General features: G+C 45.0%; 7 protein-coding genes and 1 pseudogene across 7 annotated transcripts; 5 read left to right on the top strand and 3 right to left on the bottom strand.

The window, feature by feature from the left end:
• The first annotated feature begins 8,714 nt into the window (after positions 1-8,714).
• Positions 8,715-9,176, top strand: LOC127217628 (60S ribosomal protein L21-like; annotated as a pseudogene).
• Positions 9,177-10,149: 973 nt separating this feature from the next.
• Positions 10,150-22,721, bottom strand: LOC127217627 (cancer/testis antigen 55-like). Its single transcript, XM_051178612.1, has 7 exons — positions 22,636-22,721; positions 18,046-18,182; positions 17,851-17,940; positions 16,807-17,003; positions 11,970-12,114; positions 11,032-11,144; positions 10,150-10,413 (listed from the first exon to the last, which is right to left on the bottom strand). The coding sequence occupies exons 1-7, from the start codon at positions 22,719-22,721 to the stop codon at positions 10,207-10,209; spliced, it is 975 nt and encodes a 324-aa protein (XP_051034569.1). The 3' UTR covers positions 10,150-10,206.
• A 4,438-nt stretch (positions 22,722-27,159) lies between these two features.
• On the top strand, positions 27,160-30,080 carry LOC127217626 (X-linked lymphocyte-regulated protein PM1). The gene is made up of 5 exons (XM_051178611.1): positions 27,160-27,178; positions 28,122-28,239; positions 28,915-29,014; positions 29,490-29,588; positions 29,913-30,080. The coding sequence occupies exons 1-5, from the start codon at positions 27,160-27,162 to the stop codon at positions 30,051-30,053; spliced, it is 477 nt and encodes a 158-aa protein (XP_051034568.1). The 3' UTR covers positions 30,054-30,080.
• Positions 30,081-39,427: 9,347 nt separating this feature from the next.
• On the top strand, positions 39,428-40,954 carry LOC127217625 (mRNA decay activator protein ZFP36L3). The gene has a single exon (XM_051178610.1). The coding sequence runs from the start codon at positions 39,428-39,430 to the stop codon at positions 40,952-40,954; it is 1,527 nt and encodes a 508-aa protein (XP_051034567.1).
• Positions 40,955-60,851: 19,897 nt separating this feature from the next.
• LOC127217635 (synaptonemal complex protein 3-like) lies at positions 60,852-66,013 on the top strand. Its single transcript, XM_051178620.1, has 8 exons — positions 60,852-60,922; positions 61,538-61,601; positions 61,861-61,895; positions 62,924-63,041; positions 63,819-63,918; positions 64,309-64,407; positions 65,602-65,706; positions 65,832-66,013. The coding sequence occupies exons 2-8, from the start codon at positions 61,597-61,599 to the stop codon at positions 65,883-65,885; spliced, it is 516 nt and encodes a 171-aa protein (XP_051034577.1). The 5' UTR covers positions 60,852-60,922; positions 61,538-61,596; the 3' UTR covers positions 65,886-66,013.
• A 5,012-nt stretch (positions 66,014-71,025) lies between these two features.
• On the bottom strand, positions 71,026-79,951 carry LOC127217634 (cancer/testis antigen 55). Its single transcript, XM_051178619.1, has 5 exons — positions 79,864-79,951; positions 78,783-78,967; positions 74,943-75,084; positions 72,011-72,123; positions 71,026-71,267 (listed from the first exon to the last, which is right to left on the bottom strand). Exons 1-5 carry the CDS (start codon positions 79,949-79,951, stop codon positions 71,076-71,078), a joined length of 720 nt encoding a protein of 239 aa, XP_051034576.1. The 3' UTR covers positions 71,026-71,075.
• A 5,773-nt stretch (positions 79,952-85,724) lies between these two features.
• On the top strand, positions 85,725-86,260 carry LOC127217633 (small integral membrane protein 10-like protein 2A). The gene has a single exon (XM_051178618.1). It carries the CDS (start codon positions 85,725-85,727, stop codon positions 85,959-85,961), a length of 237 nt encoding a protein of 78 aa, XP_051034575.1. The 3' UTR covers positions 85,962-86,260.
• On the bottom strand, positions 86,013-117,876 carry LOC127217624 (uncharacterized). The gene is made up of 10 exons (XM_051178609.1): positions 117,735-117,876; positions 116,371-116,555; positions 112,936-113,077; positions 109,424-109,545; positions 108,486-108,673; positions 103,478-103,570; positions 102,469-102,701; positions 102,285-102,362; positions 87,499-87,643; positions 86,013-86,121 (listed from the first exon to the last, which is right to left on the bottom strand). Exons 1-10 carry the CDS (start codon positions 117,874-117,876, stop codon positions 86,013-86,015), a joined length of 1,437 nt encoding a protein of 478 aa, XP_051034566.1.
• Positions 117,877-142,565: the final 24,689 nt, after the last annotated feature.

The raw sequence follows: 142,565 nt of genomic DNA, 5'->3' as shown, positions 1-142,565 counted from the left end.
GTGGAAAATTTTACATTTATAAATCACAAAATTCATGTGAAATTCTGTGCTAAGAAGGCATTAAATGACAGTTAATAGAACATTGATTAACAATTCCTTTCATATAAATCAATATATAGATTTAAACAATTTTCTGTTAACATACTCATCTTCAAAAACGTACCTCTAAATTTATTCAACATAGTGCGCATTTCATCTCTGTGAAGAAATTACAATAAAAAAAATTAAAGCTGGAAATATAATTCAGTGGTAGAGCATTTGCCTAGCACACAAAAAGTTTACACAGAAAGTCCCTTTAATTATTTATAATATATGTATGGTTTGGAATAAATGTCATATGCAATATAACAAAATATTTTTAGACAATTAAACCTTTATTATTATCTTATTGCTGACAATTCCTACATGTATATCCCCATTACTTCAATTTCATTTTATCCATTTCCCACTCCTGCTATACCCCTTTTTCTCCAAATGGTGTCCTTTCTATTTTCGTGTGTGTGTGTGTGTGTGTGTGTGTGTGTGTGTGTGTGTGTGTGTGTGTGGTGTGAAGGTCTTAAGCAGGTGGCCATGGTTGCTAGGCTTGAACTAGCTATATAGTTGACAATGACCTTGAATTTCTGATCTTCCTGCATTTACTTGTCTAGAGCAGGAATTACAGGTATTACTTTTGAAGTATTGAACTGGCAAAAAAAAAAAAATTGAAAACATTACTCCATATGTCCATCCACTTCTGCAGGAGGCCATTTCTTCTCGTCTTTCTCAAATACTGGGCTCTTTTCTATTAACAATAAAAATGAAAAACATATTTGAAATCAATTACGTTATATTAGTAATAGTTATCAAAGTGCTTATCTTGATTTGCATTTCTCTTGAAGTTTTGCCAAAATTTTTGAAGCAGCTATAGAAATAAAATAACATCTTTGCAAGTTTTATGAAATCAATTCACAATTTGCCAACATTTTATAAGTCTTCCTGGGGTAAAGCCATTTTAAGTTATTATTTCTCAATATACTGGGATTACATAACCAAGAGAAGCTATATGCACTCTTAAAACTCTCTGGCTGGAGAGATGGCTCAATGGTTAAAAGCACTGGCTGCTCTTCCAGAAGTCCTAAGTTCAATTCCCAGCAACCAAATGGTGGCTCACAAACAATCTATAATGAGATCTGGTGCCCTCTTCTGGAAGGTAGGCAGAACACTGCATACATAAAAATAAATCTTTAAACAACAACAACAACAACAAAAAACCCTCTGGTACATAAATATTCAGATAAAAGTAGAAACGAAATATCAGTAAAAAGCACATGAACTACAGAACACAATCAATGTCCAACATCAGATATGTTATACCTTCAGACAGAGCCTTCTCAGAAACAGTCAGATCATCTTCTTCATCATCAAAATCAAAAAGCACTAAGTAGTCATTATTTGGTTCCGCCATAACTCTCCCCAAACTCCTTCTTCTATTGGCAGTCAGATGTTTTCTTAGTTAAAACACAAAGGAAAAGAATCTCACAACTATTCTGAGTCCAAATTTATCACTGAAATAAATGGCTAACTTAAAAATGTCAAAAAAATCAAATAAGAATTACCTTAGTTCAATGAAAGATTAAGTTTTTCTCTTTTTCACAATTTTAATAATTTTCCTTATTGAAATTTTCATATGCATATTCAATAAAATGTGATATATACACCCATTTTCCCCTCTCCATGTTCTTCATCTATTCAACTTAACATGACCCTCTCCCAACTTTTTTTACTTAAAAAAAAAACCAACAACAAAAAAAAAACCAGGGTATAGTTTTGAACCAAAGTTAACAATTTGTCATTTCTCAATTAAAAAAAAAAAAAAGCAAAATTGGCCACTATGTCCCCCCCCCAACCATCAAAATGAGCAAAATGTGTTTGAACTTACCCTCTGGGACATCTGAATTTGGTCCTATCTCTCACAGATTCTTTATTTAAAAAATAGAGCAATCTGTACCTCAGTTTTAAAGTAAAATCCTTGTACTATTCAGAAAGATAACAAACATGGCAAATATCTATTCATGGCAAAAGGCCCTATGCTCCATTAACAATAAACAGGTACTATCACTCACTGAGAAAAGCCTGATATTTGATATTTGAAAAGGTGGGGATTAGGGGAAGCTGGGGATTTCATATATCAGAAGATTCCAAGTTCAATGCCAGCCCAAGCTAGTTGTGGCTTGAGATCCCACCCTACCAAAAAAACAAACAAGCAAACAAACCCAAAATCAAAAAGAAAAAAAAAAAACCCACCAACCAAACAAACAAAAAAAGCCCAAAGCAAAACAAAAACCTGACAGAAGAAGCTGAACGTGGTGGTGGTACAGGGCTGTAATCTCAGTATGTGGGCGATTGAGCCTGGAGGATTAGTGGTTAGAAGGTGTGCTGGGTTACTTATCCCTTGCCATCTCTTTGCCATTTCCAAACTAGCACACCATGTCAGGACCCTCACGAACACGGAGCGTCAGCGTGTTTCTAACGGATTCTGGGCGCCACACAGGAGAAGCACCGAGTCCTCGCCAGGGCTCCCGGTCCCCCCCCCCCGACTCTGGTCTAGCCTCCTTTGCCTACCACACCCCCTGCCCGTTCTATCCCCAGGCTGCAAGACTGTGTCCACCAAGAGTCCCCAATCCCCTCCGGCCCCTGCGGTGCCTCTCCACCCTCGGCCGGCCGTTACTGAGGTTCTGCCCCGACATTTTCCTGTCAGACGGCGCTGGAGGATGTTTTTCCTCACTGAGCGCCGCCTCCTCAAGGGAACCCCCAAACCCTCGCCCGAGCGGACACCGCTTACTGCGCATCCAGCAGGCCAACACCTTCACATCACCAGCCTGCCGCACTCAGGGAACAACGCCGCCAAGCCTTTGCCGGCCCGGCCGCCTCTGCCGCCCGCGCCGGGAATTTGAGATGGAGTAAAGCCCGCCTCCCACGGGCCCTCGCTGATTGGCTGAATGCGCTCCGCACATGCGCACATGCAGCGCCGGCCAACTCCAGTGGAAAGGCTGCCTTGAGCGGCTTTTCAGACCGGGTCGAAGGTCCTCTGAGAGAGCAGGAGGTGATTTTCAGAGCTCAGCCATTTATTACAGACCAGGTTTTGTTTGTACATTGTGTGTGCTACCGCATTTCTCCCCAAACCTGTGTGCTTTCACTGTTTTCCAACTTACATATTTTTTTAAGGTTTTTTTTTTTTTTATAACTTTGAAAAGGAGCTAAGAGAGATCTATGGGATGATACAGGGGTAACAAAAGGAAAGGTACAACTATGTGATTATAGTATAATCTCAAAAAAAAAACAAAGGAAATAATTTTAATGACCCTTGTGTAACTTTACCTGTGTTCAGATAAAAATTATCTGACATAATTTTTTATAGGGACTGCTTTAATATTATACATTGATTAAAAAATAACATGATATCCTCATGAGTTTGAAAAATGCTAATGACAAACAAGTGATTTTTCTCACTAAGTAAAAAATGATTTTGAATTGTGACTATGGGTACCCACAAGTTCGTATGTATGTATGAGTACACATATGAGCATTTCTCTCTCTTTCTGCATGTGTTTGTGTAGGTAGGTGGTATGCATATCCTCATCATTCCCCAAGTTACATCTTGAGACACAGGGTCTCTCAGTGAACCTGCAGCTCACCAAATCAATTAGCCTGGCTATCCAGCAAGCTTCAGCCTGCCTCTACCTCCTCAGCAATGGGCTGCCAGCCTGGATTTACTTTTATATATACATTTATTTACATTAGAAACGATCTTACCTTACATATCAATCCCTGTTCCCTCTCCCTCCCATCCTCCCACACCTCCCCAACATCTCCCTATCCCATCCCCCTTCTGCTCTCCAGGGAGAGCGAGGCCTTCCATGGGGGATCATCAGTCTGTTATATATCCTTAGGGACAGGACCTGGGCCCTCCCCCGTGAGTCTACAGCCTGGATTTTTAAAAACTTACTCTCTTTATTTTATTTTATTTTATTTTATTTAAATAACATCTTTTATCCCCATTTATCTTGCATACCGACTCTGGCTTCCCTTCTACACCCCTCCCTTTCCAATTTTCCTCCACCTCCATTCAGTAAGGGCCAGGCCTCTCATGGGCTTGAAGGAACCATCAGCCTGGATCTTTAAAGTGGATTCCAGGGCTCCCACTGTAAGTCCCCATGCTTTCAAGGCAAGTGCTTTACCAAAAGAGTCATCTCCCTGAGCCCCTCTCTGGGAGTGTTGTTTTGTTCTTGCTCCCATTGTTTGCTTATACTTCTCTAATCACTCCTAATACTAGGCACCTAAAATGCTTAGGGATGCTTTTGCTTCTGTTTCCTCAAAACAGCTAATCGGCTTTCTTGCCCACTTCACAATTAGGACTTAATTGTGTGGACTGGACAGATCAAGTTTTCATCTGCTGGCTTTTTTAATGATTGTTTTCACCACTGAAGATCAAACCCGTGGTTTTTACACTGCACTCTACCACTGAGCTATATCACCGGCCAATTTCTTAGTTCTGTATGCTGGGTCAGTATTCACCTCTATGTGTTTTAAAGTAAACTACCATTACTGTGAGTCATAAGATTATTACCCTATACTATAAAGCCTAAAGGGATTTGGTGCCCTCTTCTGGCCTCTTTGGAAGATAACAGGCACACATTTGGGTCCATGCAAATACATGCTGGCAAAACACCCATACATGTAATACATAATTTTCTTTTTTTGGTTTTTTGAGATGGGGTTTCTCTGTGTGGTCTCAACCATCCTGGAACTCTGTAGACCAGGCTGGCCTTGAACCCATAGATCCACCTGCCTCTGCCTCCCAAGTGCTAGGATTAAAGTTGTAAGCCACCACCACCTGGTGGTAATTTTTTTTAAAAAAAATTAAACATATTTTCATATGACTTCTTTTCTCCTATTTGGTTGTCTTATCCGGCTTCAGTGAGAGGGCTTTTTATCTTTTCTCAGTGTATTTTGTTTTGTTGTCATCTCTTGGAGATCTGTTCTTTTCTTATGTGAGACAGAGTGGGAGTTGATTCGGGGAGAGGGAAGCTGTAGAGGAGCTGGGAGGAGTAGAAGGAGACAAACAGTGGTTAAGACGCATTGTGTGAGAGAAGAATCTGCTTTCTTTTCATTTTGGGGGGAGTTGGCTTGCACATTTGTATTGGGGAGCAACAATGAAGGGGTCTCTTCCATCAGCAGGGGTATTCACAGGTTCTTCAATCATTCTAGTCTTGAGCCCCGGGGGACCTGGGGGTGACTGGACATAACAGGCATGCTGCCACTATCTTGCACAGGCACTAGGTAGTAGTAGGTTACAGCCAGCACTGGTCCCTTCACCCAGGCATTCTTGAGGGTGGCAAAGTGTTTCCCAGCCATCTTGGTCTTGGCCAAGAAGACTCTCTTTTCAATAAAATAAGTAAAAGAAAATATTCCCCTATAATAACTGTAAGGTGTACTGATATATTATTTATGATTCATTAGCAGAAAGCAAAGTCAGCCACAAGCTATTGGAGCCATGCAGTGGTGGTACACACCTTTAATACCACCACTTGGGATGCAGAGATGGACTAATCTGTGTGAGTTCAAGGCCACAGTGAGCTACAACAAATATATTTAGTCCTACAGAGAAACAGCTCACACAAAAGGTGGCCTCAGAACTTCGAATCACATGCCTTTAATCACAAGACTCATGAGAGGTATTTAAGACAGGAACATTCTCAGAGATATTGAGAATAGGAAGAATTGAGTCTAATGTCATGGAGGGGAACATAGCAGTCTGAGTGAATCTGAGGAGCAGTGAAGTCTGGAGCAGTTTGAGAATTGCCCCTTTGGTCTGAGCTGAGGTAGAGGTAAGAAAGAGCTCGTGGCTGGCTGCTTTTTCTTATTTTCAGCCTGAAGCTTGAACCCCAACACCTGATTCAGGGTCTTTTATTTATCGTGTTACAGTAAGGGTTAAGATTTTTTATTTTTGTTTTTCATTAATTTTCATGTCTGCTATCAGAAAAAGAGCCAATTGTTTTTTAACCTTCATATGGAAAGCAATGGTTGCAGGAATTTCTGGGAAATTAAGTCACCAAACCATTTTCAAACGGGGCGAGGAAAGTTTATTATAGCAAAATGTAATGGAGTAGGCGTCTTGCCTCAGGTTCAGACACCCTTTATATTTGGAAGAGCAGAATGCAGCAAACAGGAAGTACAAGTACAAAAGCATATATGTGGCTGTAAATGGTGGCTGGGCAGGATTCAAATTCATTACACCATCTCTTCAGTGTCTATCATCCTTGAGAGTGTAAGTGCAGTAGGGTCAGCTCAGGGGAACTTCCTCAGCACTGAGGAATCTTCTTTATTTAACAAGTAGCACTTTGGGAGTTTCCCACCACATTCCCTCCTCTCTTAAAGGAACCCTCTGATACTGGTGGAAGAACTGGAATCTAACTACTTCTATACTGTTTCTGGCGATGCAAATTAGGAGATTTCCAAGGTGTGGCCCAAACAGGAGAGCCAGGAGAATAATAATTAAAGGTTCCACTGGGGAGGCCAGCCAGGGGCTTCAGGAGGGCCAGGTCATACCTCAGTAAGATCTTTTGGTCTCATCTTTAGCTTTGATTTACTCTAGCAATTATCTAGCAATCTATGTCTAGCAATTGCTTAATAATATTTTTTGCTATCCCTGATTGCTTTGCATAGAAACAACATTCTTCTCCCAAGAAGATGCATATGCCACCCTTTCAAAGCTGCAATTAGCTCTAGCCCTTTCTGATTTTTTAAGACCCTGGCCCCTAGGGAGTCTAAATACTTCTGCTGGGCAATTATACTGTTAGGCTAGACTGAGGTCCTCCTTAATTTGGTTAGACAGCTGACTATATGGGAATGTTGAGTCCTGAACACAGTTGCTAGTGAGGGCCGTCATTCATTCTTCAAGTGCCAAATCCGGTAGATTCTGTGTGACAAGTTCCACAGACTGAGGCGATAACTTCATAAGAATGAGGTCTCCTGGAACCGGTTGCAGAACTCTCTCGTCCGGAGAAAAGTACTGAGCCACAATTCTCATGGCGATCTCTGCTCTTCTATTCCTTTCTCATATTAACGAAATGTTCCTGAAAGCCTATGCTGACATTAAAAAAAAAAAAAGATACAAATGAGAAACCGTCCCCTGAGATGTCGTCACTGACCATGATCTCGTCGTCTCCAGGAAAACTAGAGCTTTTCAAATCATTCACGTCCAAGTAGTATTAATGGAAACTTTCCCAACTATAAAACTTCATGTGGCTGTACATGTGTAATTAGAGTAGATTTAAACATTTGGTAAAGAAAGCCTTTTGATACGAAAAAGTCAAAATAGTTCAATATTTCAAAGTTTCTCAAGAGTTAGGCAACAAATATTAAACAATAACTGACTATAAAAACTTATTAACCTGAACTTAGAAAACAGGCAGTTAGTTGTGGTTAGCCTTGAATGAATTTCTGATTTATTGTTAGCCTTGAATAAGTTGTACGTTACTGTGCCTAACAATGATGATGTCATTTGTACTATCTGGATTTCCTTCAGTGAACACAATATCTGAGAAGCTATTCTTTATCCTGGATAAAAAGCCTTGCTTGAAAGCTGCAAAATACAGTCAGTTAAACTGCCTCTATGTTTGTTTCTGTTTGTCAACACTGAATTCTTACTCACCTAGTCTTCGAGAACCCTCGTGCCAGGGACTCCCATAACAGGCTGGGGTGGTCTGTGATACTTCCTTGAAGAAGACACATTGGTCCCATTCTAATGGCCTCTGGCTATACTCCCTTCATTTGGGCTTCTGGATGTCTGAATTCTCTTCAGACTCCAATGTGACATCATTTTTTGTGTGCTTTTTTTCTAAGTAATTTTACTTTATTTATTCTCCTCCTCCTCCCCCTTCTTCCTTTTTCAGCCTTTTCCCAGTTAGCAACCACTTTGGTTCTGGTGTCTGTAAGTGGCTCCGTATTCATCCCTATGAAACTGTCTGTCCTTTGGAGCTTCCAGTGACCACCTGTTGGAAAAAATCTGTGTTGAACATGGTTCAGAGAACAGTGACCTCTGGGTCAAAAGGGGTGTACTGTCTTTGTCAAGTGCTGCTCATATTATTGATTCAGGGATTCATCAGAGTACCTGGTGACTTCTATTTTGATTAAGATTGGGACTCCACAATCCTCATTCTGAACTCCCCCAGCATGATTGTCACCATTCTTAGAAGGGCCTGGAGGATCACTGGTGTGTTGGGGTTACATTTGGGGCACTCATCAGGATGTGGGTGTCAGCGAATCTCTTCAGGTTACTAGTGTTTGGGGTGCTTGAATGGTCAGCCAGGCAGGTGCTACACCCTTTACCTGAATGTAAAAAAAAAAAAATGTCAGTCAGGAGTTGTTGGCTTACTCAAGTAAGCTAGTGGTTGTGCATAATGGCAATCACGAGGTTGATCATAACTGGTGGCTGATCTCAGTATAATGTCACTAGTTCAGAAGATCAGTACTAGTGAATGGCTGAAAAATGTATTGAACTGGGTCTGGTCTGAGAATCCTGTCCTCCTAGAGGTTAGCTGACCACAGAGTTTGGCACTACAGTACCAAGGCACTCAATGGCTGGGTCTGGGAAGCCTTGAAGAAACTTGGACCTTAAGAATACTGAGGTGGGCATTTTGGCCACGGCAGCCATCTTCCAGCAACTGGCCAAAATGGCAAACACGAAGAGAAAGAGGAAAGACACTCGCTCCATGTTCTCTCAGCCTTTTAGGAAGCATGGAGTTGCTCCTTTGGCCACGTATATGCGAATCTACAAGAAGGGTGTTCAAAGGTGTTCAAAAAGGAATGCCCACAAGTGTTACCATGGCAAAACAGAAAGAGTCTACAATGTCACCCAGCATGCAGTGGGCATCATGGTCAACAAGCAAGTTAAGGGCAAGATTCTGGCCAAGAGGATTAACGTGCAGATTGAGCACCTCAAGCACTCTAAGAGCAGGGACAGCTTCCTGACGCGGGTGAAGGAGACCGACCAGAAGGAATAGGAAGCCAGGGAGAAGGACACCTGGGTTCGGCTCAAGCGCCAGCCTGCGCCACCCAGAGAAGCACACTTTGTGAGGACAAAAGGGAAGGAGCCTGAGCTGCTGGAGCCCATCCCATATGAATTCATGGTCTAGTGTACAAAAAGAAATCAAGACCTGGACTGAAAAAAAAAGAAAAAGAAAAGAAAAGAAAGAAAAGGAAAAAAAAAAAAAGAACACTGAGGCGGGAGATATTCTCCAGTGGTCTGTGGCAAAGGGGCCAATAGCAGCTATAGCATGAGCAATGAGATGGCAAGTCAGGGTATGAAGCAGACAGACACTGAAGCTTTGGGTTCTGGGTTCTGAGAATGGGGATGGCCGCACTCAGGACTAGGGGAAAATGGTGTAAGTTCCAAATCTTGATCCTCTGCCTGGAAGATCAAGACTGCAGTGAATACCCAAGGTATAGAATTGTGGGTAGAGGGCCAGACTACAGCAGGCATTGATGTAAGGAAACTGGTCGGGGTAGCCTGGATCTCAAATGCAGAGATCCCTCACTCTGCAGATGTTCGACAGGTCCAGGATTCCTTATGAAGGCTGGGGCATGTGACCCAATTGGGGAATTGGGGACCCAATTCTCAGACTAGTAAGAGTCTACTCTCATCTTTCTGGTTGAAGTAGAACTAAGTCTGGTCTTTCATTTCTCTGCACTGACTTATGTTGCACACTACCATAGGAGGAGGATGTACAGATGAACACTAAGTTTAACAAATGGAGAAGCTGGTAGGAAATGAAAGATATTGTAGAGAAATAAACATCGGAAAGGCATAAAGTGACTCAGACTACAAGACAATCCGCAATGCAAAGTCATACGTGTTCACATTTGGCTGCTCACTCAGAGAATCTTGAGTTAAATGCTTTGCTTCTCCATGCTGCTTAATGGCCAACAAGGCCACTGGCAGCATAGAATCTGTTCATGCTAATGAAAAAGAAATAATGCATTCACCTTGAAGGCAGGGCTGTTTCTTTGCTAAAATCATATTCCAATAGGACATGTTTTTGAATTAACAGAGTTCGTGTTGCTAATCCGGATGTTCAAAAGAAGAGTCCTAGATTGTATATCTTTGGATTACATGCTCATATTATTTTATTAAACCAGAGCCTTAGAAATAATGTTGAAAATGAATTATAAGGCTTGGCCAATACACATTTCCGCTGGGAACATTGATACTGCTCTCCGAGAACAGTGTGGCTGAATGCTGTCCACAGCAACCACGTTCACGATGTCATAGAGCTCTGGTATATAACCTTTAGGCTTCTGGAGGGAATCCAATGTGAAAAAGATGCTGGTTTCCACCACACCAGTTCTTCCGTCAAGGCTGGTCACACAGACCTACGAAGGGAAAGGACGGCAATGGGTATGAGGAAGAGTAACTCACCACAGCTACCCTTAACAACCCCTTGTCTCTAATCATCAGGTCCCAAGCCCCATCACTGGTTCTCATCCTTGACACACAGGGAAGTGTGTGAACACATCTGAGCCAGCATGTCACCCTCTCCTACTAAAGCAGAGAAACAGGATGAGCCCTGCGTATCTGATGAGAGGATGTGCCCTTCATGCTACCCAATGTGGCCAAACACTCTACCTCCCTGACTACATCTCATTCTCAGGCTGTACTAACCAGGGTCTTATTCCTCCCACCCCTTATCAGCAGGCTGAACACCTCAACCCAGGACACTCAAAGTTTCCCCACCATTGCCCCATAGCCAAGATACTTTGTAACTGCCATCCACAGAACATCCTAACGTCAAGTAGAGCACACAACCTAGGAATAAAGTACGTGTATAATCTATATTATTTTCTGTTTAGTTCCTTTTCAATCACTGAATGTGTCCACTTTGGCAGGGGACATACTGCCAAACATACCAAAGTCCTGGGCTAAAACAGTGATCAGGAAGGAAGGATAGGCAGCTGTGTACCCATGGCAAGGGCAACATGGAAGCATATTACCTCTTTGATATTCTGTGAGCTGAGGGGGCTCACAGAGTGAATTTTCATGTCTGAACTTCCAGGCTTCAAAGAATATTCAATCAGCAACAAGTCTCCTTTGAGAGGCTTAAATTCTAAAGCAGCCAAGAAAATTAGCAGTGTAAATGTCATTGCACTCAGGTCCTGTCACATTACCTAAGACCCTTCATCACTGCAATATGCTGATCAACATATCCTGAATGTATATACTTGACAGATACCTCAAATATCTTCTTAACAGTAAGGAAACCTAAAGCACTTTATTTCAACACTGGTATACTGGTTCTTCTATAACCATTTATTCATCAGATATGTGTAACTAGCAACTGTGTGTCTCAGAGGGGACGTTAAGGCTAGGAGCACATTATTTTCTCATCAAGTGGATATTTTGATATCTCCTTCGGTGACAGCAGGCAGGTACACAGTAGGAGCACATGCTTGAACCTTGGCAGCTAGGCTAGAGACAAAAATGTAAGACCCTATCTGTTGAAAGTTCTGGAAAGAGGACACAGAAAGAGAGAGACCTATCTGCACCTTTGCTCTGAAGTGATGGAGGTATATTCAAGATAAACTCTTATTCTGTGTGATGCTCTCATATTTTGCATGTATCCTGATGCAGTGGCACAATGTTGATGCCCCCGGCACTCAGAAGGGGAAGGGATGGCTTTCCTGAGTCATGAAAAGGTCTCAGACTCATAGTGAGTTTCAGCTATCTTTGAGGAACCCTAAATGAAAAACACAGCAGCCAAAGAAATCAACTGAATAGTGAAAACCTCTTGGATAACTTATGACATGGGGTGGACAGGATCGCTAGGCAATATTTAAAGTTCTTTCCATTTTTCCTTTTATTATACCTTACTTTTAGTTTCAAGGACACTTCCCACACTCTTGATCTATGCTTTTAAATACTGAAATCTTACCTCCTGAAAACAGCTTGACAGGGAAAAAAGTTTCCCGGCTGATATAGATGTTGTCCTGTGTTACTGAGGTGACACACCTAATACAAAGTTCTCTATCAAGGACTGATTCCTCAGTATCACCAAGAAGATTAGTCATGGCCTTCACCTGCAAGAGAAGGACACAGTGGCTGAAGGTGAAGTAAAACTCACAGGCAGAAATTTGTACACTTACCAAAGATTCCCCATCAAAAGAATAGCATTTTAATGAGTTGACCTAACACAGATGTAAGGGTGCTTGCAGTAGTACATAGGGCTCCTTGTCTGAGACAATGCACTTTACTATTCCCACCAAAATAGCCCTCCTGTAGCAGGAATCTTTTAAACAACTGTTCTCAAAGCTAGACCATACATTTTCCATTGAAGACACATCATGGATTTGAGGTGATGGTGTCAATTGAGGCTGTACTTGCTCCATGGGTTGGAAAATGCCTGCAAATGTGAATTTCACATTGTTGTTTAAAACTCTCACGAACTTAACCTTCTGATCTTGGAAGTACAGTGCTCTTGCTTTCCAAGAGTTCAAAAATCCAATAATGTAAAATATTTTTAAAATCTACTTCTAAACAAGTTATATTCATGGTCGTAACGCAGATTAGGAAACAATTTTGCACATTTAGACAAAAAAAATTTTAGGCTGAGTGACATTGGTGGGGTAATTTTAGGAAATGTGTTTTGTGATGTGTGCAAAGGAAAAGAAATGGGTTACTCTGGGAGATGGGAGTAGAGCAGAATGTATCGACAGGGACAAGAATGAGCAGCACAATTTTGGAGAACAAGGAAGGGGAGCATGTTATTTCCTGACTAGACCCATGTGCAGAAGTAGAAAATGACATGCGAGAAATAACCCCCATCAGAAGAGATTGAAAGGAAAACCAGGCCTAAGAACTTATCACACACACCAGACCAAGGCAAAGGTGCAGCTCCCTCCATTTGAACCACATCAAAAAGTGGATACCTATCACTTTTATAGCAACGATCCCCCACCGACCCATTATCTGATACTTGTTGGATTAGCCAAGGGCTGACATAAAAAAAAAAAAAAGTCCCTTCTTCTTCAGCTGAGGCCAGTCCTTGCTGTTGATAATGCCTACTTATCTGTCTTTCCAGCATCCCCCCCATTACCCTGTGGGCCTCAATCAATCAATTTACCTGTTCTTGACCTTGAAAAAAAAGTCCTGCTCTTTGCTTCTGCTTCTGGACACTATCTGTATTTTTTATGAAAAACTCACTGGTCACAATACCTGACTCTACAGAAGCAGCTCCTTCACCACAGCCTGTTTCAGTTTCCAATCTTATCCATAAAGACTGTTTCTACATTTTTGTTTGTATTTTTTTTAAAAAAAAATGTATTTAACTTCTTATTTATTTTACATCCTGGCTTCAATTTCCCCTCCCTTCTTTCCTCCCAGTCCCTCCCTCACCCTCCTCTGTTCCCACTCCACACTCCACTCTTCCTCCATTCCTGTCTGGGAAAGAGCAGCTCTCCCATGAATATCAACAAGGCAGGCATGTCAAGTTGCAGTAAGAGTAAGCACCTCCTCATGTACTAAGGCCAGGCGAGGCATCAGAAGAGAAAGTGGAGAAAAAGTCTCAAACACTTTGGCACTGGAGACAATTTCCTGAACAGAACATCAATCATGCAGGCACCTAGAAAAACAATTACTAAATGTGATCTTATGAAATTTAAAAGTTTCTGTAAGGCAAAGGACACCACCAATAAGACAAATCTGAAACCTACTGTATGGGAAAAGATCTTCACCAATCCTTCATCTGACAGTCAGCTGTTTTCAAAAATATTCAAAGAACTCAAGAAACTAGATATCAACAAGCCAAATAATCATCCAATTTAAAAAAAAAGAGGGGGGGGGATACAGATCTAAACAGAGACTGTTCAACAGAAAAATTTCAAATGGCTGGGAAACACTTAAGGGGTTCAACATACTTAGCCATCAAGGAAATGCAAATCAAATCACCCTGAGATTCTATTTTACACCTTTCAGAATGGCTAAGACCAAAACAAAACAAAACAAAACAAAGCAAAACAAAGAAACAAACAGGCAACAGATTATGCTGGAGAGGATGTGGAGAAAGGGGAACACTCCTCCACTGCTGGTGGGAGTGCAAACTCATACAGCCACTTTGGAGATGATTATGGCGGTTCCTCAGGAAAATGGGAATCAGTCTACGTCAAGGCCCAGCTATATCACTTTTGAACATATACTCAAAGGATTCTCCATCCTACCACAAGGACACTTGCTCAATCATATTCATAGCAGCTTTATGATAGCCAGAACCTGAAAAGAAACTAGATGGATAAAGAAAATGTGGCACATTTACACTGAAAGAGACTACTGGGAAGCCGGGGTGGGATATGGGGGCATTTCAGGGTCAGGTAAAAACCTGGCACAAGAGAATCTCCCAGGGATCTATAAGGATGATTCCTAGCAATGGCAGATAATTAGTCTGAACTGGTCATCTCCTGTGACCAGATTGGTGCCTAGTCCAATTGTCATCAAGAGGCTTGATCCAGCAACTGATGAAAGCAGATGCAGAGACCCATAGCCAAACATTAAGTGATGTTTGGGGAATTCTGCAGAAGAGGGGAATAAAGGATTGTAGGAGCCAGAGGAGTCAAGGACACCAAACAAAAGCTCACAGAATCAACTAACCTGGGCTCATAGAAGCTCACAGAGATTGAAACAAGAACCAGGGAGCCTGCACAGGACTGACCTAGGTACTCTGTATATATGTCAAAGTTGTGTAGCTTGGTCTTCTTGTGGGATTCCTAACAATGGGAATAGGGGCTTTCGCTGACTCTTTTGCTGGCTTTTGGGACACAACTCTATTTACATTTTTTTCATACCTCTTGAAACCTCCTGAATCTCTGCTGTAACCTCTTTAACCATTTGTATTCATTATGTAACCTGTATTTACTGTGTATTTACATATTAACTATAGAGTATTATATGACAATTGGGAATAGTAATTAAGGTTAAAATTAAGAAAAAAAGTGTAATCTTGTCCAGATTACCAAAATAATGTGTAATCTTGTTCAGATTACCAAAATAAGCAGGATTTTCTTGCAAAGTACTGCCATTGAAACCACTGTGTCTTATGAATTTATTGTTACTCAATAAATTCTGACATTGTGAAAAACAAAAGAGTTTGGCCTATTGGCATATGCTCCTGACAGAGTGCACTAATGATATAATTGCTATTTTAAAACATTCAGAATAAAAAACAGGGAGTTTTAGAAAAATTACTGAGAAACACATCCCATTTTCCTAATAAATATATTTCTTCCCAATGTGGAAAGACGTATGATGAATCTACTGTGTGAGAAAAACAAGAAGTACAAATTATAACTTTATCAATAAGAGTTAAAAAAATTCAAAATATGATCAGGACCTTGCTTCTCTGTTCTCAGTTTTACCATGATTTATAATAATAATAGTATGCCAGTATTTACCAATACTGGCAAAGGGATCTTCTGTGGCCTGCTGTTGAGACTCAACTGGAAAAGCATAACCAAGAATAATCTGACAATAGCCATCAGTGTTTTGTCAATAGTTCACTGAAGTAAACCTATATGGAGGCTCTCTACCTCCTCAGGCATCAGGAACACATGTGGTATACAGATGTGCATGCAGGGAAAACACTCACACACATGAAATAATAAAATTAATCTAAAAAGTTGAAGTGAATAAACACATACACTTTAACTGACATAGAAAAGAGTATGAACAATACAGTCTTTGTCATACTAATTCTAGTTTGGATACTGAATAGAAAATGGCTGGTCAGTATATGATACAAACTGCAGGGTTATACAGAATCATTTACATGTTCAAATATTAAGAGAGCTGACACAATATATAGATACAGAATAAGCATCACTGCATTCAAATGTTTTAACATAAAATCTACTAAGCTCAGAGAAGTGGGATGCCAACTTTGACTGTACATCAACAATGAATCTCTTTGGTTAAAATTTGGTTTATACATAAAAGTTTTAAGGTTATTAAGTTTATACTCTAAAGAAGACAAGGAAACTCTTAGCTACTTTCAGCAAGACACTGTACATCTTTTACAATGTAATTTGATTGTTGTGTTACAAAAATGCATAATAGTATTACACTCTTCTTTTTGCCTCTCATATATTACAGCCTGAATGCAGTTTTCACTCCCTCCCTCCTCCCTCCTTCCCTCCTTATTGTTCCCTCCCATCCACTCCTCTGTTCTCTTCTCTGAAACTTTTTTAAAAAAATGGGTTTTCACCATGCAACACTGGCTGGCCTGGAAACCACTATATAGACTAGGCTGGCCTTGAACTCAGAAAGTTTGCTGCCTCTGGTTCCTGAGTCCTATGACTAATGCCACGCACCACCATTCCCATCAAATACAATAGTTTGCATAAGAATATCCCCCAAAAGGCTAGTTGTTTGAACGCTTGTTTCCCAGTTGGAGGGGCTATTTGGGGAAGTTTAGGATGTGTGAGCCTTTTTGAAGAAGTTTGAAACTTTAAAGACTGTCAACATTTCTAGTTCTGCCTCTGTGCTTTAAGGCTGACTGTGAAGAGGTGAGTTCTCAGCTTCTGACTCCTGTCACCATAGCTGTTGCTTGCTGCTATCATACCTCCCTGCCATGATGACTCATCTTCTAGAACCGTAAGCCCAAATAAACACAATTCCTTAAATTGTTCTCATGATATTTTATCATGGCAAAAAAAAAAAAAAAAAAAAAAAAAAAAAAAAAAAAAACCAGTACCCCAAGAGACTTTGGGTAAACTTTACCATACCTTGGCTGCTTTCAGTGTATGAGTTGTTTTTGTTTCTTCCACAAGAGCAATAACATTGGTCCCAATGTTCACAGGGATGTTACCACACACCACATCAGTATTGAAAAAGATAGACTCATTAATCCAGCCATAGTCGGTACAGAGATGGGTCACAATTCCCTGGACAGACTTCAACTTGGAGTTATCTATGACACAGGGAAACAAAGGTCACACTGGTTCCTGTCAAAAGCAAAGAGTCACTGCACAGAAGTCCTACTCTGACCACCTGTGTAGATGTGAGCGCATATCATCACTTCTCTGACCAAAATAACTATTTCTGCACCCTAAGGTTGTAAGGATGTCTGCATGGCAGCTGTAGGAGACCTGTCCCAGTAAGAGTTCTAGGGCTGTGTTCATCTTACCTGCTCAGGAAGCCTCCTTAAGTCCCATTATTACTAGTGTATGCCTGCCTAGTCGTCAGTAGCAAACGCATAGCCGTGGTTCTACATTCGGACAGAGCGTTGAACGACATGTGCAGATGTAAGGGCATGTTTCCAAAATTGTCTTTTAGTCTCCATAAGCAGAAAGGGTAAGAAATGTTTTGGGATGTGGCTCCAGTATACTGCTGGGACAACCTGCCACCTTTCTCTATGGTACCCTCCTTATGACTCACTCTGCCTCCTGGCTTCAGAAACATCGTGTGTGTGTGTGGGGGGGGGGCAAGGCCAAATTCACTCTCCAATGGGATAGTCCCCTTCTCTGGGGGACACACAAAGGTGTCTTACAAGCGGAAGGCAGAGACAGTTCAGCCCACAAAGACTTGTGTCACGTGTTCTTTGAGTTGGTCCAAAGCCCCTTCTGCTTCGATCCACCAAGGGAGCCTGAGGCACAGTTCAGTGCTGTGCTAACTCTTGGGACCTCAGGGACACTCTGATGCTCAGGATGGCGGCAGGCCCCTCTCCAGTATTCGTGCCCCACTACACCTCATGGTGGAGGGTACCCTTTCTGAGGAGTCTCCTTGAGTGGGGGGATAAGGGACCTACCAAGGTATACCAAGAGGCATACCTTGACGTTGTTCCAGCGGTGTTTCTTTAGTCTTCCTCTGAAAGATCTCTGAGATCCGGCGCTGAAGTTTCTGCATACTGGTGGTCACCTCTGGCCAAGGCGTAGAGATGAATCAACAGGCCAGCTTTTCTGACTCTCAGGATGTGGTCCCGTTTATCTTCCCCAGCCTCTGTGAGATGGTAGTAAACAGCTAACCAGCGGCCCTCAGGAGAGCCAGGGACAGGGCACCTGGCTCGCTGTTGGCAGCTGCCCTTCTCTGCTCCCTCTCCTGGGAGAGCCCGCCTCTTTCCCCGGCCCAGCCAATCAGAGTCAATGGGGTGCCTACATCACTGCTGCAGCCAATAAAAGGCACTGGGCTGGACCATTTGGCCCCACCCACCCATTGTGAATGCACCAATAGGAAGGTCTCTGGAAAACTTGCTTGTAGGTGTGCCCTTGGTGTACTCAGTTTGGGACTAAGGGGTCTCTTTGCTACATGTTCCTGATAGGGCCAGGGATTTGTTTTAGGAGGTATGACAGAATCCTGTGTTCTACCATTGACCTCCCCTGCCCCAATCATGCTTGATGACAAGCATAACCAGTATCCACATTGTGGCATTGTTTGAATCGGGGTCAGTGTGTGTGTGTGTGTGTGTGTGTGTGTGTGTGTGTGTGTGTGTTGGTTTTCTGTAACATAAAATGTTGAAGATAGTGAAGCCTTATTGATTTATTCTTTATCAATAAAAATACAGGAGTCAGATATCAGGGTAAGAACCTGAAAGATCGGAGAAGCAGGGGAACAGCCACCAGTCAACTCCTACCTTTTCCATTCCCTTCTCCAAAAGGCCTTGCTTTACCGCCCCTTCTCCAAAAGGCCTTGCTTTACCGCCCCTTCTCCAAAAGGCCGAGATCCGCTTCCAGCCTTGCTTTACCGCCTTCTGTCTCCTATCTGTCTATACTCTGTGCCAGTTTGACAATTATTATGAGCCATTAACAGATTGTAATTGGGAGACTCTATACCTTCACTAGGACTACATTTAACAGATCTCTATGGTTAATTTTGGTCAATCGGTGGCTAGCTCCACCTTTTGACTACAAGCAAGCTTTAGTTGTTGGAATCAATCAAAATATCACACATTTCCCCCTTTTTGTCTAAATAAAAGACAAACATGCTAACTAACATTGTAAAACTATAATACAATAAGAACAATGAATATGTGCAAACACATACAGGTAAGAATTACAGTTTCATTTTACTAGAGACATTTGCTGGAGCATTGTGGAGGTAAGCCCCATTATGGCTGTAACTTCTAATAAATGTGTAATAACAGATTTAGCCTTTTCTGAACTCAAAGCAGTTGCCCATTCAAATCCTTAATATGGTGCGGTGTACATTGATGGGAGATGTCATTCTGTAAATATGTTTCTCATATTGGTTAATGACTAAAGCCCTGTTGGCCGATAGAAAAGCAAGATAAGCAGGATTAGGACACAAAGAGAATTCAGGGACATGTAGGAGGAGTCAACATATAGGACCAAGAGAACAGAATTCCAGACCCTCTCTCTGCTAAGATAAGACCACTTGGAAACACTTAGATCAATAGAAATGAGTCATTGGTCTTGTTCAAGGCCTTTGTGGGCCCTCAGTGAAACTCTTTTCTGATGATGTCCTGAGTCATGGAAAATCTACAGTTATCATTCCACAGGACCAGTCCCTTCACACACTCAGGCAGGTCATGAATGGGGCAGCTGTTAGGGTGGACCAGTGTAAGGCCTGGATATGGGTGTGAGTAGTAGCTGAGCTGGTCAATATGGGCTATTGGGACCACTCCCTCAGGAGAGAGGCAGAGCTAGTTCTCCTAGGCCTGTGCCATTATGGCCAGCTCTCGCACACCTCAGGTGAGGGGTGGGTCCATCTCTCTTAAGTGCTGGGTCAGCTCTCCCAGGGAAATTGGTCACTGGGACAAGGATGTAACATAAATCCAAAATATAAGAAAAATAACCTTGATTAAATATGATGCCTACATATTTAACACCTGGATCTGATTATCATCTTGCATATAATAAGCATACACAATTATTGTATTCCAAATGTTCCTTAACATAAAATGAACATATGGAACATTGGCATGTGTCAGAGCTTTTAAAAGGAGAAAATACAGTAGAGTATGATGGGACATAAGTTTCTATATGAAGGCAAAAAATGATTGGATTTTTGTCTGGTAACACAAAAAAATTAAGTCAACATGAATAAAGACAAAAATAAAAAGCAAACCCTTTTACTTTAAATTTTTACAATTATATTTTATGTATATTGGTGTTTTGCCTGCATGTATTTGCATGGACCCAAATGTGTGCCTGTTATCTTCCAAAGAGGCCAGAAGAGGGCACCAAATCCCTTTAGGCTTTATAGTATAGGGTAATAATTTTATGACTCACAGTAATGGTAGTTTGCTTTAAAACACATAGAGGTGAATACTGACCCAGCATACAGAACTAAGAAATTGGCCGGTGATATAGCTCAGTGGTAGAGTGCAGTGTAAAAACCACGGGTTTGATCTTCAGTGGTGAAAACAATCATTAAAAAAGCCAGCAGATGAAAACTTGATCTGTCCAGTCCACACAATTAAGTCCTAATTGTGAAGTGGGCAAGAAAGCCGATTAGCTGTTTTGAGGAAACAGAAGCAAAAGCATCCCTAAGCATTTTAGGTGCCTAGTATTAGGAGTGATTAGAGAAGTATAAGCAAACAATGGGAGCAAGAACAAAACAACACTCCCAGAGAGGGGCTCAGGGAGATGACTCTTTTGGTAAAGCACTTGCCTTGAAAGCATGGGGACTTACAGTGGGAGCCCTGGAATCCACTTTAAGATCCAGGCTGATGGTTCCTTCAAGCCCATGAGAGGCCTGGCCCTTACTGAATGGAGGTGGAGGAAAATTGGAAAGGGAGGGGTGTAGAAGGGAAGCCAGAGTCGGTATGCAAGATAAATGGGGATAAAAGATGTTATTTAAATAAAATAAAATAAAATAAAATAAAGAGAGTAAGTTTTTAAAAATCCAGGCTGTAGACACACGGGGGGAAGGCCCAGGTCCTGTCCCTAAGGATATATAACAGACTGATGATCCCCCATGGAAGGCCTCGCTCTCCCTGGAGAGCAGAAGGGGGATGGGATAGGGAGATATTGGGGAGGTGTGGGAGGATGGGAGGGAGAGGGAACAGGGATTGATATGTAAGGTAAGATTGTTTCTAATGTAAATAAATGTATATATAAAAGTAAATCCAGGCTGGCAGCCCATTGCTGAGGAGGTAGAGGCAGGCTGAAGCTTGCTGGATAGCCAGGCTAATTGATTTGGTGAGCTGCAGGTTCACTGAGAGACCCTGTGTCTCAAGATGTAACTTGGGGAATGAGCAAGAAGACTCATGATGTCTACTTCTGGCCTTCATATGCACACATATACTGGAATGTACACACAGGAATTTGTGTAGACCTACACAAATCAAATTTATTTTTCACTTAATAGGGAAATGCCACTTATTCCCTGACAGGATATTAAGCATCCTTGGCCTGTCATTTTTCTTAAATCAATTTTTAAGATTAAGGCAACTCCAATAAAAATATGGTAGTACAGCCGGGTGGTGGTGGTGCACACCTTTGATCCCAGCATTCAGAAGGCAGAGGCAGGAGGATGTCTGTGATTTTGAGGTCAGCCTGCTCTACAGAGCGGGTTCTAGGACAGGTAGGGCTGCTACAACAGAGAAACTCTGTCTTGAACACCCTGCCTCCCAAAAATCCATATATATATATATATATATATATATATATATATATATATATATATGATCTCTTGTTTCTTTTTCTGGAGAGAGGCAATACTGCAGAAATGTCATTATTGTATAATGTACACGGTAGAGTGAAAGTAAACGTGTAGTGGGAGAAATGCTATAGCACACATTAAACCACGCATGGGACAGATCTGGAGACATGGCACAGAAGTAGAAAGCACTCATTGCTCTTGCAGAGTGCCCAGGTTCACATCCTAGACTTCACATGGTGGCTCACAACCTTTCTTAAGTTCAATTCCAGGGGACCTGACATCCTATTGTGTTTTCTCAGAGCACCGGTTATGTATGTCTTACATATATATACATGCAGAAAACACACTCTTAAAAAGTTTTTTTAAATTAAAGATGCATGTAAGAGCCTTTTCAACTGAAACAAAGTACGGGGGTCTTCATTGGGCTTTGTATTTTACATGCTTTATTTTAAATTTGAGGTTCGTAAACTATTGTAAACTTAGAAGCTGGAAAGAATGGGTGCTAGAGTTTACTGAATGGGTGCTAGCTCACTGATGCCAGAACAGTACCTCCTCCGCCCAGTTAAACGATAACTGAAACCCCAGAGGACTGACAGAACTTCTCACCCTTTGTGCGCATGTGCACACACAGCCAATCAGCAAGGGGATTGCTTGAGCTCCGTTTTTCTCGTTGTTACCCAACATGCTTTGAGGCAGCCACGAAGCCGGACCCTTGAGGAAGAGGCCCCCGTGAGTGAGGCGGTAATTAGCCACCTGTGGCGAGTCTGTTAACCATGTGGTTCAGCCGAGTACGGTGGGGGGGAGGGGCGCTGGGGTCCTTGAGGGGCAAGGATGGAAGTGTCCCTCCCGAGGGAGGCGTCCCTCACTGGACTCCTGCAGTACCCTTCTTCCCTCTTGACCTTCCCCTCAGGCCTCTGAGTAGAAAACTGCAGTCGAACTTTGCCGAGGGCAATCCCTTGACCAGACTAGTGCCTAGCAGAAGGCAGGGAGACCTCGGGGATTGGAGGTCCCGAGAGTTAGCCCCCTTGGTGAGGTGTGGGTGGGAAGGGCCAGAACCTTCTGCAGTGCCGTTGCCCATGGGGAATCCGTTAGAAACTGACGCCCTCTCGTAGTTGACCTCCCTCGGCCTCAGAAGCGCTGGAATTACAGACAATACTTCAGTCCAGGCTGCTTTTATTTAACGGCTTATGGTCATTTTTTGTTCGTTTTTTGTGAGACTTGTTTTGTTTTTCAACTCCAGTTTCACTGTGGAACGTGGCTGTCCTCCACGTACGTGCTCCGCCACGTGCTGTGACTAAAGATGTGCGCCACCACACTTGGGGAGTCCGTTTTTATTCATGTGATGTTTTGGTTGGGGGATGTACGGTCTTAGTTTAACCTCAGGTTTGCCTGAAACCTCTTGTGCAGCTTAGCCTGCCGTTGAAATTGAAGTCCCTTGCCCGGACTGGGGCCTGAGGAATCACGCCCGTTTTATTTTTATTCTTTTTAATTATTTTTGCATTTTTGAGGATTGAACCTACAGCCTTTTTGTGTAGCGCTGCAGAACTTTTTATTTTAGATCTATTTCACATCCACATTGCTTTGAAAAAATGCTTGTGATAATACCTACTATGAGATTGACATAGACACATTTGCCCAGATTTACCAAAAACCTAGCAAAGATGAGATCAAAATGCAGATCTTCCTATAATTAGGTGTAAATCCACTTGGGATTCAGAGTTGAAGCCATCATTATGTTTCACTAGTTTTTAGCTGACAAATGGCTAGTTGTTGGCTTTTAGACTTATAAAATAAAGAAGCCCAAAACATTTTATTCAACTAAAATCACTTTTTAAAAACAATTGTATATATGGTTAAGATGGCTATTTCTGAAACCAGCTATTCTGTTAAATATTTAAATAATAAGCCATTAGTCTTAAAGCTGAAGGTAATAGAAATGTGGGTTTCCATCTAAACCTTTTGTGTAACTATTAAATGCTAATTTTATAAAAATCATTCTTATTTAATATTTTATATTTTCAATTTTATCAGTTTAAGCGATTCTTTTGCATTCAGATGGTTTGAGAGACTTCTTTTGTGTTTAAAATCAGAAAACCTAAGTTTCTGTGTGGAAAGGCATGGAGAATCCTTTCTTAATAACTGATGACTTCGATGAAGAGCAAGATGGGGATGTTTCACAAAGGGACATTTTTGAAGGTACCAGATATCTAATGTTGGGCATTGATGCTACAGTTCTTCTGTTTTAAACTTACTCCATTTTTTCATTTGTTTGTTTTTATATTGTGACTGCAGGTCCCCCCCCTCAGATCCCCTCTCCCCCAGATCCACTCCTCCTTTGCTTCTCTTCAGAAAAGGGCAGCCCTCCCAGGGATAACAACCAAACATGGCACATCATATTAAAACAAAACAGTCTCCTCATGTTAAGTCTGGATGAGGCAACCCTAATAGGAGTAAGGGTCCCATAAGCAGGCAAAAGAGCCAGAGACAGACCCATCTCTCACTGTTGGGAGTGCCACAAGAAGACCAAGTTACAAACAAAACACATATGCAGATCACCTAGGTCAGTCCTATACAGGCTCTGTGCATCTCTATGAACTCACATTCATTGATTCTGAGAGCCGCTTTCTTGTGATGTCTTTGGCCCTTCTAGTTCATACCATCCTTTCTCCCTCTCCAGCAGGATTCTTAAACTCCGCTTAATGTTTAGCTATGGGTCTCTGCATCTGTTTCCATTGGTGGCTGAGTGAAGCCTCTCTGACAGTTGGGTTAGGCACCTATCTATGAGTATAGCAGAAAAAAAAAATATCATTAGGAGTCACTTCATTGACTTGATTTTTTTTCTAGTCATGTTTGATTCTGTCCTAGGTCTTTGGGCTATCCTGTCTCTGGGTCTTCATCCTTAGGGGTGAACTCCCTCTCATAGTATGAATTTGTGGGAATGGCCAGTCAGTGACTGGAACTCGCTACATTTTAAACTGAGTAAAACTTTGCTAAGCTTTATTTCTCACTTGATCTTCTTAAGCTTGTATCACAGATTTAAAAACTCAGTTTCTTGTCTGTAGTCACATAGATAATCCACACCTTAGTATGACCTTGCCCAGAAAGGCTTAAAACCTTGTTTTCTTAAAATAACCATAAATTACTTGATTTCATCTAACTTTTAGAGAAATTATAGATCTGATTTAAAACCTAATGTTGGCAATATGCCTTTGTTTAACATCTTGTTTTTATTACCAACACAGCACAGAGTCAAGTAACTGATAATCAAGAGAAGTCAAAATCTGAAGAAATAGTTGAAGATACAGGGTAATACGTTTGAAATTATTATTTCCTGTTTAATTAAGTACTTCCAGATAAGTTTAATTGATTGTCTAACAAGTAATCTATGTAAATACTTGGAATATGATGTATATTTGAAAATAAGAATTACAAAATATGAATTCGTAATTTGAATGGTTTTTGGAAGGGGATAGTGCTGGGGATCAAACCATCATCTTCATGTATATATGACAAAAGTTGTTGCATTGAACTGTATCCCCAACAACCTACATTTTTTAAAAAATTTCATTTCTTCACAGAGCTCAAGTGCAGAATATTCTGGAAAAATTTGGAGGTGAGTTTTTAGATATATAATTTATTTAAAACTATATAGTATTTACAGAATTTATATAATAGTAGTCAACATAGTATATGACTGTTTTTAATGTTTTGTTCCCATATAGAATTTTGTAAGTACTTTCACTTTAGCATCATGGATTTTTTCCCCCCCTGTGGTACACAAAGTGAAAATGGTGCATGTGACATTAGTAAAATTTTGTTTTTATTTTTATATGTTTATTTGTATGGTGTAATGTACCCATGTATACATGTGGAGGCTAGAGGACGATTTTAGTGTCGATTCTATTACTTTCCACCTTATTCCCTTTAGATGGGATATCTCTGTAAACCTGGAGCTAGACTGACAGCCAATAAGTCTTAGCAATCCCCTCTCTGCCTACCACAGTGCTCCAATTACAGGAGCAAGCATCCATGGTTGCCTTTTTTCATGGGTGCTGGATTCAAACGCAGGTCCCTATCCTTGCACCGCAAGCCTTCATACTTAATTAGCCATCTTCCTAACTGCTTTGAAGTGATTTCAGAAGGAAAAAATAGATGCAAACATTTTTACAGTTCCATGTATTCATTAAGTGCTATGTACATAAATTTCTATACACATAACAATTTTTCATTGACTTTGTTAGTTTTCTATTAACTCAGTTTATTTTCTAGGACTCTTCTGTGGTTGTTTCTTTATGAGGAACAGTATAAAACTGAATCCTCTAACCCTTCATTATTATTTTTAAATCGTATTTTATGTATATGGGTGATTTGACTGCATGGGTGATGTGTACTACTTGTGTGTCTGGTACCCAAGGAGGCCAGAAAAAGATATCCCCTGGAACTATAGCTACAGGTTGTAAGCCAACTCATAGGTGCTGGAAATCCAACTCCCATCCTCTTGAACAGCAGCTAGTGTTCTTAGATGCTGAATCAGATCTCTAATCCCCTTATTTAGTATTTTTTATAAAATATATTATGTAATTGAAAATGAAAAACAATTTTACTAGCCAGTGAGAGAATTTATATGTTAAGTGACAGTTACATAAACTTTTCTAGATTTATTTATTTTGTGTGTATTGGAGTTTTGCATATTTGTTTGCATGTGTACCACATGTGTGCCAAAGGTCAGATCCCTTGGAACTGAAGTCACCAGTGAGCCGCTATGTGAGTGTTGGGAACCAAACCCAGGTCTTTTGCAAGAGCAGCAAGTGCTTTTTAACTGCTGAGCTCCAGCTCCTGAATCTGCGGGGTGTGTGTGGGGGGGTGTTTTTAATTATTGTTTGGCCCATTTATAGAGATGACCCATGTCATGAAATCTTTTTGATAATTGAAAGAATTGCACTATTGGGGGTGGTAAAGTACTCATTTGTAATCTACATTATATAATATTATATATGTTGAAAATATTAAATGTATGCACCATAATACAACTTCATCCTACTTCCTGAAAGCTAATTATGTATGCTAGGTAAGTATTAAACATTTTCTGAGGTATCAGCATTTTTATGACTTGCTATACTTACTGATGAAAATGTCCTACAAAAACATTTTAAACTCTTTAATTAATACCATGATACTTATGCAAACTACATTTTTTTTTCTATTTTGTGTTTGTAAAATAGAGATTTTGAGCCAGCCAGCAGTGGTGCATGTCTTTAATCCCAGCACTCAGGAGGCAAAGGCAAGCAGATGTCAGTGAATTCAAGGCCAGCCTGGTCTATAGAGAGAGTTCTAGGACAGGCTCCAAAACAATACAGCGAAACCCTGTCTCAAAAAAACCAAAATAAATAAATAAAAGATAGATTCTGAAGTATAATTATTTACTATGCTTTTTAGAAATAATTTTCTTACTACATTTAAGTACACTTTGGGGATTCTTTGATTATAAAACAGTATTTTAATCTATTTTTACAAGTATGGGTGCTTTGCATACAGGTATGTCTGTGTGCCACATACATAAGTACCTGATACCTGAAAGTTTGGAACAAGGCATCAGATCCATTGAAATTAGAGTTGGAGATGGTTGTGAATATCCTGTAGGTGCTAGGATCAAACCCAGGCAGGTCCTGTGAAACAGTAGCCACTCTTAAACACTGATGCCTTTCTCTAGCTGCCTTCTTGTCTCCCCTGCCTTGAGGTAGTGTTTTGTTTTATTTTTTGTAGGTTTATGTATTTTTTGGAGGGGCGTTGGTTTGTTTGTTTATTGGGATTAGATTTTGTTGTTGTTATTTTTGAGACAAGGTCTCACTATGTAGCTCTGGTTGTTCTGGAACTCACTATGTAGACCAGGCTGATCTTAAACCCTCAGAGGTGTGCCTGCCTCTGTCTCCCAAGTGCTGGAATTAACAGTGTGTGCCACCATACCTGGCTGGCCTCTTGTTTTTAGTACAATAATTAAAATAATGAGTTCTAACAATTCCACGACAAAATGTATTCTTTCAGTTGCATAGTATTATATACATTTAGAAAAATAAAGTAGTCTTTATTAAAGTGTTTCCTCATGAGAAATTAAAAGTCTATCCTTGATCCTTTGTTTTTTTGTATTTGTTCTTTTGAAAACTGTTCCTGAATTTTAAAATTATCTCCATTTAGGGAAATCAAAATTGGAAAAAGGTTGGACATGTCTTATCCAAAATATATGGAAGTGGAGTTTTCTGTATTTTGGAACATTTGCATAGACTTTACCAGTTGAGCATCCTTTATCTGAAAATATAAAACTCTAAGTTTCCTAAAGTATGAAACATTTAGTATACAATGTTGTTGATATATTTTAATTCAATTTTAAATTTCCTTGGTATTATTAAATGAACTTTATATTTATTTGCATACATGGGAACAACTGAAGTTTTTTCAATATGAAATTTTATTTTCAATATAGGTGACATTAATAAGGCTCTTTCTATGAAGAGAAAACACATGGAAACTTATGTCAAAGATTGTATCAAAGGCAGTAACCGGAAAGTTAAACAAATTTGGAAAATGAAAGCACGGGAAAGGTAGGGTTGATAATTTTATAGGACTACATTTGTACCATTTTTAAAAATGTGTATTGGTGAAAAGTAAGTATAAAAAGACAATCAACTTTTGAGCTTTGGGTTAAAATATGTGGCTTTAATTTTATTTAAGCAGGTAACCCTATAACTTCATTTCTTCATGGAAAGTAGATATAATTCTTAGACATCAGTAAAAATTTCATTTTCTTCTTTTAAATGACTTGATGGAGATTTTAAAAGTTGATTTAAATTCATTCTGGAAATATAGAAGTCTTCTAAAAGATTTGAAAAATCAACTTATGGTCAAATATGTTTGACAGTGTAGAAAGGGATCAATTATACATGCATATAATTCATATGTTTTAACTGACAAGTCTTGAACTGAGTCTTAACTGTGCCAAAATAGGAAAAATAAATTAGACCCTATATTTGGTAGGAAGTCATGAAAAATTAAACTACTTGGAAATACAATATATATTAAAACTTTCTTGACTTTTGAAGAGGTAAATCATGAGAGAAGACTTCTCTTAATCTGCTAGAAAAAAATAATGGATTCCCATTAGCTAATTGTCACACTGCTGTTTTTCCTTCTTTTTATGGTATGAAATGGCCAATTTGTTTTGAGTGTTCTTTTCAAACTGGTATGAATGTGACTGCTTTCATTATTTTGTTTTACAGGAAGAAGATTAACAGCGAATTTTCTAAGCAGTATATGACTACATTTCAGCAGTGGGATATGGATATACAGAAATTAGATGAAGAACAAGAAAAATTAGCTGTTGGTATCACAATTAACTTTATAATTAACATAGTATAAGTATCAATTAGAAGAAAAATTAGCTGTTGGTATCCTAATTAACTTTATAATTAACCTAGTATAAGTATCAAGTAGAAGAAAAATTAGCTGTTGGTATCCTAATTAACTTTATAATTAACCTAGTATAAGTATCAAGTAGAAGAAAAATTAGCTGTTGGTATCATAATTAACTTTATAATTAACCTAGTATAAGTATCAAGTAGGAATGGAGAAGCTAACCTTGATTAGATTCATGGAAATAAGCTAGGTTTCATTTACAGTTAAATTAGTAGAAAATCTATTCTTTTCAAGTTTTATATGGAATTATTTTTGCTCACTTAAAAATTTTAGGATTGGAAATACATAAGGGGTTGTTAGCCTAGCATTCATGTTGCACAAAATAAAAGCAAAAATTAAACCAAATTGTTATGGTAATGCTTTCCTTTTATATTTGTAGAATAATTTTAAAAAAAAACAAAAAACTTTTAAACTCTCTAAAAGTGATCAGAACCAGTCACTGCAAGCAATTAGACAATTACATGAAAAGTTCATGGAGGTATGTTGCACATACTACATATTTTCTTATAAAACTATGTATGTTTGTATGTTTTATGAATCATAAAGTTTTAATTACTTACAATTTTGAATTATTTCTGACTGAAGTGATTGATATGTGTATAGAATCCTAATGGTTTGTAGTGATTATTCAAGACATGAAATGGTAAATTGGGAATTCATCCTCACTTGTACTTCCTAGGTTATTAATACTTTAGTTACTCTGTTTAACCAAGCATAATAAGGCTGTATGTCACTTCTGCAGTCTTTCTTTCATCTTTATATCCTTGAGATTTGTTTAGTAAAAAGTGCCTTTCTGTTTCAGAATTTGGAGAACTTGGAGACGAGCAGCTATCTTCAGCTTACTAATGTAGAAGGTGAACTTAAAAAAGAAATTTCAACGTTTCAAAAAAACCTCACAAGGCATACTCTAAAGTACTCTTTACCTTGTAAAACTTCAGACTAATGGAAACATGGGTAACTATAAACTAAAAATGAGGTAGTTCTGTCTCTTTCCATGAGACCAGCAGCAGGGAGTGATTGTAGATGTTTGACTCTTCAGTTCTTCTTATTCTGATGATTCTTTTAGAAAGGACTTGAATCTGAGTGATGAGATATAATTACAATGTTAGTTAGGTGGTATGTCTTTAGAGTAGAAATAGTTTAATATTTAATTGTTAGTTGCTAACTTGTTTAAGTGCAAGAGCCTCTTCATATAAAGTCTAAATGACTATGAAGTAGCAAATACTTCTTTGTACCAAAAACTTCTATACATTATTGTAGTGAGTTTTTTCCTTCTAATACTGTTAACTAATTTTTATCAATAAAGATAATTTAAATTTATATATTGGCATCAGTGTTTTATCAGTTCCCAAAGGTATGTGATACAAGTATAGAAGTTTGCATTGGTTTGATGTGATTTGAATTTGAGATAGGCACTTACTATTTGTGTGTTATCCAGAAGGGTCTACAATGTCTAGGCTCAAGGTAATCTCAGTGTTCCATGTAGTTGCTGTGAGAGGTATGTGCCAACATACCTGGCTTACATTGTTTTAAAGGGAAAACCACAAAATCTATCTTATAAACACTATGTATTAACTAACTTAACACAACCTGCTCTGAGAAATGAAAATATTTGTTTACTTATATAATTCATTAAAAGAATGTACATTTGTGTTTTGGAACAAACTAAACTGCTAACATAACTAACAAAACTGGCAAAATTTATAAATATTGGCTTTTACCTCCAGGTAGATGTCACCTATACTTAATGATTAAGAATACTTCACATATATTAATTTTTATTTCTCATTTAAAATATTCATAATTATACATAAAAAGGAGTGAAATTTGTTTTTCCAAATAATGAGTATTTAAACATTTCATTGAAATCACTCAAACTTATTATTTTTCTAAAATTAACTTGAGGGAATTAATCATTTACAATAAGACATCAAGTGTTTTCCTCTACTGCTATCCATCTTATTTCTTTGAGCTAGGGTTTCTTGATGAACCTGGTCATTTCAGTTACGCTGGCACTCGAGCAAACCCTGGTATCTGTCTATCTCCATTCCTCCAGGGCTCAAGATTACAGATAAGTGCTAGAACACTTCTCATTTACTCAGGTCCTCATGCTTGTGCAGTGAAAACTTTATCCAGTAAGACAACTCCCTCCTACGGAAGTATTTTTAATGAGCAGTAAAAGTCTTGCCAGTTTTTATAAAAAACAATACCCTAATTTATGACATGAACTACAAGCTACAAACTTGCTTTTCTTCTCACAATAATGGATGTCTATCTTTGTCCTTTGGCATACATACATCCACTTGTTTCAGTATTCACAAGATTTCTTCAGACAAAGCCCTAGCTGATAGAAATTTATGTTATTCAAACTTTACTGTTAATTACACCATGCAGGTGAAAGTTCTAGGATGGCCAATATTGGATTAAGAAAATGTCAACTCAACTGCCAAGAAGTAGTTTTTAAAGAGAGAATGTGGACATAGACTTGGAAATTTCTTGATTGAAGGAAAAATAAATCATAAATATGTAAACAACAAAATAAATACATATAGTAAATATATGACAATAATGAATGGGTTAATAAACATCTCTGTGTTATTTTGGAAAACAATGACTAAGGTAAGAAGTAAATGGCTTCTTTTAGTGTTATGTAGCTGTCTCCTTAGAACTGAAATATTCCCTCCTGTAGGGAAGATGGAGGATCCAACAACTCAGAACTAAATAAAACTTACAAGTTTTGGGAAGCTCAGAGATATACAAGGTTTGCAGAGGCCTCCCAAAGGTTAGAAAAGTAAACAATTGCCAGCTGAAGAGATTATCTGTTCAGTGGAGCTGCCTGCAGTTTGAGAAGAAAGCTCCTGGGGACATAGCTTTTGTGAGGCAGCACTCATGCTGTGGTGGGCTTATCTATGAGGCAGCTGCATTTTTAGTCACCCTGTTCCTGTAAGAGGGGAGGGCATGGGGGATGGCAACATAAAGGGTCAAGATGATTGAGAAGGGGGCAGGTCTGAGTGGGAGAGTAATGAAGGAGATATATTGATAGAGGGACTCAATATGAAATTAGAAACCTGGTGCTAGGGAAACTCCCAGAAACCCACAAGACTCCAGCTAAGACTCCTAGCAGTAGTGGAGAGGGTGTCTGAACTGACCTTCCTCTGTAATCAGATTGGTGACTACCCTAATTGTCATCATAGAACCTACATCCAGTACCTGATGGAGGCAGATGCAAAGATCCACAGACAAGCACTGGGCTGAGCTTCTGGAGTCCTGCCAAAGAGAGGGAGGAGGGATTATATGAACAAGGCAGGTGGGGTGGGGGTGGGGGTCAAGATCATGACTGGAAACCCACAGAGACAACTGACCTGAACTTGTGGGAGCTCAGAGACTCAGACAGCTAGGGAGCAGGCATGGGACAAACCTAGGCCCTCTGCATCTGGGTGACAGTGGTGTAGCTTGGCGTTTTCTGGGGCCCCTTGCAGTGGGACAGGACCTGTCCCTGATGCTTGAGCTGGCTCTTTGGAACCTACTTCCTATGGTGGGATACCTTGTTCAGCCTTGATGTAGAGGGCAGGAGCTTGGTTCTACCTAGACTTGATATTCCATGTTTTGTTGACTCCCCATGGGAGGTCTTACCCCATCTGAATGGAAATGGAGATGGAGGAGGAGGGGATGGGGTAGTAGGAAGGAGGGGGAAGGAAAAGGAGGAGGGAACATTGTGGTTGGTATGCAAAATTTGAAAAGGAAAAGGAAAAAAAAAAACTCAAGAAAATCATTGCTTCACAAGGATAAACAGAACTCTTCTATCACTGATACCCAGTCTGGAGTAAATTGGCAGCTACTGGACCTGTTGTGAAGTTTCTATTTGCACTTTTTTACTATCTGTGGATAGGATGCAGAGCTACTACTAGTTACTACTGATCTGGCCCTGCTTTGAGGGTCCAGGCCACTCTGTGATCTGCTGTATTTACCTAATTCACGTGGGCCAAGGACTTACTTGGCCACTGGTTTATTTATCATATCCATTTCTCATACCAAGGAAATGTCCATGGAACCTGTGAGCATAACAAAGTCACTTATTCCATCTGCCAATATGGGAGACACTATACATGTTTTGATCCACAGTACTCTCCAACGAAGAATGATTGGTGGTTCAGAGACATTCCCCAGGCCAAGGGACAAATGATCTGAAAAATACAACCTAGAAAAACAAGTGCAAATACTTTTTATGTGTGCATGCAACCATAGTTTACAGCTGATCAACTTTGTTGAGCCATTGGGAGGACTATGTGGGAGTGGAAATACAGGCTAAATGATAATTGTATGTTTCACAGCCCAGAATTCAGGACAGATGCACCCCCTAATGCCCATTTTCACTGTCCTTATTGGGTACATCTCATGACCCACCTGGGAGGGAAAGTACAAAAGGGGCCAGCTGCATCATACTGTCAACTAGGGACCTAGTAACCTTGTTAATTTCAGTATCCCTAACCCAAGAAACCCCTGATAGAAAACTGACTGACGGATTGGAGCAGAGCATGGAATATAGGAATGGTGTTATATTTCAAGAGATTCTATCATCCATAAATCCAAACCCAGGCCCTCCATTCTTTTTAAGAGGAAAGAAAAGGTAGCTACTTCCTATCCCTACAATAATAAGAAAGTGCTTTTGGTCCCGACAGAGACTATAGCCAGTTTGTAAAGGCCTCTTTCTTGCCATGTGTCTGAGTAAACTAATATGGAAGATCAGTGGCCTTATACCGAGACAGGATACTCCAATCCTGCTACCAGGGTTTGGCTCCTTAAAACTTCAATTATTGGAGGTGAGTGTGGTGGCACATGCCTTTAAGCCTATCACCCCAGAGGCAGAGACCTCTGTGTGTTTGAGGCCAGTCTGGTCTACACAGGGAGTTAAAGGCCATCCAGAGGTACATAATGAGACCCTGTCTCACCAAACAAAACAAAATGATTTTTTTTTTGGTTTGGCTGGTTTCTTTTTGTTTTTATTTTGTTTTGTTTTTTCAAGGTCAGGGTTACTCTGTGTAGCTCTGTAGACCAGGTTGTCCTGGAACTCACAGAGATCTGCCTGTCTCTGCCTCCTCTGAACGCTGGGACTAAATGCTTGTGTCAATGTGTACCACCACCCAGCTCAAAGCAAAACTTTAATTATTGGGAAAAACTGTCTTCCCTGTGGAAATATAATTTATCACTTCTTTTGAAAGCCTGGCATGCCACCTAGAAAATCCAATGGTGTGGATCACCATACCTCTTTGAGCCAATTGTTCAACTATTGTCCAGTTTTTCTCATCTCCGATAAGCCTGGAGCAATGTCAATGCAGATACCAAATGGCAGGCTGTAGGTGAACTATACTGGATATTACAGCCTACATTATACTTCCCCAGAACTGACCAGAATCATGTGTTGGGGGGTCTATCAGTACACCTTTCTTCCTGCTCCAATTTACCAAAGGGGGCCATTTGGGAATCTTTAAGTATTAAGAGACTAGGAGACACAAACTAAATGACATGCCTTACAAATTGTCAACTAGAAAGATGATGGATGGCTGAGTGAAAAATCCATTATTATAGTCCAGCTACCAGCAGAGGATGGGTACCCTGAGGGTACCCTGTTCACATGTATATGTTAAACCATATTACCAGGATACAGGCTATTGTTGAAATTATAACTAATAAAACTGCAGAAGCCCTTAAAATAGTGTTGTATAAGAGTTTTCTAAGAGGATTGAAACATTCCACTCAGCAGGAAGCTCCCTAAGCAGGAAGGTAAACAACTCAAAAGGGCTTCAGGAAGCCCCTTAAGCAGGGAGGTAAACAACTCAAAGTAGTTGTAAGAAGTCCCCCAAACTGACCACATTCTCTAAGCTCCTCCTTGCCAGAGTAAAGGATAAAGGCTGAGTCCTTTCAGATGAAAAGAAGCTGCTCTGCAAAGAAGACTCTCAGAGGAGCCCAGACCAGCTGCCTGGAAGAAGTAGAAACTATCCGAGCTGGAACTTCTTTACCTGGAAGACGTTTCCACCAACGGAGGTGCTTGGAAATGGCTCTCTGCAACCTGTTGAGCTGCCTGCAGGCCGTGCAGTGAGCGTTCCCAGCTTTGTGAGCTATTACCTGGGCTGGGGTGGACTTTGGCGATGCAGCTGACTGCTCCTGTAAGTGATCCCTTACCTATATTCCTGTAAGTAACCCCAATAAAACCATTGGCTCACCAAATTGGACTTTGGGTATGGTATATCTGTAGTTTAGTCTGTCTAGGGCTCTTTATCTGGGGTGAATAGATGACCTTGTTTTGTCTCCCCAGGAAAAGTTTTTGTAATAAAACATAAAATAGCCAGGGTTCAAGCTCAGGTTATCGGTTTGGTGGCAGATAGCCATTGAATCATTTAGTCAACCTTAATCTTACCTTGTTGAGTGCATGTAGCCCAAACTCTGCCTTTATTATTACAAGTTATATATTAGTTTGTTTACTGTGTGTGTGGGAGAACAATGATGCAATCATCCTCCTTTTCCTCCACGTGAGTTCAGAGCTTGAACTTCCCTTGTTGGGCAAGGAACACGAGCCTTTTACAGAGGCAGGCAGATCTCTGTGAGGTCGAGGCCAGCCATGCCAGCCCGGTCTGCAGAGCCAGCTCCAGGACAGGCTCCAAAGCAATACAGAGAAACTCTGTCTAGAAAAACAAAACAAAGCAAACAAACAAGATTCTTATTGCTGAGCCTTCTTGCCAACCCTAACTTCACCATCTTGAATGCATACAAAAGAAAATGGCTTAAAAATTCAAATGGCTTCTGTTTATTGTGTATGTGTTCTCATGGCACTGTGTACACGGGTGGAGGTCAGTCAGAGAACAACATGCAGAGGTTGATTCTCTACCTCCACCCTTTGGATATTGGGGAACAAACTAAAGTCGTTGGGCTTGGCAGCAAAAACCAAAAAGCCTTTTTTTTTTTTTTTTTTTTTTTTTTGAGTTTTTGTTTGTTCGTTTTTGTTTTTCCTAGACAAGTGTTGTTCTTTTGCTATAGCTGTTATCGATGAAACATGAACCCAGGTAGAGCTTATTGGTGGAGGGAAAAGAAGGAGGGTAGCTGTTGGCCAACTGAAAGCAGGATAGCAGGAGAGAGAGAAAGAGAACATCTTATACTTTCCTATTTTTCACATAGATAATCCTTAAAACACCTATTCCTGAATTCTGTTTTGTAACAGTGGAAGGCTTGGCTGCGGCTTTAAGCTAACAAAGCTACCAGTCGTCAAAAGCATCAGAGTTCTTGAGAAGGATAAAATTTTACCTGAATTAACGATTAGAGAGTCACAGAGAGTTACTAGCTGGCAGCATGGACAGCCACCCCCGGGGTCCTCCACAGTTGTTGAGGTCAGAGGCTTTAAGGACGTCTGCCTTCTGCTGATGGTGTGAGACCTGTGGATTAGGAGCTTTTGGAAGACTTGGCCCAAGCAACGTGGAGAAAGTCAATTCCACTGCCCTCTTGTGCATGGTCCTTATAGTCCTTTGCAGTAGCTGAGATTAAAGGCAGGATTGCTCAGTTGCTAGCGTTGCCACTTTTGTGGGTGGATTTTCTTCAGTGTCCACCAGTCTTCTTGGAGGAAATCGGTGGTGCCAACAGCTGGCCTGTCTCTCTGTTATAAAACCTTTTTTAAAATTATTTTTTTAATTTATTTTTCTATTTTACATATCGATCCCAGTTCCCTCACCCTCCCTCCCCTACTCCCTCCTTCCCTTCTCCCTTGACCACCCTCCGCTCCCATCCCCCCCACTCCATACCTAGGGTGATGCTTTCCAGGAGGGGTCATCTGAATCTGTCAAGTCATTTGGAGTAGGGACTAGGCCCTCCCTCCTGTCTCTAGATTAAGGCAGTATCCCTTCATGGGGAATGTGCTCCCTAAGTCCTTTTGTGCACCAGGGATTCATCCTGGCTCCACTGTCAGAGGTCCTTTAGACTGCCCAGGCCTCTAACTGAGACCCATGTTCAGGGGGCGTGAGTCAGTCAAATGCTTTTTAATAAAACATTTTAAGTGCCATATTCTCTAGATCTCTGAGCACTTGAGGGCTATCCGTCTGTTTAGTATATCTCAGCAGACAAAATTTGTCTTTAGTTACTTGCCTTAAGCACATAGGTGGCTAGGTAAAGCTTTAATCTCTGTAATTAATTAATCTGTGCTTAGTAGGGCTACGATGACATTAGTACAGGTTCTGTCTGGAGAAGTGGATTGAAGCTGAGAGTCTGTTAAGGGATGTATTTTTACTCAGCCTTCCTACCTGACTGTAACTGGCTTTAACTTAGTAGGTTGGATTTACACCTATAAAGGACAAAGATCTAACTAGAGAAAAAGCCCCCTTTTGTAATAGAAGCTTAACCTTTATAAACAGCTTACAGGAAGGACTGGGTGGCATAAATATTTTGTTAATTTGAAACAGACCTTTATAACTTTAAAATGTTTACCATGATTTAAAGATGCATAACAGTTTAGAAATATTTGAAACTTAGTACAGTTGAATTTAAGTTGTGTATAGAGTTAGCTTACATATACATATAAAGTTAAATTTAAATCGCATGTACACATGTACAGAGATATATCAAACAGGACTAAAAATAAGAGAACCAGAGTATGATCTCTGATTTTTACGTTGTAGCAAACAGACAGGACATTTAAAGATACAGAGTAAACTTAAAGCTGCCAGTGACAAGAAAGGCAAGGTTTACCCTGGGAAGGCATGTCATTCTGAGGATGGAAGGGTCTAAGATGATTAAGTAAGGTATATGAATTCAAGTTATGAAGGTCTGATGAGAAAAAGGCTTAAGTGATTGCAGAAAAGTGATTTTAGACATTCAAATTAATGAGACATGTTCCAGATTTCTTTCTCCCTTTGCTCCTAGCTTTCTTTCTGGCTGTTCCCTCTCCATCTCCCTCTTCACCCCCCTCTCTCTCCGCTTTCAGTTGGCCACCAGCTACCCTCTTTTCCCTCCATCAGTAAGCTCCACCTGGTTGTGTTGAGTCTTGTGTTCCTGTTTCATTGGCGACAGCTACTGCAAAAGGACAACACAGGGTTTCTCTGTGTGCACTTGTCGTGTTCTGTAACTCACAGAAACGGAGCCATCTTGATAACCCTTGAATGTGTACATTATACCACCTTGAATGTGTAGAACAGAAAAATAACTTGAATTTTTTGTTGGTGGGGGGAACATGCCAATGCAATGGTCTGGCAGTCAAAAGAGAACTTATGAGAACCGGTTCTCCTTCTACCACATGGGTTCAGGGGTTTCAGGTCAGGTCATCAGATTTCGGTAAGTATCTTTTTTACCGGTTCAGCCATCTGCCTAATTTTACCGTGCTGAAAAATATAACCCGATATGACTTTATTTATTTATTTATTTTATTTGTTTATTTATTTATTTATACTCTGTTTATATGTGGACACAAGGGCATGTTCATGGGGAGGTCAGAGGACAACTTTCAGAAATCAGTTCTTAATTTCCACTGTGTGGGTTTTGAACTCAAAATCAGGTGGTCAGGTTGAGTGGCAAGCCCCTTTACCCACTAAACCATTGCGACGACCATAATTCCACCTTGAAGGCATACAACAAAAATGTCTAAAAAATTTTTTTAAATTAATTTGTGTGTTAGGGCGTGGGTGGTGGCGTATTGTCACACATGCCGTGTTAGGGCGTGGGTGGTGGCGGATTGTCACATATGCCGTGACACACATATGCAGTCAGAACAAATGGAGGAAATCGGTTCTCCTTCCACGGTGTGGGTTCCAGTCTTCAGCTTGGCTGCAAGTCTGTACTGGCTTGAACCAGGAAGGAAGGAGGTTAAGGGGGAGGGGTAGCGAGGGCGCTTTACAAAAAGATGGGAGTTGTGGGATTATTTGGAGTCTTTCGTTGTGTTGCTCAAATATTAGTAGGCCGTAGGCCAAAGGCAACTTGTTAGGCTGAGAAATTAGAACAGTGCCCGCCCTCTGTCACGAGGACTTCAGCAGCGCCTCTAGGTCTGGGCGTGGCTTTGGCTAGCTTATTCCTGCAGTTTGAGCGCCTCAGGGGGCGTGCGTCTCTCCACAGAGTACTGAGCAACCCGCAAAATTCCTCATTATCTTCCACTTGGTGGCGCACCTGCACATCTTACGCCAGGCCCTCACTGCTCCCTTCTTTGATTGGCTCTCGCCGGACACGAACAACTTTTGGCTCCTCCCTGTCCCTCCTCCTCGCCCTTATCTCCTCGTGTTCGCTGGTTCAGCCACGAAGATTTCTCCGGTCCTCCTTGCTTGGAGTTCTGGAGTTTAAAGGGCCCAGAAAATGTCAACACTTCTGTGGACCTTCCACCGCAGAGACTTCAAGCGCAGGAACGGGATGTCTCTGACTAACCCCAACCTGAATGGCACACTCAGCACCAGTGGGGCAGCTGCTTCCAGTCCCAGCTATGCGCCTGGCTTCACCCCACCATCGTCAGGCAGCAACCCCCAGGTGCGGGAACACCTGGCTCCGAGAGCCTTCAACTACACCCGAGGCCTCTCTGGCTCCGGGAGAGGCGCTAACAACTGCGGTAATGGCCAGTTGGGAGCGACCGGCTCGTTCTCCCAGGCTGGTCCCCGGGAGCCCTCCGGTGCTTACGCGGCACGGCAGTTCCACCCGGAGAACCGCCAGCATAGCCTGCAGCAGAGGCCGCTTCAGCAGCAAAAGGCGAGTAGCTCCAGCTCCACCGTCACTTCGGAGCGCTACAAGACTGAGCTGTGCCGGCCCTTCGAGGAAAGCGGCATTTGCAGGTATGGAAACAAATGCCAGTTCGCGCATGGTTCCCGGGAGCTGCGTACCCTGTCGAGGCACCCCAAATATAAGACTGAGCCTTGTCGCACCTTCCACAGCATTGGCTTTTGCCCCTATGGCACTCGCTGCCACTTCATCCACAACCAGCAAACTTACCAAGCTGTGCTTTCCGGGAGCACGTCTGCGGAGCAGAGCTCCAACAATGGTTGTGATGCGGGGCCCCTGGGCTTCAACCAGGAGCCAAAGCCAAGGCTGCAGACTGTCAGCTCTGCCAGCGCTTCCGGCTTACCAATGGGCCACGGCCACCGTCTTGAGGCACCTGTGCTGGTGAACCAACCGAAGGTGAACTCAGGTATGCATCTGTCTTCATCATACCCTGGGGCCACAGCCCCCTCGACATGCTGTGCCGCTGTGGCTGCAGCTTCTGCAGCTGCTTCTGCAGCTGCTGTGTTCTACCGCAATGGCGGTGTCCCGTGCACCACCTGTGCCAATAGTACCCTGGTCTTCGGTCAGGGGATGGGTGCTGGCTACAGGGCACCTATGCCATTCCAGGGCCAAAACTTGGCCGCAGGGAATGCCGTTGCCTACTATCACAACCAGCAGCAGAGCCAGGCGGCTCCCGGGCAATTCCAGCTGCCCATGGTCCACCCTCCAGCCACCGCCTCAGCTCCAAACGCTGTCACCCCCATGGCCACCGCTGCCATTGCTCCGGGGGCTACCGCTGGCACCTTTGTCAGCCCTGGCACCACCGCCGCAGCAGTTACAGCTGTCCCTGCTGAAACCGCAGGTGCTCACACCGGCTCTGCCACCATCGCTAATGCCAAGGTTGCTGAAGGTTCCGCGCAGCCCTTCAACCTCCAGTTGCCAGGCGCCCAGTCGGAGTCGCTAGAGTTCGATGTGCTCACCAGCAACCTGGATTCCCTGTTGGGCACCCACAGCTTTGACAACCTTCTGAATTGCTCCTCCAGCTTCGGCAGCTTCAATCGCACCGACTCTCCCAACGTGCAACCCAGCCGCCGTCTGCCTATCTTCAGCCACCTCTCGGACTCTGATATGTGAGGCAAAAAAGGTGTCAATGGTGAGGGAGAGACTATGCGGGGATGTTGGGGGGGGGGAAATCCCTTGCTTGTCTCTCCCCTATTGAGAGCAGAGGGATGACAGAGCCACAGGCAGATGTGAGGGGCTCACGGGAAGCTTGCACTGGAAGTGTTGAGAGTTATCATCCCTCTGTTTGAGTTTCTTTGTTTCGGTGTTTTATTATTTTCATTGTTATTAGGGAGTTTAATTTTTGTCGAAAACAAAAGGCAAGGAACTTTTTATGTTAAGCAACATGCGGTTGTGATGCAGATAAAACAAAGAAAAAAAAAACCCACATGCTTTTTAGGTCTCGATGTGAGACACTGTGGGAAAAAAAACAGGCTATCACCATCCTTTTTTCTTCTTGAAAACCTTAATTACATGCCAGATATGGGAATTCTCACCTTGAAGTGAATGGCTAATATTTGTTTCAGACTGGTGTCAGAAAACCAACTGACAACCATCACCTTGCCATACTTTCAGAATCCAGTATTTTGCCATGAATATGCTGTAATAGCAATGCTTAGTTTCTCTGTAGTCTGTGGATATTTTGTTTATTTTTGAAAATAGTAAGTGTCTTGGGAGTGAGAAAAGGTTGCCTTCCAAAGTTTGATAATGGCTTCATTGCCACCACTTAATAGATGAATGGCTTAGGAGCATTCTGTGTGCTCTCTGCAAGCCTTGGGAAGAGATTAGTTTAAATCGTTTGAGAATAACTGCTTAGGTTGTATATGTTTTGAGTTGATTTGCACTGCTGTGCCACAAGTCAATATGAAGAAAACCATTTGTTTATAATCTAGTAAGAGTATATGCTTAGAATTATGTTCATGCTATGATTATCTAGCTGATAAAAAGCAATGCATGCATTTTTTCTTATGTTGTATTATGATTACCATTATTAACTCGTAAAATGTAAAGAGTATATACTTTTCATGGTCATATATATCTTTTGCAACCTCACTTAGTAATTTTACCATAAGTGAACAAAAAAAGTTTATTAAATATATTCATGCAAAATTTCATATATGTGAGTAATGGCTCTGGTTATTCTTACCCCCCACACTACCCCTTATCTTCCTCCCAACCCTTTCCCATGTTCTTGTCTTTGTTTTGGTTTTATGATTCAGTGAATTTAACCAGGGTTATTGCTGTGGATGCACATCTGTTGATATTGACTTCCACTGTCAAACTCCTTCACTAGATAATAGTATGGATCAAAGAAGAAGGACCCCATAGCCCCCCCACCCATTAACTTAAGATTAATCATTTCCTTCTGTGTTTATATAAATTTCAAAATAACACATGATTTTTTTAAAGACTTTTTTTTTTTTTGGACTGAGAATGTGTGAAGTTTACAAGACAGCAAAGGCTACTTCTTTTGGGAATAAGTTCTTTCTTCGGATTGAACTCTGGTCATCAGGCTGGCCAGCAATTGCCTTTACCTACTGTTAAATGAAGACAACAACCGTTTCTGCTCCATAAAGTGATTATTTTTATTTTTCCCTCTCCCTCCCTTTCTCCCATGGCCCCCAACAACCTCCATCCCATTCCCCATCTACTCCCCAGGGAGGGTGAAGCCTTCCATGAGGGATCATCATAATTTGTCAAGTCATTTGGAGTAGGGTCCAGGCCCTCCCTCCTGCTTCTGGGTTAAGGGAGTATCCCTCCATGGGGAATGTGCTCCCAAAGTCCTTTTGTGCACCAGGGATACATCCTGGCTCCACTGTCTGAGGTCCCTTAGACTGCTCAGGCCTTCTAACTGAGACCCATGTTCAGGGGGTCTGGGTATCTAAGTTCTAACACATGGCTCATGCGTTGTTACCTCATTTTCTACACATCATGCTTCCTTTGCATCTGCCTTTCTTCTTCCCAGCATCCTTTCTGCCCTGAGATTCACGTTCAGAGGTTCTGGGTGGGTCATATGCTGGTTCCCCAGTCATCAGTCTGGGGTCTATGAGCTCCCCTTTGTTCAGGTCAGCTGTCACTGTGGGTTTCTGTAGCCTGGTCTTGTCCTCCCTCTCTGCATGTAGATTCCAGTTCAGCTCAGTGATTAGTTATGGGTGTCTGCTTCTTCCATCAGCTACTGGATGAAGGCTCTAAGGTGGCATATAAGGTAGCCATCAATCTCATTACCTGGGAAGGGCATTTAATGCAGCCTCTCTACTATTGCTTAGATTCTTAGTTGGGGTCATCCTTGTAGGTCTCCAGACATTTCCCTAGTGTCAGATTTCTGTTAAAACCTATAATGGCTCCCTCTATAATGATATCTTTTTTTTCTTGCTCTCCTCTATTCCCCAATTCAATCTTCTGCTCCATAAGGTTCTTGTGACTACTGAATGAGACAGCTATGTCATCTGTTTCAGATGTGGGTGACTTGTCTAAGTAAGAATGCAAAAGTCTGTGGGCTGGAGAGATGGCTCAGTGGTTATGAACACTGACTGCTTTTGCCCTGGACCCCAATTTCATTTTCAACGTGCATACAGTGGCTCCCAAAGATCTGTAACTCTAGTTCTAGGATAGCAAATGCCCTCTTCTGCCCTCCACTGACACCAGACACACATGGGATATACAGACATACAGGCAGACAAAACAACCATACATACAACATATTTTAAAAGTGCTAATGTTATGATCTTTACTTCTCAGGAAGCGTTTTTATGAAATTTTAGGTTGGAGTGGGGATGGGATCTCACTGCGTAGCCTTCACTAACTTGGAACTCACTATGCAAACCAGGCCTGTGTGTGTGTGTGCGCGCACATATACAGGACTTTACCCAGGGTAGGTATAGAGGACCCTGAGGAGATGGCCAACATCCTAGTAGTAGTTTCATTCATATTCTATTCGGTCATCTTTTGGTTTAAGTATGACTTTAGCCTTGGGCTCCACAGGGAATAAGAAGTAGGAATCATGGTCAGTGTTTTGGGCAGAAAACTAGGCTCTCTGCCTTGCTTGGCCCGAGACAACATGGCATCTGACTCTGCACCCTCCAGTTTGTCCTCTGTCCCTGAAATACAGGGATGCTTGCAATGCACACCCAGCTGGCCAAGTGACCATTACAGAAATTTGGTTTCTCCATGTTTATCTCTTTTCCACTGGGTTAAAGAGGAAAACAGAGGAGGTAAGGAATGCTGCTCAGATGCCCCTTGTGCCAGAACTTTCCACCTTTGTCTCCCCACGCAGATCTCTACTTCAAACATGGCCATTTTGGCTATTCTGGTTAGCCAGCTTACTCTAAGGATCTGTTTCAGTCTCCTGACTCCTGAGATTACAGATGGGACTACCATGCCCGCATGGCTTTTACATGGGGACTAGGGATCTGAACTCCAATCTTTACACCTATTCATTAAGTGCTGTGTTATCTTCCCAGCCTTTGATTCAAGATGTTAGAATGTGAAAACAAATCAGTCACTTTAAAATGCATCTGATAGTGCCCTAAAATGAAATTGGCTGATAAAAATTCATCCTGCTTTTGGCTACAAAGGTACATATGCTTTACGTCTTTTCATTAAAACAATATTATGAGCTGACAATATTATCACCTTTAATCCCAACACTTGGGAGGCAGAGGCAGGAAGATCTCTGAGTTCTAGGCCAGCCTGGTCCATGGATAGAAACAGTGCAGTATGCTAAGAATTCCTTCAAGCACAGAGTATTCTAGAAGCCTCATGCTGTGTTTAAAGGAAACAACAATGAAAGGATCTTCTAAACACAGGAGAAAAACATCCTGAAAGTTCTTACCATATGTGGTGAAGTCGTACAGCTAGACTGTATTGAACACAGTTACAGACTGTCAAGAAGCCCAGACTAGTCTGCTGGCAATGGTAAACCCTGACTGGAGAACAAGTAAATGTTCAGCTACCAAATTTGTTAACTTAAATGGTAATGTTAGACTTCATTTTCCTGGTAAAGCTCTGGGTCCTCTGACTTTCACTGACATCTAGACTTTTCTGCTTGCTCCCTTTAGCTCTACACTGGGACAAATGGCCTCTAGTTCATTGAACAAGCCAGATATTGACATGGCCTGTGACTTTACTTTTCTCTGACCAAGTTTTCCTTAGCTACTTACTCAACTGGCTTGTTTCCACACTTTGTTCGCATCTTTGCTAAACGTGTCACTCAGTTAGTAAGGCCATCTCTAAAGGCCTTTCTGATCTCCCTATCTGTTAGAAACTAGCAGCCAGCTGACCCCGCCCCGAGGATGGGCGGGACGATCATGGCCATGTCATCCCTACTTCAGCTTTACCTGGCGGCCAGAGGACTCAGTTATGCATGTGAGAGCCTCTTTTAAAGCAAGTGGGCCAAGTGCTTCTCTCTCTCTGCCTCTGCTCTCTGCTCTCTCTGCTGTCTCTCTGGTTTTCTGGTCCCTCTCTGTTTCCTCTCTCTCTCCTGCTTTCGGTTGGCCACCAGCTACCCCCTCTTTCTCTCCCCTCTCTCAATAAACTCCACGTGGGCGCTGAGTCTCGTGTTGGTGTTTCTTAGGCATTAGCTGCGCAGCAAAAGAACAACACTATCCAAAACGGCTAAGGTTGTGTAAAGCTCTGTACATAACTTGGTGGGCAGGCACAGTTTGTAGAGAAGGGTCTGTGGAGATTGGTGTCTCATCTTCATGTCTTTTCATATGCTTTTTTAAATCCATAAGGCACTCACAGTTTAACATTGTATCAGCAATGTAATGAAACGTTTCACAGAGGGAGGATGGAATAACAAAGCAAGTTCCAGGGTGACTATTCCATAATAAATAGTGGGGCCATAAGGACCATCTAAGAGCAGTATTCCAAAAGTACACTCAAAGTAAATGGAAATCGGTTTGGAGAATTAGTAGGTAATGGAACACTTACAAAAGGTTCAACACAGGATGGAAAGTTCTCATCATTTCTATCAGTAATTTTATCTAAAGAATGATATTGGGTACTGCAGCGTAGGTAGGCCAAAGTACCTTATTTAGCACTGTATGACTACTTTTACAGCTATCATTCTCAAGAGAATGATGGTGGTGTGTGCCGTGTGTCCCAGAAATAATTCATTCCCAGTATGTGGGGAAACTAAGTCTGGGGCCTGATCCCCAGCTCTCATTCTTGCTTCCTGGTGGGAGACAAGAGAGCATCCAGAGGCATCCCTGGGACGGGGACCTGCTGGCAGTCATCTGTTTCTGGTATGAGTGATTTCTCCCCGAATCCCAGGTTCTTATTATTCCACAATAAGAGACCATGGAGGGGTGCTGCTTACTAGCTTGTTTTCCATGGTTTACATGGCCTGCTTTCTTATAAAACTCAGTACTGCCAGCCCAGGGATGACACTACTCACCGTGGGCTGGGCCCTCCCCCATCAATCAATCACTGATTAAGAACATGCCCTACCGTCTTGCACACGGCCTGATCTTATGGGGACATTTTCTAGATTGAGGTTCCCTCCCTTCTCAGATGACTTTAGCTTGTGTCAGGTTGACAGAAAACAATCCAGCACACCCGCTCTGCCTAAGGCTCAGGGACAATCATGGAAGAGATTTCAAAAAGATTGTAGGGACAGAGGTCATGGAGGAGTGGGACAAAACATTATGTTCTGGACATGACAAAACAACTGCACTCATGAGTTCACAAAAGCTGTGGTTGCCTGCACAAGACACATATAAAATCAAGCCAGTCCACATTCCACTATGCTTGCAAACAGGCTCATGAGCCACTGCCCCCAGCTCAGCAGATATTAGTGGTTAACAGCTGTTAGAGGAGGGAGAAACAGTTTTCTTTAAGGGTGTGGCTTCTTGTGTGTCAATCATGCTCTCATGGTTACCCTTCTCTACATCCATGGGTATATGGGCAACACAAATTGGACTCACTGTGTTGTGGACTCACTGTGGTTTTCACATCAGGAAGGTAACTAGATTTTCAAAAGTAGACAGGAAGTTGAGGGGGGTTAAGAGCATAGGGGATGGACCTGGAGAGAGTTAGAGGGAAGAATAGGGTTGAATATGATCAAAATACATCAGGTTGTATTTAAGAAATTTTCAAAAATTAATAGCGCATTATACTAAAAAGAATTACAATCTATGATGGGGCAGAGCAAAGCCACTAAAGATCCATACTACAGCTAAGTCCCTTGCTGAATCGATGTTTCTTATGTCTCCAGTCCTTTAGAGCCTGTCAAACTGGGCAGAAGTAATCCCTTTTATCATTGCAACTTTCTTCAATAATGCTTGCACTAACATTTTTTGTCTTCTAATCCCTGATGGTAGTGGGAAACTCAGCTACTGCAAACCAAGTGTCTCTAATAGGTTATATAAACCAGGGATCACTTGCCTTCATATTGCCTCAGGTTATAAAGTCTTTGTCTTGGGGAGGTTTTAGTTATATTACTCAATTTCTCTGTTTCCATATCACTCAGACTGATTCCATCCATCCTTACGTCCCATACCCCAAGAGACAGTTGCAAGAGGCCCTTTCATCATTTGTTAAACTCTTCCCTAAAGAAAGCAGTTCAGAGATAGAGAACACTCTGAACTGGGCCATTGTCAAGGTTATGTCTGCGTGCTGAATTTCTGATTTTTACTTCCTTGATGGTAAAGGTTAAACCTAAGGAATGTCTTCTGTGATTTCTGCCTTGTTCTCTCCTTCCTTACCGTCTAATTTTTCTCATGAGTTCCAAGTTTTGGATCTCCAGAAGTCCACTTTAGCACAGATCCATTTTGCACCATTATTAATTAAAGTGCCACCAGTTTTAAGAAATGGCAAGCTGGCACCTCTGTATCATCCCCCACCTCACTTTTCCTGCCAAATCAGAATAATGAGGGGGATAGCATCCACATGTCTTCTCCTGGTTGCAATTCTCCCTTAACCAGGGCAGCTTCTTTCTGGACAGAGAATATTGTTTTATGGGGTGGTTGTAGGTTCTGAATGGAAAGTGTCATATAACAAAATTTAGGAAGTATGTGGGTATCGTAAAAGCAGAGAATTTGTTCTTAGGCTAAATAGAAAACTATTTGGATATAATGGACTGTTCTGTGGTTACATTAACACAGTCTGTCATGACCAGAATTGATATAAAAGCTTTAGTAAACACTGCATATTTATAGTCACTGCCACCTGCTCACTGAGCTCCACTCAAAGGAGGCTAAGTAGCAATGTTCTCAACTGTGACTTGTACAAAGCTGACTGCTTGCAAATCTACTCCTGGTAAAAAAAAAAAAAAAAAAAAAAAAAAAACACCCAGGAAAGAACCGGCTATAACAGCTCCTCTCCCTCTGCTGGAGCAGATGAGCAGTTTTATCATCCTGGGCCTGGTACGTGCCACTCTACAAAATTCAGCATTCCTAGCTGTCCACTGAACTTCTGATTCCGAAAGTCCACTTTTGGCATCTGGTGAGAGAATTTGCTCAGGATCTTAAAACAGAAGTGACCTTTGAGGCCTATCTGCTACATCTTTGGAAGCTACCGACCTGTGTGCTTGCTTTCTGTGCCAAACATGTAACAATTATGTTGAAAGCCATTGAGTTAGCATGTTATGTATGTAGTGAATGTCATACTTTTCCCTTGGCATGTTATCAGTAGTTCTGAATGTTAGATATTCTCCCCACCCACGGGGTCAAAAGGTGCATATGTGTATGATTTGCTTGGAGAAAAATAGGTGAGAGAAATCAGCAACAGTTCCTCTCTTTACATGTTTGTAAGTAATTTTAATATAAATGCTGACTGTAAAGCATAAATGCAAGTCAGAATGTGATAGTGAAAGTTTCAGCTGTTCAACTTTATTACAATTATAAGGAAAACTGTGGGCTAGAGACATGGCTTCATGGTTAAGAGCACTGACTGGTCTTCCAACATCCATATGGTGGCTCATAACCCTCTATAACTGTCTCCATCCAGAATGAGTATCAATAAAGTATGGCATATCAAGTTACAGTTATTGGAACTACCCGGCATTTATTAAAACATCCGGCATTTATTAAAACATACTTAGAGTCTGTACTATTTTAACAGGTGTTCTGTTACATGAATAGATCGAAGTAATTCAATACTTGACAAACTGAGCATGGAAATATAGTGTACAATGAAGGTAGCATCTTTTTGTGTATTAAGTATGTACAACTTTGGATATTAAGTGTGGTGTGTGTATGTGTGTGTAGGGTCCAGAAGTCAAGCCCAAATGTTGTTTCTCAGGGACAATGTCTACATTTTTTGAGAAAGGACTTCCCACAGGCATGGGTTTACCAAAATAAAGTAGGCTGGTTGCCTAGAGACCCAAAAAATCTACCAGTCTCCACCTTCTCTGTGCTTTGATAACAAACAGACATTGCCTGACATATTTACGTGGGTTGTAAGGCTAGAGAAACCCTGTCTCAAAACAAACAAACAAACAAACTCTCAAGGAAAGAAAAAGGAGCAATAATTGTTTAGAACCTTAATTCCAAAGTAAACAGAGCAAAAAAGAGAAAATATACATCTGGTCTCTGCCACACATATGGACTCAAAATGATGAACAAATTACAGTAATGTGCATTCAAAACTCATTAGATTATGATCAGCAAAATTTCCCACCAGGAAATCAATTTGTTTTAACATTTGGAAAATATATAAATTTTATTCAGCACACTAACAACCTAAATGGAAAAAGCATATTATTCAAATAAATATTAGAAATGCAATTCAGTGCTCTTCCACCGGCTATTGGCCAGAGGTGAGTCTGGGCCCACTCGGGGCTGCCTGTCCCCTACAACCTCTTTTCCCTCCTCCCTCGCCCGAACTCCCCGGGGTTGGCCCCTGATCCTGCTGCTCCTGTCTCCGGTACCCATTGAGAGCACCCTTGGAGCTCTGATACACCCCCACCCATCCCCACCGCCAGCCTACCCCCCCCCACCCTGTGCCCTACCCCACCCAAGGTCCTGCCGCTCTGGTTGAGCACTGGGACAGAGAGTGGAGCCAACAGTCCACCCTACTTTGGAGACTTCTCTGAGCAACTCTGAACAAAGGAGACCTGACTATCCATGCGGGACCATCCGTAATTTCCACCAGCTTGGTCTCTGACCCCGCCTCCAGTTCTCTGCTGGAGTCCCGGGCCCCTCCCAGAGATCCGCCTATCTCTGTGGGTCCACTCTGAGTTCCTGCAGGCAAGATCCTTGACCCCCAAATCCTGGCCTGTGCCAAAGAACGAGGTCTCAGCTGGAGAGTGCCAGTTTCCAGTGAGATCCTACTATCCTGCAAAACCTCAAGTTCCAGCTCAGCCCTAGCCCTCTTCCGCCAGCTATTGGCCAGAGCTATTGGCCAGAGGACCACTATGAGTACCTGCTGGCATCTTCTACTGGATCCTCATCCTTGACCCCATCCCTGGATCCCTGTCTGCAGAGAGACCTCCTAGAGAGCATGGACCACACAGAGCTACAGATATTGAATCTCAGACCCACATAAGCCAACCGGGGAAGTACCATAGAGAGAGGGGGAGACCCCACCAACACCTACTGGAAGAAGCTATGGGAAGAAGGCAATACAAGAAAACACCTAACAACAGAAAGACAAGCATGACACCACCAGAATCTAGGGAATCTACACCAACTAGAACGGAACACAACAACAAAGCAGAAGGGAACGACTTAAAAATTGCCATCATAAAAATGATAGAGGCCCTCAAAGAAGATGTGAGAAAATCCCTTAAAGAAATGGAGGAAAAAACAAACAAAAAAGTGGAAGAAATGAACAAATTCCTTAAGGAAAGTACAGAAAGCCAAGAAAAAACAATTAAGCAGGTGAAGGAAACAGTTCAAGACTTGAAAACTGAAATAGAGAAAATAAAGGCAACACAAACAGAAGGAATGCTGGAAATTGAGAAGCTGGGTAAAAAATCGGCAACTACGGACACAAGCATAACCAATAGAATTCAAGAGATGGAAGAAAGAATCTCAGGCGCAGAAGATAAACTAGAAGAAATAGATTCATCGACCAAAGAAAATCATAAATCCAACAAGTCCTTAACACAAAACATCCAGGAAATGTGGGACACCATTGAAAAGGCCAAACCTAAGAATAATAGGCATAGACGAAGGTAAGGAAGCCCAGCTCAAAGGTGCCGAAAACATATTCAACAAAATCATCGAGGAAAACTTTCCCAATCTGAAGAAGGACATGCCCATGAAAGTACAAGAAGCATACCGAACCGCAAATAGGCAGAACCAAAGAAAAAAACCCCCTCGGCATATAATAATCAAAACACCTAGCATACAGAATAAAGAAAGAATATTAAGAGCAGTGAAGGAAAAAGGACAGGTAACATATAAAGGCAGACCTAACAAAATTACACCTGACTTGTCCATGGAAACCCTCAAGGCCAGAAGGTCCTGGATAGATGTTCTAAAAGTATTAAGAGAACAGGATGCCAGACTAGGCTACTATATCCAGCAAAACTCTCAATCACTATAGATGGAGAGAACAAGATATTTAATGACAAAACCAGATTTTCCCAATATGTATCTACAAATCCAGCCCTACAGAAAGTATTGGAAGGAAAACTCCAACCCAAGGAAGGTAACTACGCCCACAAAAATGTAGGCAACAGATAATCCAACTACACCAGAAACCAAGGGTGAAGCAGAACTAATATATTCACAATACCACTGCCAACAACAAACCTAAATCAAACAAGCATCAACAATCAATGGTTCTTACCCTCAACATTAATGGTCTTAACTCACCTATAAAAAGACACAGGCTAACAGAATGGATACGAAGACAGAATCCATCCTTCTGCTGCATACAAGAAACACATCTTAGCTTCAAAGATAGACATTACCTCAGGGTAAAGGGTTGGGAAAAGATTTTCCAATCAAATGGAAATAAGAAGCAAGCAGGCGTAGCTATCCTCATATCTAACAAGTTAGACTTCAAACCAAAATTAGTCAAAAGAGATGAAGACGGTCATTTCATATTCATCGCAGGAGAAATCCATCAACACAAAGTCTCAGTTCTGAACATCTATGCCCCTAATACAAAGTCACCCACATTCGTAAAAGAAACACTACTAAAACTCAAAGCTCATATAAAACCTCACACACTTATAGTGGGAGACTTCAATACACCACTCTCAATGCTAGACAGGACCACCAATCAGAAACTCAACAAAGAAACAAAAGAACTAACCGAAGTTATGTCTCAAGTGGGGTTAACAGACATCTATAGAACATTCCATCCAAAGACAAAAGAATGTACCTTCTTCTCTGCTCCACATGGAACTGTCTCTAAAATCGACCACATACTAGGTGACATAACAAACCTCAACAGATACAAGAGAATAGGAATAGTCCCCTGTATCTTATCGGACCACCATGCTTTAAAATTGGAATTCAACAACAACACAAATAGCAGAAAAACTGCAAACTCATGGAAACTGAACAATGTGCAATTGCACCACTCCTGGGTCAGAGAAGAAATAAAGAAAGAAATTAAAGACTTTCTAATATTCAACGATAATGAGGATACAACATACCCGAACTTATGGGACACCTTGAAAGCAGTGCTACGAGGGAAGTTCATTGCACTAAGTGCCCATATGAAGAAAACAGAGGATAGTCACATAAGAATTAACAGCCCAACTGAAAGCCTTAGAACTGAGAGAAGCGAATTCACCCCGCAGGAGTAGACGCCAGGAAATCATCAACTTGAGGGCTGAAATCAACAAAATAGAAACCAGGAAAACAATACAAAAAAATCAATGCAACAAAGAGTTGGTTTTTTGAGAAAATCAACAAGATAGACAAACCTTTATCCAAATTAACAAAAAAGCAGAGACAGAACATGCAAATTAACAAAATCAGAAACGAAAAGGGGAACATAACAACAGACACAGAGGCAATCCAGACAATTTTCAGGTCATACTTTGAAAATCTGTATTCCACAAATATTGAAAATTCAAAGGAAATGGACAAATTTCTGGATAACTATCACTTACCAAAATTAAATCAAGAACAAACAACTTAAATAGACCTATAACCCGCAATGAAATAGAAGCAGTCATCGAAAGCCTTCCAACCAAAGAAAGTCGATGGCCAGATGTATTCAGCGCAGAATTCTACCAGACATTCAAGGAAGAACTAATACCACTATTCCTCAAACTGTTCCACAAGATAGAAACAGAAGGTTCATTGCCAAACTCTTTTTATGAGGCCACAATAACTTTGGTACCCAAACCTCACAAAGACACAACTAAGAAAGAAAACTATAGACCAATATCCCTGATGAACATTGATGCAAAAATACTCAATAAAATAATGGCAAACCGAATTCAAGAATACATCAGAGAAATCATCCACCATGACCAAGTAGGCTTCATACCTGGAATGCAGGGATGGTTTAACATACGAAAATCTATCAACGTGATCCACCATATAAACAAATAGAAAAAGAAAAACCATATGATTATCTCCCTAGATGTGGAAAAAGCCTTCGACAAAATTCAACACCCTTTCATGATAAAGGTCTTGGAGAGGTCAGGGATAACAGGAACATACCTAAACATAATAAGAGCAATATACAGCAAACCAACTGCCAACATCAAACTGAATGGAGAGAAACTTAAGCCAATTCCTCTAAAATCAGGAACAAGACAAGGCTGTCCTCTCTCTCCATATCTCTTCAATATCATACTAGAAGTTCTAGCTAATGCTATAAGACAACAAAAGGAGATCAAGGGGATCCAAATTGGAAAGGAAGAAGTCAAACTGTCTCTATTTGCAGATGATATGATACTTTACATAAGCAACCCAATAAACTCTACCAGGGAACACCTACAGCTGATAAACGCCTTCAGCAAACTAGCAGGATACAAGATAAACTCAAAAAAATCAGTAGCCCTACTTTTTTCAGATGACAAAGAGACAGAGAAAGAAATCAGAGAAACATCACCCTTTACAATAGCCACAAGCAACATAAAGTATCTTGGTGTAATGCTTACCAAACAAGTAAAAGACCTATATAATAAGAACTTTGTGACTCTAAAGAAATAAATTAAAGAAGATACCAGAAAATGGAAAGATCTCCCATGCTTTTGGATAGGTAGGATAAACATAGTAAAAATGGCAATCTTACCAAAAGTAATCTACAGATTCAATGCAATCCCCATTAAAATCCCACCACAATTCTTCACCGACATTGAAAGGATAATAATCAACTTTATATGGAAAAACAAAAGATCAAGGATAGCCAAAACAACCCTATACAATAAGAGAACTTCAGGAGGCATCACCATTCCTAACTTTAAGCTCTACTACAGAGCTATAGTTCTGAAAACAGCCTGGTATTGGCATAAAAATAGACAGGTTGACCAATGGAATCGAATTGAAAATCCTGATATTAATCCACGCACCTATGAACACCTGATTTTCAACAAAACAGCTAAAAGTATACAATGGGGCGAGGACAGCATCTTCAACCAATGGTGCAGGCACAATTGGATGAGGTTGTGTAGAAGACTGCAGATAGACCCATGTCTGTCACCATGCACAAAACTCAAGTCCAAATGGATCAAAGATCTCAACATCAATCCAGACACATTGAACCTCTTAGAAGAGAAAGTAGGAGGTACCCTTGAACAAATTGGTATAGGAGACCGCTTCTTGAACATAACTCCAGGGGCACAGACACTGAAAGAAACAATTAATAAATGGGACCTCTTAAAACTTAGAAGCTTCTGTAAGGCAAAGGACATAGTGGACAAGACCAAACGGCAGCCCACAGACTGGGAAAAGATTTTCACCAATCCTATATCCGACAAAGGACTGATCTCCAAAATATACAAAGAACTCAAGAAACTAGTCAACAAAACACCAAATAACCCCATTTGAGAAAGAATTCTCAATAGAGGAAATCAAAAATCCTGAAAGACACTTAAGAAAGTGCTCCACATCCTTAGCTATCAGGGAAATGCAAATCAAAACAACTTTGAGATACCATCTTACCCCTGCCAGAATGGCTAAAATTAGAAACACCAATGATGACTCATGTTGGAGGGGATGTGGAGAAAGGGTTACACTCCTCCACTGCTGGTGGGAGTGCAAACTCGTACAGCCATTTTGGAGATCAGTATGGCGGTTCCTCAGGAAAATGCGAATTAGTTTACCACAGGACCTGGCAATCCCCCTCTTAGGCATATACCCAAAGGATTCACATCCATGCAACGAAGACATCTGTTCAACTATGTTCATAGCAGCACTATTTGTAATAGCAAGAACCTGGAAGCAACCTAGATGCCCCTCAATTGAAGAATGGTTAATGAAGATGTGGCACATCTACACAATGGAATACTACTCTGCAGAAAAAAATAATGGTATCTTGAAATTCGCAGGCAAGTGGATGGCACTTGAAGAAACCATCCTGAATGAGGTAACCCAGTCACAAAAAGAGGAACACAGTATGTACTCACTCATATATGGATTTTAGACCTAGAGCAAAGGATCACCAGCCTACAATTCACATCACCAGAGGAACTAGGATACAAGGTGTATTCTAAGAGATTCATATAAAGTCCCTCACAGAACTGGGAAGGAACAAGTCCCCCAGAGCTCTGGTGAAGTGGGGGGGGCAGCGAATGGAGAGATAAGTAGGAGAAAATGAGGGGGAGGAAAGGAAAACATGTGCGACCAGGAAGATTGAGCCTGGTTAGGAATAGAAGACAGGAGAGAGAGAGAGAGAGAGAGAGAGAGAGAGAGAGAGAGAGAGAGAGAGAGAGAGAGAGAGAGAGAACATAAAAGAGGGGGCCAATATTGGTTTGAAGATAAAATTGAACACAAAGAAAGGTCTAGAGAACTACAAGACTGCTCCCAACTAACAATTTGAGTTTCCGTGGAAAGGCTACCATAAATGCCCTTCCCGGAGAGTGACATCAACAACTAACTTATCCATGGAGCCCTCAACTAATGCCTGTTGAAAACAGGATCAAACACCCATACATAAACACTGAGTTGAACTAGAACCCAGATGCAGATGGAGAGGACAAGACCAGGCGGCAGAAATACATAGAGACAGCTTACCTTTACAAGGAGGAGCTAACGGCCACTAGACTGATAGCTGGGAAGCCAGCATGGGACTGACTCAGGCCCCCCTGAATATGGGTCTCAGCAAGAAGGACTGAGCAGTCTAAGAGACCTCAGACAGTGGAGCCAGGATGTATCCCCTGGTGCACAAAAGGACTTTGCGAACATATCCCCCATGGAGGGATAACTGCCTTATTCTAGAGACAGGAGAGAAGCCCTAGTCCCTACTTCAAATGACCTGTCAGATCTACATGACCGCAACTGGATGGCATTCCCCTACATATGGAATTGGGGTGGGGGATGGGAGGGGAGGGTGGCTAGGGTGCATGTGAGAGGGCAGAGAGGGTAAAAGGGAGGGAAGGAGGGAGGGAGGGAGGGAGGGAGAGGGAACTGGGATTGATGTAAAATAATAAATTAAATTAAAAAAATGCTTTGACTCCAAAATTTAAGTTGAAGGACAAGTTACTGGGGAAAAGGATTTCTATTTTTGTTTCCACAGAAAATGAAAAGATGTGGATTCCTTCCAGACTAATGTGTTTTGATCATGCCAGACTGCCTGAAACAGAGTACAAGGTGATCCTACATTCAAAACAGCTGGACAAAACAGCCCTATAGACTGCAGCCAGGATATCTGAATCTTCTTCGAATCCCCCATGACAGCGCCCCTTACCAGCAGGAAGTAGTTTGGAAAGAACGATGCCCAAATTCCCAAATATTGTGTATAAATGTTTGTTTTCATTTAATTGGACTTTGTTATATAAAATAAAATAATAATAAAATAACATTGAAAAAAAGAAATGCAATTCAGTGAGTTGTAATAAGAGTTATGAATTAAAATATAACAAAACAAAAAGAGCAAAAAAAAAGCAGAAGGTAAACATTCAAAAGGGAAACTACCATGGACCTACATAGAGCATCACCATAAACAATAAACACATAGCATGTTCTCTTTATAACAGTTCTGGCTGTCCTAGAGCTCACTCTGTAGACCATGCTGGCCTTGAACTCTCAGAGATCTGCCTGCTAGGATTAAAGGCATGCACCACCACTGCCCAGCCAAGAAGCATGTTATTAACATGTGCAGAGGTAAATTTAGTCTGTAGGAGGTGCCCAGATTATTTTGACCCAGCCAGGTTGCCCAAAGAAACCCCAAATACATGCCTGTTTTCTGAACCCTCCTTGAGGAAACTGACCTTCCTCACTGCTCCTGCTCCAGGGTGCTCACTTCAGGCTCTTTTGGTGGCTTGACTACTGCTCGGGGTCCCAATGTCATGGTCCTGTTCTCTGTGTGGAAATTGGGAGGGGTCTGGCTTCTTATCATAGGGGCCCTGATGTGGGATTCCTGTATGCTGCAAATATGTGTTGCTTTTATTGGTTGATGAATAAAGCTGTTTTGGTCTATAGCAGGAAAGAATATAGCTAGGAGGGAAATCCAAACAGAGATGCAGAGAGAAAGAAGGCAATCTGGGAGATAGCAGTAGCCGCCGGAGAAGCAAAATGTGAGGTAATAAACCACAAGCCTCATGGTAAAATATAGACCAATAAACATGAATTAATTTAAGTTATAAGAACTCGGTAATAATAAGCCTGAGCTAATAGATAAAAGTTTGTAATTAATATTAAGCTTCTAAATGGTTATTTGGGAACTGGGAGAGAAATGTCCAGTTGTAGGGGCCTCTGCTATCTAATAAGGAGAGAGCATACTTGAGCTTCCTTAAGCTGTTAGCTGAGCCTAAGGAAAGGGGAAATAATTCTTCCAGTTGCAACAAAGAGAAAAGTCAAGTTCAATCCTTTCCTATTAATAGTTTATGTCGCCTTCTCTAACAGTAACTTATACAATTGGAAGACCCACAAACCTATCATCTATTTTCAGAGAAGCCACAGGCCCTTATCAGACTATTAGAAATTGTTTTAAGGTAAACGTTTCTGCTGCCAGGCCTGAGTACCTGAGTTGGATCCCAGGGACTGAAATTATGCATGGAAAGAACTGAATCCACTGAGTTGTCCTGTAACCTACACACAAGTGCTGTATGTATGCCCCATCCACAAATACATGTAAATTTTTAAAAGATTCTAATGAGCTGGTAAATGGCCCGCATCTGTGTACCCCAACTTGTCCCTTCCTGATTTGCTATCCACCCATGTGACCCAAGCTCCTCCCCTTCCATGCTTGCTCTACCGGGCCCGTTCCTACATTCCCACTCCTTGCATATGGAGCCGGGGTCCAACACACAAATCTGTGCCCCTCGCACGAGGAGCCACTACCCATATCCAAGCCCTTCCCCTCAAGGTACCGCCCCACCACAGGATGTCCCGCCCCCATGAGGATTTCTTCCGCACTTGGAAAAGAGCCTAGCAACCCATTCACACATGCGCACACCATTCAGCCAATCAACGAGGCTCTTGCTTGAGACTTCTGTTTAAATTCGGTTTCCTCAGAAGGTCCGCGCCACAGTGAAGCTGAGCAGTTGGCTGAAGCAGACCGGAGCGCTGAACGGAGTTGTGAATGTGGTAACTTGTTCAGAGACCGGTAAACGTGATTCAACCCAGGGGGTCTGGTTCAGACAGGAGGAAGGGATGAGTATGAGGAGGAGGACGGGGTGTGAGGAGGAGGAGGACGGGGTGTGAGGAGGAGGAGGACGGGGTGTGAGGAGGAGGGAGGAGGACGGGGTGTGAGGAGGAGGAGGACGGGGTGTGAGGAGGAGGAGGAGGACGGGGTGTGAGGAGGGAGGAGGACGGGGTGTGAGGAGGAGGAGGAGGGACGGGGTGTGAGGAGGAGGAGGACGGGGTGTGAGGAGGAGGGAGGAGGGACGGGGTGTGAGGAGGAGGAGGACGGGGTGTGAGGAGGAGGAGGACGGGGTGTGAGGAGGGAGGAGGACGGGTGTGAGGAGGAGGAGGACGGGGGTGTGAGGAGGAGGAGGACGGGGGTGTGAGGAGGAGGGAGGACGGGGTGTGAGGAGGAGGAGGAGGACGGGGGTGTGAGGGAGGAGGAGGGAGGACGGGGTGTGAGGAGGAGGAGGACGGGGGTGTGAGGAGGGAGGAGGAGGACGGGTGTGAGGAGGGAGGAGGACGGGGTGTGAGGGAGGAGGACGGGGGTGTGAGGAGGAGGAGGGACGGGGGTGTGAGGAGGAGGAGGAGGACGGGGTGTGAGGGAGGAAGATGGGGTGTGAGGAGGGAGGAGGACGGGGGTGTGAGGAGGAGAGGAGGACGGGGGTGTGAGGAGGAGGAGGACGGGGGTGTGAGGAGGAGGAGGACGGGGTGTGAGGAGGAGGAGGACGGGGTGTGAGGAGGAGGGAGGACGGGGGTGTGAGGAGGGAGGAGGACGGGGTGTGAGGAGGAGGAGGGACGGGGGTGTGAGGGAGGAGGAGGAGGACCGAGTGTGAGGAGGAGGAGGACGGGGTGTGAGGAGGAGGGAGGGACGGGGTGTGAGGGAGGAGGGGGGAGGACGGGGTGTGAGGAGGAGGAGGACGGGGTGTGAGGAGGAGGGAGGGACGGGGTGTGAGGAGGAGGAGGACGGGGGTGTGAGGAGGGAGGAGGGAGGGAGGACGGGTGTGAGGAGGGAGGAGGACGGGGTGTGAGGGAGGAGGAGGACGGGTGTGAGGAGGGAGGAGGGACGGGGTGTGAGGAGGAGGAGGACGGGGTGTGAGGAGAGGAGGAGGACGGGGGTGTGAGGAGGAGGAGGACGGGGTGTGAGGAGGAGGAGGACGGGGTGTGAGGAGGAGGAGGACGGGGTGTGAGGAGGAGGAGGACGGGGTGTGAAGAGGAGGATGGACTGGGGAGGGGAGGGTGCGACCCCTTGAGGGAGGCCAAATCCCCAGGCGACATTTTACCTGAGACGCCCATCGCACTTGGCATTGTCCGGGGCCGCAGGCAGGAAAATGGAGGTGGCGAACAGGGGAAAGGAAAAGTTTAGATGGCAACATGAATAGGGGAGACAGGGGACCTAGTATCTAGAAGCAAAGAGAAGCTAGAGGGAGGATGAAGACATAGAAAAGGGCTGGAGGCCAGTTGGCGTTCCCTTGTGAGAAAGGGTGAAGAGGAGCCAGTGGAGTAGTTAGGAGTTAGGGGGAAATTGGGGATGAGGAGAAAAAGCTGGGGAGCTAGAAAGAAATACAGGGTGAGGAGGATTTGGGAGGTGAAATGAGAGTGTGGATGTCCCACCTGTGGAGGGGCAGGGTTAAGGAGGAGCTGGAGAAGGGCTAGACAGGAGGAAGAGTAGCTGGGGAAGGGTGAGGAGCAAGGAGGACGTGGGTGCTGAAGATTTAGGCAGGGGTATGGTGGCGCAAAGGAAGGTAAAGGACAGGCTGAGAATAAGTTGAAGTTTAGAAGGAGCTAGATGTGAGCAGGTGATGTGGAGGGGCTAGAAGTAATGATGGTAAACTGGAGAGGGATTAAGGATAATGAAGACTTTAGGAGGATGAGGAAGCTTTGGGAAAGAGTGAGGGGCAGCTGTAGAGGGGTAGCTTTTAATATTTTTATTTTGCTAGGGGGAGATTTTTGACATGCTTGTGATCTATTTTGCCAGCAGATTTTACTTTGAAAATGACATACAAACATACATATTTGTTAAAATTTATTAAGAATGTGCAAAAATTCCAACAAAATTCAGTTCATCAAGTGCATAGGTGCAAACATTTGTAGTCTAGGTTAAACCACCCTTGTTTTAACTTCTTTTTTACATTGAGAATTGCCATTTTTTTTTTCACTTTGGATCCAATAAAGTAAGAAAACTGTTAACACTTTATTCAAATAAGAACATCTCAATTTTTATATGATAATCTTCTCACTTTATTCCCTGTGCTTTAAAATAGAAAATATACAGTTATGTTTCCCCATGCAAGACGGGATTCTGAAGAACCTGACAGCCCGGAAGAACCCCTAGTTTATAACTTTGAGGATGAGGAGCAAGAAGAGCTCAGTGCTTCACAGAGGAGCTATATTCAAGGTATAAGATGTCAAATGTTGGGGGCTGGCAAGTCGACTCGGGTGGCCAAAGTATTTTCCATATAAGCCAGAGGACCTGAGTTTTGATCCCAGAACCCACACAGTAGAAGGAAAGCAATCTACTCCAGAAAGCTGTCCTCTGACCTCCATGCTGATACTAATAATTATGTAAAAAAAATTTGAAGGTACCAAATATTGACTATTGATAATGTCCCTCAGTTCTTTTGTTTTGAACCTAAAACACTTAAAATTTGCTAATTTATTCAGTCTACTTTACTATCTTCTGCTCTCCATATCCTCATATTTATTTTCTAGAAATCTGTGTAGTGTGCCATGGCTTTGAAGTCCTAACATGTTGATCAATAAATAATACATAACTTGGTATGTAATCTTATCCTAGAGAGACTTCAAAATTTGTTCCTACAAATGGTCATGAATCATGATTTAACTTTATTTAATATTCAAAGAAAATTTTATATTTTCTAATATCTAATACAAAAGCTTAAGTTGTTAAAATGTCTAAAAGAACCTCAAGTGCACTGTTTCATTGCAATTTGTTAAAATAGTATACTTACTTTCAAACATGTTTTTCTTTTCTTTTTTTTCTTGTCAACAGAACTGAGTTCAGCAAGTGATTCACATGGGAAGAAAAGTCCTATAGAACTGTTTGTTGATATGGGGTAATATATTAAAAATAATTTTGTCTGCTGAAAAATGCACTTCAGGAATTGTTTGCTTTGTTTATGTAACAGGTAGTATGTATAAAATACTTAACATTTTCTACTTCTTCCAAACTATTATATCTTATGAATTCTTAACTGAACAGTTTTTGTCATTGTGTTTGATATCTAACAGGGGGTTCTGTGAATGCTTGGGAAATGCTGTATTACTGAACTATAGTGCCAGCTTTAATTTTTTTAAAATTTGATTTCTTCATAGGGAAAAGGTAGAGGTAATTCTTGGAAAACTTGGAGGTATGTTTTTGGAGATAGTTATATTTTTATAAAATTGTTTAAAGCCATATAATAACTTGTATAAAATATGTGTTAACCAGTATATTATATGCCTGTTCTTCAGTGCTTTGTTCTCATTTATAATATTTTTCATAAATATTTGTGATTTAGCGTCATAGAGAGACTTCCTTATAGTTTTCCATGGTGAGAGAAGTAAAAATGACACTTTCCCTCATAGAGACAGTCTCACTATATAACTCTAGATGGCCTGGAAATTGGTATGTAGACCAGGCTGGCCACATATTCACAATTATCTGCCTGCCTTTGCTTCTCTAGTACTGGGATTAGTAGTGTATCCTGTCATTTTTTGCTACCACAGAGTATTTGAAATTTAAAACTTTTGTATGAACGGCTTGCTGTACATACTGATAAAATGCCCTAATAAAGACTTAATGAATTGTAAATAGCCACCAAAGCATACAAACGAGTATATGCCAGGCAAGTGTTTACCAACTGAACTACATCCCCAGCTTCTCATTCACTATCTGTTTTTACAAATGATTTTAATAATTAACCTTTCTAGATTATATTTTTAATAAGCTATCTTATTCCATGCTTTCTAATAAGAATTCAGGCAAAAGTACCCTTCTAATATAGAGTGTTTATAAATTTAGAAATAGTTAGCCTTTACTTAATTATTTTCTTATAGTCTATACTTCCCCTTTATATCTTAGTTCATTTTTCTAATCTCTAAAAACATCTTCAGTTAAGAATATACTAATTGCCATATGGCTATTCCAAATGATAGGAACTCGAAATGTTTCAGATTTCAGAGATTTTTGATTTGAAAGTTTTCATAGAATTTGCTGATTTAGCAGACCTGGTCAAAAAAAATCCAAAATCCTAGGTGAAAGTTGTATCATGATGACACTGTTTTTAAATTTAGTTTTAAATGTTTTGTTATTGATGAGTGAATATTACTTGAATATGTAGGAACAAAGTAATTTTCTTTAACATTGAATTTTAATGAACATTAATTTTTAATACAGCTGACATTAACCGTGCTCTTAATGCTAAGAGACAAAGAATGGAAACAAATACCAGAGAGTCTTTTGAAGGAATTGACCAGAAAATGCAACAAGCTTGGAACTCACATGAAGATGCAGTGTAAGGTTTTTTTTTCTTCTAAAAACCGTATTTTTTTTTTATCAATTCATATATATATATATATATATATATATATATATATATATATGTAAATCACTTCAGAAAAATGCAGTCTTTTTCTGTTTGAGTCTCTAGTGAAAATATTTGACTTGAGTTTTCTCTAGACAGGTGCCTGTATGAACTCCTACCTTTATAGAATTGCTTCACAGAAGCCAGTGAAGATTATGTTCTTCTCTTTTAAGTAACAATTGAGGAGGTTTACTACTTTTGTGGTTTTTTATATTCACTCTTGAAATTAGTTGGATAAAATTTAATGCATAAAATCAGTTAACCATGGCTGATGCTATAGAGAGAGGCCAATTTGGATATGTTAAACACTTAGCTTTTGCTTTGTACTAAATTGTGGCTGTGTCAAAATGGAGAATGGGGAACTTAGTGAAATGTTTTTGCATGTAAATCATTTAATATTTTTAAAACTCTATATTCAGTAGAAAATGAAAAATAAACTATTTGGAGGTAACATTATTTTTAAAATAGATATATATGATAAAACTTCCATAGTTTTCAAAGGCTACTGTATGAGAGGGGAACTTTTATGTTGGGGAAAATGTACTTCAGGAATCAGTATAAATCTAATTTTACTTCTGAGTTTTCCATCATAATATTTAAACTGCTATTATTTACTTTTTATATTATGAGAGTGTCTCAACTACATTTTGTCTTGAATGTTTTCATATTAGTATAAGAAGTGACATCATTCATTATTATGTTTTACAGGACAAAGCTTAATGAAGACTCTGCTCAGTCATTTATGAATCTGTTTGAGCAATGGAATTTGGATTTTCAGAAATTTCGAGAAAAACATGAAAAGCTAATGGTTTGTTTCACAATTATAATTAATTTGTTATAGGTAAATCTCAAGAATAGAGAACCTGTTCTTATGTTACTTACTTGAACAACCCAGGTTTGTTTAGAGATTGCAAGTTCCAAGAATAAATGATGTCTTAAAAATAATTCCTTACCTTCTATGGCTTGTAATTTTAAGAAGCTAATGAAGGAGATTCATAATATGTTAGTGGTAAAAGAATAACTTAAACTTAGGCATAATAGTTATTAAAGAAAAATATTAAAGGCAGTCATTTTAAAATTTTTTTCTGAGTTTAAAATAGAACATTAAACTGTAGCTCAGGACAGTGTTTGCCTTGCCCACTACAACAACCAACTTTTACCAAACTGTTAATGTCGTTTTTTCCTTTTGTATTTGTAGCAAGATTTTCAACATGAAGAAAAGATTTTTCAACAATGTAGACTTATTCAGAACCAGAGACTGAGAACAATTAGACAAGTACATGAACAGTTCTTAAAGGTATGTTATACATATTAACAATATGTTCTTTAAAATATAACACATATTTTGCCTTATAAGAATAAGATAATTTCCACTTTAAGTTAATTGTTTCTAATTGATGTGGTAATTAGATATGTAGAATTTTAATGTTTTATGGTGGCTAATTGAGACAGAAAGTGGTAAGTGTGAATTTTCCATAGATAAGTGTGAATTTTCCATAGATATATAATTCACATTTATTAATAGCCATACTTCAAGTCACATTGACTTTAGTCATAGATTATAGCCTGATGGTTGGGAAAATTACTAGAAATGTTCACAATTATCCCAGACTGATAGCTGGGAAACCAGCATAGGACTAACCCAGACCCCTTGAATATGAGTGTTAGTTAGGAGGACTGGGCAGTCTATGGGGCCTCTGGTAGTGGATCAGTATTTATCCCTAGTATACGAATGGATTTTGGGAGCCCATTCCCCATAGAGGGATACTCTCTCAGCCTAGACACATGGGGGAGGGCTTAGGCCCTGCTCCAAATGGTACTGCAGACTTTGAAGATCTCATATGGAAGGCCTCACCTTCCCTGGGGAGCAGAAAGGATTGGATGGGGGTTGGGGGTAGGAGGGGAGGGAGAGGGAACTGGGATTGACATGTAAAACAAGCTTGTATCAAATCTGAATTTAAAAAAAAAAAAAGGAAAAAAAGACATTTACAATTGGATAGGAAAGGGTAAACTCAACAATTAAAGGAATATTTACAATAAAACAACAACAAAAAAAATGTTCACAATTGTGATATTTTCTGAGAAGACCGTGTGGTCTTTCTATTGCTATATTTTTCATTATCTCGAAGAAAAAGGATCCATATTGCAAATGCTAGCTTTTAGGCTTTCAGTCCTCCCAGTGGTGCTTGCAAAGTTTGTGATACTGTACCCAATTCTCCCCTCTCCAGGTCCCATGTTTATCTTAACATTCACTAAAGCTATTTCTTGAGCAAAGTGTACTATTGTATCTTCTATAATTATATTTGATTGATGTGTGAGTTATTTTGCATTGTAACAGTAGGAATTTGGGTCTTCGTATATTAGAATGTTTTTTTACTTGAAATCATGTATATTACTTAATTATTTAAAATTCTCTTGAAATTTTACTTTAAAATTTAGAACTTGAGATGGAAAATAATGTGATAGGCCTAAACTCAACTTTTGTGTTTAGAATCTGGAAGACTTGGAGAAGAAGAATGATATGCTTTTTCTCGGTACCCAGAATGAACTTAAAGAAGAAATGAATAAGCTGCGAAGAAAAATTATGAAAGAATCTGTAAGTTACATTTCAAATTGGAAAGATGAAATAATTAATAAAGCACTGAAATATTTTATTTCATGATGTATAAATGACATGGAACTAGGAAATAAACCTGTTTACTGTCTCTTTTCCTTAAACAGCAACAGCAAGAGATGGTTAATGTTCGACAGTCTCTTCAGTCCATGCTGTTTTGATGGGAAGAATATTTGAAGAAGGAACTTAAACCTAAGTGATACAATTCAAATGCCAGCTTTCAGATAAATTCTAGTTTAAATGGCAAGGTCTTTAGTAATTAACTTGTTCACCTCGTTCTACTTTATTTTGAATAAAATCCAGTTATGTTGAGTATCAACTATCACTATATGTCAAGGTTTTGACTCTTTTGTTATAATACAGTGAATTTTTCTTTATGACATTGTTAATTGTTTCAATAAAATGATTTGTTTGAATATTGGTTTTATTATTCAGTATGTCAGTCCCAAAGGTACAAAGGGAAGGTATAGAAAGTTACATTGGTTTTATTTATCTTTTTCTGATAGGGTCTTACCATGTTTGTCATGATGGTGTCTAACTCTGAACTAAAAAACTCAGGTATAAGCTCAGGTAGTCCTTGCACCTCAGCTTCTAAAGTACCTGAGATAACAGGTGGGCACCACTATGTCTAAGTTACATTGTTATTTAAGGAAAAATCCCTCCAATCCATCTTCCATACTTAACTGAATTGCATAGCCCATTCTAAGAAAATGTGCTAAAGAGCTTGCATTCATATCTTGGAATTAAACAGTTAAGACATTAATCAAGTTGACAATTTATACTAGGTCTTGTTTTGATTTTGTCTGAGACAAGGTCTTTTCTTAAAAGCTATATTAATTTTTATTTTTTCTCCTTTTTTGCTTATACTGTTACTTATTTAAACTAGAAACAAACTTATTTTACATATCAGTCCCAGTTCCCTCTCCCTCCCATCCTCCAATGCCCCACCCCACCCTTCCCACCTCACTCTCCATCCACTCCTCAGGGAGAGTGAAGCCCTCCATGGGGCAGGGCCTAGACCCTCCCCCCTGTATTTAGGCTGAGAGAGTATCCCTCCATAGGCAATAGGATCCCAAAGTCCATTCACACACTAGGGATGAATTCTGGTTCCACTGTCAGAGGCCTCATAGACTGTCCAGGCCTCCTAACTGAGACCCACATTCAGGGCACCTGGTTCCATCCACTACTGGATGGAAGCTCTAAGATGGCACTTACGGGGATGATTAGAGGAGAACAAGAAAAGAGATACGTTAATAGTGAGAGCCATCATAGGTTTAAAGATAAATCTGGCACTAGGGAAATGTCCAGAAATCCACAAGGATGACCCCCAACTAGGAATGTAAGCAATAGTGGAGAGGCTGCCTTAAATGCCCTTCCCTGATAATGAGAGCCCATCCTAGAACCTTCATCCAGTAGCTGATGGAAACAGAAGCAGAGATCCACAGCTAAACATTGAGCCCAACTCCTGGAATCCAGTTGCAGAGAGGGAGGAGTGATGAGAAAATGAATCAGGACCAGGCTACAGAAACCCACAGAGACAGCTGACCTGAGCAAGTGGAAGTCCAATGACCCCAGTCTAACAGCTGGGAAACCAGCATAGGACTAAACCAGGCCCCCTGAATGTGGGTGACTATTGTGAGGCCTGGACAGTCTATGGGGCCTCTGGTAGTGGATCAGTATTTACCCCTAGTATAAGAATGAACTTTGGGAGCCCATTCCGCAGAGAGGGGTACTCTCTCAGCCTAGACACATGGGGGAGGACCTGGGCCCTGCTCCAAATGATATGACAGACTTTGAAGATCCCCATAGAAGACCTCACCCTCCCTGGGGAGTGGATAGGGAATGAGGTAGGGGGTGTCAGTCCTGGGGGCTTGGGAGAGGGAACTAGGATTGATATGTAAAATAAGATTGTTTCTAATTTACATAAAAAACTAAAAAAGAAATTAGTCTTTCGCCATCAGTGCATAATTAAGGGGCAGTTCGATTCCTTTTTTATGTGGTCTGGGATTCATCCAGTGTCTTGTCGCCCTTGTTACTGGAGGGAATCTCTTGGTTCATACAGGGCATAAAGGCCAGGTTCTTTTCATCTCTAATGAAGTACAGGTAAAGGCATAAGTTATGCTGCACAGAACAGAAATGGACCTGAGCAAAGAGTGGAGCTCAAGAGCCCCGCTTTATGTGTCCAGGTGCTTGTCATTACAACTGAGAAAGTAAAGGTTCTCTGAAAGGGTGGACCATATGTTGGCTGTTTAGGTGATTAATGTTCTTTGCTGGAAGGGTTTTGTACAATCCTCGGGGCAGTCAAAGGGATGCTATTTTTTCAGTTACTGTAATCTCCTTATGACTCATAGTCATGTGTGTCTGACCCTATTTTCCTGCCCCATTTTCTATGGCTATATTTCCATCATGAAATAGGAATCTTAAATATTTACCAAATTTCCAAGGAGGTCTTTATTTCTCAAGGTGTATAGCAGTTACAGAAGTGGAATAAGAACTTAGGAGTGTTTCTGTGTATTTAACTCGCGTGTTTTTCCTTGTAAGGTTATATTATCTCTGTTCACTATGCCTCTTCTCTGCATATATAAAGTGCATGCTTGTTACTCTCCTAACTTTCGTGTCTTTGAAAATATTCTTTCTTTATTAAAGTGACCTTCCTCATTTCATCTCTGTTTTCTTAAATGCCAAAGTTTTAAAAAAGCGGTTGCTTTGTCCCTACCACACCCCTCCTGTGACATGTAACAGTTGTTATGATACTTGTTCATAAGCCAGAAAAAATTCTTGAATATGTTCTTCAAATTTTTTGATTTCTCCAGTGTCTGAAGATGGAGGAAGAACGTACTCAAAGCCTCAATTACCATTTCAGGGCATTAGCACTAGGTAGGTAATAAAGTCTTTCCCAAATGAACCCCCGACAGTTGTGCTGAGCAATTATGACATTCCTGTATGGAATAAGAATGTGTTGGATACCCTAAGTAAGCAAGAATGGAGTCAGGTTAATGATAATGACACAATGTAAATGGCCAGTTATTGTTTGTGCAGCCGAACATTCTGTCTGAAATCTCCAAACTGTTCAAAGTAACAATTTAGGGAGTAGCTAAATAAAGGAACACATAGTATATAGTACATTATATTGGTACAGGGTATAGGTGTAAGTACCTAGGTAGGGATAGCTTAAAGTCAAATGAAACACTCATTCATTAATGTAATAAATGGGACACACACATTTCCAACTTGTACAGAACAACAAAACTCCACCAGAGGAGCATAATATGCCATTTTCTATATAAGATTTTCAGATATTTTATTAGTTATTTTAGAATGTATATTGATTATATTTAGCACCACTCCTTCCCTAACCCCTCTCAGATCCACCCCAATACTTGTACTTCCTACAGCTTCATACTCTCTCTGAAAAAATGTTGGTTCCAATTTGCACAGCCCATATACTCCTGGGTGTCGGGCCATTCACTGGAACATGCTTGACCTACTAGGGACCATATCACTTCGCTGTGATTTCTGCAAGGAGTTGGGGATCGTGTAAAAATAACGACAGTCACATGGACCTGGAGATTTCAGAGCTTCCACTTGCCTTCCTCTCCTGAGGTCAGGGTAAAAGTAGGAACATGAGCCAAGTTCCATTAAAACCTGGGCATGTGTGATTTTGATTTTATTCCAATGCCTAGATCACTGTCTGATATATAACACACAGTAACAAGAATTTACTTAAGATTAAACCAGTTCACTCCTATGGCCTTAAGTATATAGTAGTGTAAAACCCACAGGACCCTGGGGGGTGCTGTAGTAGTAGTTTCTTGTTGGGAACGCCAGATCACAAATAAAGACACAGAGACATATTATTATTGGCCTTTAGCTTAAGCTTGTTTCCACCTAGCTCTTATAACTTAGTTAACCCATATTTTAAAATCTACATTCTGCCACATGGCTCTTTATCTTTCCACAGTACAGCATGTCTGACTTGCTCTGAGGTCATACCTAATACCTCCTCTGATTTTCCCTCTGCCAGGAAATCCTGCCTATCCTCTCCTGCCTAGATATTGGCTGTTCAGATTTTTATTAAACCAACCAGAAGGTCCCTTAGGCAGAGACACGTCTTTTTTATTTTTAATTAGAATCAAGCTTGTTTTACATGTCATTCCCAGTTCCCTCCCCCTCCCTTCCTCTCCTTCCCCCCCCCAACCTGTATCCTACCCTCTTCCTGCTCCCCAGAGAGGATGAGGCCCTTCCGTGTGGGACCTTCAAAGTCTGCCATATCATTTGGAGCAGGGCCCAGGTCCTCCCCAGTGCAGAGACACATCTTTACAGTGTGCAGAAAGATTATCCCACAAGGTGCCAACTAGAAATGTAATGCAAAGGCACAGTCAAACTTGCAAACTTAGGACAGGGTTAGAGTTCACAGATACTTTGCAATGATATCACACATTGACAGAAGCCTCACAATAGTAAAAGTCTCCTGGGTATATGCCATTAAGAAAAATTAAGGACTCTCATGGGGTAGCCCAGTGGGATCTTGGAAACAGCCTTTAGATTGAGTAAGCAATGTCCCCTCCTTCATGGTGCTTTGGATTTGTTCCAATTCTTGGCTGTAGACAGGCTGCACCTCTCCCACAAAGGGGATAATGGCAACTGATTCATACCCCCATACAGCAATGTGTTTGTTTAAAAAAAAAAAAACAAGCAAATGTAAACAGCTAATAACATTCAGAACAATTTCATTCCAAGAGACTGAATGGCAAATCAACCACAGGCAAATAGTATTGCTGCTTAGACAACTCATTTATTAAAGTTAACAATGTGCAATTTGCCCCAGCTATCATGTTCTGCTGAGAAGCTAATGAATAAACAGAAACCCTATATTATGAATCTAGCCTTGTAACATGGAAGGATGGGACCTACTAGATAGATATCAAATTTAACAAACTGAGTAGGTAGTAAGAAATGAAAAAATGGTGCAGAAAAAGGAAACATTGTATATAGCATAAGGGGACTCAGACTTGAAGGCATCTATGTCTTTAAATTACCCACATTCACTTGCTGGCCTCCCTCTACATGTTGCTCAAGAGACAAACAAGGCCACTAGCACCAAATAATACATTCCTGACCATGGAAAGCAAAGAATTTAACCTAATATGAAGTGTTGTTTGGGTATGTGTCCAAATAGATCAGGCACCTTCCTAAAGTGAGTCCATACCTCCAACAAAACTACCAGGGTGCTTCCAAGTAAAAACGTATTTACCATATATTCTAGCTTACTATTTCAAATTCTTGCATTTAACCAGGCCCTGCACTACCTGTAGAAGTAATGCTGAAGAAGAAATTCAAAGGCTTGGTTCCTACGGTACTCGTACTGGGGTCATTACGACTGCCCTCCAGAAATACTGGGACTGAATGCTCTGCACTACAATCACATTGACAACATCATGAAGTCGAGGCACATATCCAGAAGGGAGTTTAAGAGAATCCAAGGTGAAAAAGATGGTGTCTTCCAGAACTCCAGTTCTGCCATCCACTCTAGTAACACAAACCTGTGATGAAAAAGGGCAGGCATGAGTGTAAAAAATCATAATCCATACTTATAGACTCTGCCCCTTTTCTCTCTGGCTTGAACCAGCAGATCCCTTCACCCCCAACACACATTCCCACCCTACTTTACACCATAGCAACATCTAGGTGCTGTTCAAGCACACCCCTGTCCAGATCCAATCACACACCAACGAAAGCAGTCCCTGAGGATGAGTACCAGGTCTCTGCTGAACAAATTCTGTTCTAAATATTACCCACAATGACTGTTAACGTCCACTTAAAGGTCACTACTTGAACAAAAAAGAGAAAAGAAGTGTGTTGTTAATGCACACAATCATTTTGCCTCTACTTCATTGGTTGCGTTAGAAGCACATTCCTTCATTTTTCCTGTGGTACAAAATGAGTGCAAGCCAACGTGTTTTCCGTTTTTACTACCCGTATCATGCCCACATACTACTGAGGCGTTTAAATGACACTCCACTCATTTTTCTTAACAATTCCAAGAAACCTGATCATTGCTTTTTGGTTACTTGCTCTTAGCACATTTTGATGCCTCCCAGATAAACTGTATAAAGTTCAATTTTCATCATCTGTACATTATTATCATCATTTCCCTTTCAGGGTTATAGGATTTTAAAGAAGAAAGCAGCTCATTTTGGCCAAGCTTTTAGTTTAGAGTTCAGCAAAAATGGTCACTACATGAAAGATCAGCGGACACAAGGGTCAGATACAGCCCATGAACTACCTCATTCACATGAAGGTGCTTCAGAGGCTTCATCAAGATGGCCTTTCTGCTGTGTGTGTCTTCCTGCTCAGCAAACTCAATTTCTACCAGGTCACCCTTATAAGGTTCAAAATCTGTAACAGTCGTGGGAGAAAATCAAGTGAGAGGAGCCTTTTATTTGGGAGGAATATGACATTTCACCATTTACTGTGATCTTATCCCTGACACAGTTTCTATTACATATAGAGCACATTTTTAACATTGAAAACCCCAGGGCTGGAGAGATAGTTCAGAGATTTTACTGCTGTTGCAAGGAACTTTAGTTCACCTCCCAGTACCCACAGCCACCCATGGCTTATCTGTACATTCTTCTGGTCTCTCTGCAGGCACCCACACACACGTAGCGTACACAAACACACACATACACATAAATAAAAATAAATATGATTTGTGTTTTTACAAAGCTAAGGTCTGAAGAGATGGTTCTGCAGTTAAAGACACTTTTTTTTTTCCTGAAGAAAGGGTTTCTCTTTGTAGCCTTGGCTGTCCTGTAACTCTCTTTGTAGACCAGGCTGGCTTCAAACTCACACAGATCCTCCTGCCTCTGCCTCCCAAGAGCTGGGATTAAAGGCATGGGCCACCACCACCCAGCTGCACTTGCTCTTTGTTCTTGCAGAGTTCAGTGTTCAGCAACCACATGGAGGCTACAGCTTCCTGTAACTCCAGCTCCAGGGCCTCTGTAGGCACCAGACATTCAAGCAGTGGCAAATACATACATGCAGGCAAAACACTCAAACACACAACATTTAAAAGATAAAAGAAAAACAGTACTGAAACAAAGTGAGGCAGTGAAATATCTGCCTAATAAACAGGAAGGAAAAAACATTTATTACTCAACATGGGACAAAACAACATGATTTTTCTTTTCCATCTTTTAGTGTCTCATTGAAGAAACTATTGAGAGTGTGGCTTACTTAGCATTTGGTTTGATTTCTAGCAGCACAATAATAATAATAATCTGCAATTTTCACTGGGTTTCATGGGATTCACTTAATTGCATTTATTCTGACTATTTTATTTATGACTGGCTGGGGCCTTTAGGACTTATTTCCAGTGCTAGGGATCATCAATACTTCTTTTTCAGCCATTGTCTTTTTGACCCTAGAAACGTCTGCTGCTATGACTAACTATTTCACAGACTAAATCTCTCCACCTATGCCTTGGGACCTATCCTCTATTTATAGATCAGGGACTCCACTCCATCATTTTTTCCTGCTCTCTTCAGCACCTTTAGTCATATCCTTTGCACTACAAACATGTCCAAGTTCTTTACACTCTGAGAGAAGTGTTTCTAGCTTTCTTCTTGTTGTTGATGACTTCCTACTTAGCAAACAGACAGGCTGATAATTTGTCTTTGGAACTTAGCAATCAGAAACAGGGACCCTTTCCACTGAAAACTGAGAATTTCTGAGAAAATGTCATAAAATCTTAAATACCACCAAGCAGTCATTTTGGAAGGGTTCCTGGGATAACAACCAAGATCATGTTCAGGTTGTTATATCCAGAATAGTAAAATAAAAAGCAGTTTTGTATACCGGGACAATGTCACTCTTTTTTATCAAAGTTAAATAGCACCTGACTAAGCTACAGTATGTATGATTTATTTTTATGTCCATTCATCTTTCAAAGTCCAGCCTGGTACGTGAAAAGCTGATGCAGGAAGATGGCATGAGTCTAGCAGTTTGATACAGAACTAGGGAGTAGAAGAAGTCCCTGTCTCAAAGTGGGGGAAATAATAATAAAGGTATCAAGTTTACATTTCATTAGATTTACATTTCATTATGCATTAAACTGCTGTTTTTCATTTTGACTCGGTTCTCCAATTTAACCATTAAAGGCATCGACACCAAATGGCAGGGTATAAAGTCCAGTTTGAATAGTGCATAGCCCAGTCAGCTTTCTGTAATTTTTGCCATCACTGCGATTCTTACTGCTTTGCCCACTGTTTCTTTGCATCAGACTATTTTAATGGACTCACACTTCTTCTCTCACAATGATAATATGAGCTCTTTATAGAAAGGTTTAATGTAGCCTTCCATATTTTGTTCTCTGGCCTCAATATCTAAAACTCTCTCCTGAACCAAATTAAAGTCCAATAGTCTCTTTAACATGTCATTGCTTTAGGTATAAAACAATAAAATGTTATATCATATAAATACAAATAAACTTCAACACAGGATACACAAACTCTCTCTCTCTCTCTCTCTCTCTCTCACACACACACACACACACACACACACACACACACAAACACACACACACACGGAAAGGCCAAGGACTATTTATAAAATATTATCTTTTCATTGATGTCATGGTGTTAGAACAGAAATTGAATGCCTCCATAAATAAAAAAGCTGTACAAATATCAGTGTACCCAAACAAATAAAAATGTAACAAATTATAGTATGAAATTTTTATGTCCCTTGCTGTGCATTATTTTCAAACTCCAATGGTACATTTAAAATATTGAAGTGCCACTGATTAAAGTATAGGATTGGGACTGTAGCTCAGGGGTACAGACCTTACCTAACAAGCAGGAGGGTTCTGAGTTCAATCCATTTAAAGATACAAGTATACTACAGTAGTAGATGTAATACAAAAATCCTCTCATCAAATCAGCATGTTCCAAATTTGACCCCAAAGATGATTCCTAAGTCCAATTTATAATACTTCAAATGGGCGATACCTAATTTAAATTTAAAATTGTGAATTGGATGGTGGTCTTTAATCCCAGCACTCGGGAGGCAGAGGCAGGCAAACTTCTGTGAGTTCAAGGCCAGCCTGGTCTAGAAAGCGAGTTCCAGCCAGGACAGCCAGGACTACACAAAAAAAAACATCCTGTCTTGAAAAAACAAAAACAAAAAAAGTAAATAAATGAAAATATGAAGTGTACCTTTACAGACAATGTCTAGAGAGAAGGACAATTCGTGGTTAATTTGGTCAGCATCATCAATTAGAGAGGTGAGCCAGTCAAGTGAAACTGTCATGTGAGAGTCTGATGGTGCATCACCAAGGCCATCACGGTAAGCATCCATCTGGAAGATAAGTGAGTAAACAAGTGAAATAAAAACTGCTGCTTCAAACTGAAGTTTAAAAAGTCTGATTTCAACACTTCAAATAATGATTGTAGACAAATGACACAAAAATTGTTATGTGATGATGAAATACTATACGAGCTTTGTATCATTTTTACTGTGATTTTACAGCAGATTGGGAGAATTCAGAAGAAGACAGAGTGGCCACGCATTCCCACTAGCCAATCTTTAGCTTCTTCTATCATTAGCATCGTGTATCGGTATCCCACATTGATTACAATTGATAAACCAGCATTAATACAGAAAAAAGGGGGGGAATAAATGCTAACATATCAGACCAGAGCATCTAGAGACACAAAAGAATGTCCAGTTAAATTTTAGAAGCTAAGCATGGTCAGGCCAAGTTTATCATGAGAGGGAAGAAAAGAAGCAAGACTAAAATCACAGTTAGGTTAGGACTTTATCTAAAGTTAAAAAGGGGGGGTATCTAAATTTTTATTTGTTGATATTATAATATTCCTTATCTAATGATTTGTTTTTCTCATTAAAAAAAATAATGTGTAAGTCCTGGTTTCAGACCTGCCACTTGATTCCTCTCCTGCCTTTCTGAGAGTCACCTAGGAGTGCTTTGATTTGCTTTGCTGTTTGTTAAATCTGGCCTTATTTCTTTAATGTAAAGAAAAACAGAAAGGCATGAAAATTACACATAGTTCAGAATCCTGTTTCCTTTCCAAGAACCACTGACCATGTTCTCATGAAGTGACCAAGATTAGATCATCTTAGCCTGACTCCATTTTGTGTCTGCTCAGGCAATTTTCTGTCCCTATTTCCCTGAACAGTCACATGGGCCTTGACCGCACATTAGGGACTTTCCATGATCTTCACCATAGCCTGGATAACTGGCCTATAGCTGATGATGATGTCATTGTGGCGTTTTACTTTTATAAACTCTGCACCCTGAGCTTCGATGCCAAGAGTTCTTCATGGCAAGAGCTTGCTTTTCATTGTCAGCTACTAAAAGACTCCCACTAGGCGTTACATGGTTAAGGATCTCTAATTTCCTTCCCTGGATTAGAACACTCATACCTAGTTTAAAGGAAAATGTAGTATTACACATGTGTAATACATATATAAACAAATGAGCACCAATAAGTCAGTTGTCTTCACTTTTTAAAAAATAACATGACGTCCCACAAAAGGAAGTGCTGTAATTTAGTGGCTCCGTTCCACACCGTTGGACATAAAACGTATAATCTAATATATACTACCTCTTTGCCTAAAAGATATACTTATGATCAGCACTCAGGAGCAGACGTTCATGCTCAAAAATTTCTAGTGAAAGCTCCCACGCTACTGGCCCCATGGTACCAGCATTTAGTGGCCCTGGGTTTTATTGTTTCCTGATCCAGCTTCGGTCCTGCTCTCACATCTGCTCTGGCTCCTGAAGGCTGCAGAAGCCCTGAGTGCCCTGGTAGGAAGTCAAAGGGAAGAGGAAGGGAAGCAATGCTGTTGGGACGGCACCAGAAAGGCTTGCTGAGGCTGTTACAGTGAGCCATACAGACAGTCTGGGATCTCATGGATGCCTGTGCAACCTGGGCCAGCAGACCAAACTTTGTTGCCTTGCAAACATGGGTGCCTTGCTCTTCTTATCAGGTCCTCTGAATGAGAAAGAAGACACCATTGTCCAGACCAACCATTTGCCCTACTACTCATTAATCCCTGGCCCCTGTAACCTCCAGCCTCAGGCTTCACCAAGAGCTCAAGCTGCTGTCTCCATCCTGGGGCAACAGCTGATGGCGCATATTGGCCAGAAAGCACCCACTGGAGTCATCCTGCCTCTTGATGAGTTCCCTGGGGCATGGAGTGAACAGGGACAAATACTGAGGCTACTTGCATGCACTTGTACCTGAACTGAATTGGCCTGTGGGACATTTTGTGTCAGCTGTTCCTGACACATGTTGTTTTTCTGTAAATGACTTACTTTTAGTTTCCTTATTTAGTTTTTCTTTTTAAAATTTTCATTTATTCTTCTCTCATACAATACATCCCGATCACCTTTGTGTCTAGCCTTATTGTGACTCAGATGTAGCTATTTACTCTGAATTGAAAGCCCTACAGAGAGCCCTACAGAGTTTCAGGGATGCAGTTTTCAGAAATCGTCACCAATACTGGAGTATACGTTTTTTGGTGACAGAGCTGACTTGAGTCACCTGTTGTCCTGTAATTAATTCTCTGTAAGAGTCCAATAAGCTCACTACATAACCAAGTTAAACTTGGGTAGAATCATTTCTTTGGTCTGTCTCAGGAGTCCTATCTGGAGTGAGTATGCTTCTGTTTCTATGTTCAGAAGGAAAGGCACGTTAGGGTAACTAAATTCATGTTTCAATGCAGCTGTCTAGAAGGAGAAAGTGTTGGTTTATCCTACCCTTGTGAAATGTGTGTGCGGTGGGGAAAAGCAGTGGGTGGGAGATGTTCATGCCCGTATGTGTGAAAAGCAGAGGGGCCACACCGGGATCTCCTTCAATTGTTCTCCACCTTATCTTTCTTTAAGACAAACCAAAATGCCATGCGTGGCTGGACTGGCCGGCCAGCAGACTCCAGGAACTGTCCCATCTCTGCTCTTCAGCACTGGGACTAAAGGTCATGCAGGCTTTTCAGTGGGTGCAAACACTTCACAGACTGAGTCATTTTTTTTCCTGGTTCTTCCTCTCATGGAAGCGGACGGCACCTTAGTACAGTTTGAAACATTTAATGGCTTTTCCATCCTCCAGATGTAGCTACAGGCACAGCACAGAAGTAACTGAAATTGTGGTATTCCCGACTTATGGGGCCTTATTGATTAACTTTGATTTGGGGGAAAATAAATGAATGAAGATGATTCATATGAATTCATTTCCCTACCTCCAATTTCCAAAACCCCAGCCTCTTCCTCTATGTAATATCCCTCGCCAGCTGTCAATACCACCCTCATCATAGTTTTTTATTCCCTCCATTTTATCCAGAAATGAAGCACCAGGCTCACATAGCTATGTGGAGATGCAGTGCACACTCTGACCTCTCAGTGCCCTGTCTCCAAACTAACAGACAGCTGTACGTGGAAGCCTGCCTGCATTTTCACTTCTTAGATGGCTAAGAATTTCAAGGATTGACAATACTTCCACTCTTGCCAAGCCTCACATCCTGCCGCTGATAGTGTCAATTAGTATACTAATAATAATAAGCTTAATTTGCACATACAGATTTAAGCGATAAGTATCTGAACTGGGGTGCTACATAGATTCTGTAAATCAAAACTATTTGAAACTTGGAGAACTCCCTGGTAAGTAAATTATACTTCAATAAAGCTATCGTTAAAAAAATATTAAAACATATGTTTTTTCGCCTAGTAACTACTTACCAAATAATACATATCTATTATTTGCATTCTAGGAGAAAGTTGTTATAATTCTAATAATTATCATTATATACAGAATAATAAAATTCTAATAATTATCGTTAAAGGCTGAGGAATAGATAATGTAATTTATACCTTTCTAAACAGATACTAGGACAAAAATAGAGCAGATGTTCCATACAACCCTCTAAATTAGACCAGTTTCCTTCCACTGCAGCATGTCTGCTAAAGAGGGACTGAATAAATAGGAGCCAGTGAGAAAGAATGCAGAAGTAAGAAAGTACCCAGAATATACAACTCTTACTGTGCTTGTATTGGATCCGTGAGTCATTTGATCTACTTCCACAACTACAGGAAGTTTTTGTTTAACTTTCAGAGCTTCATTGCCTGCCACAACATCAGCACTGAAGAGGAGGTGCTCATTAATGCTGCCATAGTCACTGCAGGACCCTGTCACAACTCCCTGCGTGTTTTGTGACATGGAATCATCTAAACAATGAATAAAGAAAAAACATATATACATATAAATTATTCTCAAGTACAAACACATACTATAAATAAGCCGTATCAGAGAAAGCTGTGATAAGTTACCATCTAAGTCTACGAGTAAAGTGATTTTGATTTGAGATAGGAATTAGGTTAGTGAGCAGTGATGAAGTCTGCAAGATTCTGGAAGGAGAGTGGCTAGGTTGAAATCCTGGTTGCACAAGGGAGGTGTGTGTGTGTGTGTGTGTGTGTATGTGTGTGTGTGTGTGGTGTTTGTTCACACGTGCACACACGAACACCTGAGTGTATTGTATGTATCTGTACTGTCATCGGAGATCAGAATACTTTGAAACCCCAAGAACTAGAGTTACAGGCAGCTGTGAGCAGCAATGTGGGTGCTGAGAAATGAACCCTGGCCATCTAAGAACCGAAAATACTACTAACTTCTGAGCAATCTCGGTAGTCCCCATTATTCTGCCTTTATTTGTCATTATTTTGTCTTTGCCTTTTGTCATTCGTTTGGGAAGGAAAGTTCTAGAACGAATCTATGCAAGAGTACCCAGCAGGTGGCGTAGGAGGGCATGGAGCAAGGAACTGGGAATGCCCTATTACAATAAGATGGCACTAGAAAGCCAGGGAGAGGTTTTTCTTTCTTTCTTTCTTTTGGTTTTTCGAGACAGGGTTTCTCTATAGTGCTTTGGAGCCTGTTCTAGAACTCTCTCTGTAGATCAGGCTAGCCTCGAACTCCCAGAGATCTGCCTGCCTCTGACTCCCGAATGCTGGGATTACAGGTGCCACTACCGCCCGGCTTGGAGAGGTTTTTCTAAATTCCTTAGACCCCAGATTGAGATGGGACATACTTCTGAGAAGGCCTTTTGGGGAAAGAATTAGTACACTACCTTCCAGGAGCCTCTCCTGCTCGGTCTCTTCCTTTGAATCCGCTTTCCTCTGAAAGAAGGCACAAAGTCTGGAAATTAGCCGGTGCATGGTTTGCTGTTGAAGCTAAGTAGTACCAGAAGTAAGGCTCTCTTTTTATCTAGGTCTCTGTCTCCCAGTAGAAGCCTAATCACAGAAGCTGTACCAGAAGCTAATCTACTTCCGTTCTGTGTTCATCGTCTCCCGCCTAATGCTCTCACGGGGCAAAACTGCCACGTGTGGAGCGCCCGTGTGCCTGCTCAACCAGCCAATAGGAGTATAGTTTACTCAATGAAGGCAACGAGCTACGAATGGTGGAATTTAACAGCTTATCCCATTGCATAGAGCTATTTTCTAGTACTGAGTCTAAAATAGACTTTATCCGTACACTTTTATATGTTTTTTTCTGGTTTTGTTTTTGTTTTTGTTTTTGTTTTTGTTTTTTTGGTTTTTTTTTTTTTTTGAGACAGAATTTAATTCTAATCCAGGCTACCTCAAATTTGTGGCAATCTTCTTGTCTCAGCTTCCCTCCTTTGTTTCTTGTCTTTTTGTTTGTTCGTTTTTTCTTTTCTATTCTTTTATTTATTTATTTATTTATTTAGAGACACGGTTTCTCTGTGTAACCCTGGCTGCTGGCTTTCCTGGAGCTTGCTCTGTAGAACAAACCAGCCTCAACCTCAGAAATCTACCTGCCTCTGCCTCCCAATGTTGGGATGAAAGGATGTAATCCTGGGATTACAAGCATAAGCTACGACATCCTACCGGATCATTTCTACTAGAGGAAAACACAGCAAACAAACGTTGCTATTTGTTTACAGCTATAAATTGTTGCTTCAAACTGTTAAAACAAACAATAGTTTCCCTACTAGAACTCCAGAAGCACCAGGGGAAAAAGCCAGAATGAGGAAATAGAATTAGACTGGGACCTATTTCAGTGGATGACTGGGTAAACAAAATTTGGTTTGTGCCTCTCTCCCCTAGGTAAGCAATGTGCTGAAAGGAAAGAAGGCCACAGGGAAAAGCCTAGCCTCTGCTGTCACAAAAAAGCAGGAGACAAAAAAAGATGGAGAATCCTCCATTTGAAGGAGAGGGGAAAAAAAACCTTAGAACTTTCTGTACTGGACAGGACATGACACTCAAAAGAGACCTTACCTGCTTTTTCAGATGGCCCCGCTTCATGCAGAAGATCTCTGTGATTTCTCAACCAGCCTGGTCTGCAGAGCCAGTTTCAGGGCAGCCATGGCTGTTAGGCAGAGAAACCCTGTTTTGAAGAACCAAAAACAAACAAAAAGAAGTTAACTACACTGATGTGTTACAGTATATCTATTTAAAAGTTTATGATTTTTAAGAGATGAGCAATAACAACTATCGCTAAGGTTATAAAGCTGTTTTAATGCTCACACAATATGAGTGAGCTTATATACAGCAGCTAAAGCAACCTTTCTCCCTGGGCTGTTCCTCAGAAAGCTAAATGTAGTATGATCACATGCTCTGATGATTTCACTTCTACATATATATCCAAGATAATGAAAGTACATTTTCATACATGCATCATATAAGGAGAACTGAACTTTAAACATTTTATTAAGAAGTCACTCAAAACTACTAGTAAATAGTAAATCTGACATGGTAGCTCATTCTTCTTATCTCAATACTTAAGAGGTAGACACAAGAAGAATTTTGGTAAAAGATTGCTGAGAGTCTGAGGTCAGCTTGCAATATATTAAGTATACAAGGAAAGAGAGGAAGAGAAAGGGGGGAACAAATGTTTTTTCCTTATTTTTTTGAGAGGCCCTCACTCTGTAGGCTAGTTGCGGCGATCCTTCTGGATCACCTCCCAGTTCTGGGATAACAGAAGTGAGCTCCAAGGCCCAGTTTGAGTTGTACTTTTTAAAAAGCTAGCTTTTGCACTATGTGAATTATATGTTATGTTAGACACTGTTTCAATGCTGTAAAAAGATGCTATGCCCAAGGCAAACTCTTATAAAAGAAAGCATTTAGCTGGGGGCTTGGTAAGAGTTTCAGAGACCGAGTCCATTATCATCATGGCAGGGATCATAGTAGCAGGCAGACTGAACTACAAGGGGAGCAGGTGGGACTGGGTGTGGTGTTGATTCCTGAAACCTCCAAGTCTACCCCCAGTGACACACATCCTCCAACAAGGCCACATCTCCTCCATCAAGGCCACACCTTTTAATCCTTCTTAAATAAGGCCACTACTTGGTGGCTAAGCAGTCAAATATATGAACATATGGGGACCATTCTTATTAAAATAGCCACATATGTCACTAAAGCTGTTATTTTGATCATAAATATTATAACAACAAATATCCGGATGGAAGAAAATAAAACCAGCATCCTATGAACTACCAATGGTGGTAGTATAATGTCCCTTTGCACATGCCTTCTTTTTTTAAAAAGTAGATTGATTTATTTTATAGTTATGGATGTTTTGCCTATAGGTATGTATGTGTACCACATGCATGCCTGGTGCTCTTGGAATCCAAAAGCAGACAATGGATTCCCTGGAACTTGAATTACAGATGGTTGTCAGCTGCCACATGGGTGCTCTTAACTGCTGAGACATTTTTTTCCAGCCCCTTGATGCTTTGATTTTAAAGAATTCTTAATAAAGTGGAATATATACAGAGGAAATTCATAATAGAAACAGATTTCACAAAGAGTAATGGAAATGAAAGTTTATTGTTAGGAGAACATACAATAAAGATATAAGCATATTCTTTGAATAATCTGAAAGTCTATATATGTTAGACTAGGAGTAATCAAACAATGTGGTAAATTTGGATTAAGGGAGTAAGACTACCATTGTAGGGACAGAAAAATCGTTCAGAAGGAAAGCAGTTTGCTACCAAGCAGCCAACCTGAGCTTATTTCCCTGAATTCACAGTGGAAGTAGAGAATAGACTCTCAAAAGTGTGTGCACATACACACGATGATCGAATTAAATTAAATAGATCTAAGAAAGAAAACCTTAAAATAACAAAATAAAACTTAAGTTCTGTCATAAGAGACAATTAAGTTTCTGTCATTAAATCTAGTACCAACTGGAAATATGTCATTTGTCAGGGATCTCCTGATACTAAGTTATGAAAGATGGGAGACATGAAACTGTATGACCGAAATTACCTTTCAAGATCCAACATTTGGTAGTTCCATGTTCAAGTTCTAAATTTTTTAATGAATTAATTTATTTATTATGTATACACTTGTCAGAATAAGACACCAGATCTCATTATAGATGGTTGTGAGCCACCATGTAGTTAATATGAATTGAGCTCAGGACCTCTGGAAGAGTGGCCAGTGCTCTTAACCTCTGAACCATCTCTGCAGTCAGTCAAGTTCTAAAATTTTTTGTCATTACCAAATTATATATAGGCTTTGAAAACATACATGTTCGTTTGTAGGCAATATACTATAAGTTCAAGAAAAAGTAAATTGAACTGAGGCATGTAACTCAGTGGTAGAGAGCTCTGGCTAGCATTCATGGATCCTAGGTTTAATTACTGGTACTGAAGAGAAAAATACGTGGGTAAAAGGTGCTTGCCACCAAGCCAGACAATCCAAGTTTCATCCTGGAACCTATAGAGTGTAAAGAGAAAAGCCACTCCTCAAACCCATCGTTCTTGCCTCCACATGTATGTGAATGCATGCACACTCGCTCTAGCTCTTGCACACTCTCCCCTTCTTGCTCATGCGCACGCGCACGCACACACACATGCACAAATAAATGAATAATTAGTAATTTAAAAAATTATGTTCTCCCTGCCCATTTGATGCTCATGCTTACAGTTGCTGCCAGAAGTCCGGGACCATGGGCTTGGGCATCACTTTGGCATACTGCCAAGCAGGCACTGTAGATGCTTGCATCACAGACAGCTTCACAGGGAGTTTTATAGGGATTCTTCTGGATTGTTCTTTTTTGACACCAAGGAGACAAGGAGCTCTCAATCTGGTATTTATTCATTTTTAAAATATTTGTTAATTTAGCATGTATGCATATATGTGTGTGTACATTGTGTACCTGTGGAGGTCAGAGGATGACCTATTCCTATTCCTATACTATTCCCCTCCTGTGGATTACATGAAAACTTTTAAAATTTCATGGTGATTTATCTGTACTACTGAATAATACATTAATATAGTCAATTTCAGTGTCTGCTGCAAGTATTACAACTTCTCATACTTGGTTGATTTTGACATATTAAATTATTTTTAGCAGTACAGAAATCTCACTCCTTTTAGGTCTGCTGAACCTCTTAGTAAAAATACATTTTTAAGTATTTCAGCTGCAGAGGGGGAGCATTATGTTAGATGGCATTTATTTTTTGAGGCTTCCATACTGAAACATAATTTTTAAGGCACATAAAGGACTGGGGAAATAGCTCAGCAGTGAAGAGGGCTCACTGATCTTCATGAAGACCCAGTTTGGATTCCAAGGATTCACATCAGTGCTCTCACAGCCACCTGTAACTGTAGTGCCAGGGTTCACACATCCTCTGGCCTCCATCAGCATGTGTCCACTGGCACTAGGCACACACATGGTGCACAGCAAACTCACACAAGCACACACATACACACATATATAAAAATAAATAAATGTGTAAAAACATAAGGTAGTCCATTTCACTCATCCATATTTTTACTCACTTTAATTTTTTTCTCCTTTCTTCATAGAATGTTCTGGTCCCTATAAACAGGAGGCCAGAAAGCTATTAGAACATGATGGTGAACAGGCATTTTGAGAGGAATACTTGCATATAACGCCCTTGTAAAGCCTTAAAAGGCAACAAGGTCAGTGCTTTTAAACCTGTAACCATAGGGAAGCATGAGGATTTCTTGCTTCATTAAATATGTGGGGTTTTCACGGTATTTGGTTTAGTTTAGTTTACATAACAAAAATAGGTGAAGAAAATAAGGGCATTTAAGCACACTAGTGAGTGGGGGGGTCATAAACAAGGAGCAAACTTGTTTAGCAACCAGGATAAACAGTTTAAAGGAGACATTCTTAGAAATCCAGGGACTATGTTGAAATTTGCCAACAACAAAATACATGGCACCACTAAATATAATAGAAAACAATTTATCTGAAAATGGTTTTGATGGCACTCAACGGTACAGTTACAGTTCTGTTTGAATTCAAGAAAGGTGCAGTGTTAAATTGACTCTATACTCTGAAGATACTGAGGAAGAATGATGGAGGTGTGCATAGGCCTGGGCTTCTGAATATAGTTCCTGTACATCAGCAAAGGGGTCAAATCCTGCTAAGTCTCCATTGTCCTAGGGGATTCACATGGGGGAAACTCTGGCACTAACACCTTCTAAACCTCTTGGTCCTTGAGCAGAGGCACTGAGCAGCCAGAAAGGTGGTGAAGATGAACTCATACTGAGTGCTGCTGGTTAGTGTGGGGACCTAGGCTCAACAAAGCCCTGCCACAGGAAACCAGGGGCAGCAACTCAAAACCAGCAGCCACAGGCTTCCCAGAGGAGACGGGCGGGGCCCTTTCTCGACCACTGAAAATAATGAGCCAGCATGCAGCGGGGTCTCCTGATCAATCATCCCAGAGCCTTGGGCGAGGGGGGGCGGAGCTGAGCAGCCTCAGGTCTAGCGGGAGGTTGCCCAGCGACTGAGGCGGCTCGGGAGCATGGGGGGATGGGGTGGGGGATGGGGTGAGGGTGGGGGTGGAGTGGGGGTAGGGGTGGGGGGGGGTGGGACGACTGTGGCTGCAGGGTCCCTGGAGCCTGAGGGTAGGCCTGTGGATGGTGGGGTCTGCGGGGCCAGTAGCACTGGCTTGGCTCTGGACAGGTGAGCGGGCAAGCTAAGCCTATGATGGTGACAATGGCCCTGTCAGCTGCAGCGGCGGCGGCAGCCCTATCCGGCCTGGCAATGCGACTTTCGCGTTGGGCTGCGACGCGCGGCTCCTATGGCGCCTTCTGCAAGGGGCTCACGCGCACGCTGCTCACCTTCTTCGACCTGGCCTGGCGGCTGCGGGTGAACTTCCCCTACTTCTACATGGTGGCCTCCGTGATGCTCAACGTCCACCTGCAGGTGCGGATCGAGTGAGCCTTCGCCCGCCACCGCCGCGGGCCCTCGGCACCGTCCGCGCCACCCGTGTCACCCGCGCCAGGGCCGCATGAAGGACCGTGGGTGGCCGCGCGGTGCCCCGAGACCGCGGCGGGGGGCGCAGGCGGGACGGCCCGGGCCCCTCCGTTTTAGGCCTCCTCTGGGGGCACAAGGTACCGCATCCCATACCGCAAAAAACCTTCACAGCCCCGTCCTTTTCCACCGCTGCATCCAGAGAATCACCCGAGCCTGGCAAACCTGTTGCCTCCCCTTAGCAGAAAGGGGGGAAGCCCGAAAGAGGGGATGCTACCGCAGCATTCACCAGGCCCTGTGCAGGAAGGTAGGCGCAGACAGGTTGGAAAGGAGGGTGGTGGGCTGGACTCGTTTGTGGGAATAGGGAATACACCATGACACACACCTGCTGCTTAGCCACGCTGGGAAACTGCAAAGGTAGGCGAGGCCCTCCCATGTTCCCTGGTGGTGGTTAGATGATAGGGCATTGGGCGGCCGTGGCGACATGGAGGGTCACTTCACCGCCAACACACACACACACACAGAGCCCCTCCTACCCACCCTCCAGACCTCAAGTCCCTATTTGTTTTGTAGAGCTTCCTGAGATGTCACCTGAACCCTGACTGGGAGAAATGGGCAGTGAGCCAGCAGGGAGGTCCTACAAGAGTAAGGATTTGTCCCGTGTCTGGTGGTCAGAAAAAAAAAATGAGTTCTTTTCTGACCCGGACCGCAAGTCTGCCCCTTCTTTGCTTGGAGGCCCAAAGGTAGTCTCTGCAGGTCTGCGCGCCCTTCTGCAGACAGCCTCGTGCACTGTGGGGAGGGGGCAGGGGACTGTCCTCTCTGCCTGCTCCTCCTGCTCTCCCTCTTGCTCCCATAACCTGGTCTGGGGCATTCCTGAGGCTCTGCATCTGCAGACCTGAAAGAATGGAAATGGTTGGTTACAGTCCTCTCTTTCCCCCACAGCCTGCGTCCTCCATCCTCCCTGTCTGCCCAGGCTCCTGGCAGCACCTGCCATGACAGTGGTAAGACCCAGAAGCCCATCCACCAGCCACGAGCAGCCTGGCAGCTGTGTGAACAGGGTCTGGGGAAGTGGGAAGGGCTCCAGGAGCAGGCCTCTGCTGTCAGAAGGGGGGGTGAGGGTGGGGGAGTGCACTGCAGGACAACTGAAGTCTCCCTCTTGTTTCCAGGCCTTGGCCTTCTAGGTGAAGGATGGCTCACCCTTCCCTGGTCATTGCAAGATGGATCCCTAGGTAGAGATGCCTGCCATTGTTTCTGCAGCAGCCCAGGGAGCAGCTGAGTGAAGAGCCCACCAAGAAGAGGAAGGGGTCTTTCTGGTAGAGGCCTAGAGGGGTGGGGAGGCTCAGGTCTTTTGGCCCCACCATGCAAACCATGCCAGTGAACCTTGGGTATGATGTCTCCTAGCAACACTGTGAGGGAGAGGACTCTCCCACCTCAAGAGCTCAATGGCGCTCAAGGAAGGGCCTGGGATTTGTCCTTGTTACACCCAGAGGAGAGAGGGGCTCACCTGCCCTGGGCCTGCATCCCCCACCCCTGAAGGCTTCTTCCCGACCTGACAGGACACTGATGTCGGGAGGGAGCAGAGTTGCCAGTGCACCGAGGGAGAAAGCGAGACCGTGGGATACGGAGGTTGGGCATCCGTCTTTCCTTTCCTAGAAGACAGGTGAATCGTTCAGCTTGTGAACAGAGAAGGTCCATGAACTTCCTGAAATGTCTAGTCCTCCTCAACTCTCTGGTGCTTGACAATGGGCTCCCTGGCAGTTGTCTGACAGTGGACTGCCATGATGGCATGGTGGTTCATGGGAGGGTGGCGAGCTGCTGGCAGAGACCCATGGAGTGGCCCGTTTCTCTGTTCCCAGACTTGCAGCCCCATCACATGGGGAAATCTCATCCAGATAGGCCTAGGACAGCCTGTCCAGGAGGCCCTGCATAGGCTAGAGTCCCCAAATGCCCAAGGAAGGGTGTCCCAAGGGATACGTTTACTACTTAACCCGCACTCCCCAGCTTCTCTGGCACTGGTATCTCAAGGTCCATGCATTCCATTCTTGATACGGAAACCTTGAGTATGCCTGCCATCTCTGGGGACAGTTGCCCAACTCTCTCTTTGGAGTCAGGGACCCAAATGAAGATGTCAGTCTGTCTCTGCTGAAGGTCACAAGCTGAAAAGTGGCTGCCACGTGATCTCTGCTCTTTGGAATAGCCCAGGACTGATAACTTTCTTGCTTCTGCCAGGTTGCACTGAGTGGTCTGTGTATGTATAAATACTTGTGTGTGAACATATTTATGTTGGGGATGGCACAGCTGAGGAGGAGCTTCACAGGTGTTCTGCCCTTGCTGTAGAGGGCCTTGACCTACACCTACGGGGAGAAATGAGTATGGAGTCTGAGGCCGGGCCTTCATAGCCCTCCCGCTCCAGGGAAGCCCTCCCTGCCCACGCCCAGGCATGGGCTATGCTGTGAGGTCAGAGGCACTGGCTTTGGGCTGGCCCCCGGGACCCTGAGTGTCAGCCAGGAGCTAGGATCGGCTTTGTGTTCCTGACCCATTCTGGCCCTCAGTAGTCTGTGAGCGTCTGCTTTCCCTGCCGCCTTGGCTACTTTTGCCCCTCCATGGTGCCCTGGCTGTGTGATGGGGTCGTGATGCACTTTATTCACTTGCAGTCTGTATTGCAGGCAGCGGAGCTTCAAGCAATTCAGAGACCTGACCTGGATGCGCGTACATTTATTTCCATGTGTGACGAACTGCACTGCCAGCGCTGACTGGTCACAGATGCAGTGTCTGATGTTGTCACTCATTGTCTCCCCAGTTAAAAGAAAACCCTTGAGTTCAGTACACCAAATACTGCCTGGATGCATCCGGTTTTTCTTGGGTGCCATGCCATTCCCTGGGTGGGGTAGTGGGTGTGGTTCGGGACAGCAAGCTCCATCCAGAGCTGAACAGGGAAACCGCATCATCAGAGCCTCCTTCTAGAGCCCCTTTGACAGGACCACCAACCACCCTGTGCTCCCCTGCAACAAGTGGGGAATGGTCGAACCAGGCCCAGAATGTTCCAGTTGTTCTTGTTCAGTGTTGAGCGAAAGAAGCTGAAGTAAAGGCTTCTCTTTCTTTCCAGGGTCTGGACTCAATGTGTTTACTTGCATCCGAACAAGGAGTAAGGGGAAGGAAGCAGCCTTGTGCACGGTACTCTCTGCATCCTAGGGGGAAGGAAGCAGCCTTGTGCACGGTACTCTCTGCATCCTAGACAGCCATCCGCAGGAGCAGGCAGTACAGTCCTCACTGGCTTTGGCTGCTGCTTGCTAGGGAACCCTGAGAAGTTAACCACCCACCACAGGCTGGAGCTGGATGTGTGCTGTCCTCTCATAGCCTCGACTCTGTTCTCTCAGACCTCTATTCTGAGGGTTAGCAGACAAACCAGGAACCCTAGGCCTGAGGTGAGGTGGCATTCAGGCAGAGGGCAGGAGGCTCAATGGGGAGGAGGCTGGGGGAGGTGGGACAGTAAGACTATAAGAGTCTCCCCTGTGAAGGCTAGGGAGGAGGCAGGCAGGAAGGCAGGAAAGGCCCCAGGAAGACCGAGGGCTCTGTGGGGGCCTGGAGGAGGATAGGAAGGTTTTCTGGGAGAGAAGAAGCCAAAGGAGCAGGAAGGAGGCTGCAGGGAGCTGCAGAATGGGATAGGAAGCTCTGCTCTGGGTACTGTAGACCTTGGGGGAAAGCAAAGAGCTCAGGGCGAAGACAAAAAGCTGAGCGGGTGACCACGAGGGACATGAAGAGGCTAGTGAGGACTACAGGCTATGTGTGTTGGGGTAAGGGGAGCGAGAGTGGAGGAGAAGGTAGGAAAATGGCCGGGTTTAGGATTCTAGGAAAGGTGAGAACAGGCTGTGGAGAAGGTAGCTAGGCACCAGGTGTCTGCAGAGGTGAAATAAGAGGTTGAGGGTGAAGAACAGGATGAGGGGGCTTAGAGCTGGAGATCAGGACAGTGTAAGACTCTTGAAGAGGGCAGAAGGCTGGGGAGGGAGATTGAGGGATGATGGAAGGCTGGGAGAAATCCAGACTCTGAGAGGGAGGCCAGGGGATCAGAGTGAGGCCTGGAAGCTGTGGGTTGGGGCGTGAGCAGGAACCAACTGTAGAGGAACTTAAGAGTTCTGGGGGGAGGACCTGGTGCTGAGAGGGGTTAGGAGCTTGACAGAGGACAGGAGGGCAGGCTGGAAGGTACCAACTTGGGGAAGAGCACTGGAGGGAAGAAGGCTAGTCACACAGGCAGGGGTCTATATATCCTTGACTCTGGGTAGAATGATGGAGATGAGGATCACACAGGCAGGGGTCTATATATCCTTGACTCTGGGTAGGAAGATGGAGACGAGGATCACACAGGCAGGGGTCTATATATCCTTGACTCTGGGTAGGAAGATGGAGACGAGGATGAATTCTAAAGCATATGATATAGTCAGGGAGAATGGTGGGGCCTAAGCATGAGGAGACCAGGATGATAGTGGAGAAGGACTAAGGAAAGAGATGTTAGAAGAAAATCAAGTGGATAGATGAGAGCCCAAGGATGCAACTGAGGAGAGAAAGACCTGCAGGAAGACGGCAAGGCCTTAAGGGGGATAGAAGCAGTGTAGGCGTAGTTTCTCAGGAATGGAGGAGGCAGGGGGAGAGGGAGGGAGGAGGAGAGCAGGCTGCTCAGGCAAGGGTATGAAGCTGGGGGAAGGAGGACTAGAAGGCAAGCAGGAATGTGAGGGTATCTGAGTCCATTAGCTTCAGATCAGGGGGCAGAGGATGATCCAGGCTTTGGAGGAAGTAGCAGGCTACAGAGGAGTACAGGGAGAGACATGGGACTGAGTCTAAAGGGCAGAGTGATAGTCTGCAGAGGGACACAGAAGGCCCAAAGACCAGGAAGGACGCTGATGGGGCAGAAAGCCCTGGGAGAGGAGAAGGACACTAGGGCAAGAGAGAAGAACCAAGGGGATCCAGGACCTGGACAGAAGGCTGGTGTGGAGCATAGACGCTTCACGGTGGAGGGTAGAGAATCGGGAGTGACAGGATTCTGGGGAGGGGACAGGGCCTGGAGACATAGAATGCTGGGGAAGAAAAGTGAGGACTCTAAGATTCTAAAAGATTGGGGAGGGGTCACAGACTCATCCAAGGGTAGGAAGTAGGGTGCTATGCCTGGAGAGGGTAGTAGGAAGGAGACTATGAAGCAGGATGAGGAAGGCCAGGGATCAGGCCAGAAGACCAGACCAAACATTGGAGGATGAAGAGGACGGCAGAGGAAAGGAGAGGACACGAGTATTAGGAAGAGTCCAGGAGTCTGGGCACAAGGGCAGAACTCCATTGACAAAATAAACAAGAGCCCAAGGGTGAGTTCGGAAGACTGGGAGGTTTCCTATAGATACAGTAGACTGAAGAAGAAGAAGAGAAGATGACGTTGATGGTAGGTCACTGGGGAACAATGCAATTGAGCAGAATGTAGATAAAGAGGAGGAGAGAGATAAAGAGGGTATATTGGTCAGAGGACAGCAAAAGTTCGGGAAAGGGCAGAGAGTTCAGGGGCAGGCTAGAGGCAAAGGCAAGACGCCAGACACTGGAGGGTGCTGAGGATACAGGTAGCATGGAGGGGAGTTAGAATGACAGAGGAAAAAGAAGATGAAGTTGAGGACAAGGTGTTGGAGATGACAGGGACTAGGGAGGAGGGACAAATGGAAATGCCAGGAGACGCACCAAGTGCTTATCGGTGAAGAACATGGTCAGAGTGTAGCAAGACTAAGATGTCCTGGAAGGATGTGAACTTTTGGCTATTTGTGACTAGTGAGTGGAGACCAGAAGCTCTGGAAATTGTAAAGCCTGGGGAAAAGAGGTTCATGAGGGAGTCTAAATGATGGGGAAGCAAACAAAGTCAGCTGGGGGGAACAGGCAATAGGCTAGCTTACTTAAGACTCAGTATGAGGGCATCCGGTTCCAGGAAGTCCCCAGAGACACCCGGATGTGAGTGGACTGCAGAGGACACCATGAGGGATGGAGGTTCAGAATATAGGTAGGTGCTCCGCAGGAGAATATAGGGCTTGAGAATACATGAGGATAATGGCAATTGGGGCATAATGGAGAAGGGAAGGAGGGTAGGGAGAAGAAGAGGACCAGGGGAGAAATTAAGAGCATGGGAGGAGGGGGAAAAGACACTGTGAATGCTAGACACTAAGGGAAATGCAAGAGGTACAGGGGTGAGCAGATGCCAAGAGTAGAGGCCAGAGGTGGGAAATGATGGCCAAAGTCTGGAGGATTGGGGATGCAGGGTCTGGGGACAGGGGTGGGAGCCTTCTGTGGGTGGAAAGAGATAGGACAGAAGTGTGTTCCTGGGCAGGGCAGAGCCTTGGGGAGCAGAAGCACACCAGGTCACCTAGGATTCTGAGCACCAGGCCAGGAGGATCCTGTCGAAACTAAGCAGATGGAGAACAGACATACAGCATGACAGAGGTCCAAGGACAATGTAGATGACGGGGCAAAGGCCAGCATCTGGGTTGGGATGTCAGGAACTTGGGGAAAACAGGGTAAATGCCTGGGGCAGAAGGCAGCATCCTCAGGAATTTCACATCAGAGAGTGAAGTGAGGAAGGAATCTAGGAATCAGAGCTGTGTAGGGAGACTGGAAAGTGGGGGGAGCGTCTGGGGAGAAGACAAGACTGAGAAGGACAGGAGGCTCAGGATGTGCCCAGGAGGACAGTGAAAATGAGGATTTTTTGAGGATGGGTAGTAGGCTAGGAGGGTGCCAGGATAGCCAGGTCGAGGTTATACTTCAGGAGTAGAGGCAAGAGTCTGAGCTTTGGGGATGGCATGTGTGGAAGCACAGGGGTGACTCAGACACTGTACCAGCACACACGGCTACTGAGGAGGGCAGGATACATACAGAGAGCGAAAAAGATCTTGGAGTAAGGCAGGAGGTTCGTGGAGGCTTGAGAAGGCTAGGAGGGCTTAGAGGGGCAGGGAGGAGGTCGGGGACCAGGAGAACAGGGGGCTGTGGGGAGAGGAGGAGGCTGAGGGAGGAAGAGAGTGCTGAAGAGGAAGGTCACATGCTTGGCAAGGTGTCAGGACAGGGATGCAGCAGACAGGACGATCGAAAGGATTAGAGCAAATACGGGGTAGTCCAAGTAACGTCCAAGGTGGTTAGGAGTCTGAAAGGAAGGCAAGATTATGCCTCAGAGAGGACCATGTACCCATGTGGGTGGGCCGAGTGCTGGGTTGTGTGAAGAGGATGAAGCCGAGGGATGAAGGAGAAGGATGAAGACAAGGATGCTCTGTGCAGAAAGAGTCAAAACCTGGGGTGGCCAGGAAGCATGGAATGACTCGCGCTTTCTTTCTGCAGGAGAGGAAGTGGATCGTGGATGTGGCAAGATTGCTGGAAGTGTCAGCAAGCAGGAAGAGAGGACAGTAAATGTGCAGGTGACCACGGAGCACTGTGTCAGGGAAGGACAGGGAGAATGTAAGTAGGAGAATGAAGGGAGTGAGAGGAGGCTGGGCGTTGACTGGCAGCTCAGGGGATCACAGACAGTGAAAAAGGAGACATGCATCAGGCCTGGCAGAAGGCACATAGAAAGGTAGAATCCAGCTTACAAGGGTGGGCTGCAAAAGAGCCCCACAATTTCAGACAGACTAGCAGGGTGGATGCCTGTCTCAGCTCTCAGGACAACTGCCTGCTCTTGAAGAGGCCAGAGGTACGATGCCAAACTCCCACGTGGTGTGCTCAATGTCCACAACTCTATTCTAAGGGCATCTGAGGCACTCTTCTGCTCTGTCCTGGGACCAGGGATGCAGTTGATGCTTACAACACAGGCATTCACAGAAAACCCATAATGCTTCTGGAGAGGGGGCACTTTTGCTAATTGGGAAGAGTTTAGCCTACACCTGTGAAAAGTGGAGAACTGAGTACTGGAAGGAGGTTCTGGTAAGGGTGGATTCCACATAGGGTGTGAGGATACGGGGAAGGCAGGAGTTGGCATACAGGGAGGGAGTAAGGGCAGGTTAGAGCAGTCTGGCAGAGAGAAGGCTTATGCTAGGGACGCGTGAAGGTGCCTGTCGCGTACCCTTTCCATGTCAGCATATGATGAGGGGGCCAGGTGGTTGTGTAAAGGGTTCTTTTGTTGAGGTCAGGGGGCCAATTAGTAAGTCGAGAAGCAGTGGCAGGAGCCAGGAGTGCTGGTGCATGTCTTTAGTTGCAGCACTAGGGAGACAGGGGCAGGTGAATCGCTGAGTTTTAGGCTAGCCTGGTCTACATAGAAAGGTTCAGGGCAGTCATGGCTGCACAGAGAAACCCTGTCTTGAAAATCTCAAGACAAGTAGTAGTAGTAGTGGTGGTGGTGGTGGTGCTGATGGTGGTGATGATGATGGTGACGGTACTGATGATGACGATAAGCAGCAGCAGAGGGACAGAAAGCCTGAGAGGGGGAAGGAGACTGTGGCTGAAGGGAGCAGATTCCAGGAGGTACCTGGTGACCTGGGCTGCCTCTGAGGCACGTTGGAAGGTCTGGGCAGCCAGAGAGATGTTGAGGATATGGGGCTAGAAGAAAGGAGAATGCGGGTAAAAATAAACAAGAACCGTGGAGAGTACATTAGTGGGATCACGGGGAGGAGGGCAGGAGACAGGGAACCCAGGAAACGAAGGCAGACTGCACAAAGGGGCTGGGTGGGCAGATGTGAGGAGCACAGGCGGTTGGAAGGGAAGGCAGAAGTCTGGAAGGTTGGAAATGCTGCATCTGGCAGGAGGAATCTCAAGAATGGGTAGGAGTCTTGGGCGAGTGAGAAGAATGGGAAGGGAAGGGAGTTGCTGGGAAGTGTAGGACATTGAGTTCCAAAAGCAGTCCCTGGGTGTCTTGGAATCTGAGTCCCAGACCATGAAGATCCAGTGGAGGCTTAGCCAGTGGAGGGCAGAAATGTAGGCAGGAGGTCATTTGCCTGAGGACACGGGGGCTGGCTGGGTAATGGCCACCATTTGGTTGGAAATGTTGGAGGCTCGGGAGTGACAGAGCAAAGGGCTGGGGAGGAGGGATGGGCCTGCAGAGTCATAGTTCACAGGCCAAAGGAAGGCAGAATTCTAGGTAGTAGGCTATGTGGGAGACCAGAAAGAAAAGGCAAGTCTGGGGATGATGGCTTCACTGCTCAAGAGGACAGGAGGCCCAGGGAGGGCCTAGGAGCCCAGGAGAAGACAGGTCATGGAAAGGGAGGGTAGCAGGCGAGGAGAATAAAAGAACTGACAGGCTGCGCACAGGGCCCCAGCAGTGGGAAGAACAGGCTTTGTGGAAGTATAGACGCCTGGCTGGCAAGAAGAGGCTCAGGTCCACAGTGCCCTTAAAAAGGCTTGCATATGCACAGGGAAGAGCAAGGTGTGGGGTAAGGCAGGTGAGGGAGACAGGAGCACCCGGGGAGGGCCAGGACAGGTCCTGGGAAGGCGAAAGCAGAGTAGGGGGCTAAAATGAGTGTCACAGTGCTAGGCTGTGTCAGGGCGTAAGAGGGACAGGGCTACAACAGAGAGGAATATCTAGGAGATGGAAGCCATGTGACTAGGGAAGTAGGTTTGATGTGCTACATGTAAGATAGAAGTCTGAGAGGAAAGCATTATGCATGTTTCAGATGGTGTCATGAACCAGGCACGGTAGGCAATAAGAAGGATGCAGGTGAGCACTAAGCTGGGTCTCTAGGAAGGATGCAGGGGAGGGATGATAAGCATGGTTCCAGGCTAGAGGAAGAATCCAATCGGCTAGGGACACGAAGCCTGAGAAGAGACCAGAAAGCTCTCTGTAGTAGAATAGGTGGCTGCATGGTTGGGAGGATGGCAGAAATGAACAGAGTGTAAAAGTAAGCTAGAAGCCATGAGGGAGGGAAGGAGAATTAGGATTTACCTGGAGGCTGAGTGAATCAGGGTGAACAGCAGACTAAAAGACACGTAGCATGGTAGGCAGAGGTTCACAGAAAAATGGAAGCCGGTCCTATCTGCTCAAGAACAGGGCCACAGTCCCCGTCAGACCAGGAGAGTCTGGGGCTTGACATCTGGCTCTGCATGCAGGACAGCTCTCTGCTCCTCCAGAAGCCCAAAGTTTGAATCATGGGATCCACATGGGGCTCAGGACAGTGTCCAGCTTCAGTCCCGGGGGAAGGAGTGACATCTTACACACTATCCTGGGACCATTTGTGCACTTGCTGCTCTAAGCATGCACAGACAAAGTCGTCGTTGAAGGGAAATTCATGGTTGTTCAGAGTGAGGAACTTTTACTAATAAGGAAGGGGTTTGGTTTATACCTGTGATGGTGGGAGCACTGGGTGCTAGAATTGGGAACTGTTGTAGGGTGGTATTCCAAGCAGCAGATAGAGAAGGATCTAGGGGTAGGGGCAGAGCAGTAAGTCTCTGGCATTGGTAAGGTAACCTAATGAGCTGAGATTGCACAGAGGAAGAGTTGCCTGTGGAGGGGAGCGCTCCATGCACAGACCGTGAATTGGAGGCTTGGGTTTGGGCAAAGGAATCTCCCTAGGAATGCAAGATGACCCATGGTGGATCCAGGAACTGTAAGGGGTAGCAAAGTCTGGGCAGGAGGACAGGAGAATTAGCTTCAGGATACTGGACTCCAGGAGGTCCCAAGGACCAAGGGGGTTCAGTGAATGGGGGACGATGTTAGGAGCATTGCAGGCTGGAGATGAGGACCAAATGTTCCTGAGGATTATAGGAGGCTATGGGGAGGCACAAGTCGAGAAGGGTCAGAACAGGGAGAATCAGAAGCCTGGGGAACATGTTGGCAGGTAGTAGGGGAGGAGGCCGGGGAAACAGGGATTGAAAGAAACTAAGGGGAAGGCTGGAGGACCAGGGCATGAGCTGGTCGCATTGGTAGGCCTGGGAGATTGGAAGTGGTGCCACGCGTCTGAAAGACTGGAATGTTCAGCCTCAGGGCACAAGGCCTGGTAGCAGGTAGGGCATTAGGACAAGTGAGCAGTCTAGGATGATGGAAGGAGGTTCAGGGGCAGAGTAGGACACAGTTCCAAAAGCTGTCCCAGGGTGTCCAGGATTCTGAGTATGAGCCTAGGAAGGCCCAGTTTAGACTTGGGAGCCAGAGGGCAGAAAGGAAGTAAGTAAGGCAGTTGGCTGTGGCTGCCTGGATAAAGAACAGCACGTGGGTTGAAATGTGGGCTGCTCAGTGGTATGAGAAACACTGTCTGGGGAGGCGGGCTGAGGTTTTAGGATTCATTGCTCACGGGGCATCAGGGAGAGCATCCACGACTGGGGATGGGGGCCAAGTGATGTGGAGGAGACTAGAGGATCTTGGGGGCCAGAAGCATGGTGATGGCGGGGGAGGGACAAAAGGAGAGTCACGGGATGGTGGGGAGGTCAGCAGAGACAGAGGCAGGGCAGGAAGCTGAGGAGGAGGGCAGGAGCAACAGGGGTTGAGCAGGGGTCATGGGGAGGAGCCTGGAGGTGATGGTAGAGGTCTGCTGGTGCTGGGAGCAGGATGGCTGGGGAATGGTAGGAGATGGGGCGGGGGAGAGTGACGGCAAGGACGGCAGGAAGGTTGGAAAGAGCAGGACACAGGATGCAGGAGCACCCCAAGGTGTGCGGGAACCCCATGGTAGGTTTGGGAAACGAAGACACAAGAGTAGGCTAGAGGTCAGGCGACAGCCAACGTCACCCACCAGTTGGTAGTTGGTGAAAGGACAAACTCCAGACTGCGTGTGGAGCAGGCTGAGGGGCAAGGCAGGATATGGCTGGGGAGGAGGCAGGACACAGTGTTGCTGAGGAGGGCAGGTCCCTGCTCATTGGGAAGCTCAAAGACCGGGCGGTAGGGTAGGCAGTTCAGGGAGACATTGGAAGGCCAGCAGGACAGAAGGCAGGGAAGATGGCAGGCGCCAGGGAGGGAGGGGAAGGGTAGGCCGATGGGGAAGAGCCCGAGGGAGGGCAGACTGCTACAGAGTGAGCTGGCCCAGCATTTTCGGCAGGGTAGGAAGAGGCCAGGCAGCAGTGGACAGAAGGGCCAAAGGGAGCAGAGGTCACAAGGGCAGCAGGGGTCCAGTGTGACGACTCCCCACCAGGCCCAGAGTCAGAAGGGAAAGCAGGATTGGATTCTCCTGGGAGGACATTGAAGGAGAAAAATTAGCCACGCCCCTGGAGTGTGGAGGAAGAAAGGAGATGAGGGTAGAGGAAAGCCTGGCAGCCTGGGAGGAAGTTAAAGCAGGGCAGGGAGTTGGGAAGGCAGGGAAGGGGACAGGAAGCTCTGCAGTGTGTGTGTGTGTGAGTGTGAGTGTGTGTGTGAGTGTGTGTGTGTGAGTGTGAGTGTGTGTGTGTGAGTGTGTGTGTATGTGTGAGTGTGTATGTGAGTGTGTGTGTGAGTCTGTATGTGTATGTGTGTGTATGTGTGAGTGTGTGTCAGTGTGTGTGAGTGTGTGTATGTGAGTGTGTATGTGAGTGTGTGAGTGAGTTGTGAGTGTGTGTGAGTGTGTGTGTGTGAGTGTGTCTATGTGTGAGTGTGTGTGAGAGCGTGTGTATGTGTGAGTGTGTGTATGTGTGAGTGTGTGTGAGTGTGTGTATGTGAGTGTGTGTGAGTGTGTGTGAGTGTGTGTATGTGAGTGTGTGTGAGTGTGTTGAGTGAGTGTGTGAGTGTGTGTGTGTTGGGAGAGTGTGTGTGTCTGTGTCTGTGTGTGAGTGAGTGTGTGAGTGGGAGTGTGTGTCTGTGAGTGTGAGTGTGTGTGAGTGTGTGTTGAGTGAGTGTGTGAGTGTGTGTGTGTGAGAGAGTATGTGTGTGAGAGAGTGTGTGTGAGTGTGTGTGAGTGTGTGTGACTGTGTGTGTATGTGTGAGTGTGTGTGTGAGTGTGTGTGTGAGTGTGTGTATGTGACTGTGTGAATGGGAGTGTGTGTCTGTGAGTGTGAGTGTGTGTGAGTGTGTATTGAGTGAGTGTGTGAGTATGTGTGTGAGTGTGTGAGAGAGTCTCTGTGTGTGTGTGAGAGTGTGTGTGAGTGTGTGTGTATGTGTGAGTGTGTGTTGAGTGAGTGTGTGAGTATGTATGTGAGTGTTGTGAGTGTGTGTGTGAGTGTGTATTGAGGGAGTGTGAGAGAGTGTGTGTGAGTGTGTGTGAGTGTTGTGAGAGTGTGTGTGTCTGTGTGTGAGTGTGAGTGTGTGAGTGAGTGTGTGAATGGAAGTGTGTGTCTGTGAGTGTGAGTGTGTGTGAGTGTGTGTTGAGTGAGTGTGTGAGTATGTGTGTGAGTGTTGTGAGTGTGTGTGTGTGAGTGTGTATTGAGGGAGTGTGAGAGTATTTGTGTGAGTGGTGTGTGTGTGTGTGTGTGTGTGTGTGTGTGTGAGTGAGATGGGGGCTCAGGTATATGGCAACAAGGCAGGAGAGACAGACAAAAGGGTAGGTGTATGTGCACAGTGTAGGCAGTAAGAAGGATGAGGGTCCCGGCAGGAAGATGAGGGATTTGTTAGGAGGCCCAGGTTGGCAGGCTGAGGGCATCAGCTAGCACAGGGGGTGAAGAGGGTTTTATGTGAGGGCAGAAATCTTGTGGAAAGGCGGGCTCCAGCTACAAGAAAGAGGACTGGAGGATAGGGCCAAAAGTTCAGACCAACTGGGAGAGCTTGGGGCTGGAGACTTGGCTCAGCACACAGAACAAATTTCTGCTCCTTTACAGGACATAGGTGTGACTCAAAGCCCCCCCCCTGCGCGCGCGCACACACACACACACACACACACACACACACACACACTCATACACGTGGGGTTCACAACCATCGTTGAGTCCAGTTCAGGGCATGCAATGCTGACTTCTCTCCTCCCCTGGGACCATGCATGCATTTCGTGCTCAGAATACATTCAGGCAAAACCTCCATCCACAGCAAACTATTTTGACAGATTTTCGGCATGGAGGTTTTAAGACCTGAGAAGAGGCTTGTTTACTCCCGTCATGGCTGTAGCACAGAGTAGAGGAAGGAAGAGCTGGTGTAGGGTTGGATATCAGGTAGGAGATAGAGGAGGACATGGGAAGGGAGCAGGCTGACCAGGAGGGCAGGAAATAAGGGGCAGCGTAAGGTACCGTGTAAGGATAAGAAGACTACTCTAGAGAAGAGACCAGGTGTGGCAGAAGGGTGTCAGTATCGGCATGGCTCTCAGGCTCAAGAATAAAACAGGTGCCCGGGGAGCTCAAGGCACTCACTTGGTGGCCAGGAGGCTGGGGGGGGGGGGCGGAGACCGGGCCAGAGGAACACAGACTCCGGTTAGGGGGTTAGGGCATTAGGGGGTTAGGGTAGCAGGCTGCAGGAGGTCCTGAGGTGTACAGGGAAGTGAGAAAACTGGGAAGGACAGCAGGAGGATTGAGTACTGGGAGTGGGGTGGGGTCCAATGATACGGGGACTGTCGGAGGGTACGGGAGGACAGAATGACGATGGTGCCATGTGTCTAAAAGGCTGGCCAATGAGATTAGGGAAAAGCAGAAATCTGAGGAGCATGCAGGAGGTGGATGAGGAGGCAGGCAGGAACAGAGGGAAAGCATGAAGCTGGGGAAGAACACGGGAGGGTCAGGTTGAGCAGGTTCGTGAGTTGGGACGGGAAGATGGAGTGCTGGGTGGTATAACTTAAGAAAAGTAACAGTGTGCATGAGGAAAAGATGCCATGGGGCAGCGTCCAGCAGGAGGGAAGAAAGGGGGAGCAGAGAAAAAGAGAGAGAGAGAGAGAGTGTGAGAGAGAGAGAGAGAGAGACAGGGACAGAGAGGGAGGGAGGGAGGGATGGGAGGTGGGCAGGGCCCCCTTCAAAGGGAGCACAGTGAATGTGCACCTCTGGTGCTCTTAGTGGCTGCAGCTGAGGGCTTATCCTGTCAGAAGCCCAAGGCCAGCCCAGTACAGATGCCTGAATACTAACAGAGGGTGGCATGGGTCTGGAAGGCTGGAAATCCTGGGGCTGGGGTCAGGAGGTTCAGTCACTGGGTCTCAGTCTAGCTGTAGAGGGAAGGCTTGGAGCAAGGGAAAGACGTTCCCTTGAAGAGGAGGATCTGGAGGGCTGGAAGAGTCCCCAGGGTGTGTAGGATTCTGGCGTTGAGGTCAGTAGAGGCTTAGAAGACAGAGAGCAGAAAGCTAAGAGGTCAAGTTGCTAAGGGCAGGGTAGCTGGCTGGGGAATGGCAAAATCCGGAGCGAAACGTCAGAGGATGATGTTCAAGGGGACAAATGGCAGGGAGGAGGCCAGGACTGGTAAACAGGGGCCTGACATACGGCAGAAGTTTCCACATCAGGCCTAGGTAGGGAGACCGGAAAGGAGGACAGAAGTCCTGGGAGAGTGGCAGGAAGTGGAGGGATGATTCAGACACTGTTCTGGGACACAGTGCTCTTAAGGAGCATAAGGCAGACACCCAGAGGCCAAAACACTGGGGACTAAGGCAGAAGGGCCAGGCAGGGCCACAGGGCAGGGGGAAGAATAAAACACTAATGAGTGAGTGGGAGGCAAGAGGAGGCCCAAGCGCTCCAGGGCTTGGCAGCATAGCGGGAAGACAGGGCCACAGCTCAAAGGAGGAGCAAGCACAAGATAGGGCCTAGGGGTCCTCAGGGATTACCAGGGGAACAAGTTGGAGGCAAGGCAGGATTACATGCTCCAGGGAGAGTGGGCCCTGGGCTGCTGCGGGAGTGAATGGGTATAGGGGCTGCAGGGAAGGGTCACAGCAACAAGCTCCTGGGAGCCTTGGAAGCAGGGAGCCTGGACAGAGGCCCAGAGGCTCTGAGCAAGATGGGAGAGGGCTCCGATGGACGTTAGGGTGGCAGGAGGGAGAGAACAGGCTAAGGAGGAGCACAGATGTACATGGAGGTGAGCAGGAGGCACAATGGGAGGTGAGGAGGGGGAGGGTGTGTGCAGGGCGATAAGGGGTGTGAGAAGAGGCCAGGGTTTGGCAGGAGGCTCAGGGGATCAGGATGAACTGTGGGAGAGCAGACTGCTGTGAGGGAGGGCAGAGAGCTCACAGACATGTGGGACCCACCTGGATGAAGAGGGTCTTTAGTATAGGGCCACAAGTTCAGATGATGGCAAGGTCTCAGGCTAGGCATCTGTCCCCGCACTCAGGACGATTGTCTGTTCTCCATAGGCTGGGAACGTGAAGTGCCCCCATCATCTGAAAGCAGCCTACAGCTCCAGTCAGTCCCTTGGGATCCAGTGCTCTCTGCCCAGGAGTGCTCTGGCTGCTTTGAATGTACGCACAGGGCAAAGGGCAAAGGCCACTCACCACAGGAAATTGCCATGATCTTTAAGAGTTGTCGTTTTTTTAACTAATAGAGGAGAGAGTAGACTGTGTGATGCTCGGAGACCTGCGCACTGGGAAGGAGCTCCGCTGAGGGACGGAGTCTGGGGCAGTTTGGCAGAGGTCAAGGGCATCTTGAGATGCGCTGTGGGGAGAGGGAGTCAGAGGGGTCAGGGGAATGGGGAGCCTAAGACCAGCTGATTTGGAGTGTTGCAGAAGGATCTTAGCAGTCTGAGAGATAGGCAGCGTACATGTTGGGGACGTCTCCGAATCAAGCAGGATGAAACGTGAGTAGGCAGGCTTGGCCCAGAGGGAAGCAGATGGGCAAGGCAGAAGTCCGAGGTTCAGGGTCAGAGCATGAACTGGAGGCTCAGGGGTGGACACAGGAGGCTGAGAGGCTCGGGGGCAACAGTGGAGGACAAGGCAGGTGGCGGGGAGGGCAGAGGGCCCATAGGAAAGTGGGAGCCCGCTAGAGGACACTGGGCTGCAGACTAGAGAAATGCCTGTTAAGTTACCCTGGGAGACTCTGGAGCTAGACATCTGTCCCCGCACTCAGGACATCTGCCTGCCCCTCCGCAGCCCACAGTTTGATGACAAGCATGCATGTGGTGTGCACAGCGCTCTGCAACCCCATCCGCAGGGAAAGGCAAGCGCTCTTCTGCCCTGTCCTGGGACTAGGCTGGAACACAGTTGATTCTTACACCATACCCACGGGGGTTGGGGGTGGGGGGAGCTGGAGAGATGGGTCAGCGGTTAAGAGCACTGGCTGCTCCTCCAGATGACCTGGGTTCGATTCCCGGCACCCACATCCCAGCTGACAACTGTCTGCAAATCCAGATCCAGGGGAAATCTCATCCATGGCAAACCACAATGCACATACAAGTAAAATATAAAAAAATATGAAAGAACCTACACACACAGGTAAAACAGTCATTCATAGAAAATTGTAATGATTCTTGAGAGGGGGAGTTTTACTCATTAAGGAAGAATGTAGCGTATACCTGTCCTGATCCTAGAACGGAGTCCTGCAGGGAGGTTCTAGTGAGGGTGGGATTATAAATAGGGCCTAGAGAGGGATGGGGGCATAGTAGACGTGGAGATCAAGAATCAATTCGAGGGCATCTTAGAATCCAATGCTAGGGTAATGAGCCTAGCTTAGGGTAGAGGTCAGGTGCCTCTGTGTGTGTGTGTGTGTGTGTGTGTGTGTGTGTGTGTGTGTGTGTGTGTGTGTCAGGGGAGCGGGAAATGTTTCAGGCTCACATCATGGACGTGAGGCTCCTCAGTGAACACGTGTACGTGTGGAAGGTGGTAAGATACCTATGGTTACGTCCAGAATCTGAAGGGGTGCAAAGTCTGCACAAGACGGCAGGAGGCTCAGGGTGAAGGCAGCAGGCCTCAGGAGGTCTTGGGTGATATTTTGAGGTGAGTGGACTTGCAAGCCTTGGGAATGTTGCAGGCTGGTTAGTAGGGCCCAGTGATCCCCAGGAGAGTATGCAGATCTGGGAAGGCCTGATGAGGGTGATGAGTACAGAGTTCTGTAGGGGAAGAGAGTGAGTGTGAGTGTGAGTGTAGGGAACGGCAGAGCCCTGGGGACCAGCATAGGCAGGTGGGGAGGAGGCAGAATACAGTGGTACTGCAAGAAGCAAACGTAGAGAGCACAAGGGACAGAAGGCTGAGACAACAGGGAGCAGGGGCCGCGGCTTGGGAGTGATGGCAGAAGTCTGCCAGGCTGGAAATGCTGGCGGTGTGGGCACAGGAGGCTGAAGACAGCATAGTGTGTTTAGGGCTTAGGAGGAGGCTGGGAGAAGGGAAGGGAGTTTCTGGGGGTGGATTAGGAGTCTGAGTTCCAAGAGCCGTCCTAGGATAGGATGCTTAGGGCACCAGGCATGTATGATGCAGTTGAGACTAAGCAGGCACACGGAAGACGGGAAGAGAAGTCAGTTGACTAAGGACAAAGTAGCTGACTAGGAGAAGCTAACTTGTGGGTTGTCACTTGGGAGGCTTGGGGGCAAAAGGGCAAATGGCTGCAGAGGAGGAGAGAAGGAATAGGATGGGCTCAGAGGCTAAGGTAGGTTCAAACTCTAGGTGTCAGGGTTGTGAAGAGAACCATAGAGGGGAGGAGACTCAGCAGGGGGTGGGGTGCAAGGCACTGCTCAGTATGGCAGCCTCAGAGTATACCTAGGAGGAAAGAGGAGGTCAGGAGTCTGAGAGAGACAGTATCAGGCTCAAGGATGCCCGGATGAGCGTAGGTCCCTGCAGTGGAGGGCAAATGCTTAAGCATTTAGGAGTCTGAGGAAGAGCAGGCTGCTTGCAGGACCTCAAAGGCCCGGGTACAATTTCAGACCGTTCAGAGCCAAAAGCACAGCCAAGTAGGCCCAAAGTTGGGAAGAGGCTGTGAGGAGTAGAGAGACTGCAGGGGAGGTCCAGGGCTAGGATGGAGCACAGGAGTGCGTGCCGGTCAACCGGAGGTGTAAGGACAGTCCAGGGGGTTGAGCATGGATGCGGGAGGGTAAGGGTATGCTAGGAGCCCAGGGTGCTGCCAGAGGCTGGAGAGGAAAGGAGGAAGTGAAGACAAATGGGAGGGAGGTCGGAAGGCTCTCGGGAAGGTTGGGGCCTGAGAGGGACGAAGGCTGCCCAGTAGTGCCAAGACTTCTTTCTGACAGTCGTGCAACCTGGCTAGGAAAAAACGCCAGAGCAGTTAGGCAAATGGCCTGCTCTACAGGAGCCAGGTTCAACTCAAAGTCCCCGGTCGGTCTCAGGCATTCTGTCTTCTTCCGGCCTCCCCTAGGGCCAGGCAAGCACTTTGCTCTCAGAACATTCACACACGCAAACTGCCTCTCACACAGGGTGGAAAGTTCAGATAGAAGGGGGAATGTGATAAACAGAACAAAGGTGTGGGTGAGGTAATGAGGTGAGTGAGTAAGAAGCCTCCTGATCCTTAGGGACAGCTGCACCTTGAGGAGGAAATAGGCTGCTCCTGGGGAGCTTGCACAATGCAGAAGGGCCAGCGTGTGGGAAAGGACTGGGGAAGAAGGCAGCGGGCTCTGGAATGGAGGGACATGAAGGGAGGGTAGAACCCTGGACAGGAGGATGGGAAGAAGACAAAGATGACAGCAGGCTGGGGAAGAGTGGGCAAGAGGCTGGGCGGTGTGGGAAACCAGAAGCAGTCATGAGAATGGGTGACAGGTTGTCTGACAGGGTGGGGCCCACAAAGGGAAGGCTGTAGAGAGATGCTCTGGGACACAAACTGGGAACTTGGGGCAGGCAGCTTGGGGAGACTCTACCCTCAAGACGGTTGGGACCTAAATACTGAAGGAAACTCAGTTGTGGCATGGGATGCCAGGGGTGAGAGGGTGGAGGAGAGGCTTACAGGGGAGATTTGAGGTGGTGTGGAGGACAGGAAGTTGAATGAGGCTGTAGCCGCTATGGAAGGAAGAAATACAAAGGCGGAATGGCAGGGTAGTGAGTATAGGTTAGGAGGCTGGTGGAAGTCAAAAAGAGGTTCAGGGAGAACAGAGAAGGCTGGAGAAGAGGCGGGGAGTCCAGGAACGTGAAAGGTATTGAGTTTGGTTGAAAGGCTCCATTGCAGGGCAAATCTGTTGGGGGCGCTAGATATGTGCCTGGAGGCCTTGGGGGCAAGCAGGCCTACAGTTGGCTAGCTAGGCCCTCGGGATATTTGGGGATGCATGAGCCAGCTGGGGGACATAACACGGGTCGTGGAGGCTGCCCAGTAGGCATCCCAGCTAGAGGCGAAGGATGACAGGATCATGGAAAAGGCAGAGGACTGGGGGGAGGGGGTTACAAGGTTCAATGGGAATGTTAGGAAGCTAGTGAATGGTAGAAGTCTGTAGGGGACCATGGGGTCCATAATGGAGCCCGAGCCCAGAGGAGTATAGGTACACAAGGAAGGACTGGAAGGCGACAATCGGTTGGGAAGGTGGGCAGAAGAAGGTTAGGCTGGATATCAGAGTCCCGCAGAGCCGGGATGTGGATGCACAGGCTTTAATCCCAGCACTCGGGAGGCAGAGACAAGCAGACCTCTGAGAGTTCGAGGCCAGCCTGTTCTACAGAGAGAGATTCAGGACAGGCTCCGAAGCTACACAAAGAAACCTGTTTTGAAAATCAAAGCGAAACAATAAAAACCAAAACCAAGAGTCCCAAGATGGTAAAAGGCTTGGTTGGGTGTAGCAGCCTGGGAAGGGTGGGAGCTGGGGCCTTGTGGTGAGTGAAACTGGCACAGACAGAAGATGGGTGTAGGAAGTCAGTGTCTGGCAGAGGGCAGAGGACTCTGGTAGTCCAGGAGGAGCCTGGGAGGATGCAGGAAGTTGACTAAGGAGAGTAGGAGCCTCAGGGTTTTTTTTTTTTTTTTTTTTTTGTGAGCATGACAGACTGTAGGTGATCTCAGAGTAGGACAGGAGTCTCTAACTAATGGTGGGTGCCTGGGGGAGGAAAGAAAGTTGGAGAGAGGCCGAGGGTCATGTGGATTGGTGGGTTAGCACAAGTTTGTAGGGAAGGGCGCTCCAGGGAGGAAGGAAAGCTGGGTTCGGGAGAGGCACTCTCTGTTCAGCTAGGTGCTAGGAGTCAAGGGTTACGAATGCCTTTCAAGGAAGACTAAAAACGTCGGGCTAAGGCATCAGTGTGGGGAGACACTAGGTGTGTGGTTATCACGGCAGTAGGCACTGGGATTTGGAGAACCTGGGGCAGGGTATCAGGCCCCGGAGAAAGGAGAAGAGCAAGACGCTGGCAAGGGGGCAGTAGTTAAGGGGACAATGAGAGGCCTGTAAGCAGGTCCAGGGTGACTGACTGTGGGAGGCTTCAGGGCATTCTGGGTGTCTGGGGAGGGTTGTAGGCTTAGGAAGGAGGCAGGGTGGACCTGGGGAGGGCAGGAGTCTCAGAGTAAGAGGGAACTGAGATGGAGGGGAGAAGGTCTTAAGGGAGAACAGGAAGCTGGGGAGAGTTGTCAGAAGGCTTAGAAGGCCAGGTCTCACGGGAGGCAGAGAGTACAGGCTAGGCTGGGCAGGGCAGGGCAGGGAGACTGGGGCTTGGCAAAGGGAGCAAGGAGGAGGGGCGGATGACTGGAGGGCAGCAGGACAGTGGGGTGCTCAGTAGGGCAGGAACTTCAGGGAAGCATGTTGGAGTTGGGGAGTGCAGGCTGCCTAGGAGGGCAAGCAAGCCTGCAAGGGAAGGATAGTCTCCAGGGGAACAGAGGAGGGAGGCAATGGAAGGAGCCAGGAGACTGGGGTTAAGGTGAAAGGCAGGGGGAGATAGACGAATGGGCCTCATGAGTCAGAAAGAGGCCACGGACTCAGGGGTAGCCAGTCAAGGAATGGATATGGAAAGAGGGCCCATCGTCTCCCAAGCGGGACGCATCCAGGGGCTCTCAGAGCTATGTCCACCTGGAGTTAGGGGTTCAACTGACCAAGAGCTCCCCAGGGGTCAGAGCACCTTGCTCTTGACCAGAAAAGCACTCGGGGCAGCCCCGGTGGTGGGCCTATGTGCCACGTGCCAGCACAATCATACACCCGAGTCCCTGACTCCTCCATCTCTGTCCCAGTCATCACCCCTCCCCCCAGCTCTGCGGGATCACAGGGCCCTGCAAACCTAAGGAAAGGTCAGACTGGCTTTTTGTGTGAAGAGTCAACTCTGCTAGTAGGGTTCTATCCCTGGGAACGGATGGTTCCTTATCCATGAGGAAAAGCTACCGATGCTGTTAACATCCATTTATTAAAATTAATAACGTGAACTCTGACTTTCTGAAATGCCATTGGAGGCTTTGGACAGTTGCAACATTTACAGTCTAGCACGGGAAGATGGGCCACGGGCAGATACTGCCTGCCACAGATGGAGTAGGTGTGGGACACTAAAAACCGGCTGTGGGCCAAGAAACACGCCACGCCCCTTGAGGTGTCTCCAGCTGCTGCCTTGGAGCCTCGGGTCAAATGCTTTGTCCTACACGTTCGTTATGGGACAAACCCCAGACACTCTGGCTGCAGAGGGTCCACTCCTGGTCGCAGAAGTCTGGAAATTTCAGCTCAGGTCATATGCTGGTATTGCAGACAGCAAGAGGCAGCCTGAGCACAAGCTCTGATGGATCAGGTCCCCTCCCATGCCGAGCGCCCGCTCCATGCAGACAGGTCTAAGCGGTGTAGTGGCCATGAAATTCACATACCATTTTCTTTAAAATTCCTAACATAAGCATTTGCGCTAAACGAGGCCCAGTACTTATGGAAAGGCCCCGAAGAGGGATTCTCAGGGCCCTCACCCCTACATCATGTTCACCGGAGTCATGGAGATTGCCCTCCAGTTGTAGTTGGGCCGGATGCTTTGCACTATCACCGCGCTGACCACGTGGCCTACAACAGGGGTGTAGGCCACGGGGAGTTTCAGTGAGACCAGGGTGAAAAAGATGGTGTGATTCAGCACTCCTTGTCGTCTGTGGACACTGGTTACATGGACCTGCCGAGACAAAGTGCGGCCTTGCGTGTGGGAACCCTGAATCCCTGCGCAGCCTCTGTCCCTCCACACCCTGCTCCTGAACACTTGTTGGCCCGACCCAGCCTGTCACCTCGTCCTGCCCTGCCTGTTGCACCGCCAACCCCGCCACCCACTGCCTCCCCCAGATCCAACCGCACACCAATTAAAGAGGAGACTGTTCTGGTGGTTCCGTCCAGCTGACGAGAGACCGTGTCCTAAAACTTAGTCGTCAGAGGCCATTAGCCCCGGAGTTAAACGAGGACAGATCAAGGACTGAAACAAGACCAGCATGAAGTGGACTATCCCCTCCCCCACCCTGTCACTCTTCAAGCTCAGGATTTCATCTGAACCTGTCCTGTGCAGACTCAATTTCAGGCTTGCTGAACCCACACCCCATCCAGAGCCCCAGCCCAGGCTCAGGCCGCACCACCAGCCCCAGCCCCAGCCCCGGCCCTTATTTGCATGCCCGCGTTCCCCACAGTCCTCTGCACTGCTCATTTTTCTCTCCCCCTGTTGAGAATAACCCACATAACAGCCCATGTGGTAAGACCTGTGGCTCAGGACGGTATGTCCACGTTCTCTGTTTTCTTCCTTACTTCTTTAAAGCCCTCCGTTGAAATACATAGGTCGAGGAGGTGTCACGCGCGGGTGGGTTCATATTCCCCAGCAGTCCCAGCAGATTGCAAGTCACAAACACCACCCAAGCAGGCTTTGAAATGAGCCCGTAATTACCTCCTGCAGGCGCCTACACTTCGTGGCCTTCAAGGAGTGCACTGTGATCTTCGGTGACCCTTTTTCAGCAGAGTACTCAATATCTAGCCAGTCCCCTTCATAAGGTGTGAAACCTAAGATAGCTAAGAGGAAATCGAGATGAATATTCTGCCGTCTACCTCCAGTCTCAACTCTAGAATGCGCTGTATGAAAGCCATTACACGTTACCTTTGGCCAAGTAAAATTTCACTGCTTACATTGACTTGTGATCCCACGATCAAGCGACTATTAGGTGTAAAGGAAGATGTCTCATAAATCCTCCAGCCAGAAAGGAAATTTCAACCCTTGTTTGTTTGTTTGTTTGTTTGTTTGTTTGTTTGTTTGGTGGGTTGTTTGGTTTTTCAAGACAGGGATTCTCTGTTGTCCCAGCTGTCCTGTCCGGCAAGACCCTTTGTCTACTAGGCTGGCCTTGAACTCAGAGTTCAGCCTGCCTCTACTTCAAGGGCTCTGGGATTAACGGTGCACACAACCACCACTAGGCTCAGAAATTGGGAATTTTTAGACATTGTTTTCGCTCCATTCCCTTAGGCAGGTTAAGTGGGCCCATGGACAATGAGGTCAGAGCCTGTTTCTCTTGGGAACAGTGGATGATTCACTGTTCAATGGGTCACATTTAGAGTCCTCTCTTTGAGACAGGAGCTCATGTCTTCCAGACTGTCTTCAAACTAAGAAATTCCGTCTCCTATTTTCCCTCTCTCTTTGGCTCCCTCTCCCCCCCCCCCCGTATCCGTCCCCCTTTGTCTATCCCTTGTGCGTCTCTCCTCCCTCTCTCTCTCCTTCACTCTCTTCTCTGTTCTCTCCTGTCCCTTCTCTACGCCTCTCCCTCCTTATCTCTCCCTGCTCATTTCTTCTTTCCTCTAAGTCCCCTTGGTTCCTATCCCATCCCCCAACCCTCTCCCCCCTCCTCCACCATCCCTACCCCCTCCCTCCCTACCTCCTTCCACCCCTCCCTCCCTCCCTCCACCCCACCCTCCTCCCTTCCCCTCTCCTCCTCTCCTTCCCCCTCCCTCCCTCCTCGTATGCACCCCTGCCTCCCTCCCTGACTCTATTTCTCTTCCTCTTTCTTCTCCCTTTCCCCGGGTTTGCTTCTCGGCTTCCCTTTCTCCCTCCATTTCTCTCTGCTCAGACATCTCCTTCCCTCCCTTCCCCTTTGCCTCCATCTCTCACCCCCCTCTGTCTACTCCTTTCCCTCCTTTGCCTCACCCTTCCCCTCCCTCCTTCCCTCTCTCCCCTCTCCCTACTTAAATCTGTCTCTATTTCCTCTTGCCCCCTACGCACCTACTAGACTCCTCCCTTCCTCTCATTTCCTGTCTGTTTTCACCTCTTCCTCCCTGGTCCCCTCCGCCCTACTTCCTCACTTCCGCCTGAACGCCTCCACTACCTCCTCTCTTCCTCATGCACCCTTGACCTTCTGCCCTCCTCACCCCATGGTCTGTGCCCTTCCTTCTCTGACTTCCTCCCTGCTTTACTCTCCACCTCTCTCCTGTGTGTCTCTTCCCTCACATCTTTGTTTATCGTCTCCTTCCCCTCCATATCCCTCTTTTCCACCATCTTGTTTATCATCTCCTTCCTCTCCATTTCCCTCTTTTCCACCATCTTGTTTATCATCTCCTTCCTCTCCATTTCCCTCTTTTCCACCATCTTGTTTATCATCTCCTTCCTCTCCATTTCCCTCTTTTCCGCCATCTTGTTTATCGTCTCCTTCCTCTCCATTTCCCTCTTTTCCGCCATGTTGTTTATCATCTCCTTCCTCTCCATTTCCCTCTTTTCCGCCATCTTGTTCATCGTCTCCTTCCTCTCCATTTCCCTCTTTTCCACCATGTTGTTTATCGTCTCCTTCCTCTCCATTTCCCTCTTTTCGCCATGTTGTTTATCATCTCCTTCCCCTCCATTTCCCTCTTTTCCACCATCTTGTTTATCATCTCCTTCCTCTCCATTTCCCTCTTTTCCGCCATCTTGTTCATCATCTCCTTCCTCTCCATTTCCCTCTTTTCCGCCATGTTGTTTATCGTCTCCTTCCTCTCCATTTCCCTCTTTTCCGCCATCTTGTTTATCATCTCCTTCCCCTCCATTTCCCTCTTTTCCGCCATCTTGTTTATCGTCTCCTTCCTCTCCATTTCCCTCTTTTCCGCCATGTTGTTTATCATCTCCTTCCTCTCCATTTCCCTCTTTTCCGCCATCTTGTTCATCGTCTCCTTCCTCTCCATTTCCCTCTTTTCCACCATGTTGTTTATCGTCTCTTTCCTCTCCATTTCCCTCTTTTCCGCCATGTTGTTTATCATCTCCTTCCCCTCCATTTCCCTCTTTTCCACCATCTTGTTTATCATCTCCTTCCTCTCCATTTCCCTCTTTTCCGCCATCTTGTTTATCGTCTCCTTCCTCTCCATTTCCCTCTTTTCTCTACACCCCTCTTACCTATTTCTTCCCTCTTCTCTCTCTCTCCCCCTCTCCTTCCCTTCTGTCTCTGTTTCCCTTCTCTTACCTATCTCTCTCTCTGTCTCTCTCTTTCCTCTCTCTCTCTTTCCCTCTCTCTCTCACACTCTCTTACCTCCCCCGAGTCTCTGTCTTCCTCCCATTTCCCTCTGTCACTCTCATTTCCTCCGCGACTCAAGTCATCTGTCTCTGTTTCCCTCCCTCCCCTCTCTCCACCCGCTCTGTCCCTCCTTCTCTGCTCTACCTTTCTGCTCCCCCTCTCAGTCCTTCTCTGGAGATTCCTCTCCTATTTGCCCTCTCTAGTTGCCTCTTTCCTCTCTCCCTATTTCTCTCTCCTGTCTCATCCTCCCTCCCTCTCTCTTGCTTCCTCCCCCCTCTTACTGCATCCCTCACCCCTGTGCCTCTGTGTCCCCACGCCTCTCCCCCGTCCACATAGACACAGGGGTGTCAGGAACAAACTCAGGTTTTCTGCCGGACAAATACATGCATGCCCTTAACACTCTGCTCCATCTCGCTGGCCACAGCATAGTTTAGTGTTTTGAAAAATACTTTGCCTGTGGCTCTTGACTACCTGTAACTCATGCTCCAGGAGCTATGACACTCTCTTCTGAACTCTGTAGGCAACTGTACTTATGTGCACAGACCAACACATACACACAGGCGAGCGCTGCGCGCGCATGCGCGCGCACACACACACACACACACACACACACACACACACACAAAGATGAGTAAACCTTAAAACTATCAAGATTGGTATACATTTCTAGTAATTTTCTATCAGAGTTAAATACTCACATGGATTAAGAATCTGTCCAGGTTTTCCAGTGTGCACTCAACTAAAGAGTGTCTAGTAAAAGGCAGTGTGATATCCCCAAAGATTACCTGTTTATACGTGTATTGTACTATACTTTCAGTGCCCAAAAACATCAGAAATAACAAAGGCCCTAGAATGCAGCCTAGGGTGCTGCTGCCAAAGCAATGTCAGCACTCAAACCTGCAAATGTGAAAGCAGACAAGTTTTAAAATGTAAATGGAACCTTTGGAAATGCTGTCCAGATAGAAGTAGTACTCCTCCGCGATGTAGACGGTATCTTTCTTGACGAGGGAAACACACACAGATAAATCACGGATCTTGGAGTCTGGTTCTCTAGGCTTATCTTCTTCGGAGAAGACACAGACCTAGCCGATGCGGAAGCAGCAATGAAAACGATCAAAATCAAAATGGAATCGTGCGTCTATCACACTGCCTGTGGAAGGGCTGAGTTTGGAAAGGCCCCGAGAGAATACAAGATTCCAGATTTAAGACACTCTCCGCTGTTGCAAACAGCTTGCCTCCCTGGGGATCTTGGTACACTGGGCTCCTTCCAGCAGTCGCTACCAATTCCATGGTGTTTCCTCAAAATAGACCTTCCTTGAGGAGTGAAACACCACACAATCTTCTCTATCCACAGCCACCGCTGCCAGTCCCAAGGAAACTGCACTACAGACCTGTCTGTGCCCAGATGCCACACGACTTCCTAGCCATAGTGTCCCATGAACCTACCCAGAAGCCTCACGTCTAGGAAACATTATGGCAAATCCCAATCCCTTAACACAACAGAGGAAGAAGACAGATTCAGTCATTTCTGAGGACAATGGAGACAGCCTTTCAGTCAGTAGAAGCCAGAGGCAGTGTGTGTTTGTTTGTGTGTGTGTGTGTGTCTGTGTGTGTGTGTCTGTGAGTGTGCGTACATGTGTGTGTCTATCTTTTTGTTTGTGTGTGTGTGTGTCTGTGTGTGTATCTGTTTGTGTGTGTGTCTGTGAGTGTGCGTACATGTGTGTGTGTCTATCTCTGTGTTAGTGTGTATGTGCGTGTGTCTTTCTGTGTGTTTTTGTGTGTGTCTGTCTGTTTGTGTGTGTGTGTCTCTGAGTGTGCGTGCATGTGTGTGTGTGTGTCAATCTGGGTGTTTGTATGTGTGTATGTGTGTGTCTGTATGTGTGTGTCTGTGTGTGTGTGTGTGTCTGTATCTGTCTGTCTGTGTGTGTGTCTATGAGTGTGTGTGTGAGTGTGTGTCTATCTTTGTGTTTGTGTGTGTGTGTCTGTGCCTCTTAGTGTGTGTGTGTGTCTGTGAGTGTGCCTGCATGTGTGTGTGTCTGTGTGTTAGTGTGTGTGTGTCTGTTTGTGTGTCTGTGTGTCTGTGAGAGTGCGTGCAAGTGTGTGTGTCTGTGTGTTTTTGTATGGGTGTCTGTAAGTGTGCATTCATGTGTGTGTCTGTGTGTTTGTGTGTGTGTGTGTGTGCGTGTGTGTGTGTCTGTGTGGGTGTCTGTCTGTGTGTTTGTGTGTGCGTGTGTGTCTGTGTGCTTGTGTGTGTGTGTCTGTGTCTGTGTGTGTCTGTTTGTGTGTGTCTGAGTGTGCATGCATGTGTGTGTGTATATCTGTGTGTTTATGTGTGTGTGTCTGTGTCTGTTTGTGTGTGTGGGTGTGTGTCTGCTGTGTGTTTGTGTCTGTCTGTGTGTGTATCTGTCTGTCTGTGTGTTTGTGTGTGTGTGTCTGACTGTGTGTTTGTGTGTGTCTCTGTGTGTGTATCTGTCTGTCTGTGTGTTTGTGTGTGTCTGAGTGTGTGTGTGTGTCTATCTTTGTGTTTGTGTGTGTGTCTGTGAATGAAGGTTCGTGTGTGTGTGTTTGTGTCTGAGTGTGTGTGTGTGTCTATCTTTGTGTTTGTGTGTGTGTGTGAATGTACGTTTGTGTGTGTGTGTGTTTGTGTGTGTGTCTGTCTGTGTGTCTGTGTGTGTGTGTTAGTTTGCGTGCATCTGTGTGTGATTGTGTGTGTGTGTGTGTCTGTGTGTGTGTCTATATGTTTGTCTGTGTCTATGTGTGTGTGTCTGTCTGTCTGTGTGTCTGTGTGTGTGTCTGTGTCTGTTTGTGTGTGTGTGTGAGTGTGTGTATGTGTGTCTATCTTTGTGTTTGTGTGTGTGTCTGTTTGTGTGCATGTCTGTGATTGTGCTTGCATGTGTGTGTGTCTATCTGTGTGTTAGTGTGTGTGTGTCTGTGTGTGTGTGTGTCTGTGAGTGTGCATGCATGTGTGTGTGTGTGTCTATCTGTGTGTTAGTGTGTGTGTGTCTGTGTGTGTGTGTCTGTGAGTGTGCATGCATGTGTGTGTGTGTGTGTCTGTGAGTGTGCGTTCATGTGTGTGTCTCTGTGTTTGTGTGTGTGTGTGTGTGTGTGTGTGTGTGTGTGTGTTGGGGGGATTTCTCCACTGTGTGGGAGGGGACAAGCAGTGAGATATGGTTCCTCTTTCCTCTCTCTGTGTGTGCACATAGTCAAGTCCAGCCTTGCTAAATGTTCAGGTGTGACTAAACTGTCATAGGAAACAGGCCATGGGTGAGTCAGGAGTCAGCGTGAGACTCTGTGTGTGTTCTGACTGAACATGTGGCCAAGAAGAGCTATACATAACACATGAACACTGAAAGTCAAAAAGGTCAAAAGGTGGTGATGTGACAGGGACCCACGAGGGCCTCATATGTCCCTTTTCTTAAGAGTCCCAGGTGCTTGCTATGCAGACAGTAACCATGTGCCTGATTGATCACTGACTGTCACAAATAAGAACGGAAGCATTCTCCTGAAGATTTCCGCCAGCTCCCAAGGAAACTTCCATGTTGCGTCTCCCTTCTAGGAAGGGAAGGCTTTGGGTGTTCAGGGCCCTTCCTTGCACATACTGCAAGAGAGGCAGCCTATTGCTAGGAGGATGGATACCTGCAGCAAAGGTAGCAGAGGATTTCATGCAATCTCCTCTCGGTACTATACTTCGGGACTCTATGAAGACTCGACTCTTAGATCTCACACCCTGAATGGGAGACCCCAGTGACTTTTCCTTGTTACCTCCGTAAGTGTTTTTGGCAGATGGACACACATCTTTTGAGATGGCAGGGCCACTCTTGGGAGTGCATTCTTGAAAACACAGATTTTTACCTGACAGTAACAGTTGCAAGACAGCACTGTGTCTACTGCTTATCACTGTCGATCCTTCTGTTTGAGCAATGGGACAGCATGGATGTTTACAGCGTATGACGTGGAACTCTGGGGTGGGTATGGAGGCATTGTCACCATGCTCCACAGAATGAGGTTGGAGGATTCCAGAGTATGAGGACACCCGGGCAGTAGATTGAGACACACCAGCACCACCCTGTGCGCTCTCTCTCAATCTCTCTCTCTCTCTCTCTCTCTCTCTCTGGCTTTCTCTCTCTCTGGCTCTCTCTCCTGCCTCTCCCCTCTCCCTCTCAGGCCCCCACCACACACACACACACACACACACACACACACACAGGAGAGGGAGGAACACAGGGAAGCTACAGCTACAGGGCAGTGTGCATTTCACCACAAGCAAGCACAGTATATGAGCTCTGGGGAGGTTCGTTTAGGTTAGCTTAAAGAGCAACAGCAAGGTTGAAAGCCCCATGGGAAAAGAGTCTTCCCGAACATTCGCAAAGCTTACTTCGGTTGCTTTCAAGTCATGTGACAGTGGGTCTTCCTCCACAAATGCGAGGACTTGGTCTCCAGCTTGCAGAGGCACTGGGCCGATCACAACATCGGTGCTGAAGAAGACACAGTTTTCGATCCAGCCATAATCATTGCCACAGCTTGTCACAGTGCCTTTCACAATCTTGGTGTTGGGTTCGCCTGTGAACCGGACACGCAGCAGATGCCATGAGTTAATCTCAGAAGCAAAAACCACCCTGGCGAATCCTCCCCCATGATGGTATGGCACACAAACATGTCCTGCAAACACAACGCTTCTGGGTGGAGGGGCCCATGCAAGGGACTGCACGTGTGTGGGGTGGGGACCTCTCAGACTCTGGAGGCACAATGTCAGGTTTAAATCCTGACGTTGCCCAGCTCTGCACAGGAGGACCCTGCTGAAGAGCACCAGTTGGGAAGCAGACAGCCTTGGTTATGTGCACTGTGTCCTTCCCTTACGGTCTATGTAACCCCTAGTACATTTTTTTTTGTTAACCGTCTCTGCCCTTGTAAGGAAATTATGTCTCCTGGTTTCTGTTGTGAACATAACCTGACACACACGTGTCAACCCCATAGACCTGTAGGTGTCTTGCACACCTCAGTGGTCAAGCTCTGTGGGTGGACATTCTTTCCAGGACCACGATTACTGTCAAGGGTTGTCTAATGAGCACCACAGTGAGACGCGTGCCCAGGACTCCTCCGTGATGCAGCTTAGGTTGGCATCGCGCTCCTGGCCCAAATGGCTGTAGGATTCGCAAGGCACGATGGGGCTTCTCTTGAGGCATTGCTCATGAACATGAGCCACACGCTTAGCCCATAGAAACGCCATGCACAAGTTGGGATGACTCCAGGAACGCTTCTTACGCTGCCCAGGACCCCCAGCCTCTCACAGGCCTTCACCCATTGTGCTTGAGTGCTCGCGTAAAGTGAGATTCGATGTACAAGGGGCTTAAATCGGCCCCTGATCTCCCCACGCGTGGCAAAGACCGCGCACTGACTCCCTTCCCGCCTCAAATACCAGCGGGGATGGGAACCGGGACTAATCTGAATCGGCGCCCAAATGGGGTCTTCTCTTCTCCTGGAAGTAGGAGAAATGCCCTCGAGGGCTCTTTGTGCCCCAGCCCTTGAGAATAGGACAAGGTTTTCCCCACATTGGCCCACCAAGAGAATTTGGTATAGAGTTCGCAGTTTACCCAACTCATGGGTACCCGGGGGCAACCTCCCACTCAGCAGCCCCTGAGGACGGCTGCGGGCCTCTACTGATCCTCTCTCTCCACACACCCACCCTCTCCGTGTCCTGCCCTGGAAGTCTAGGCCACTGAGTGCCTGGAAAGTAAGTACCTTCCAGCTGTGCCCGGTCTCTTTCCACAGATTCAATCTTCCACTGAAAGAAGAACATAACACTGCGCAACAGCCTGAGTAAGCGGCGGAGACCACAGTCAGAGCAGCCAGGGCAATAGCAGCATGAAGACCTGGACGCCATGACCCCCATGGTGCCACCTCCTGAGTTGCTGTCTCGCTCCCCAAGAGAGGGTTCCAGATGGCTACTGCGCAGCCCTCAGGAAGGCTGGGCTCATCCTACCACCGCAGCCGCTCAGCACCAGTCTGGCTGGTCCACAGCCCCTCCTGACAAGCTGGCAACCACAGGCCATTGTTCCCACCAGCAACCACTGTGAGCTCGGCATGTGCTCACAAAGCCCTGCTGGCCAATGGCAGGCACTGAGAGAGGAAGCAAGGGTCCTCGGGTGCATCATGTGCATCATGCCCCTTACCAAAGGACGACCATGGAAAGGTATTGCCCCGGGAACCCTGGGGCGTTCTCACAACCGTTCGAAAGATATGGCTGCAGTGTTTCCCAGCAAGATTAGAGCTTATGGCAGAAAGGTGCCCCCGGCGGTTCCAATGAAGTCCAATGTCCCCCTCAGCAGGCAGAGGGGCTGCTGAATGGTTCCCCAGTGTCAACAGGGCCTGCGGTGGCGGTGGAAACAGCAGAGGGTTCCTGTGAGTGAGCCACAGCCTAGGGAGGTGGTGTTCTTGAGGGGGCGTGGTTCCTAGTAGCATTTCACTTCCGAACCCTCTGAGATGCCTGGGACCCTTGAGTAGGTCACATCTGAGCCGTGGTCAACACCCGTCATTTAAGCTAGAGCTCCTGCGCTGGAAACCAGTCACACATTGTCACAGAACCCCCTCATTCCCTTTGCTACCTCTCATGCACACCTCCTAATTCTGTTTGCCACCTCTCTATGTACTCACGGTTAGCCTCAGTATGCAAGAACTCTGAAGTGCACTTTACCTTTACTCATCTCTTTAGCAAGGCCCTGTGGGCCACAGACTCAGCTCTAACTTGAAATGAGAGAATAAAACAGGCGATTGTCCTTGCACTATGGCTTAGTTTTCTTGTAGCCTGAGGAAAGTCCACCTGATCCACAGGGTGACGAAAAGAAGTAAAGGGCCCTCAGTAGTGGGTGTCCTCAAAAAGGCAAGGTGACACATAAATACCCTTCAGGAATGAGGTTTATCATAGCAGCAGGCCTTTGAGACATGAGTGAGCCTCGTGGGGGGAAGTAGAGCTTTAGGCAGAAGGAAATGTAACCCCCCCTGGACAGGGACACACGAAGGGGCGGCTTCCCGTTAAATTCCACACGCTGGCTTCACTCGCAGTGAGAATAAGATGATGCATTTCCTTTCAGCTAACATCCACTTGTTGTCTTCTGGGGTTTGGATCACCTCACTGGGGAGATGGAAGAGAAAACTGGAACTGGGAAGGATTTCATGGCTGAGATAGGAAGCCAGTAGAATGGAAAATCCCTGGAAGCTACTGGGGTCATCCTAGGGAAGAGTCCTAGTAATGGAGGCTGTAGAACCTGCACCGACCATCTCCTGAACCCAGGCAAGGCCTCCAATGGAGGGACAGGGCCACCGATCCAGCCACAAAGCCTCTGACCTACAAATTGTCCTGCCTGCAAAATGTGCTAGGGTAAAGGTGGTTCAGAACTTCTGGGAGTGTCCAAACTATGACTGGTCCTACTTGAGAGCCACGCCACACGCCACACGAGGGAGCCCATATGTGAGTCTGCCTGGACAGTCAGGAACCAAAGGGCCTTGATTACCCAGAGACCTCGGATAGAAACAAATCTGACCAGAAAAAGAAAAAAAGAAAAGAAAAAAACCCCAACATACTCAATGTAATGACTGCATACTAATAGAATGAAGCCTAGCATAATCCTCATCAGTGAGGCTTCATCCAGCAACTGATGGGAGCAGATGCAGTGAACCACAGCCAAACATTAGGCAGAGCTCCAAAATCCTATGGAAGACAGAGAGGAAGGAATTTAGGAGTCAGAGGGGTCAGGGACACCACAAGAAAATGGCCCACAGAATCAACTAACCTGGGCTCGCAGGGCCTCGCAGAGACTGAACAGGCAGTCGGGGAGCCTGCATGGATCTGACCTAGGCACTCTGCATACATGGTATGGTTGTGTAGCTTGGACTTATTTGGGCACTCCTGACAGTGTCTGCGGGGGGGGGGGGAGGGCTGTCTCTGACTCGTTTTCCTGCTTTTGGGACCCTTTCCCTCCTACTGGGTTGCGTGATGCATCCTCCATATGCATATCAGGGAATGCGCCTGATCTTGTTGTAATTGGAAATGCCAAGTTTGGTTGATATCACTGGGAGGGCTGTCCTTTTCTGAAGGGACACAGAGGGGGAGTAGATCGGGGCCAGAGAGGATGGGGGTACTGCGAGGAGAGGAGGGGGTGGAGACTGCAGTCAGGATGTAAAATATGACAGAAAATAGCCAAAGGGGGGGAAATACAAAATAAAGAGTGAGTCTATGCTGAACATGGTGACAGATGCCTTTCATTCCAGCATTGTGAAGGCCAGAACAGGCAGATCTCTATGAGCCTGTGAGTGTGAGGCCAACGTGGCCAACATACCGAATTCCAGGCCAGCCGAGACCATGGACTGAGACACTGCCTCAAGAAGTACAGAAAAGGGCTGGAAATTAGAATGAACTGGGCAGGGACAGAGGCAGCAGGGGAGGTGGTCGGACAGAGGACACCTTCACAGAACAGCCTTCATCTCCAGACAGAGTCCACCATCGTCTCTGGCGGAAGCTCAGACCAGTCGTTACAAGAAATTCAAGGTCTGACCTTATAACCATTTAACAGCAGCAAGAAAGTTTCACATCATGGGACTGAGCTCAGGGTCGCTTCATGTGATAAGCAATATGCGTAAGTCGGGTGCCATGCATTCACAGCTCTCGAGCTGTCAATAAATTCCTTATTGACTCTTTGGGAATTTCACACCATGCACCCCAATTCAGTTCCACTCACCTCCAAGACCCTCCGTATCCTCCCCTGCCCCTTGCAGCAGTGACACACCAATTAAAAACTGAAGGAAAAAAGTCCAACCAAGACAAGACGAGCCAACAAACAAACTAAAACCAAAAGAACAAACAAACATAAAAGAGCAACAGCAAAAAAACCCTCTTCAGAGCATCCATATTTCCCGCTCTCCAACACCTCGTTTGTCCTGCTGGCATTGGGAGCTGAGGTGTGGCACACACTGTACCCTTCCCTCCATTCAGCCTTACTAGCAAATGTTCATTACAAGGAGTCACTGGTCTGCTGCAAGATGTCTGATTTCTGGTACCCTGTCATCACTGGACCCTCACCCAAACTCCTCCTGGATATCCTGTGGCTGCCCTGAGCCATGGAGATACTGCTGTTATCATTCCACAGGACGAGTCCCTTCACAAGCTCCAGCAGGTCCTAGATGGGGCAGATATCAGAGTGGGCCCACCCCAGGCCTCGCTGTGGGCCTGGGTGGGAGTTGAGCTGGTCAGCCCAGGCCATCTGGCCACCCTCCTCAGGCGAAGGGCGGGGCCAGCTCCCCTACTCCCTGTTTCATCAAGATCAGCTGTCCCCCACAGGTGGTTAGGCAAGGGGCCATCTCTCCCGAGTGGGGAGGGGCAGCTCTCCCATGAGGCCTGGAGCAGGCTCTCTCACTGCAGTGTCCAGGGAGGAGCAGCGCCAGAGAAGGCCAGAGCTGGCTCAGCACAGCCTTCTGATGCTATCACACATGATCCCCATGGTCCCCTGAGGTGACACAGGCTACAGATAGCAACACAGACCCCAGCTGCAGCTGGGCCACGGAGCCAGACATGGCCCTCAGCAGCATTTTTGGCCTGGATGAATGACAGCCTGGCTCCAGGTGGAAGTACAGGCTTCTCAGATAAGGAAGGATGGCTCTGGTGGCTCCCCACCACCACCACACACCCACCAACAGGGCCACAGGTTGGCACCCCGACCCTGGGCTACCCTCTAACCTTTGGTGACAACACAGAGCCCAGCTACTGTGGGACCGCACACCCAGCAGACATACGTAGTCCTGGGCAGCTTCTGGGTCTGGATGTCAGCATGGCCCCAGGTGACAGTGTAGTCCAGTGAGGTCAGCACGGCCCCGGGTGGCAGCAGGACACGTCACCAAGATCAGCATGGCCCCAGTGGCAGAAGGGCTGTTGGACAACTACGAGGCCACTGGTGGCAGGCAGCCCCAGACACTAGGCACCCTTGAGGCCTTTAGTGGCAACACGGGCCACATTGGTTCTTAACACCGTGGCAGGGAGAGTTGCAAAGAGCCCTGGCCGGATTTAGGCTTTGGGAGCAGGCTGAAGAGTGGAGCTCCATGCTCTAACTCAGGGCCCCAGGGCACCTTTCACCTTTAATGACTGACCATTAAAACCAGGAGGTCGCTGTAGCCATGTCGTCTGAATGCCCAGCACAGAAGTACAGACACTATCTGGACACTGTCCCTTTTGAGCCTTCCTCCCCCACATCTGCTGAGAAGGACCGACAGACATGCCTCTGGATTGTCTGGCTGCTGTGTGAGTTCCGGGACATCGTTACCTCATCCTGTTGGGAAATGTTAAAACCACCTTCAACATTTTACCCAGGAAACATTGTCCGTTTTCCCTGGTCCCATATATGCTCCATTGAAGAGCGCTCCCCTGAAAAGCGTATAAAACCCCTCTCTGTGGTGGCAGAAGCCATCAATGCAGGAAGGGGCCAGAGAAACTGTCCAGCCAGCAGCGCCAAGTCAACTGAGAGCAGTCGGCTTGGGCCAAAGGGGCCTAAAACCCAAGGGCTCCAAGAGCAGCCACCAGGCAACACTGCCCCATGGGTGAGCACACACCGGGATGACTCTCGTCCCTGCCCTCGTCTCGCCCCTCTCCCTCACTTTGGGTCACTTGTTGACTTTTCCATAGAAACATGTTATTCACACAAGGAGTATCTGTACTGAAATCTGTGATGCCTAATCTGTGTCATTCCTGTATAAGGTTGAAGGCACAGAGCTGAGTCATTGTCCTCAGGCTCCAGTCACCATGAAGTAAGTGCTCACAGAGGAAGGCTTTCATGTAGGACAGACCACCCCGGGATGGGAGCGTGTATTGATGACAGAGGGTCTACACCCTGCCATAGACCACTGGACAGGAACCGGACTGCACCTCTCCTGGGACATTAGGAGAGTCGAGCTCTCGCCTAGGCCTGGGCCTGGCGTGCCTATGGGTCCATCTGCTGCCTGGGCCAGAGTGCGTCACTTGCTACTGTCCACTGACACTTGCACACACGCTGGCCTGGCTCAATTTCTGGTCACAGAAGAGCCAGTGTTGCCATCCCCTTGACTTCTCTCCCCCACCCACAGCCCCGAGAGCCTGACTGCCTGTGTCTCAGGGCTTCTCCAGGTTCTACACACAAGTCCATTAGGCCCTGATATGGCGCTCACCCAAGAAGTGGCACCAAAGCGTTCACACAAGGGCCAGGGAAGGCGGCCCAGCAGCACACCTCTGTTCCCTGGCCAAAAGAGGCCTGCAATGACAGAAAAGTGGTACACCATCCCATTCCCGACCTCAACATAGGCAGCAAGGAGCGGCCGGCCACGCACAGGAACGCCTCCCTGCCTCCTGTTTGTTGTAATCCATGTCATTTCACCTCATCACCAGTCAGACTCAGGAAGGCTGCAAGCCCCAGGACAGCCTGGACTTGGGCTCACGTCCCCGTCTGGTAACGCTGCATGGGTGACCCTAGGGTGAGACCTGAGCACAGATCCCTCAGAGGCCCACGGAAAGGAACAGTTCAGGAGGCACACACGGGCAGAGAGGGTACTGAGGGCCGGGGGGGGGGGGGCGGGCTGGTGTGCAGGACTGGGACCTCAGCACTGCCCTCAGGAAGCAGTGAGTGCTATGGGAAGAATGAAGGCCTCCAGGGACAGTGACACCAGTAGAACTAGACCGGCCACACCAGCAGAACTGTGTACAGAGTCCAGCAGACAGAGATGTCCCTTTTCACGTCCCACATGGTAAGAAGAGATGTCCACACATGCAGAGCCAGGACCCCGGTGGAAACACCACTAGCCGGGGCTAGGAGGTGATTACACGAGGTGCTGGCTCGGGTGAGCACCAAGAAAATTTCCAGGCCCTACCGAGGGAATGCCATGGACCTTCTCATTATTGCGAAATCAGTCTCACTAAGAAGCCACCCCCCCCCACCTCACTACACAACAAAGCTAGGGACACTGAAGCATCCAGTCGTCCCCAGGGGGTGTCCAGAGCACCCACGAATGCTTACAGGTGGCCAAGCCACTTGGCAGAGCAGGCATCAAACTGTAGAGCAACCTGCAGTACAGGCTGCAGAGGCTTTGGGAAGGAAATCGGGGGGCACAATGGCCTTCACTGTTCTGTAATGAGCTGAGTGAGCTGGGTGCTCTGTGGGCTTCACATCCTGGGTCTGTGAAATGCTGCACACTTGTAAATAACCGTTCACTGGGTTTTCAGGGCACTTGGAAGAAACTGCTACAAACCAGTGACTGGGAAAATGGGCACATGCACTCTGAGCTATGTGGGCTCAAAGCCAGGTGTTTATAGCACCTCCCTGCCTGTGAAAGCTTCAGGAGGCCATCCTCCCTGGCTTCTCCTACCATCTGGTGGCTGCAGCTGTGTTCTGCATCTGGCACCACAGGATGCTCCCACTTCAGGGGCTCTCGGAATTTGCTAATCTCTTCCCATTTTCTTTTTCTCTTTTTTCTCTTTCTTCCTGCAAAAAAAAAAAAAATGTATATGCCTTTGGTTGTTTGGGCTTGCCCACGGAGAACACAAGATGGGGCCAGAAGCCCCAAAGCTGGAATCCCAGGATGTGTGATCCACCCGATGTGATCACATGCCTCCAGATTGCTGATCTGTGACAGAGCTTCAGGTGCTCAGAGCTGTTCACCATATTCCCCAGGCCCTGACTATGGTCTTCTCTCACAATTCAAGCCTATGGGACTTGGGGCCTTCTGGAACCCACTGTGCTCCTAGTTTAACTTCAATTACATTGACGATGACCTTGTTTCCACAAGAGGTCATATGCTCCTCTGACAGACACGCATGGAGTTAGGGACACTGTCCCAAAAAGTACAGTGCCTTTCCCATGGTGTGGTCAGTAAACAAAGTTACCCTGGTTACCTCTCAGCTTTCTTTGAGTCTATTCACACTGATGATCAGGCACACCAGGAGAGAAGCACTATGACAGGGTTCCAGAGCAAGACACCCCATGAAACAGGTCAACTATGCTGTATGAGGAGGAACGGTGAGTAATGGGAAGAGGGCTCAGCAGTTAAGATTCCTTGATGTCCTGTTGACTTCCCAGATTGGACCTCAGCACTCACAGGGATGCCCTCAGCACTCAGTTATCCCCAGAATCAGGGTATCTGATGCTCTCCTCTGGACTCAGAATGCCCAGCGTGCCTGACGTGTCCAGCGGGCCAAGCCAAGACAATCACACATGGGTAGAAACCGATTAAATGAGGAAAAGAGAAGGGACTTTGAGAGTAATTGCCAAGCGTTTCTTCTCTCTCTGCCTCATACTCCTAACTGGGGAATGGCTTTCCACAGGCTCTCACTCATAAGTCAGGAGAACAGTCTTAGACAGGCTCACACTCATAACTGAAAAGAAGAGAATTAGACAGGCTCCCACTCATAACTCAGGAGAATAGTGTTTGCCGGGCTCAAACTCATACTTGAGAATAGACTTTGACAGGTTCACACCCATTACTGAGGAGGAGAAAGTTAGCTCTCACTCATGACTGAGGAGGAAAGACTTTGACAGGTTCACACTCATTACTGAGGAGGAGAAAGTTAGACAAGCTGTCACTCATGACTGAGGAGGACAGACTTTGACAGGTTCACACTCATTACTGAGGAGGAGAAAGTTAGACAAGCTGTCACTCATGACTGAGGAGGACAGACTTTGACAGGTTCACACTCATTACTGAGGAGGAGAAAGTTAGACAAGCTGTCACTCATGACTGAGGAGGACAGACTTTGACAGACTCAAACTCATAACTGAGAAGAACAGAGGTCGGCTGGCTCTTCCAGTGTGCTGTGCAGCTTTTCCATGCCCTTCACATCAAAGACCCTACCTGAAGACAAGTGCAGAGAAAATCCCACTGCCATGACATCATAGAAAAAAAAAAGCACACCACAGGGCATTCTTGCTTGTGAAAACCACACGCAACAGTTCATGATTTCTGCACCTTGTTCGTCTGTTTCTCACCCACACAATGACCAGTGACTCACATGTATGTGGATGCGCATGCATGTTACCCCACCCCACCCAACTCATTCTGTTGTGTTTGGGTTCGGTTGTTTGAAAGAAATCACATGTTAGGGCTCAAACCCTGGATGAGCCTGACTCAGCCACTGTGGCTTCTCCCACCTGCAAGCCCTAAACCCCTCCCCTCCCAGGGGATGGGCTTCTGCTTCCCTTCCCCTAGACTGATCCATAAATAATCAGGCATTTTGACTGTGCAAGGTCTTGGTCTCTTGGTCCGGGTCACCTCTCTTGCTTTTCCTGTCTCCTCTCCTGGCCCAGTTTACTGGCCATGTTATCCTTGTCCTGTAGTGACATATAGTTTATGAGTTATTAAAGCTTGCCTGAGGATTCAGAGAAGCCAAGTCAGCCCCATGCTATAGAGCTCAGACAGAGGGGATATACTCCTTTAAGAAGCTAGGAGGTGGTGGTACACACCTTTAAAGCTAGGACTCGGGGTTAAGAGATGGACAGATCTCTGTGAGTCCAAGGTCACCCAGATCTACACAGGCCTGAATCAGTCTGAAAGAGAATTGTGCCTCACACCTTTAATCCCAGCACTAGAGGAAGTCAGTAGGAGGCATTCATTCTCCAGCCACACTGCTGACAAGCAGCAGTCTGAGACTTGGTGAGAGCTCATGGAGACAGGATCAGGGCATTCTGCCTGAGCTACAGGTGAAAGCTATTTTGCTTTTCTGATATTCAGCTTTAAGTTTGACCACGCTGTCAGTCACTGGGTCATTTATTAATTTGTGTTGCATTGTCTTCCTACTTTTACTTCAATATTTCATTCATCTGGTACCAAACCTTAATTTGTCAGGTGTGAGTCAAATCTTATACAGAAAAATAGGCTGCTGACTGTGTGTGGAAATTGTCCAACTCTTCTTTTGGAAAACAGTTTTCATTTTTACAATATCAACCATGTGATTAGCCTACCTCTTAGCCCGTGGAAGCAGCCTCATGAGTGGCAACCATACTCACTAAGGCTAAAAGACATGTCATGTAACTTCACCACCATCTTGGTTGAGATGACCAGTGGTGTAAGACAACAACAGCGACAATCATAAAACTTCTTAGTCCTTCCGAGCCCTCTGCCTTTAATATCCTCTCCTCTTTAGACTAAGGGGACAAAAATAGGTATCCAAAACATGTTTGGTGAGGGTGGATTTCTAGGATTAAATATGAGCCAAGTTTATAAATTTGTACGGCTATAAAGATCTCTCTATTCAAACTGACAAACGACAGCTTAGAGCTATATGCCTAACTGCTTGTGTCTTTGCCAACTGTGTTCTGCACCAGGCTTCTAAAAGATTTAGGTTAAAACGACAACAGCAACAGCAAAAACTAAACAAAAAACAACATAGGTTTGGTAAATGACATTTTCTAAATAGGGTTTAAAATCCCTAAGGTTTAGTGGGATAACAGAAACTGACTTAACATAAGGATCTAGCCACATTGTCCTTGATAACTTTGTTTACCTTTAGTTATTTGGATAAACTGAGTCACACAAGGAACATCTATTTCCCTAAACTGTAGTTGAATTCAAGTTACATATCCAGAAGAAGTTCTAGTTTTCTAAATGAGCTGAGTCACAACTAGCAAATTCAGATTCAACCTGTTGTTACCATTTTATGGATTGTCTTAACCATACCTAGTGAGCTTACAAATCCTGAGATAGTGTTAGCAAAGACTTCCGACACAACTTTCTGGGAGTAAGGCCAAGAGGCATCATAAAAGATTTTCAAGAGTGGGATGTAGAGAAACCTTAGAGGTGAGAGGCCATTGGAAGTTGGGGGCAGAGCAAGGTCACATTTAGGAGACGTGTGCATCATTGTTTGAAAGGCGGCAGAATTGGTTAGCACATGAGAGAATGTGAAAATGGTAGGTGATGCTCATTGCCCCTTGATCTATCTATTTATCTGTCTGTACTGAGGCAGAGCTCTTTGCAGGAAGACAGCAGGGCCTTGGTAAATTTTGTTCCTGGGCCAAAGAAAGGGATCACAAATGGAAACTTCCCATGGGGGATGGTTCCTGTGAGCACCAAGATGGGGGGCTGAGAGAGAGCATAAGCTGCCCAGACTGGCTAGAGGAAGTGAGTGGCTCTGGGGTGGAGGAGGTGCAGGGGGCTGCTCTGGGGAGGAGACAGGATAGTGGGGGAAGCTGCAAGCAAGGCAAGGGTCACAGGAGGCGACAGGACTGACCCTGGAGAGCAGGGGAGAGAAATCAAGGAAGGAGCTGAGCTGAGGTGTGACAAGAATTTCAGACTCCAGAGACTTGTCATAGAAAATAGTCCCAGATCTGAGAGAAAAGAGACTCCCCCTGGTCTGGCTGGGACACAGCAGGCGGGCGGAAGCTTCCTGGCTCCCTGCTGAGGCCTTTGTAGTCACCACAGCAGGCAGATACTGCAGGAGATGCTTATCCAGTGGAGGGAAGAGCAAAGGCCTGCTGAAGCCATTGGGAAGAGGAAGGGCTCAGGTGAGGGTCTTTACTAACCTAGAGACTTGTTCCTGTGGAGAGCACAGCAGACTTACCCAGACTGAGGTAACCCGCCTCACAGCAGAGCAGCCAAGGCTCCAAGAGCCTGGCAACCACTCACAGCATAGACTGGGGAGGGAGGAGTTAGAGCACGTGGAGGGAGGAGTAGCCCAGGAGGCAGATGCTAGAATTTGGGATCACATTTGATGGATGGCAGGAGCCAGCAAGAACCATTGATCTCCATACCTTTGGACACTCAAATTGGCAGCTTGGCTCAAAGAGGCAGACTTCCTTTGGTGTGAACTCATTTATGCCAGTGAGAGGTTTCATCGCCACCCGGATGATAAACAGAAATAAACGAAAGGCTGGACCTCTACCAGGTGTGCTGGGAGGTCAGGGTTTTTGTAGATAAGAGGGACAGGGCAGCCACAGGCAGAAGCGTCCTGGAGAGTCCAGAGTGAACAGGACGAACACACAGAGCTAAGTAAGCCACGTGAGCAGAGGGAGAGGGGAAAGCCACAAGCAAGAGGCCAAAAGGGCAGGAAGAAAGAAAGAAAGGAAGGATGAAAGAAAGGATGGAAGGGAGGAAGGAAGGAAGGAAGGAAGGAAGGAAGGAAGGAAGACACCCAGCTTACATAGCCAAAATGTCTGGGTTGTTCCATGCTCCCGGAAGAACAGCTGAAGGAAGGATACCCAGCCCCTGGGCTGCAGGAGATGAGGGAAGGGGTCTGCATGTGCCAGCCATGAAAGACCCTTAAGAGAAGGCAAGGACTGACAGAGGCTGGGAGGTCCTGGATGTCAGAGTCAGTGTTGCCTTGCTAACAGGCATCTCAGCCCTCTGTCCAGGGTTTCTGACCTCACAATATGGAGTAGGACTATTTCTACCCACGGCTTTTATGTCATTCGATTTTAACAGAGTGTTGCATTAAAGTTCCAGGGCTGGCTTTAAGTTACATACATCCTAACCTGGATGTTCCAGTGTCTGAAAAGCAGGAGCTACCACCAGGCTTTTGCAGGGTAAAATTCATTCAAGGCTGGGACTAACTTGCAATCCCCTCCTCCCTGGTAAGAAAGAATGTGTAAGCAGCCTCAGGGTGCAGCAGAATGAACCTTTCATGCCCATTGCAGGCAGGCAAAGCTTAAACAGGAGCAGAGCTTTTTTGTGTTAGCATTTAGCACAAACACATTGTCAAAGCTTTTGTGGGCGTTGTGATTGGCCAGTTGCAGATAAGCCTTGCTTTCAAGTCTAGTCAGCCTTGTTTTTCAGAAGGTATTTGTGGTTTCTTGATTTGAAAAACAAACAAACAAACAAAAGGTCACACAATAGGAACATGAATCTCTTGTCACCTGAGAAATCGAGTACAAACATCAAGATTGTGGAAACGGGACTGGCAGGTAAGTAATGGAAGGAATGGAGGCTCTGCTATGGCTACAGTGTTCTAACCCATATTGAATTCCATAGTGAAGGCAGAAGTGGGAGAGTCAGTCAGTCACTAACACGTGATTTCAAAGCAGCTGGGACTCACAGGCCTTATTCCTCTGGTTCTAGAAGAGCATGCAGTTCTGTCTTCAGTGGTTGGACTGCACTTGCTATCAGCATGGGGCCACTCAGATCGATGTCCCCACCTGACTCCTGCTGGACACCAGCTGCTGTACGACTTTCCCTAGACAGATGTGAACAAATGCCTATGCACTCTAGACAAAACACCAAGCACAGACCAAAAACCCATGCAGCACGAGTGGTGGAAACTAGGTGTATTTCACTTACTTTCCTTTGCTTACTCAATTTGGCCAGCATCGCTTGTTGCTGTCCCATAAACGCTGCCCTTTAACGTGTGTACAGACCCGTGAGTCTTGGTGTTTATGCTAACGACACCTGCCCCTTGTACTAAAAATGAAGTTTAAAGCTTCTACACCCTGGTAAGCCTCCCCACCGACAGACATATCAGACCTAAACAAACCGAATTAGAAACATCCCAGGTTTAGTGGATACAGTGCTCCCAGGTCAAATTCCACTCCCCCAGAGAGGAGACTGGGAAGGGAGACTGGAAAAACCAGGAGTCTGATTTCTGAGAGGCAGTTTAAGTACCCTGTGGGAGTGATCTCCAGCACCTCTGGGGGAGAGGTCATCACTTGGCAGGCACTCTGAGATGCAGCAGGATTTAAAGAGAGATAGGGGAGGGGACTTGAGTGGAACTTCTCCAGTACCAGAAATGTCTAACCAGAGGAAAAGAAGGGAACTCTGTCTGGCTTATGGACCCCTGGGTTTGAGATTTTATATTTCTGTCCTGCAGTGCTTTACTAGGCATTTAGTGTCTGTTTGCTGGTGTCGATAAATACATTTCCCTGCCATTTGTTCCCTATCTACTTTGGAATCTAAGATAATTCTTGCTAGCTAGGTTCATTTCTTTGCCTTGATGCAAGCTCCACTATCTCGTATTTATTGTGTTTCATTTTTATGTAATTCTGAGGTTTTGAGCCAGGTCTTGGTCTGGAGCACTGGGACATGCTATGAAGACCAGGCTGACCCCAAACTAGCCAAGAACCAGCTGCCTCATCGTCCCACGTTGGGTTGCACACGAGGACAACGCACCCGGTTTGTGTGGATTTTATCACAGCACAACTGAATCTCCTCTTGGTTCCCCTATGTAGACAATTTCCCAATGTGTTCCCGATTGATACCATTTTCCTCCCCGCTAAGCCTTCTAACTTCATTTGTGTGTTTTCTTTGATTTGACCACCTCGCTGGTGCCTTTACCTGCAAACCTTCCTGGCAAGGAAAAAGACATTTGTCATTCTCACAGAAACATTTGCAGCATTTCCACATGATTTATCATCTTGGTTAAAGACATGTTCAGCTTCCCCTGAACATTAAAGATCCACCATCCATGGGCGATGACCGGTATCAGATTCCTTTTCTTACACATAGAGACAAATAGCATGAAGGAGCTCCCCGTTTTTCTCTTCCACAATGGAAGATTACACTATTTGGTGTTGGAGACCAGAGTCATGAGGTAAAGCAAATAAAACAGACTTTGATCCCTACATGTAATATTCTTATTCCGTGTCTGGATGTTCTGTGACGGGTGTGTAGTAGTAAGTCTCCTTGCAGTGTGTGTGTGTGTGTGTGTGTGTGTGTGTGTGTGTGTGTGTGAGTGTGTGTGTGTTGCGGGGGACTGCACACATGTGTGTGCCTGGTTGTATAGAGCTTCCTTATGAGAGGGTATGGTGTCATCCCTTGGGGGACATACACCTTGTTACTATTCCTGTGGCAGTCCCTCTGGCTGGGGACCTGGATCTCCCAGTTCTCTGTCTTTCAGAGTTAAGATGACAAATGAGCACCACTGACTCTTCACTGGACCCAAACTGGCAATAGCTCCTCCCGTGCTGCACAAATGTGGAGATTAGAGACCTGGCCGCCTGCTCATGGATTTTTAATTGACACTTTCAGGAGGCACATTAGTGTCTTAGTCAGCTTGGGCTGCCAGGGTGTCTGACAGAGATTATTCAGTGTTGGATGCTGAACATCAACATCTTTAGATTGTGCTGCACACTCCCTCTTACTGCCTCAGAGATGCCCAGCCCACTCTCTGTTACAAGAAATACAAAAGACCCAGATCCTGTTCTGGGGTTCAAGTTTCAGGCTGAATATCAGAAAAGCAAGGCAGCCTGGCACTAATTCTCTCTCTATCTGAGACTGAAATGGGACCCTGGTTCCACCAACCCTCAGACTGTTGCCTGACTTCACGGTGGCTGATGAATCCTGACTCTTCAGTGTCTTCCTATCCTCAATGTGGCAGGAGCCTGAATGTCTTCCTGTCCTCAACATGGCTGCAGAATGAATGGGTGATACTGAGACCTTGCTCCTGCCTTACATACTTTTAAAGAGTTCTGGGATTAAAGGTGTGAGCTATAATTATCTTTTAGACTCATACACTCTAATGTATGCCTGGGTGGACTTGAACTAATACATCTGCCTGCCTCCAGCTCCTGAGTCCTGGTGCTAAACGTATAAGCCATCACCTTCTGATCTCTATAGCTTATGGCTGACTCGGCTTTCTGAATCCTCAGGCAGACTTTGACATATCATAAGCAATATAGTGCCACACACACACTCACACACAGACACACACACACACACACACACACACACACACACACACACGCTAGAATGTCTTCAGGTGCTTCAGAGAGGTTCACTGGGGTTCCTCAGGGTAAAGGCAGGAAACTGATTCATCCTGAGTTTGCCACCCTCAGGAACTCATCTGACTCTCTCCCACTTAGCACATTTGTAAGCACCACCACATTGGCATGAGAACATGAAAGCCGCCAAGCAGAAGTAAAAGGCAAGTGTTGTTGGAAGGACAGAGTGATGAAGGTTGCATTTCGATGTATCAAACGCACTCAACATTACTATAGCCTTACAAGTTTGCTTGCATTGTGCCATCTCAGTAAGGTGCATGCCATACATTTTGCATTTGCACTTAAAAGGTCACGGTGGCACTGGCCGAGGAGGAAGCACACAAGATTAGAGGGCTATTTCTGGGGTCACCCGGTTGGTATGGGCCAGATGCTGCTGGGTTACCATTTGGGAGTCTGCAAGTGGTCAGTGAACTCATAACTCCACAATCTGCTGCATAAAGCAAAGCTACCATATTCATGATGTTGACATATTCATGCCATGTCTTTCATCCTAGGGTGTCTCTTTCCATTTTTTGGCTATTCTTTTGTTCTCTTACCTTAAACTTTAAAAACCAATTGTGATTTTACAGTTCTTATGGTTTCTTCCTTGGCCCTATGTTAATTGTTTCACAGGTCTGATCATAACTGAATCCTATCATTTACCATGTTACTTTCTGCACAAAGCAAAGAGGCTGGTGAATAAATGTTAACTACGAATTGAGCCTGAATACTGGGTTCGTGCACAACGCATACTGTCACACTTCCTCTTCTCTACAGTGTTGGAAAATCTTGTCCCTTTCCCTTTTATGTTTGGACACTGTCGTGCATCTGTAGTACTTGGTAAGCTTCTTTCCTCTCGTCTGTGTTCACGTTCTACTCAAACGAACATCTCTTGCTTTGCAAATGCAGCAAACTTAGAGACCCTTCACATTGAACTCTCGTGATATGGATTGCTTGCTGGGCTGACATATCGTTCTTTGAAATGGCAGCTCTGTAGTCTCCCTGCTAATATTTCAGGTGCCACTATCCGTGCTGAAATGCGTCCACAATGGCTGATTTAGAGAGCGCCAGTCCTCCTCATAGAGATGAGAATCATGAAAACGTGTGCACTGAACAGAACAGCTGGCTCTCAAGGGGGTCGCCATCCTAGGGGCTGGGAAGGAAAACACAGCATTTGGCGGGGGAGGGGCTGCGAAAAGTGTACAAGAGAGCGCCATAATTGCTCTCCTAGTTTCCAGAGACAGTGAACTGCACCACCACGAAAAGTTGCCAGAAATCGAGTGTCCTCCCAGACTGTCCTAGTCATCCTTATTGGCGCCTAGGAAAGCTAGGTTCCTTCCCTGTGCTTTTAGGCTACTGATGCTCCCCAGCTTAAGTAGCACTCCAGAAACAGGCGCCTGAATCTGCCCAGAGACACGCCTGCGCAGTAGCGAGCACCAAGGATTGTGGACCCTGCAAGGGCTCTGCAGACAGTCTGGGGTCCCACCCACAGGCCATTCCCGGCTAGGGCCCGCCTCTGCCTCCACGCACTTCCGGAGACGCCTTGGTACTGACAGCCTGTGAGATCAGCCAAAGCAGCAAAGCCCAACCGATCCTGCAGAGGAGAGGGAGCTCAGCGATCCAGCAGAGTGCAGCGCCTAGGCCTCACTGCCACGAGCCCAGCAGAGCCCAGCCGAAGGAGTGCAGCGCCATGAACCGCCGGGTGTTGCTGAATATGCCCTCCAAATCCTGGAGCCACAGGCGTCGCAGACGTCAGGATAACCCCATCCCGTTTCCTGAGCTGTTTGATGGCGACACCGAACGCCTCCCCGAGTTCATCGTGCAGACGGGCTCCTACATGTTCGTGGACGACCAGGTCTTCGACACCGATGAGCTCAAGGTGACATTCCTGATCACCCGCCTCAAAGGCCCGGCCCTGCAGTGGGTGATCCCCTACATCGAGAAGGAAAGCCCCCTGCTCAGCGATTACAGCGGCTTCCTGGCCGAGATGAAGCGGGTGTTCGGGTGGGAGGAGGACGACGACTTCTAGGCCTCCAGCTCTCCTCCAGGCCTGGGGCGGGGGCTCCGGGAGGGTGGGCTGTGCCATGAGCTTCTCTGCAGCCAGGGTCGCCTGGCCCTGGGAGCCCTCCCACTGCGCCCCCCTCCTCCCTGAGTCCCCAAGATGTCGAATGCGCGCCCCAGTCTCCTCCTGTGTCCTCCCTGCCTTTGTTCCAAGAATAGCTCCCCAGGCTCCCGCTGCTCTCCCTCCCTGTGGGGCCTGGCTCTGGAGAGCACCAGGCCTCCCCGTGCTGACAGCCCAGCCCCTCCCACGCACGTTTGGACTCTCTCCTGGTCTCCAGCTGCAAGATGGGCTCCTGTCGCATAATGGACAGATCATCCGCCCCCCGGACGCCGTCCACTGCCTCCTGCCCGGTGGACAGCCTGCACCTGCCTGCTGCTGCCATTTCAAGCCCCTGCCCCCACCATCTGTGAAAGGACTGATACCCTTAACTGATCTGGACTCACCTGGGAGGTGCCTGAGCTGCCCTCAGCCCGTGGACATTGCTTAATTCACCTTCAGTGGGACTCATTCCCTCCCCTGCTTGGGAGACCTATTGTCTCTCATGTTGTCACATGGACTAGTTCGTTTTCCAGGCATTTTTTTCCCCTGAAATCGCAGCTGTGTCTCTGGTTTGTGTGCCTTTGTTCCTTTGTTCCACACAGCATCCCTGTGCTCTTTCCAGACCGTTTGCTGTAGTTGTGCAAAAGCCTCTTCCTTACTCTCAATAAATGTCAGATGCTATTTAAAAACAAATGGGAGTCTTCCTTGGAATAGCATTTTACAGTTCCCCTCCCCCACACCCCACCCCCGCGGTACCTGCAGATGCAATCCCTTTCTTGTTCCTGAGGTCTGCATTGCCTGCTGTTGATTCTCCCTGAATATTGCAGATGTTTGATTCTGCTGCTAACCTGACTGGTGGTATCCTTACCGACAGGCAAGTATGCAGTGTCCTTGGGAGATGGCCATAGTCTAGTGTTCTCCTTGGCAGGGTGCAAAGTCATAAAGATGGCTACGGGTAAAATGGATCCATATAACTCTCATAGTATAATAGCCAATTTATAAACTAAACTTCAAACAAAACTAAGAAATTGAAAAAAATTTACCCATCATGCAGGGATCCAACAGAATTGAACTGGTGCTTTATACATCCATGGATATGTGTGCTACCTTGCATTGCAGACCGTGAATTAAAGGGTGCCAAATTGTGCTGTTTATTTAGGTTCAGATGTTATTTATGACCTCTTCAGTAATAAAGGGCCTGTCCCCGTAGTGGTCAGGGAAAAATAGTGTATTTCTTTGCTAAATCTTTAAATCTATCATGTTAAAATGTGTCTACTTTCTCTTTTAGTACTAGAAACATTCAAGTACCCCAATACAGGAAGATAATCTTCCAATCAATTTGTGAATATATAAACACTCTGCAAGCTGGGCTATGGTGTATCCCTTTAATCTCAGGGCTTTGGAGGCAGAAGCAGACAGAGCTCTGTGAATTTAAGGCCAGCCTGATGTGCAAAGCAAGTTCCAGGACAGCCAGAACTGTTACATAGAGAAACTGTGTGGAAAAACAAAAACAAAGTAAAAGAAAACAACCAACTAATCAAAGAAAGCAAATACACTGTTTTCCTGAACATTCATCAAGGAGCAATTTGATAGTGTATTTCCTCATTAAGAGGTAACTGCTGCCATTCTGATACTCAGTAGTCCACATGGCTGTGCACAGAGTGTGTGTTAGGTTATGTCTTAGTTTTTTTTTCCTCAGGAATAGTGGCACTGGTGCCTTACAATGTGAAGTTTCCACAGGAGAGAGTATTATTCAAATCAAAGGGAGAATTACAAGTTTTGTGAAATGGGGTCTTTGGTGTATAGGATTTAAAATATGTTAAACATAGGCTTGTAGCCTTGAGGTGGGGTGATGGCACACATTTTATCCCAGTACTGGGGAGGCAGAGGCAGGCAGATATCTGTGAGTTTGAGGCCAGCCTGCTACAGTGTGAGTTCCAGGCTTGCCAGGGCTGTTCCACAAAGAAACCCTGTCTTGAAAAAGCAAAAAGAAAAGAGGCAAGCAAAAAATCCAAATTCAAAATGCAAACTAACAAAAAAAAAACCCAAAAAACAAACAAACAAACAAAAAAAACAAAGCAGTTTTTTAGAGCATTTCTGAGTGTCTGAATTTAATCCCCAGTACCATTAAAACAATTGAACTCTTATTTAGTTTGTGGGCTAATTAAAGGTTTCCTCATTCTTCCTTATTGACGAGGTATGAAGGATGATTGTTATACATAGGTTCACATAGATGCCCGGAGAAGATTTGAGAACTGTTTGGATTCATCATACTGAGTTTGGCACATTTCCTGTCTCTTGAGGTGAGTGGGGTGACTAGGGATTTGCTGACAATCCTTAGGGGAATATTAATTACCTCCCATCCTCTCCTACACCAATACTCTGCAGTGGCTTCTCTTGTGCCAGAATGAGTGTGACAGAGAATTTTGTTAGGCTACATGAGTCCTCTTGTGTAAAGGCTTCTTTTGTTCTGCAGGTTTCTTGCAGGATGCACAGCCAGCCACACTAGTTAGCTATAGAAACTGGGTGTTGTCAGTCCACATCTTTAATTCCAGGAATTAGGAGACAGAGGTAGATAGATCTCTGTTAGTACAAGGCACCCCTGGGCTACTAGAAATGATACAGTCTGAAAGGAAAACAGCTCATACAATGGTAATCTCAACACTTGGAATCCCACACATTTAATCCCAGGATTTGAGCAGTATAAAAGGAAGAAACAAAGGGTCTCATATGACAACTAGCCTCCAGCCTTGCTGAAGAGTGCATGGCAGTTTAGTAGACCAATCTGGAGATGCATTCTTAGGTTCAGTGGAGTGGCCTTTGGTTTGAGCATTTGTAGAGGTGAGAACTGTCTAGTGGCTGGCTGTTTGCTTGTGAGATCTTCAGCTTGAACCCCAATATTTGTCTCTAGGTTTATATTTTCCATGTTACAAACAGGCAGGCAGATCTGTGCTTTTCAGCCAGCCTGGTCTATGTATATAGCCAGGGATATTTAGTGACTCACCCTGTCTAAAAAAAAAAAATATCAAACAAATAAAAAGAGTTCAAGATTTCCCTTGTCTACAAAGAAAATTTGAGGCCTGCCTGGCTGCACAAGACATTGTCTTTTAAAAGGTATGTGGAGGGGCCACAAGCAAAGCACAGAAGACGAATAAAACAGTGCTATTATGGCAGCTGCTGTTTACAAAGAATGAGGGAAATGGGTGAGCAGCAAAGGACCAGTCATCTAAGCCTCAACTTGTCACCACCTGAGCTCCAGCGCCCCAATACACATAAATGTGGAGAAAGAAACAACTCCACAGATTTGTCCTTTGACCTCCACATGCATGTGTACTATGGCACCCCCCCCCAATTCATGGCCATATGAACAGTAATGATAACCAATTTTAAATTGAGGAAGAATCAAGGTACATGCTTAGGGGTATTTTAAATCATCTCTAGGCCTTAGAGTGAGCTGTATTTAATGTAATATTAGAGCCTGTCAATTCAGATAATGATTATCTCTAGGGATGAAGACAGTGGAGAACTTGAATTTTCAGTTTGTCAAGCTCCAGGAGGAGCACCCAACACTAATATGAGCCCAACTTTCCAAAATAAAAGTATAAATACATTGAAAAACTTGCCAAGTACAGTGCTCAACGAAAAAGAAAGAATACTTGCCCATGAGATGTTATAAGAGGACAATAGGACCAGACAGCAGCCAAAATGTAGATGTAGTCAGTCACACATTTATGAACTCATTTACCAAGAAACCTTAAGGACTGCAAGTTCACCTAACAGGGTTCTGGGGAGTTTGTGTACAGAACATAAGGTTCAAGAATACTTATTCTAATTTACTTTCAACGTGAGCCTTGTTTGGTGGTACATGTTGATAGTTCTAGCTTGAGACAACAGTTAATAAAAGTATATTTGCCAGGTCTGGAGAGATGGCTCAATGTTTAAGAGTACTGTTTGCTTTTCCAGAGGTCCTCAGTTCAATTCCCAGCACCCACATGATGATTCACAACCACCTACATTTGGATCTGGTGTCCCTGCAATGTTTCAGGCATGCAGGCAGAGGACTCATACATAAAAACAAAATACATAAATAAGGAAAAATTTTTAAAAGGGGTATATAATTGCCTATAGGAAAGACCTATGAAACACATTAAAATGTCAATTATTGATTAAAATAGTATTATGCTGTGGTCCTATAACTTCTATTTCAGACTAATATAGTGTTTCCTCTAATTATTTTGAAGATCTTCATGCTGGTCATTCTGTATTTTTTCTGCCATCTTTGTAAATATGAATTCTGTTGGTTTTTCTGATGTGTAAAACATGAAACATAGCCAGGTATAGTGTCTCCTTCCTGTAATCCCAATAGTTGGTAAGCCAAAGAAAAAGGATTGCATGAGTTTAAGTCCATCCTGAGCTACATAGTGAGTTCCAGACCAGCCTCAGGTACACAGGGAAATTCTGTCTCCAAAAGAATCCAAGAGGGAAATTTAAATTGTAGCTTGTAAAACTGAATATCATAAGCATGTATCTGGATGGATTTTACTATGCATACTCCAGGATTACAAACACCCAGATCAACAGATCGAAGATTGCCAGGACTGGGTAGATGATGGTTCTGTGCTCCAGAGTACTTCCTCTCATAAAGGACATGGTTCAATTCCCAGCACCCACATTTTGCCTCATAATAATCTGTAACCCCAGTTGCACTTAATTTATAACCTTTTCTGGCCTCTGCTGGCAGCATACATGAACATAGGGCACATACATGTATTTAGGTAAATACTCATACACATAAAAAAATAAATCTTCAAAATTTTTCCAATATCAAAAATAACATGTCATGTCATTTTATAGGCAGTAGGATTTTAAGAGTAAAAACTATCTGATATCTATCACTAAACACAAATTTTACTTGTTTTGAACACATTATACATGAAATCATATAGACACAATGAAAGACTAAGAATGATTGACAATTAAGGCAAAGTGGGAAGCCAAAGAAGGACCTCATCTATTTGTTGCATAAGACACTGAAGTTAAGGATTGGGTTTATAAACTCTCTGTAGTACAATGACAATTTATTTCCCCTTTCTATCTACTACCAAGCTAATCCATCCATGAATCAAGTCCAGCCTTCTCCTACCTTTTACGTTCTGGGGGAAAAACTCATCCAAATTACAACTAATGCAGTGTTGGTTGGATATACTACATTTTTTATTTCTTTTGAGGAAAGGTCTCACAATGCAGCTCAAGCTGAGGCATCAGTCACTAGGAGCCAAGGTTGACTCTGTCTTTGTTAGGGTTAGTATTGCTGTGAAAAGACACCATGACAACACCACAGCAACTCTTGGAACTAGCTGGTCTCAAACTCACCCAGATTCCCCTGCCTCTGCCTCCAGAGTGCTGGGATTAAAGCCACCAATGCCCGGCCAACCACGGTGATTCTTATAAAGAAAATGTTTAATTTTGGTAGCTCACTTACAGTTTCAGAGTCTCGGTCCATCGTGGCAGGGAGCATGGCAGCATGTAGATAGGTATAATACTGGAGAAAGAGCTGAGTGTCCTACATCTTGCAGGCAATAGGAAGTCAACTGATTGTCACATTGAGGGAAGCTTGAGAAAAAGAGACCTGAAAACCTGCCCACACAATGACACACTTCCTCCAACAAGGTCACACCTACTAATATTGCCTCTCCCTTTGGGGGCCATTTTCTTTCAAACCACCACAGTCTCTGATGACCAAATATTGTAATTAGCGACATACACTGCCATGTCCTCTATTTGGCACAACAGGATGCAAGCACTTTAAACTATCACAATGCAGTGCTCTCTTATGAGCCCATCAAAGGAACATTTGAGGATGCCGAAGAGGTAGGTTTATTAATCAGTACGTTTTAAAATTAACTTACAAAGGTATGATTTTCATTTTGGCATGTTCATACATTGTTTTGTTAGAAATGTGGTACATGTATACAGTGGAACTTGGTTAGGATACTAAAATTTGACAAACAACAGTTAATAGAGATTTTTGTACCATTGTACAGTAAGAAGATAGACTCTAGAGAAATAGTAAGAAATAATAACTTTTATTATGCCCTTGAGGGAAAGACGTTTTTCCATATGTCATCTGCTATCTATGCAATTAAATTAATAAGCACTTCTATGTTCACCATTCCATATTACTTTATGATGCTTTTCTCAAACATATATGCAGAACTCTGTTGCTTAGTTAACTGTTGAAATAAGACATGTGTGCTCATTAACTATTTGGAAATGCAGTCTTTTAAGTAGCTTTTAAAAATAAACTATTTTTCGAGAAACTTTCCTATCTCTTTTAATGACATGTCAACATCACATCAAACTCATTTCCTTAAGACTGGAATGAGCCAGGTATTGGTGGTGCACGCCATTAATTCTAGTCCTGGGGATGCAGAGGCAGGCAGACCTCTGTGAGTTTGAGCCCAGTCTGGTCTACACTGAGAAACCCTGTCTTGAAAAACAAACAAACAAACAAACAAAAAAGTGTGGGTCAACTGATGGTAGAAAATCCATTATAAAGAGGTGCACGTTTCCCAGTAAAATCTCCATCTTCATCCCAAGCCAATCACATGGCTCAATCATCCCTTTGATAGAGCAAGAGTCATGGCAGGACATACAGTTTTTGCTGACAAAAGTGCCCCCATTTAAAGAACTCTGAAGGACAGGTGTCATGTTTGTTAAGAATGGACCTGTAATAGTGCTTGATACTTATTGAAAGTAAGGAAAAGACTTTTGTACGTGTAGTGTAGATCTGGAAAAAGCACAAAGGTTACTGTGTAAAACGAAAAATACATCAGAGAACCAGCTGCAAATTCAGATGAAAAGTGGATACTGGAGGAAACAAACTGGTCCAGTGGAGAAAATAAATAACAGGAGATAACTGGGAGTGGCAGGAAATGGGCTCAACTTATATGAAAGACTGGCAATCCCCATCAGGGGAAGAGAGCTGTCTGAACAATGTCACTGAGCTGTGGCCAGCTCAAGTACCTCTGAGGAGAGTCCATATTATTAAGAGCAGTTGTCAGTTGTGGATGGTAGCACAGGTTTCAGAGGTAGGACAGGTATGGGAAGATCTGTGCAGTCCATTCATGTGGTAGGAGGCAGTGGGCAGCAGCAGAGAATGGGTGGTCAGCCCAGTATGTAGGGAATGTCAGCTTGGTGCTGGTGTCCAGGACAGAATTTAAATATGCATAGGAATGCCTGGGCTGTTAGCACTGGAAAGATGGTGCTTTCCACATCCAGGCCCAGAAGCCAAAGGAGCATGGACTTGGAGAACTATTACTGGAACAAATGTGGGGAGAATTCAAAAGACAGGTGTACAGGATGTCCTGGTGACTCCAGTAGCACCACCCTCCCAGAGCCCCCGCCCCAGGCCTGGAGGAGAGCTGGAGGCCTAGAAGTCGCCATCCTCCTCCCACCCGAACACCAGCTTCATCTCGGCCAGGAAGCCGCTGTAATCGCTGAGCAGGGGGCTGTCCTTCTTGATGTAGGGGATCACCCACTGCAGAGCAGGGCCCTTGAGGCGGGTGATCAGGAATGTCACCTTGAGCTCATCAGTGTCGAAGACCTGGTCATCCACGAACATGTAGGAGCCCGTCTGCACGATGAACTCCGGGAGGCGTTGGGAGGCGTTCAGTTTCACCATCATACAGCTCAGGAAACAGGATGGGGTTACCCTGATGCCTGGAACGCTGGATGGGTGTTACAAGTATGTTTTCCTGTTAAAGGATGTTTTCCTGTCAGCCT

Source organism: Phodopus roborovskii, unplaced genomic scaffold, assembly GCF_943737965.1.
Source record: "Phodopus roborovskii unplaced genomic scaffold, PHOROB, whole genome shotgun sequence".
NCBI lineage: Eukaryota > Metazoa > Chordata > Mammalia > Rodentia > Cricetidae > Phodopus > Phodopus roborovskii.
This window is presented reverse-complemented; position numbering and strand designations above follow the sequence as displayed.

Coding starts and splice junctions, on each gene's coding strand:
- LOC127217627 (XM_051178612.1), bottom strand. CDS start 22,721: ATGGGCAACGGCACTGCAGAAGGTTCTGGCCCTTCCCACCCACACCTC. Junction 18,183..22,635: donor CGGGACCTCCAATCCCCGAG/GTCTCCCTGCCT, acceptor TATTGGCTGCAG/CAGTGATGTAGGCACCCCAT. Junction 12,115..16,806: donor ATACACTGAAAGCAGCCAAG/GTATGGTAAAGT, acceptor CTTCTCTTGCAG/GTGAAGGCCATGACTAATCT.
- LOC127217626 (XM_051178611.1), top strand. Junction 28,240..28,914: donor AAAATGAAAGCACGGGAAAG/GTAGGGTTGATA, acceptor TTTGTTTTACAG/GAAGAAGATTAACAGCGAAT. Junction 29,589..29,912: donor TACATGAAAAGTTCATGGAG/GTATGTTGCACA, acceptor TTTCTGTTTCAG/AATTTGGAGAACTTGGAGAC.
- LOC127217625 (XM_051178610.1), top strand. CDS start 39,428: ATGTCAACACTTCTGTGGACCTTCCACCGCAGAGACTTCAAGCGCAGG.
- LOC127217635 (XM_051178620.1), top strand. Junction 63,042..63,818: donor AACTCACATGAAGATGCAGT/GTAAGGTTTTTT, acceptor TATGTTTTACAG/GACAAAGCTTAATGAAGACT. Junction 63,919..64,308: donor AAAAACATGAAAAGCTAATG/GTTTGTTTCACA, acceptor TTGTATTTGTAG/CAAGATTTTCAACATGAAGA.
- LOC127217634 (XM_051178619.1), bottom strand. CDS start 79,951: ATGCACCGGCTAATTTCCAGACTTTGTGCCTTCTTTCAGAGGAAAGCG. Junction 75,085..78,782: donor ACGGATCCAATACAAGCACA/GTAAGAGTTGTA, acceptor CTTATCTTCCAG/ATGGATGCTTACCGTGATGG. Junction 72,124..74,942: donor TCTAGACATTGTCTGTAAAG/GTACACTTCATA, acceptor CGACTGTTACAG/ATTTTGAACCTTATAAGGGT.
- LOC127217633 (XM_051178618.1), top strand. CDS start 85,725: ATGATGGTGACAATGGCCCTGTCAGCTGCAGCGGCGGCGGCAGCCCTA.
- LOC127217624 (XM_051178609.1), bottom strand. CDS start 117,876: ATGGCGTCCAGGTCTTCATGCTGCTATTGCCCTGGCTGCTCTGACTGT. Junction 109,546..112,935: donor TCTGGACAGCATTTCCAAAG/GTTCCATTTACA, acceptor ATTTCCTCTTAG/CTATCTTAGGTTTCACACCT. Junction 102,363..102,468: donor TTCGGAGACGTCCCCAACAT/GTACGCTGCCTA, acceptor CTCTCCCCACAG/CGCATCTCAAGATGCCCTTG.